This window comes from Salvia miltiorrhiza, chromosome 2 (assembly GCF_028751815.1).
Source record: "Salvia miltiorrhiza cultivar Shanhuang (shh) chromosome 2, IMPLAD_Smil_shh, whole genome shotgun sequence".
Lineage (NCBI taxonomy): Eukaryota > Viridiplantae > Streptophyta > Magnoliopsida > Lamiales > Lamiaceae > Salvia > Salvia miltiorrhiza.
The window spans coordinates 50944793-51088971 of NC_080388.1; the positions used below are offsets into that span (position 1 = coordinate 50944793).

The window sequence follows — 144179 nt, forward strand, 5'->3', positions numbered from 1 at the left end:
TTCACCCTCAACCTCACTCCGACTAACCCACAGAGATAGCAAAGCTCAGACGAAGAAGACACACAAACACAAAGCTTGTTCATAAAGAAGTTGAAAGATGATGTAAACAGAGGCATAGCTTCTCTCTTTCACTTAGAAACGCAGAGAAAATGGGGAAAAAAACAAGAAAGAAGGAGGCGATTAGGGTTCCCAAATCTATCTCGAGGAATGCAGGAGCTGGGGTTGCTATTTATGCCAAGAGATGGACTGCCACAAGTGGGCTGGAGGAGGGTAATGGGCCGTCAGGAAACGGGCCAGAGTTTTGGGCCAATAATTTCATCACTGATAAAATTATAAAACTCTTCCTTATGTATAAAGTTATACATTACTCAAGGGAAAAAGGGTTGATCGAAATTTTATACGATCTGTCTGAATTTTTTATTACGTCAAAGTAAGCGAGTTATAATGTTGTACATGAGACTTATCTTTTTTTAATACTCCCTCCGCCAAAAGTGGGGCACAATTACTATATCGGGCGTCCGCAAAGAGTGTAACATTCCTTTTAAGGAAATGGTCCCATCATCCACTTTAATCTTTTAACCTTACAAACACTCTTTATTTACAAAAAAATCCACTCCAAATTCAATCTTAACCACATATCTCATAAAGTGGTGAGACCCTTTCTCCACTATATCAAAATCATCACCAATTTTATTAAATCCCGTGTCCAACTAAAGTGCCCCACTTTTGGCGGACGGAAGGAGTATACTTTAAATCAAATACTCCCTCCGTCCCACGAAGCATGGCCCAGTTTTCTTTTTGGGTTGTCTCACGAAGCTTGACCTGTTTCAAAAAATTTACCCTTTATTCACCTTTTCACTTTTTCACCTACCACATTTAACACACAAAATATCAATTTCTTAATTTCCGTACCAAAAAGTATTAGGCCTTGCTTCATGGGGGAGTACACCCTATATCTATTAATTTATTAATTTTGCATAATAGGAATGTGTTGAAGTATAAAATGAGATTTTCCCTGATATAACATGTTTTGAACATAAATTAAGGATCACCAACCTTTGTAAAGAATTCACCCCCACCATGAATAACCTTAAAACCTGCTACCTAGAATTGTGATCTGACCCACAAAAATAAATTGAATATATATAAAAAAACAACTCTGTGGGCCTAATTGTTTTCTGTTCAGCAATCTACATATTGTACAAGTTAGTTTCTTTTGCCCCTTCCCATTTCCAAAGGCTCTCTCAAACAACGCTAAACCTTGCTTAACTAATATTAAAATTTCAATCTTTCACAGAAAATATGGACCTTAAACCTCAAGATTTTCAATATAATTATAGTCTAAACTAGCTCACATATGTCACACACACACATTGAGACATGATGCGTTAGCTTATTAAAACCTCGAATTCGAAATTCAGAACATCTTGCCCAACTCACCAATTATTTTACCCCTGTTTACGCCCTTGACGCTGTGGTGGATGCAGTGTTGGGGGAAAGGGGTAACCGTAAAAAAAATTACTAGTATATATACAAATTAAAAAATTATTTTTATTTTTTATTTATGCCCCTTTTGCAAAATAGAGAAGCTAGAACTTTTAAGATGCGTTTATTTTGATGTAAAAGAAGAGAAAATAGATATATTTAGTTTTTTTTCCACCATTTTCATATGTTTACTATATGTGATAGAAATTTCTTTTTCGTGCAGAATAAAATATTTTATCGGGCAGTTCGTTTTAACTCATTTTGTCTCCAATATTAGATAATAGTATTATCTTTTGGTAGTGGTGTAAAAATGATTTCCAACATTTTCTCATATTTTCATCTTTAACAAACATATGATAATAAAAATAAGAAAAAGATAGTAATATATTTTTATTTATCTTTTTACCAATGAAAATTTTACCATCAAAATAAACACATTCTTAATAAAAAAAATGACTTTTTTCCGTCGTCAAATCTTAGCTGTCGACCACCATCCGACCTATTCTCACGTCCATCTTCGCATCAAGCTCTTCCATCCAACCAGTTGGGGGAACCCAATTTTTGAGTTTTTCTATTTAATTTAATTTTAAAACTGTACATATATAAGAAATATTATTAGAGAAAGAATATAATACATTATTTTAATAATTGTAAAACCACGTTAATTACTTAATATTTTACTGTGGTAATATTATAGTTTGTTAAATTTATGTTTTTAATTTTTTCGCTTTCTTAGTTAATTTTCAATGTTAAGTTTGAGTCAATCCTCTAATTAAAATAAGATAAAAAAAAAAATACTCCGTCTAGTCCTCAAATAACTTCATAGAAGGGAGATGCACATCTTTTAAGACGAAGTTGTTAACTGCATTGAAAATGGTGAAAAATATTACTCCCTCCGTCCTTATAAAAAGTATCCCCTTTTAAATGACATGAGTTTTTTTTTTTTTTTTTTTTTATATAGTTTAAATGACATGAATTTGAATAAAGTAGTTGAATGTGAATGGAGTAAGACCAGTCCCACTTTATTGTGAGTGGAAAGCTTATAAAAAATAGATTGAATATATTTTATGTGGAAGGATGAAAATTACAAATTGAATGTATTTTATGAGAACGGAGGGAATATAATTAATATTGGAAGTGGTGAAAAAGAACAATTATATATTATAATAAGTAACTAAATTTTAATTTTAGGTTCATAAAAATTTCATTTAGCGTGCGTTTACTTTGATGGATAAATTTATCATTGAAAAAAGAGGGATAACAAAAATTTATGACTTTAATAAAAGAATAATATTATTCATCCTTAAAGTGAGAATCTATTATATAATAGGATTAAGCCTTAACCTATGTGGCATATCTAAAATCTCACCATTTCAAAATTTACCATATATAATCTTCATCATTTATTAATTAATTAACTATTACATTCTATATAAAGATTCATTAATCATAATAAATATAATTAATAATAAATGTATATATATATAATATTAACATTACATATAATCTAAATTAATAAACTTTATTATTTATTTTTTCTAGATAAAAATTATAATTACATATCTGATAAGAAAAAAATTATAATCTATATACGATAAATTATTTTAATTGAATGTTAGTGATTAGATGTATATTTGTTATTAATTTTATATTTCTCAATAGCGTACATATTATATGTATATGTTGCAATATATTATATTGTATGAATATATATATATATATATATAATATTTATATTCTTAATTTTCAATAAAATTAATTTTAAATTAAGTTTGAATTGAGACATGCACGTATATGTAAATTATAAACGGGTTTGGTCATTGATTTACATGTTTGCATAATAAGGCACAAATTCTATAAACTGATTACTTTAAAACAAAATCTTATTTTATGTCTATCAAAATAATTAAAATTTTATTTTTATTTTTTATAAAATAAATCCATACATTTTATTTATATAGGGAAGAAAAATATATTTTTCATTTCTGCAAACTTTATTTGTTTCTGTTCGTCCATTACTACAATAATAATAATAATAATAATAATAATAATAATAATAATAATAATAATAATAATAATAATAATAATAATAATAATAATAATAATAATAATAGATAATAGATAAATTATGAAATTAGTAATGCATAAATGAAGAATTTAGATAAAGAACAATAGAGATATGATGTTAAAATATATTAGAAATCTTTAATCATGTATCAAATTTATAATAATCTCAATCGAGTGAAGAATTCATATAAATCACCTCATTTCACATTGAGTATTTTTATAAGATTTCACCAAAATAAAACTTATACAAGAATAAGCTCTTGCGCTCCAAATTAAAAATCTACATTTAATTGGCGGAATGATTGAGACTAATACAATTTGAATTGTTTTGTCAATTATTTGACCAAATTTATTTAATTAAATACATGGTCTAATTAATTTAATTTGAAAAAATAAATTGGTTTGATTAAGTAAATTATTTCTTCAATTTAATTTGATTATAAAATAATATATTTTGTATAAAATTTTAAAAATAAAATTTGGATTCAACATAGATTTTTTTATGAAAATCTATCAATTAAATTACTAAATAAATTAATACAATTTAAATCTCATGTCAACTTTCTTAAGCTACACACTAGATGATTTTCAAAATTTAGTTATGGTCTTTCAAACTTCAAACGAGATAATGTTCACGGGTCAATTTTATTCTTTCAATTTTCAGACGGAATGATGCTCGAAACTCAAGATTTGAAGATAATTAATGTTCACGAGTCCATTTTATTCTTTAAAATTTCAAAGGAAATGATGCTTGAAACTCAATTATGATATTTCAAGCTCCACATGAAATAATGCACAAAAAATTGTCAAGATTTTTCAAGCTGCATACAAGATGATGTTTAGAAGTTAGTTATGATCTTACAAGCTAAAGATGATAATGATCTTTAAAGCTACACACAAGATAATTCTTGTAACTTAATTGTGGTCATTCAAAGTTCAAATGAGATGATACTCACAAGTTAAATTTATTTTTTTAAACTCCAAACGAGATGATTCTTGGAACCCAATGATAATATTTAGAACTAATAATGCATAAAAGTTTGTCAAGATTTTTTCAAGTTCCATACAAAATGATGTTTACAAGTTAGTTATGATGTTAGAAGCTCCAAATCATACAATCTCACAAGTCAACTTTGTTTTTTAAAGCTCCAGATAGTGATGTTAAAAAAACTTGACGCATAAAAGTTCATTTTTCGTATTTTAAGGTCTAGACGAGATGATACTCAAAAGTCTAATGTTCAAACGTTAGTTGTCGTCTTCCGAAATTTAGATTATGATATGATCCTACAAGGTTCAAACGAGATAATGCTCAGATGAAATAAAATTTTCAATATCAATACATTTTTCAAAATATTATTAAATAAAAATCTACATAAAAAGAATATTTATTATTCTAACAAAAGGTTAACATTTAATTGAGGAATATGATTCAAATTAATATAATTTCCACTATATTATCTTAAATTAAATAAATTTAAAAATAATTTATATAATAAGTTAAAATAATTTTCCGTCGAATTTCGACGGGTTGCCCACTAGTAGTGAGAATAAGGAGGAAAATGATAAATTTCTCTTTTGCGTCAAACGTTGGGAAAAAAATAAGATATTTAAAGACATAAACTTTTATTATCCCTTATTTTTCAATGGTAAATTTATCCATCAAAGTAAATACATTTAGCCCACGTTTGTTTGAGTGTTTTTAGAGGTTGAAAAGGGATTCAATTAATTGAATCCATTACTTGTTGTTTGATTTGGGCAATGACTTAACCATTACCATTACTTGAGGGTAACCCAATCACCCAACTTGTTACCCCTCAAAATAGAGGGGAAACAAAAGAAAAGTCATTTACTAATGATTCATTTCTATTGTTAAACCAAACACTTAATAAAAGTAATGATTATTGTTACCATTCCACTCCTTTATTTGATTCTATTCCTCTACTTGAACCAAACGAGCACTTAGACGCAAAAACAATTGTAGAAAATGCTCAAAATATTTTGAATAACCCCCGAAGTCTCGCACAAGTATCTGGTATTCGACGAGTTCTGAATCCGGGCCTTGAGAAAATCATTTGTGTTGGGAATTGAATAGGTAAAGATATTTTCTGAACAAACACAATCTATGACTGTAACTATCATTTCTGGTGTAAAATGTTTCGCATACTTCACAACCCTACCATGGCTGCCATCACTCAATTCCTTTTGAATTCTCATTGAACCAACCTCAACACACGTTTTTCAAGAATGAGTTTTAGTCGAGTCTCCAACAAATTAGGGTTAATTAAGTATAGTTTTCGGCTCAAATTTTGGTTACTTATTGAAAAGTCATCTCAAACTTTCGCTTATTTTAAAAATCTCGAATTCTACAGAAAATTTAACTTTGGCACGGAGAAACATACTCCCTCCGTCCCGCGAAGCGTGACCCACTTTCCTTTTTGGGTTGTCCCACGAAACTTGACCTATTTCTAAAAATAGCAAAAAATTTACCATTTATTCACCTTTTCACTTTTTCACCTACCACACTTAACACACAAAATACCAATTTCTTAATTCTCGTGCCGAAAAGAAATGGGTCACGCTTCATGGGACGGAGGGAGTATATGATAATTTAGTGATAATTTATAGCATTGAAGTAATTAAGTCCTACATAAGAAAAAACAAATTAAGAAGTGGTGGTGTCTTAAAAAGGTTACAGTGTAAAGCAAGCAAGTGGGTGTCTTTTGGGGCGGTTTGTGGGACAAAAGGAATGTTGTGCTGAGACAACATTTTCAAACCTCTCATCCACATATCAACATTATAAAAATGCATGTTGTTTAACTAAGCTTGAAAATGACTTAACAAGCTTCTAGAGACTATGGGCCCTTAACTATGGATGATAATGACATGTCTCCACACTAAGACAATAAATTGTCTCCCTTTTCCATTTTCCCTCAGATCATCAGACACAGCTGCCTTTCATCATTACTTCATCACAATCTTAATCTTGATCTTATTCCATTTCTCCCTACCCTTCTTCAATTCATATATTTCTATTAAACTATATTTTCATCTTTTTATTCTTCTTAATACTGCTGGAACTCATTTTTTATTTCTGAAATTGCACCACATAATAAGGTTAATTCAATATTTGTCTTGAATATGCACATTATAATTGGGTATGCGTATATCGATACTAAATTCCACGCTTCAAGTATTCTGTAATGTGTACCACAACTATTGTCTTTTGACGATTTTGTAATGTGTATAGTTTGAGACATTTTCATTAAATTATCAATAGTTCAAATATTAAATTGCAATTTTTCCTTAAGTTAAGAGCGTAAAACATTTTCAGCCTTCGATTGCCAAGATCTACCTTAAATACATTGCGTTGCTGGATAAACGTAGCACCCACCCATGTACAAATTCCATGAGAGGTGGAAATTCTATTTTCTTTTTCGAATGCAATTAATTTCACAATAAAATGATTTTATAAGTTTAATGCAATAGTCTCACAATCTCACAAAAAAAAATAGTCTTTATAATAACCAACTCTATATATATTTTGATGCTGATGAACCTCATTATTATTATTATTGTTATTATTATTATTATCTCTCATACTATTGGCCATTGCTTGGATTGCAAGTGGGACTATGCAGGCCACGATCATAATAGAGCCGAAAAGTTATATCAATGGATGATTGCTTCACTTCAATCCCTAATCAATTTGGTTCTGTTTCGGCAATCATTTCTCGAATCTGCAATGGATAACTCATAGATTTTCTCACTCTCGCAATGGGATACTGCTGCTTTTACATCACTTGCATAAATTTTCTCTAGGTTTCCCAGTTAAGCAATAAATTTACCCTTTAAGCTCAGTGAATTGAATCTTTCTTTTTATCTTTTGTAATCTTAATCTTGTGTTTTCTTTTATCAGTGCATGTCAGTTTATATCATCACCTTCTATGCCAAGCACATACTGGTGGGAGACATGATAAGAATTTAGGATCTTGTGTTTAATCAGGCTTTGTCTCAGGATAAGGGAGTAACAGATTAAAACTATTGATTGGGCAATAATATATCTCAATCTACCCGTGGCCGTGGTTTTCAAATACTACTTATTTTTTGTGAAACACTAGGACAATGAATAAGACACATAATACTAATGAACAAAACGTATTCCTAACTAACAAAATGTATATACTGATGAAAAACAAAATTTAAAAAATTGTTAATGAATAAGACATATATACTGATGAACAAGACAATATATACTGATGAACAATGCAGTATATACAATGAATAACAAAATTTAAAATATTATGCTCCCTCCAGGATTCGAATCCTACGAAATTTTTTTTTCCTCCAGATACAATATCAGCCATAGGATTGATAAAATAAACGCACCAGATCGTGCCCTAAATCTCACTAAAATTAGGGGATCTCACTGGAACGGCCCCTATATATATATATAGAGAGAGAGAGAGAGAGAGGCGAAATCAGGTCGAAACCTTCTCTTCCATTATGCAAAACTCAATCTTGACCATTGATCATTATTAGATCTCCAATTGTCGAAAAATGCATATTATTAGACCTCCAATTGTCGAAAAATGCATTTTAAATTTACAATTTTCACTTGAACTTTCAATCAAGCCAAAAAAATATATGAATTTATATTTTTGTTACAATTTTCACATAAATGACAGTTGAAATTAAGTCAAATGTATTATTTTTTGCCTTCTTAGACCTCCGAACTTTTAAATATTTCTCATCATTGGAAGTTAGACCAACATCAGGTAAATTTCCAACTGTCAATTAAGCTCTAATTTCGCCGAAAGTCAAAATCTATACTATATTAAAAAAGAAGTTTTCAATTTCAAATTGATTTCAATCAATTTCACAATTGAGTGACAATTTTGTAGTTAGAATAAAATTGAAAGTTTATTTATAAGCTATGCATCTTTTTTTTTTCTTTAACTTCTTATTTTTCTATTTTATTTCTTTTTTTAAATTGTGAAATTCGACTAATTATAAAAATATTTGATATGCATCTCAAATTAAAGATCATGACAAGAGTTCTAATTTGATATATGCTATGTAAATATTGGATTTAAAATATAAAAATTATATTTATTTAAAGATTAAAACTTAAGAAAATTCTCTCACATCTCTCCTCTTTTTTTTGAATATATCTATTTTTTTTTCAATTATCTTTTAACTTATATTGTTTTCTTTTTTACAATATCAATTTTTATTAATATGAATTATTCTTTATTATTTTTATATTAAACTAAAATACATTTATCTTAAATTATAGTATTTTTAATTATATTTAGATTTTTTCATATAATAATCAAATTAATATTAATTTTATAAATAATAAAATATAAAAATATTTTTCGTGCGTTGCACGAGTGCAAATGCTAGTTAGGTGAAAATTGCAACAAAAATATAAATTCACGTATTTTTTTGGTTTAGTTGAAAGTTCAAATGAAAATTACAACTTTTTTCAGTGTTCGTGTATTTTTTTGCCATAACCCCTTTCACATATGAGCTGGTCTTGGGTACAACCGATTGTACCGTACAATCAGATTGCACCATGACCGGCATCCTGATCTGAACTGTATAAATGACACTATTTGGTTATACAGATAATACTGTCTGTAATTGACATTACTCGGTTATACAAATGACACTAACAATGTAAATGACATTATTCAGTTATACAAATGACACTTCCTATAATTGACACTGTAATCGAATAATGTCATTTATAATGTTATAGTGTTATTTATACGCAGGACCGAATAATGTCAATTATAGACAATGTTATTTATATAACCAAATAATTTCAATTATATGCAGTGTCATTTGTATAACAGAATAATATCATTTACATAATTTGAGTCAGAATATGGGTCAGAATATGAATTAAGGTGCAATCCGATTGTACCCAAATTTTTGTATTTACACATTGTAATAATGCGTCTTTTGATGATAATCGTATATATCATACAATATGAATTAAGGTGCAGCCCGATTGGATTTTACATACTGCGGAAGAAGAAACCTCTACGGTTCTACCTATATAGTATGAGATTTTTAATATGTTAAAATATATCATTGACTGCATAGCAAATTAGCCATATACTCCTTCTATCTCCGAATAAGTATTTCCTACAGTAAAAATTCGCATACGAAGAAATTGGATAACTCTACTCTACCTATCGAGGACAAGAGTAAAATGGAAAATTTCACATTATTTTTTTATAGAATTGTGAAATATGACACTTATTAGGGGCCACGTTTTATTTAGAATATGCCACTTTATTTGCGGATGGAGGAAGAGGGTATTTAGTTCAGTTTATAAGCTCTTTCAAGTATTTGGTAAAATAAATTTTAAGAGCTTTATAAATTCCACAAAAAATAAATTCATCTATCTCAATTTATTTTCTCATTATCTTATACGCAACACTCATTTTATCAAAATAATTTAATTATGATTTTTTATTTTCATCATATTAATTTGGGTAAATAGCGCCAAAATCCCTACAGTTTCCCCGAATTCGCATTTTTCCCTTGACCTTTAAATTTCTCGTTAAAACCTTAGAACTTAATTCTGATTCTCGTTTTTCCCTTAATGACGTTTTCCGACAACTAATTGCACTGACGTGTCACCTATGTGGAAAGCTTGTGCTGAGTCATTAAATTAGGACCAAATTGTCGTCGTTTTATACACGATGTTCATACACGATTGAACAGTCCCTTCTTACTCCTTCTCTGTCATCGCCGTCAGAGTCGCAAGTAAAATTCTAGAAGAGTAAGCAGTGGGGAAACCATCGCCCCATGATTCAATTTCACCACGAATTGCCCAAATCTCCGACGAAAGAAACCGAATAAAATCCAGCGCGGCAGCTTCCGGCCAAAGTTCTTCATTGAAATTGGCGGAGGCGAAGTTCCGGCGGGATGATGAAGACAAAGACATGGATTGGGTGTGTTTTTCTCAAGAACCCTAATTTGATTTTGCCCTCAAGTTTTTTATTTTTCTCTCAATTTTTCGATTGGATTGCATTTAATTCCCTAAATAGACATAAAACTACGTCGTTTAGGGTTTAGCTTAAACTATGTCGTTTGCTTCGCCGGAAACTTAATCCTACGCGGCTTTTCGACAGCCATGTCAGCATTAGTTATATTGCCGATCAATTTTATGGGAAAAACGAGAAACGGAATTAAGTTCAAGGATTTTAACAAGAATTTTAAAAGTCACGGGAAAAATGCGAATTCGGGGAAACTATAGGGATTTTGGTGCTATTTGCCCTTGGAAAGTCCGCAACTCCCGAACGACGCCAGACAATTCCCCAATCGCCTTCTCTACATCCTCCAAACGAGATTCGGTACTTCGCGTAGTAACCATCGCTCACCGCACCAATTTGATAGAGTAAAGGCGTATGAAGATGAAGAAATAAGAAAGGAAATAAAAATACGATATATAAACTCCTCCTGCGAGGCCCTCAGAGAAAGATATCTCTGCCCTACAGCTATTGTTGTCCCTAAATAATGATCCCAAGATAATTAACCTTAAGTCGTAAAGAACTATATATAGACCTAATGACTTGAGGCCCAATTAAATAACTTGGAGCCCATGAGTCTGACCTAAATAACTTAACCCCAACTTGGACGCAGAAAGCATCCAAGTTGTGTTTGCAAATCTCGAAACTTTTGTCTCTTAACCCTTCGTGTGTTCTTTAAGTCTTTAGGTAACATAGACAGTTGCGGCGTTTGTTTTCTGCGCAGCACTGACTTTGGGGTTCCAGTCTGCGTTTAGGAGTCTTTCTTTTCTTTTGTCGAGTCCTATCTTTTCTGTGTGTTTGCTGTGGTTCTTCGTGAGGCGTGACATCGAGTGCTCCCGTCGAGTGCGCTTGTTGATCTCGTTGTGCAGTTGGTACGTTGACTTCACGTGGTAGATCGAGGGAGTTCGATTTTCTTGAGGCGAGAAATAGAGCGGAAAAAGGCAAGAGTGGTGAGATCAATAGAAGGAAAAAGCCATACTGTGTATGATACACGAGTGTTGAGTGATTCTTCCTTGAGTGACATACACGAGTGTTGTGAGGTGGTGAGGTCTTCTTTTGTTTTATTGCTACTAACCTTTTCTTTGTTTCAGTAATAATGTCAAAAAATGTTGAACAGGGTTTGCATAGGGAGGAGACATCTGCCATACCTTCAACACTGGATTTTACAATGGAGGCTCTCCAATCGATGATGGCGAAACTCCTGGAGTCCACACTCGAGTCCAAACTCGAAAGCATGACAGAGAGGGTGAAAGAATCGATGGATCAGCGAATGGATTTGTTTGAACAATACCATACCACTTCGACTCGAGATGATTTTGGGGGTCGTAAAGGTCGAGGGAGTGGCCGTGGTCCTGGAGGTTGGCGCATGCCAGTTCGCAATGTGCACCGTCGTGCCGAGCAGGATGAGGAGTCTGAGTATGAGGAAGATGGAGAGGGGCGTTGGCGTCGAGTGAACGGTCCGAAATCCCAGGATGATAACCTCAACAATATTAAGATAAATATTCCCTCGTTCCAAGGGAAGAATGATCCCGAGCTGTACCTTGAATGGGAGAAGAAGGTGGAGCTCTTGTTCGATTGTCACACATATTCAGAGCTCAAAAAGGTGAAACTGGCAGCTATTGAATTCTCAGAGTATGCACTCGTTTGGTGGGACCAAATGGTGACTAGTCGGAGATGGAATGGCGAGCCGCCTATCTGATGAGGGATAAGGTCCTCATTAGCGCAGCACACGACCCGTACTCCATATGTTACCAATATGAAAGATCTACTGCCTTAATGATTATTGCACAGAATAGGAAAACTAACAGTGCAGGACAAAGAATGGAGATCCCAACGCCCCCTTTGAGAGAGCAGCGCAGCGATCGACACCCCATGAAGAAGCAGCGCAGTCATCGCCACCCTACGAGAGAGCAGCGCAGCACCAGCGCTCCTTGGAGAAGGCAGCGCAGACTTCAACACCTAGAGATGCCGGCGCAAGCAAAGAGTTCCCAACTACTTTCTGAAGGAGGCAAAAGCTGCAAGGCCGTTGGAGCAAGGACAATCACCAGTGACAACAACGCCAAGGACGTACCGAGCACGTGCCATGAAGGAAAAGACAATCTTACCCTCTCCTCTTCATCTCTTATAAATAGCATGTCTGTAATAGTAGAAGGGACTGATCTTTTCTCCCAAGTTTTACATGTATGCTCTGATATTTGTAAAGAACTATTCTATTAAAGAGTGAAAGAAACATCTGTCCGTCTATCTCCCTCAGGTTCCGATCTCTCATCAACTTTCTAGTTTAGGTGTTGGTGATTCAGTGCATCACCAACTGGCGCCGTCTGTGGGAAATTGCTAGTTAAGGCGTGAGTTTTTGGGTGTGTTCAGGGGTTCTGTTCTTCATGATTCTTGCCCGTTATAAGTGGAGATCCAGGGTGTTTGAATATGTTGTGGGGTAAATCTTCAAACGTGTATTCCGATCTGAGTTCTTTGCGTGTTATGCATGAAAAATCTTAGAAAAAGCCATGAAAATTTTTCTTGATGCCTACTGAGTTCGTGTGATTCTTAATGTGTCTGTTATAAATCGTAGCTTTGAGATGTGGTGTTCGTTCCTTAGATGAGTTTTTTCGTTTGTAGAGGTTCACTTATCATTTGTATGCATATGGGAACATCTGAGTTAGGACGTGAGTTTTAGCTGGTTTAAGAGTTCCGATTTTTCTATCTGTCTGATTCTTGCTTGCTCTCAACGTGGATCTGTGGTGAGTAAACATGGTTTTATTGTGGATCCTCCAGCATGTGCACAGATCTGAACCTCATTCGAAATTTTTTCTTTCTTGCATGAGAAAATTCTTAGTCGTGGATAGCGTGAAATTCTTGTTGAAATTGATACATTGTGTGCGATCTGGGAGAAACCTTACATGTATACTCTGTCCTTACATTGCTGTCCATAAACCCCTGTTCACTCATTTTTATCTCTGTTTACATGTTTAGCACCTCTGTTAAGCAGTGTTGGTGTGTGATTAAAGGCTGCCTAAACCTTCTTGTTGGTATCAACGCTTACTAACGCTTGTTTTCTTTGGTAATGGTCACTATGTAACTGAGCTCCTTATTGCCGTAGTGGGTTATTGCCATAGTGGGTTTTCTTTTACTCTGGGGATGAGATGTAGCGATACCTTTTCTGGGTTTATTTCCCAGAAGACTCGGTGTTCTTCATGAACCAGGGGCGGACGCAGATGGGTGCAAGGGGGTACAGCTGTACCCCAAAAAAAAAATTTTTTTTTTTAGTATATATACATATATACATAGTATAATATATTTAGATACAAAGGTTGGAGTGTTCCCTAAGCAACTTACAAGTTACACGCCTACAGGCTACAAACACCAAACACCAAATTAACATATTTTAACTCCCTTTCTCTAATCCCCATACCCCCAAAAAAATCCTAGCTCCGCCAAATTAACAAATTAACATAGTATAATCAATCATTTACCTCAATTCTTAATTAAATAAAAAAATTGAACGTACACATTTTGTATTTGGAATGCAGAGTTATTACTAATTATATTTGTATTTTAGTAAAAAAAAATGTCTAAAATATATTGAAGGCCTAAAAAAAATTTCTCGGGGGCGCCCCCGTAAAAGTTCAACCCCCTTAAAAAAATCCTAGCTCCATCAATATTTATAAGATTATTTTTTGCACCCCCAGTTTTTAAATCCTGGATCCGCCACTGTCATGAACGTCTACGTAATTTTTCTCTTTAAGGAATCCGTACATTTGATCCTGAATGGCTTTATGGGCCGAAGTTTGTGGACTTCTTTGAATCTTTTCAGGGTTTTTCTAGGGTTTTACGGGCCCCACCAGGGCAGTCAATAATTCTAGGGGTTACGAAAACAGGGCTGCGCAGGCTGCCTGCGCAGCGATAATTATTCATATGTCCTTATGCTAACATCTATATCTCCCTCAGGTACTGACTCAACTAGAAACACCTCTAGATTGACTTGCAATAGAACAAGGACACTCTAGTAGTGGTAAATTAACCCAATGTCGTCTCTCAAGGAAGATCTTTAAGGGCTTTTAATTATGTCACAAGAAAACCGTAAACTAAGAATTATTAAACTGAAACATGGAAAGTAAATTAACGTGAATTAAACTTAACTAAGCGAAAAGGAATTATTAACTAACGCTTGTAATTTAAACTTAACTAAAAACTCAATCTTAAAATTATCTAGGCGTGAAACTATTAAACCCTAGGCAAGAATTAAAGAACTTAAATTAAACCTACTTATGAAATTAAATACTTGTAAATTTAAAGACTTCTAATCTAATCTAACTAGGCAGAAACTAAATTGCATAATTAAAATCGCAGAATTGAAATAGCAGAATTTAAAGGAACGCATGTAAAAGCAAATAAATAGACTTGATTAAAGAAATACTGTAAATCGTCTCGAGAAGTAATCTGTCACGTAATTACAACTCTAAACGAGAACTATTCTAAAACATGAATTAAAAGAACTATATTAAACTAACTAAGAACAGAAATCGAAACTAGAACTATGAAAGCAATAAACCTAAGCTTTGGCTGCCTAGTGGAAACTAAAGATTAGGGCAAGGGAATTGATTTTACAATGAAAAGTATGGCCCTTTTTATAGGCTTCAAATCCCTATGGATCACCATGGAAGTTGCCATGCAAAGTAGAATTCTAAAAGGAATAGAATCGTGCAAAATAAGGCAACTTCCAGCTGGCGTGCTCTGCAAGTCATCTCCATTATGGCCGAATACGCAGCTCTCGCCAGATGAACGGATGTTGTCATAGAAATGGATGTTGCCAGAGAAATGGATGTTGCCAGAGGAACGAACCTCCTCTGGCGGTCGACTCCTCTGGCGCCTTTCTCCTCTGGCGGTCGACTCCTCTGGCGCTTTTCTCTCCTCTGGCGCTTTTCTCTCATCTGGCGCTTTTCTCTCTGGCGCCTTTCTCCTCTGGCGTTCTGCGGATTTCTCTGGCTTCCCATTTCGCTGCTCTGGCATGCGGTTTCTCTGACTTAGCGAGTTCTCTGACTTAGCGAGTTCTCTGCTCTGGTCTGGTCTGGCGTAAAAACGCCATTTTTAGCCAAAAATCCCCAAAATTATACTCTTCCACCTTTAAAACCTAAATCTCCTGAAAAGCATCAAATACACCATAAAACGCACCAATTTCCAGAAGATTTATCTTACAATGAGCACATTCAAACCCCTAAAATTAGAACAATTAAGCATAAATCAGGTACCAACCATGGGAACCGATGACCCGTACAGGAATCTGGCTAAGGATTTTGACACAGTCGCGGGGGAGTCAGGAGCCGGGAAGGCTGAGATCCCTTCGACCCAAGGGATTAACTTGTCTGAACTCACACCACCAGGTTTCACCACTTTCAACAACCCGGCCTCGGGGCCTACTGGGACTGCTCCGGGAACAACACAGTCTCTGATCAGAACTTCAGCACCAGGGGGTACCGTGCCTACTTCCACACAAGGGCTCCTCAATGTCACGATCACTGAGCAAATGCTAGCGATGCTCAACTATGCCACAATCCGGCAACTGGCAGGGGTGCAGCCCCCTCTCACTACCCCGACCACATTGAGAGAGGTCGAACACGTAACACACAAGAAAACCACAACAGTGCCAGCCCAGGACGGGGAACGCAAATTACCTAACGTATCACAACCAGTCACGCAGAAGGGAATAGGGAATACCGGGGAAGGACAAGGGAAGAACAAGAGAAAGTTTGTCACTAACAGTGTCCAAATCGAGGACGTAGGCGATTCTACAAGCGGCACCACTCCACAGCGCAGTCGGGGCACCCAAAGGGAGAACAGCAGACTCAAAGAAAGAGTATCATTCCTTAAAAGCCAGTTGAAGAGCCTAGAAACAGAACTAAGAGAACATCCCCAAGAGACCATAAGGAACGAAGTTTCTGACGAGGAAGCATATTCATCGGAGGAACAGGAGGAAGAACCTCGAAGGGAAATTCCACACAAACGCAGGGCCATGGGCACATCTGGAGGAAGAAAGAGGAACACACCTCACCGACAGGTGCCGCGATTGAGCAATAGTCCATTCTCAGATGAGATCTTACTGGAACCCCTACCCGTGAACTACCGCCCAATCTCTCTCGACTATGATGGGACGACCGACCCAGATGCACATATGGCACGGTTCGAAGGCTTGGCATCATTACACCAGTATGGAGAAGGCATTAAATGCCGAATTTTTGCCACCACCTTATCAGGCATGGCCCAAAGATGGTTCCACAACTTGAAAAGCAGCTCCATCTACTCTTACGGGGACTTATACCTCATGTTTATGCGACAATTTGCTAGTTCCAAGAGAATGGGAAAGACCGCTATATCTCTGATGGATGTCAAACAGGAACCGCAGGAATCGCTAAGGGAGTACGTAGCCAGGTTCAACATGGCCGTGCTAGATACACCAGAGGCAGAATCACAAATCAAGTGTTACGCATTCGTCCGAGGGTTGAAGCAAGGTCCCCTTTTCGACGCATTACAAATAACACCACCTAAGGAATTCGATAACATCATGGCCATACTGCCAGGATACCTGCAGTTAGAGGACGCTAAGGCCGCACGAAGGGCCGAAGCCGATAAACTCCGCGTGAAGAAAGGTGACGACGGGATGCACCCCAGCGGTAAACACTCTCAGAGAACACCATACAAGGGCCTATCACCAAGAATACCAGCCATGGCAGTAGAGACCAGGTCCCCTTCCCCAGGACCTGCGCAGACTGATCGACGCAACAGGGGCGGTGATGTACAGGAACGCCATCCGTTGAACAGACCTGCCGACGAGATCTTCCATCTTGTCAAAGATGAAACTTGGTTCCGAGCCCCGTGGAACTACACCCGTGGTAATCCCAAACCAGGGAAAAATGACTTGTTGTGCGAATACCATAACGCTTATGGACATACAACCGCAAATTGCGGACACTTGATGAACCAGTTGGAGATATTGGTGAGACAGGGTCGGTTGGACAGATTCGTTGCTGGACCTCCGAAAAAAATGAACAGAGAACGGCACAACTGTAATCATGATAATCACAGACGCGACGAGAGGGAGATGAGGAATGGCGCGGATGACAGACGCGAAGGAGAACTAAGGAATGAAATACCAGAGCGACCACCTTTCCAGAGGGAAATTCACATGATCGTTGGAGAAAATGGTACACCCACATCAAACAGAGCGAAGAAACAACTTGTCAGGGCTGTGAGAACATGACACTTTAACTCAAAGGTCATGGCTATTACCAGCGCAGCTAGCGAGCCCACCATATCCTTTGGCCCGGAGGATGCCAGATCGCTAATGTACCCCCATGACGACGCCCTAGTCTTCTCAACAGACGTGGCCGGATGCCTGGTCCATCGAGTTTTTGTAGACTCGGGCAGTGCGGTGAATATTGTGTACTGGGACTGCTGGAAGGCCCTTGGCTCGGATGTCAGTATTGAACCAACGAATGCACCACTCTATGGATTCTCCGGAGAATCAGTAGTACCAATCGGAATGGTAGAACTGCCAGTCACCTTGGGACGATCGCAGGGTTATAAAACCAGAACAATCAGATTCTTGATCATAGATGCTCTGAAGCCCACCTACAACATCATTTTGGGGCGGCCTGCTCTAAACACCTTCAAGGCGGTGGTTTCCATATTCTACCTCAAAATGAAGTTTCCGATAGACGGTGGGAGGATTGGGGAAGTCTGGGGGGATCAAGCTACATCGAAGCAATGTCATGTACAAACTTTAACCCAGCATACTGGGCAACAAAAGGATAATATTGGATACGACCCCAACACTCGAAAGCAGAAACGAAAGCAAGCAAAAACCCCGGGAGAACCCAATGATCAAAGAAAGGAGAAGGTGGGGATAGTCACCGCGTCAAACCCTGAACGCAGAGAAATCATGGAACTCAGAGACGGAGTCGATAAACAACCCCTTGTTTCCACAAGTGACGCGTGCTTGTTGATGCGTCTTCGACTTTTGGGCCATTTGGCCCTCTTTTTCTCTTTATTGGTGTCAGTTCAGGTCTGTCCAGGGGGAAAACAAAGTTGTGGAGGAAGGAAGATCAGTAGAGCGGAAACGGAAGAAATGCGGTCAGAATGGGCATTACCGAGCCCAGATTGCCAAATCATGTTTGCCAGCATGGAGCTTCGGCCAACAAGTACCTCTCCAATTCAACTTGGGGCATGGGAACCTGGAGCAACCACCTGGTATGAGCCACACCGATAAGAGCAGTCGGTCTGATCGTTACCTAGAAGAAGCAGACAGCCAGAGCCATAAAAGGAAGGTCAATCTCGGAGATCTCATGGAACAAGCGGAAGGTTGAAGAAGAGACTAGAAGGACCGAAGGGATGGGAAAGGTTGACTAAGCTTGCAGCTGGACGCCATCTTCAATCAGGATCAATCAAAGATCGAGCTAATTAAGGAAAGAAGATCCCGGCGAAGATTTGGAACCGGCGCAGCTAGGGTTAGGCCTCTACCGTTCGGCAGTATAAAAGGCTAATGTTGTGCAGCGTGAAGAAGTTCTTGGCACCCCCGAACATTTTACTTCATTCCAGTTATTACTTTTATTCGCCGTGTGTGGCATCCAAAACACTTACATTTCCGTACTTTAATTTCGTCGTGATTATTACTTTTGGACAAAGTTCGAAGGCTTGAAGCCTAGGTATTATTTTATCTATTTCAGTATTTCATTTCGTTCAATCATGAGTTTAATTCCTTTTGCATCTATGAATTTTATTATGTGTGAGTAGTCCTTTAGGTGAGGTTTTAGGGGCGGCAATAATTGTTGTTAACATGTAAACATTCGTGAGGCACTTGCTCTTTCGGTTGAATTTCGTGGTTCCGGAAGGATCTGTTCGATATCATGGGCAGTGGAGGCCTAACGGGAGACCCTCGTTCGGTAAAAATGCTGTCCGTGTCAAGCAAAGGCCAGGGTGTACCAGGGCGTGACAACCGGTATACCCAAGACCGAGTAGCTGAGCAGCGTCAACAAAAGGCGTTGTAGATCCGAAAGGTGGGGAGAGGATTGATGGGATACACTGTCCTTCCTCAGCCTTGGGCTTCTCTAGAGAATCTCCATCAACTGTGACGAGGCATAAAGCCATGGTTATCAAACGAGGAAAGCAATCTCGGCGCCGTAGCATGTCTATGACTGGTCGGTCGACAAGGCCGGAAATAGTTGAGTCCAGGAGGCATGTGTCACCCTAGTGCGGAGTTGGGGACCTCGGGAGAGAAGGTTGATGAGGGTCATACTTGGTGAGTAACGGGTATGACTACTATTTAAGGAGGAGTGAAGCACTGCCTTGTGACCGGGGATTGTGTGACCTTCGGACCAAGTGACCACAATGAGATCAACCATCCTATATGTGAAGTGTAACCCCTTGAAACGCCCCGATGTCTTCGGGCCACGCCTTGGGTTTGCACGAATCATAAACGGATCATCAGTGTGCCTATGACCGAAACGAATGTTAACAACAGTTATGACCTAACCGAATAACCTCACCCCTTTGTTATTATTGATCTTGTTTATTTCTTGTGCAGCGTATACAGATTGAGAATTGTGACACCTCAGTTTGTCGTAGGAGAACAAAGTGGTTCCTCACTCCCTGTGGGATTCGACCCTACACTTACCACTAAGACTGAGTTCTTGTTGTGAGCAGTAGGAGCGTGTATTGTCTGTACTGGGCATACACAGGTATTTTGTCCGCACCGCACGACGGGTGTGTGTCAAAATTGGCGCCGTTGCCGGGGAGTGACGCGCAGCAATTTTGTTCTCTCCTCATTCCATTTTCCGCTACTGGTGTATGCGTGGAACTCGTAGAGCTGTAAGAGCGTTGGTGTTTGACCCTGATATTGATCGCACCGAAAGACGATTACGCGCAGGAGCACGTATAGCGAGACGCGAAGCTATGGCCGAAGATGCACCGCATGCAGAAGCCGTACCGGAGCAGACCCTCAGACAGTTGGCGTACCCAACTAACCTCAACTTGAGGCCGAACGGAATCACCTTACCCGCAAATCCGTTCGCACCTCGTCGGTATGAAATGAAGCCCTCATTGCTTCAAATCTTACCGAAGTTCAATGGATATCAAGGGGATGACCCTCATACTCATCTTCAAGATTTTGAGATGACAATCATGCACCAATCAAACGATGAGCAGCAAGAGTATGTCAAGTTGATACTCTTCCCTTTTACCTTGGTGGACAACGCAAGAAGATGGCTGTATGATCTACCCGAGGGTAGTGTTACTACATGGGCACAACTGCAACAGGCTTTCTTGGAGGAATTCTTCCCAGCAGCACGAGTAGAGCGGATGCGGTGGGACATCCGAAGCATCAGGCAAGATGGGCTAGAATCCTTCTACGAATACTGGACGAGATTTAAGAGAATGTTAAGCAATTGCCCCCATCACCAAATCTCTCCAAAAGATCAGGTGGAGGGTTTTGTAAAGGGCATGCGGAGGAACGATCGCAGTCTGGTCCTAGCAGCTTGTAATGGATCATTGATGAGCAAAACCCCGTTGGAGATCTTCCAACTATTGGGCACCATGGCAGAAGAATCACGTGATGAAGGACATGAGAGGAATCTGGAGAAACCAAGGAAGGCTGAGGAAAAAGAGGAGATGTCTAAATTAGAAAAGACAATGGAGAAGAGCATGAATGAACTCAAGGAACTTCTCTCGGGCTTGACTATACCGAAGAAGATTCGCCAGTGTGGCTTATGCGATGCCACTGGACACCAATCTGAAAATTGTCCAAATTTTGGTGAGGATATTGTTGATGTCAACGCCATTGGAGGACATGATGGGAATCCACGGAAGTACGATCCTTATGCAAATACTTACAATCCTGGGTGGAGAGATCACCCCAACTTCCGGTGGAAGCAAGATGGCCAGCCCCAACAGCAGAACAATATGGGCGCACCAGTGCAACGTCCTCAGTATAATCAGAACCAACATCAACAACAATACCAGTTAGGACCGCCTCAACACCACAACCCGAATCAGCAACAACCTCCTTACCAACCTCCGCATCGGAGGGCACCTTGGGAAGAAGCAATTGAAAGCATGGCTAAGGAGAGCGAGAAGTTTCGCAATGAAATTCGTGCTAGCATGAATCAAACTAACCAGCAAATTAGTCATTTGACTAAGGCAGTGGCCAAACTGGAGGAGAACGCTGGTAAACTCCCAGCCATGGGAATCAACCCCAGAGAGCATGCCCAAGTGGTGTTAACCGAGTTTCCTGAGGGGGGAGAAAAGGAGGAAGAATTGTTAGCAGAAGCTGAATTGCTTCGAGGAGGCTGGAATAAGAACGGGAAGGGTCCAACTGATGAACGAGCTGGGAGTAGTGATCCAACCGAGGCACCTTACCCAGGACGCCTGAAACAGAAAGCTAGAGAGAAAGAAGCAAGTGAAATGATGAAGATGTTTCAAAAGGTTGAGTTGAGCGTACCTCTACTCGATGCCATCAGGCAAATTCCTAAATATGCTAAATTCTTGAAAGACCTTTGTTCAAGAAAAGTCAAAATGGAGGAAGAGGTCCGCTACGTGATGGGAGAAAGTGTTTCGGCAGTGATCCAACGGAAGCTACCCACTAAGCGAAAAGATCCGGGGATGTTCACCATTCCATGCAACATAGGAGGAACGAATATGGATAAAGCGATGATGGATCTGGGAGCCTCCATTAATGTGATGCCATTGGCGGTATACAAGAGACTGAATATTGGCGAGATGAGGAACACCCGTGTGGTCATACAGTTGGCTGATAGGTCCAACGCTTACCCTGAAGGAGTGGTGGAGGACGTGCTGATCAAGGTCGGGGATTTGATTTTTCCAGCAGACTTCTATGTCCTAGATACCGGACCTGAAGCTGGAGAGAATGCCATACTATTGGGAAGGCCATTCATGATGACCGCCGGAACCAAGATTGATATGAAAACAGGAATATTGACATGTGAGTTCGATGGAGTCCAAGTAGAATTCAACATCTATGAGACTATGAAGAGGAAACAAGCAATGGAGACGGTGGACATGGTCGATGTATTTGAACCCTTGGTGCAAGAACAAGGAATTACTTTCGGTTCCAGGGATACCACAGAGAAGGTGATTCAGTATGGTCTAACGGATCGGGATGCTGAGCAAATGGAGGACAATGAAATGAAGGAAGCTATCATGGAACTCTACTCCCTCAGAGAAAGCACCTTTGAAGCCGAGGTGGAGGTAGACCAGAAGATCAAGGAATTAATCCAGGAAGTCTATCTAGCTGGAGGAGCAGAGACAAGCAAACCGGAGTTATTGGCTCAGTATGGGCAGAACGAGAAGCTGCTACCTTCAATCCAGAAAGCACCTGTTTTGGAGCTCAAGCAACTACCTAAGCATTTACAATATGCTTATCTGGGACCAGAAGAAACATTACCAGTTATCATCAGTTCTGATCTAACCATCGTGCAGCAAGATCGATTGGTCAGGGTATTACGAGACAACAGAGAAGCCATCGGTTGGACCTTAGCTGATATTAAAGGCATCAGTCCTACGGAGTGCATGCATCACATTTACCTTGAGGAGGGAGCCAAACCCGTTCGGGACTCTCAAAGGAAGATGAACCCGGTCATGAAAGAGGTAGTGCTGAAAGAAATTCTTAAGCTGTTGGAATTGGGAATCATCTACCCCATATCCGATAGCCAATGGGTGAGTCCAATCCATGTCGTACCGAAGAAGTCAGGGATACAGGTTGTAGAGAATGATCAAGGCGAGCTTGTGCCCACCCGTTTGCAAACTGGATGGAGAGTTTGCATTGATTATAGGAAGCTGAATGATGCAACCAGGAAGGACCACTTCCCACTGCCCTTTATCGACCAGATGCTGGAAAGGTTGGCCGGTAACGCCTATTACTGTTTTCTGGACGGATACTCCGGATACATGCAAATTTTTGTGGCACATGAGGACCAGGAGAAAACCACTTTTACCTGCGTATTTGGGACATTTGCATACCGGAGAATGCCGTTCGGACTCTGCAACGCACCGGGAACTTTTCAACGGTGTATGATGAGCATCTTCTCCGACCTATTGGAGAATTGCATTGAAGTATTCATGGATGACTTCACCGTGTATGGTAGCTCTTTCGACACATGTTTAAAACACCTAGAACTCGTATTGAAAAGATGTGTGGAGAAGAGCTTGGTCCTCAATTATGAAAAATGCCATTTTATGGTGAGAGAAGGAATAGTGCTCGGGCACGTGATTTCAGAAAGGGGAATTGAAGTGGACAAGGCGAAAGTTGATTCCATCGCCAAATTACCCTACCCGTCAACCGTAAAGCACATACGGGCATTCCTCGGCCATGCAGGCTTCTACCGGCGATTTATCAAGGACTTCGCCAAGATTGCCCAGCCCATGACCAGACTTCTCCAACAAGACGTGCCGTTTGAGTTTGATGATGATTGTAAGGAGGCCTTCACGATTCTGAGAAGCAAGCTGGTGTCGGCCCCCATTATTCAACCTCCAGTATGGGATTTACCGTTCGAGATCATGTGTGATGCCAGCAACCACGCCGTTGGAGCAGTACTGGGACAGAAGAAAGGCAAGGAGAGTTGCGTGATCTACTACGCATCCAAAACACTGAACCCAGCACAGTGCAGCTATACAACTACGGAGAAAGAACTCCTGGCGGTGGTATTTGCCATAGAGAAGTTTCGTTCCTACCTTTTGGGAACGAAGGCGGTGGTCTACACGGATCATGCCGCGTTGAAGTACTTGATGGCCAAGAAGGAATCCAAACCTCGACTCATCAGGTGGATTTTGCTACTACAAGAGTTCAATATAGAGATAAGGGACAAGAAAGGAGCTGCAAACCTCGTGGCAGACCATTTGAGCAGGTTGCAACTGGAGGAGGATGACGGTATGCCCATTACCGATACGTTTCCAGACGAAAAACTTTATTCCATGAGCATCCTGGAGGATGAAGAAGAACTATACGCTCTAACCAAGCAGGAGCCCTGGTATGCGGATATAGCTAACTATCTGATTACCAAAGAGTTGCCGTCAGGATTGACAAGGTTCGAACAACGGAAGTTACTTGCGCAAGCACGCTACTATTACTGGGAGGACCCATATCTCTGGAAAATTGGAGCAGATCAAGTCATACGAAGATGCATACCTGAGGATGAGCATGCCCGAATAATGGACATGTGTCATGGAACAGCAAATAGCGGACACTTTGGAGGAAAGCGCACGGCCCACAGAATTTTGGAGAGTGGATTCTACTGGCCCACCATATTTGCGGACACAAGAAAATGGGTACAGAGCTGCCCGAAGTGTCAGATGACTGGAGGTATTACCGCAAAGGATGAAATGCCACAAGTTCCAATCATGCCGGTCGAAGTTTTCGACGTATGGGGGATTGACTTTATGGGCCCCTTCCCAAAGTCAAAGAACTACGAATACATTCTGGTGGCAGTGGACTACGTATCAAAGTGGGTTGAAGCCAAGGCAACCGCAAGCAATGATGCCCATACCGTGGCAGGTTTCCTGAAGGAGCAAGTGTTCGGGAGATACGGTGTACCAAAAATTCTAATCAGTGACCAAGGTTCGCACTTCTGTAATGCCATTATCAGATCACTAACCAAGAAGATGGGGGTGACACACAAGGTCACCACTGCATATCACCCCCAAGCAAATGGGCAGGCCGAGATTTCCAATAGGGAAATCAAGAGCATCCTGGAAAAGGTGGTGCATCCCAATCGTAAAGACTGGAGTGACCACTTGGGAGATGCGTTATGGGCATACAGAACTGCTTTTAAGACACCCATTGGAATGTCCCCGTTCCGCCTACTTTATGGAAAAAGATGTCATTTACCCGTGGAAATCGAGCATAAGGCGTACTGGGCAATCAAGCAGATCAACCTCAGTATGACCCTAGCTGGAGAAACAAGGAAGCTGCAACTGAGTGAGTTAGAGGAACTGCGGTTGGAGGCTTACGACAATGCGGTACTCTATAAGGAACGAACCAAAAGGGTCCATGATGCCAAGATCAGGAAGAAAGAGTTCGTGGTGGGACAAAAGGTCCTACTTTTCAACTCACGCTTCAAGATGATGGCTGGGAAACTTCGATCAAAGTGGTCAGGACCATTCGTGATCAAAGAAATCTTTTCAAACGGAAGCATTGAAGTATATGATCACAACTGGAGTTGATACGTTCGTGGTAAATGGGCACCGCCTTAAGCCCTATCACGAGCTTGCTGAAATAGAGAAGGAGAAAGAGGAATGCTACCTTCTCGACCCTGAGTACGAGTGAAGAGTGAAGGGAGGTCGAGCTCAAGACGGAAACAAGAGCGCTTGCTGGGAGGCAACCCAGTGTGGTTACTTCGGTATGGTCTATACCGAAATTTCTTTTCTTTTCTTTTAAGTTGTTTTGTTTTGTGTTTGGATGCACTAACTTGCAGGGAAGTCGGGCCGAGATAATTTGGAAGAGGCCCAGAGGTTGATCCGAGCCCACTTTGCGTTGCAAAGTGTGTAGGTGGAGAGCTAGGGATTGGAACGGTCTGGGAAAGGGCTTACGCAGAGAAATGACGCAAGCGTGTCAGGGGCAGGCGGCGAAGTGACTGCAACCCTTCGGTTTCCGCAGAAAATTTGAATTTCAAATTTTGGCCATGATTTTTATTTCCTTAAAATTTCTTTTTCTGCCATAACCGTCACACTTACCATATTCAAAGCCTTAACCCACGATTCTTCTCTCCACAAACCCTAACCTCCGAAAACTGCTACACCACGATCACCACTCACCTCAAACCCTAAATTTCCATAACTGCCGATCACCTTTCTTAAAGACCAACCTCGCCTCCGGAAATCCCACAAAATCCAAAACTTCCGCACAAATCCTAAATCTTCTTGAGCTCTGCAAATCACAATGGCGAAGACCAAAGGAGCAGGCTCCGGAAACACCCAACCACCAAAGAAGAAAGGCACCAAACCTCCACCTCCAAAGCGCACCACAAGGCGAAGCGCTTCGGAGGAGACTTCTACCAAAATCACTGAAGATCCTTTGCTGAAAATCCAGCCCGAAGACAGAGGGCGTGCCGAAGTCCTTCAACAAGAGGAGCGAGAAGTAGCAAAAACAGCCGCTGAGTCAACTCAACCGGGAGAAGGGGAGCCCGAGCTCACCCCTCTTGTGAAGAAATCGAAGAAGGGTCAGGAGAGCAAAGCAACTCCGGCGCGATCAACTGTCGCGCCACCACCTGTTCAAACTCAACCCCAACCACAAATTCTGGAAACCTCCATGCAGGAAGGAAGGACAGCTTCCGAGGATACGGAGGAGAAAGAACAAGAAGAAGCGGAGGAGGAGAAGAGCGAAGAAGAGAAGGTGGATGAGGAGGAGGCTGATGAAGCAGAGGAAGTTGAGGAAATTCGAGAGAAGGAAGTGGAAATCCCAACACCCCAGAGCAAGAGACCTGGAGTAAAGAGAAAGCTAGATGTTGCAAAACCCCCACTACCAGTGAAGGCCAAACCGACGCAGGCAGGCAGTAAGACCCGAATCAGAGCTGCACAGAGCAAGAAGCCACGGAAACCCACTGCAGTCGAAAAAGGGAAGGCCAAGGAGATGGAGGAGCCAATGGAAGTAGATCCAGAGAGAACCGAGACGGTTGAAAGCTCCAACTCAGAGGATGTGATCGCCCCTGCTAAGCCGGTAACGAGCACACTCACCTCAAAATCCAAAGGCGTCAAGCGCAAGGGAGTAGTGCGACCCAGCACTACGGAAACGGTCATACCGAGAGACAGTGAGAGGTATGCCGTCTTAAAAAGCCGGGAGATCACCCCTTGGTATTTTCTGGTGACTGAAGTGTTGGAGAATTTCGGAATAAAAGAGCGTGTGGAGGGATATTTCAAGAGCATTGGTTGGGGAAAGATTCTGAAGTGGAATGCGTTGGCATTCAAGAACTTGTCGGAAGAGTTCATGAGCACGGTGGAATTCAAGCCAAAGGGAAATTACTCGATTGAAACACCAGGTACCCTCCGCTTCCAGTTGCGAGGGAAGATGTTCCCTCTGTCCATCAACGACTTGAACATCCACCTGGGGGTAATCGAGGACAAGGAGGTGTATGATGATGAGTACAGGCAAGCCGAGACCATGGCCTCACCGGAGTGGCGCAGTCAGATTGACCAGTACTGGTCCCAACTCTCAACAGGGACCAAGTATGTGAAGAATATTAGCAAATCCAACGAACTCCGCGACCCAGCCTTGCAGATTTGCCATCGTTGGTTGGCCTATAACATCTATGGCCGGATTGAGGGATCCAACGTCGTCACGCAGCAAGAGCTCTTTGTGCTTTGGTGCATGGTGGAGAGAAAGAGGGTGAACTTTGGGTTCACCGCTGCACTACAATTTCAGTATGGGGTAACCCATACCAACAAGTATCTCTCCCTATGCCCACTGGTGACCCTCTTGGCGAAGAAGCTTGCTGGTTTCGACGAGAAAACCCCAGACGAGGCAGCTGTGGCAGAAACCCGACTCTTTGATATCGGGAGGCTGGTGCGGTGGCGGATTGTTGAGATGGATGAAGGAGGAAGCTACCGTTTAGTCCAACCAGAAGGCAGCTCAGTTCGACCTGAACCGAAGGTTGCAAGGGAACAAGGAACTTCTCGCCCACTCAATGGCGAGATTATCAAACTGACGGACGAACTGAAAGAAATCAAGGACGAGCTGGTGATGCTGGGAGGAGAAGTGGCCACACTGAGGGACACTGTGGAGGAAGGATTCAAAGCGATGGAAGCTTGCTTTAAGGAAATCAAAGAAATGATGGCTGCGGAGGTGAGATCCTCCGACCAAAATGACTAAGTACTTTCCCCTGAACTCGTAGATTAGGATTTATTTTATCTTTTGCTTTTCTTATTTTAGTGTCCGTTTAATCTGTTTTTGATGTCGAGTCTACTTGCGTTGTTTGATGGTGAAAGATTATGCATGCTGATTTCTGTTTTGGTATGATTGGTGGATTGAGTATGAAATGCATGATGGTAGTTGTGAGGATACAGAGAATACCCCACCGGTGAGATCAGGACCAAATTGAAAAAAATGCATGCTTGTGGTGAGAATTTGCTGTGACTAGGGAATCTTGGTTTTGTTTGAGGACTCAATTTTGCTAGTACATGACTTGTGTGATTTGGGCACGATTCTTTGACTTATGGCCCCAGATTTTCTTTGATGACTAGTATGAAAATAATCCCTAGTATGCCAACTTGAGCCGAACTCATTCTTTCTTAAGCTTTGATAATGCTATATCTAGGAGGAAGAATTTGTGAAATGAATGAAATGGTGAACAGGGGATTATAAGAAAAGAAAGAAATCTGGGCACAAAAAAAAAATTTTGTGACTAAAGATGATTGCCCATAAGAAGAATCAAAAGGGAAATGAACCCCATTGAAAGCGGGGAAATTAAGGGTTAGTTATAACTGTACTAAATGTGTATACTGAGTAAGGGCGATACTGAAATTAGCCACTGGACCATATTTTCCCACCTTAGCTCCGTATGACCCATTACAACCCAACAAAGACCCTTTGATAAGTCATACTAGTGTGCTTGATTTGTAGTCTTCGATCAAACTCTTAGAGGAACTAGCACAGCAAATTATGAGTGCAAACACATAGCCCGGTGCTTGAGCGAGAAGAGAGACTACCATCACACTTTATGCATGATCAGTACTCTGGTTTGTGGTTTGACTGAACTGAATGATGCATGTTGGTATGATCTGATCCTGAAATATATGCAAGTTTCGTGTCTCTTAGTTTTATTTCTTTTCTTTCGCCCTTTTCGTCCGTGTCTTCTGTGAATCCACCTACATACTTGAGGGCAAGTATGCTTTAAGTGTGTAGGTGTGATGCGTCTTCGACTTTTGGGCCATTTGGCCCTCTTTTTCTCTTTATTTGTGTCAGTTCAGGTCTGTCCAGGGGGAAAACAAAGTTGTGGAGGAAGGAAGATCAGTAGAGCGGAAACGGAAGAAATGCGGTCAGAATGGGCATTACCGAGCCCAGATTGCCAAATCATGTTTGCCAGCATGGAGCTTCGGCCAACAAGTACCTCTCCAATTCAACTTGGGGCATGGGAACCTGGAGCAACCACCTGGTATGAGCCACACCGATAAGAGCAGTCGGTCTGATCGTTACCAGAAGAAGCAGACAGCCAGAGCCATAAAAGGAAGGTCAATCTCGGAGATCTCATGGAACAAGCGGAAGGTTGAAGAAGAGACTAGAAGGACCGAAGGGATGGGAAAGGTTGACTAAGCTTGCAGCTGGACGCCATCTTCAATCAGGATCAATCAAAGATCGAGCTAATTAAGGAAAGAAGATCCCGGCGAAGATTTGGAACCGGCGCAGCTAGGGTTAGGCCTCTACCGTTCGGCAGTATAAAAGGCTAATGTTGTGCAGCGTGAAGAAGTTCTTGGCACCCCCGAACATTTTACTTCATTCCAGTTATTACTTTTATTCGCCGTGTGTGGCATCCAAAACACTTACATTTCCGTACTTTAATTTCGTCGTGATTATTACTTTTGGACAAAGTTCGAAGGCTTGAAGCCTAGGTATTATTTTATCTATTTCAGTATTTCATTTCGTTCAATCATGAGTTTAATTCCTTTTGCATCTATGAATTTTATTATGTGTGAGTAGTCCTTTAGGTGAGGTTTTAGGGGCGGCAATAATTGTTGTTAACATGTAAACATTCGTGAGGCACTTGCTCTTTCGGTTGAATTTCGTGGTTCCGGAAGGATCTGTTCGATATCATGGGCAGTGGAGGCCTAACGGGAGACCCTCGTTCGGTAAAAATGCTGTCCGTGTCAAGCAAAGGCCAGGGTGTACCAGGGCGTGACAACCGGTATACCCAAGACCGAGTAGCTGAGCAGCGTCAACAAAAGGCGTTGTAGATCCGAAAGGTGGGGAGAGGATTGATGGGATACACTGTCCTTCCTCAGCCTTGGGCTTCTCTAGAGAATCTCCATCAACTGTGACGAGGCATAAAGCCATGGTTATCAAACGAGGAAAGCAATCTCGGCGCCGTAGCATGTCTATGACTGGTCGGTCGACAAGGCCGGAAATAGTTGAGTCCAGGAGGCATGTGTCACCCTAGTGCGGAGTTGGGGACCTCGGGAGAGAAGGTTGATGAGGGTCATACTTGGTGAGTAACGGGTATGACTACTATTTAAGGAGGAGTGAAGCACTGCCTTGTGACCGGGGATTGTGTGACCTTCGGACCAAGTGACCACAATGAGATCAACCATCCTATATGTGAAGTGTAACCCCTTGAAACGCCCCGATGTCTTCGGGCCACGCCTTGGGTTTGCACGAATCATAAACGGATCATCAGTGTGCCTATGACCGAAACGAATGTTAACAACAGTTATGACCTAACCGAATAACCTCACCCCTTTGTTATTATTGATCTTGTTTATTTCTTGTGCAGCGTATACAGATTGAGAATTGTGACACCTCAGTTTGTCGTAGGAGAACAAAGTGGTTCCTCACTCCCTGTGGGATTCGACCCTACACTTACCACTAAGACTGAGTTCTTGTTGTGAGCAGTAGGAGCGTGTATTGTCTGTACTGGGCATACACAGGTATTTTGTCCGCACCGCACGACGGGTGTGTGTCACTTGTTCATCGAGCTTTTTCCTGACAAGGAGGGATACACTACCAAGATTGGAGCAGGAATGACACCCACCCTCCAAAGGGAAGTCACCGCATGCCTGCGCATGAATGCGGATATATTTGCATTCAACACTTCTGATTTAAAAGGGATAGACAGAGAGCTAGCTGAACATCGTCTTAATGTGGACCCGATGGTCAAACCCGTCAAACAGAAAACAAGACACTTCGGCGCGGAGAAGGACGCCGCAATTCGGGAACAGGTCCAGGCCCTCCTAGAAGCAGGACATATTACAGAAATCCAGTATCCCGAGTGGATATCTAATGCAGTCATGGTAGAGAAGAAAGCCAAAGTGTGGAGAATGTGTGTGGACTACAGAGATCTTAACGCGGCTTGTCCCAAGGATTGTTACCCACTCCCTCGAATAGATCAGCTGGTGGACGCCACTTCAGGGTGTGAACTCCTGTCCATGATGGACGCTTACCAAGGATATCATCAAGTGAAAATGCACCCGGGGGATGTAGCCTAAACTGCCTTCGCAGTGTGCACAGGAGTCTTCGGATGGGAAAGCATGCCCTTCGGCCTCAAGAATGCAGGGGCCACATACCAGCGTATGATGGACAAAATTTTCAGGATGCAGCTAAGGAGGAATATCTCGGTATATGTTGATGACATGCTGGTGCGCAGCGTCAAAGCCAGCTCCCATGTGGCCGATTTGGAGGAAACCTTTTCAGTAGTCCGCAAGAATAGACTAATGCTCAACCCCGCCAAATGCACCTTTGGAGTGCAATCAGGAAAGTTTTTGGGTTACAGGGTAACACCAGAGGGAATCGAAGTCAATGTTGACAAAGTCAAAGCCATCCTGAACATGACCCCACCCAGAAATGTCAAAGAAATTCAAACACTCAATGGTCGGATTACCGCACTGAGTCGGTTCATTTCACGCTCAGCTGAGCGAAGTCTCCCGTTCTTCAAAGTTCTAAGGAAAGGAAGTCGATTCGAATGGAGCAGTGAGTGCCAGAGAGCTTTCGAGGACCTAAAGGCTTACCTCACCAAACTACCAGTGCTAACAAAGCCCTCTCCGGGAGAACCATTGTACTTATATATCTCTGTGGGAATTGAATCTCTGAGCTCGGTGCTAGTCCGAGAAGAGAACCGGCAGCAAAAACCGATATACTTCGTAAGCAAGGTCATCCAAGGTGCAGAGCTACGCTATACTGAGGTCGAGAAGACCGCATACACAATCATGATCACGGCCAGAAAGTTAAGGCCATATTTCTTATCACACAAGGTCATTGTGAGAACAATGATACCATTCAGACAAATCCTAGGGCGACCGGATCTAGCGGGGAAGATGGTGAAATGGGCCATAGAGCTCGGAGAGTACGAGGTCGAGTTTGAGCCGCGCACTACCATTAGAGCGCAGGCACTGGCGGACTTTATTCAAGAAGCAACAAGGTGGCCTATGAGGGGACCGTGGGCAGCACAGGTTGATGGGTCGGTCACTAAAGAGGGGTGTGGGGTGGGAATCTACATCACCTCGCCCGAAGGGGAAGTCTATCAATTCGCTATCAAGTTTGAAGATAAGCTATCCAATAACGAAGCCGAATATGAAGCAGTGTTAAGGGCAGCCCACATACTCAGAGAACTCAGAGCCGACAATGCAGTGATTAAGACTGACTCTCAATTGGTGGCGCAACAGTTACCAGGAGGTTACGGGATAAAGGAAGAGAGAATGAAACACTACTTCGACAAAGTCCAGGAGATTGGGAAAAAGTTTGAGAAATTTGAAATACAACAAGTGCCGAGAGAAGAAAACCAACGAGCAGACCTCCTGGCCAGAGTAGCCAGTGCAGTCGAACAAACTTGGAGCGAGGACATTACCTTGGTGTTCGAACCTAAGAGAGCGGTGGTGGCGCAGGTATACAACATTGAAACCAAGGATGATTGGATAACACCCATCATATACTATCTGAAAAATGGTAAACGAATGGAAGAGGATACTTCACGGTATGCCAAATACGAGAATTACTGCCTCATCGACGATCAGCTCTACAAGAGGTCCTTCACACACCCATTCTTGAAATGCCTGGCCCCTGAAGAAGCACAGTTTGCCTTGAAAGAGATCCATCAAGGGTGCTGCGGTAACCACGGTGGACACAGGGATCTCACAAGGAAAATAATCAAAGCAGGACTCTACTGGCCCGTAATCAGCAAAGAATCGAAGGCCTTTGTGCGAAAATGTGAGGCCTGTCAGAAACACGCTCCCAAAATCAATATACCTGGGGAAGAAATGGGGATCATGCATGCTGCGCATCCTTTCGACAAATGGGGAATCGACATTGTGGGTAAACTACCAACTGCTCCGGGAGGCAAGTGCTTTCTCATAGTTGCCGTAGACTACTTCTCTAAATGGATCGAAGCAGAGGCTGTCACCAAAATTGACGATAACGCAGTGGAGAAGTTCATATGGAAAAACATCTGTTGTCGATACGGGGTGCCAAGGATTTTGGTTTCGGATAACGGAACCCAGTTCACAAGCAAGAGGATTGAGGATTTTTGTTCCCGGATGGATATCACACAGAAATTTGTGTCAGTAGCCCACCCTCAAGCCAACGGACAAGTAGAGCTGGCAAACCGCACCATATGTGAAGGGATCAAGAAGAGGCTTAAACGAAGCAGGGGACGATGGGTTGAGGAGTTAGACACAGTATTATGGGCACTCAGAACCAGCCCGAAGACCGCAACCGGAGAAGCTTCTTTTACTTTGGTATATGGGTCGAACGCTGTGGTACCTGCTGAGATAAGGTTGGAATCTCATCGGGTCACTACCTATGATACTGCACAGAATGAAGAATTGCGCCGACTTGACTTGGACTTGATTGAGCTACAGAGAGAGGAAGCACAAGTGAGGGCGGCAAAGTACAAAAGCATTATCAAGGCTGGTTACGACAAGAAAGTAAAGCTGCGCAAACTTGGGAAGGGAGACTTGGTACTCAAGCGGGCAGACGCCTTGAAGCCCGTAGGGAAATTTGAAGCTAACTGGGAAGGTCCTTTTGTCATCACGGAAGTCTTGGGAGGAGGAGCTTATCACCTAGCAGACCAAGAAGGGCGGCCTCTCATCAGGCCATGGAACATAAGTAACCTCAAGAAATTTTACGTGTAAGTGTTATATTCAGTTACCATCATGTAGACCAAACACTCTTTTTCCCACTGGGTTTTAATGAGGTTTGGGCCATGGACATCTTAATAAAACGGATTTCATGGTTTAGGGAAACCTACTCTTACTTGCATAACACCTGGACACACACTCACACTGCATTTGTGTTCCATCTTAAGGGTGTACCATCTTGAGGGCCGCTCTGCGGGGGTGTACCATCTGTGTTCCATCTTAAGGGTGTACCATCTTGAGGGCCGCTCTGCGGGGGTGTACCATCTGTGTTCCATCTTAAGGGTGTACCATCTTGAGGGCCGCTCTGCGGGGGTGTACCATCTGTGTTCCATCTTAAGGGTGTACCATCTTGAGGGCCGCTCTGCGGGGGTGTGCCATCTTTGTTCCACCTTAGGGGTGTACCATCTTGAGGGAAACTATTCAAGGGAAATTACCACCAAGGATCTAAAGAAAGAAAATAACACTATTACTCAAGAAGAAATGCGAGGATATGACAGAAATTCCGATCATATTCATAATTAGTCAGATTTTAACAACGAGCCTTTTACAGAGAAGTAGGAGGTCATGTAGACAAACATAAAATATGGGAATATTACACGATAACAATAAAAATAAAATAACACCATTCAGAACATTCAAGAGGATCAAATCACACGATTATATAAAATAGGTCCAAAGGAAATTTTACAACAGGAAATCTAGTCAAGGTGTTGGGGGGATGAAGGATGATCCACGATGAACTCTTCGACAATAGGCTCCTCAACAAAAGCAGGCTGCGCAACCTCTTCGATCACCGGATCCGACACCACTGGTAGCTGAAACACAACCTCTTCCTGCGCAGCCCCTGATACCACTACTTCCGCCCCTGCCTGCGCCACTTCTGGGGCAGACCCCTTGCGGCCTGGAGAGACAGGCACGGACTGGGAGGAAGTTGGAGGAGGGTAGACCAGGGTCCCCCCGGGATAATTACCGCGAGGGGAATGCATACGACTTCGCAGCTCATCCAGATAGGGAGATCGAATCACCGGCGCCGCAGGTAAGGTGTCCTTCGTTTCACCTTTAGCAAAGAGCCGAAGGGCTTTATCCAAAACTGGAAGCCACCAACCAGGAGTCGAAGGAGAGGAAAGATCGACGCCCAACAGCCCATTTAAACTGTCGTCATCCACTTGATTCAGCACAGCCTCAAACTCAAATTTGCTGCGCTGTTCAGACGTCACTTCCACCTGATCGAGGGCGAGTCGACCGCCTTCCTTCACCAAGAACTGCATAGCGGGCCCCATCAAGCGGAGCATGTCAGGGGAACGACGGAAGGCTTGAAGAGAATCCTCTAACATGTAGCGCAGGAATAATTGACCACGCGCAGTGAGGAAGAACTGTTGGCGGTACTCTTTTATCCCTCGCATGAAAGCTTGATTCTCCTGATCGGCAACCTCCGCCTTCACTTGATTCAACTTCACCCGGCATTCCTCCGACATCTCATGCTTGATAGCCTCAAGCTCTTTCGCCTTCTCCCTGGTTACACGAGCAAACTCAGTTTCGATGGACTCCTTCTCCACCTTCACCTTTGCTAGCTCAGCTTGGGCTTGACGCAGCTGCTCTTGTAGCTCAGAGTTATCAGCCAAAGAGGCCATGAGCTCTTCTTCCTTCTCACGGAGACTAGAGGCAGCCCGGGTCGTATGGCGGGAGGCCGACAAACATTTTACCCGCAACTGCACAGACACAATTACAGTTCATGGCATAAAACCAAAAATCCGCACATAAAAAATTATCATAATAACAAGAACACACGTAACTTACCTGCTCCACACCCAGGCACATGTCGAAAGCTAGGTCCCCCATGTCCATAGCATCGTACCTGCGCAGGTCGACAGAGGCGATCTGCGATTCCATTTGGGACCGGCACTCCTGACCGGTCAAATCCTTCAAAGCACGAGGGCCTGGAATCTCCACAACGGAGTCAGACCCCTCCCTTGCCTGCGCAGCCTGATGAGGCGCATCATCGAGTAAAGCTTCAAAAGAATCCTTATCCCTGGCACCAGGAGTAGGGACCTTTCTCTTCTTGGATGAGACTACCTGTCGAGTCTTGCGACGCTTACGAGTACCCTCAGCGGAACTCGCATCACCTTCGTCGTGGTGTTGAAGAGGTTGAGTGCCAGCAGCAGACGAACCCGGACGGGGTCGCCCGGGATTAAAAGACTCAGGGGTCACATGCTGTGCCGACCAAGTCTGCGGGGTAGTACCTTCCTCGACAGCAGGATCGGGGAGGAAACTGAAGGAAGCAATGGCACCATGCTCCGTAGATCTCTACATACCTGCGCAGGAAGAAGAATGATTAGGAAATGAAAAATATCAACACGAAAAACAATACAAACATTTGGAATATACCGATGGAGGTTTGGGGATAACGAGAGAAGAGGCCGGCCCCAGCCAAGACAGAGGGAGAAGCGACGACATCAAAATCTTTGTTAGCAAAGGCTTGGTCCAGGAGATCAATGAAGCTAATTTCTAGGGTACCTAGGGGTTTTTTATTTGGGGGAGAGGAGTGCTTCGTCCGATGCCACTCCACCTCGTTAGTCCCTGCGCAGTCCGCCCAAGTCCCATTCCGCACTTGTACAAAGAAATACTTGTCACGAAATTTCTTATCCCTAGAATGAAGATTACCTAAGAATGTCAAGTTCATCTTGGGTTTGGCAGTAAAGTTGTAGTGACAATCGGTCTTTTTTAGGATGTGGGTCTGGTGAAACAACTCTACACTATGGGGATAATTATTAGCAGCGCAGAGGATATGTAGAATAAGGGCCCCACGGAGAGAAGAAGGGGAGATCTGAAAAAAGGGGATCCCAAATCGTTCACATATCCCCACAAGAAAACGTGAAGGGGGTAAGCGTAGACCTGCCTTCACCTGCGCATGCCAAATAGGGATGGTGTCCGGGCACCATTTCTCGTCCGCATCAGGCATATCGCCGGATTCTCGCTGCATCCGGATTTTCAGTTCACGATCATCCGGCTGAACGCGTAATAGCCCCCGTACTTCCGCCATTTGGGCAGTGGAGATAGTGGAACGAGGAAAACGACAACTTTGGCACGTCATATCATCCGCCTCATTTATTTGTTGTTGTCTGGCACCCACGGTGGCCATGGCGAACACACGAAAAAAAAAAAAAAAACAAACAAACGCAGCAAGACAATCGAAAAAGAACGGGCGAGTCGAGGGAGATAATGGAGGAAGGGAGAGCCTAACCTGGTAAGAGGAGTGATAGTCGGAGGGGGAGCCTAACAAAGGAACCGGGGACGAAAGGAGGTCGGAGAAACCAGAAAAGTCGGAGAGAAAGTTCAGAGAAGAAGAAGAAGGAGAGGAAGAAGAAGAAGATGAAGACGATGGGGGGTATTTATAAGAAAGGAATTTGAATCGAGGGAAAGGGGGGAGAATAATTATTAGGGTTGGGAAATGTGAAAGGAAAATGGAAGGTTGGGATTTCACCCCAGAACGGCGGATAAAAATTGAGGACCGAGATCTCACCCTCACAAAAGTAGAAGCGTGGAAGGACGTCACAAAGTACTCAAAAACATCAGATCACATTAAATGCGATGGGACAAGGCCTGTACCACGGCAGTCAGTGCAGGCGATGATACGAAGCCCTCTTGCGCAGGCTCACTCATTGCCTTCCCTGATATCGGCCATTCCTCCATACCTCAAAGCAAACACTTTTCATCTACGAAAATTCACGTGAAAATCTACTTATTTTCGTAGAATAAGGGGGGAGTAGCTGATGAGGGATAAGGTCCTCATTAGCGCAGCACACGACCCGTACTCCATATGTTACCAATATGAAAGATCTACTGCCTTAATGATTATTGCACAGAATAGGAAAACTAACAGTGCAGGACAAAGAATGGAGATCCCAACGCCCCCTTTGAGAGAGCAGCGCAGCGATCGACACCCCATGAAGAAGCAGCGCAGTCATCGCCACCCTACGAGAGAGCAGCGCAGCACCAGCGCTCCTTGGAGAAGGCAGCGCAGACTTCAACACCTAGAGATGCCGGCGCAAGCAAAGAGTTCCCAACTACTTTCTGAAGGAGGCAAAAGCTGCAAGGCCGTTGGAGCAAGGACAATCACCAGTGACAACAACGCCAAGGACGTACCGAGCACGTGCCATGAAGGAAAAGACAATCTTACCCTCTCCTCTTCATCTCTTATAAATAGCATGTCTGTAATAGTAGAAGGGACCGATCTTTTCTCCCAAGTTTTACATGTATGCTCTGATATTTGTAAAGAACTATTCTATTAAAGAGTGAAAGAAACATCTGTCCGTCTATCTCCCTCAGGTTCCGATCTCTCATCAACTTTCTAGTTTAGGTGTTGGTGATTCAGTGCATCACCAACTGGCGCCGTCTGTGGAAAATTGCTAGTTAAGGCGTGAGTTTTTGGGTGTGTTCAGGGGTTCTGTTCTTCATGATTCTTGCCCGTTATAAGTGGAGATCCAGGGTGTGGGAAATTGCTAGTTTAAGATGAATATTCCCTCGTTCCAAGGGAAAAATGATCCCGAGCTGTACCTTGAATGGGAGAAGAAGGTGGAGCTCTTGTTCGATTGTCACACATATTTAGAGCTCAAAAAGGTGAAACTGGCAGCTATTGAATTCTCATAGTACGCACTCGTTTGGTGGGACCAAATGGTGACTAGTCGGAGATAGAATGGCGAGCCGCCTATCCAAACTTGGACCGAGATGAAAGCGGTGATGAGGAAGCGGTTTGTGCCAAAGCATTATTCCCGGGAGCTCTTCAACAAGTTGCAAACATTGAAGCAAGGAAGTAGGAGTGTTGATGAGTACTTCAAGGAGATGGAGATGGCTATGATACGAGCTAATGTTGTGGAAGACAGGGAGGCTACCATGGCTCTCTTCTTGGCTGGATTACAGTGGGATATTCGCGACAAAGTGGAACTCCAACACTACGTTGAGTTGGAAGACATGGTTCATATGGCGATCAAGATTGAGAGTCAACTCCAGAGGCGTAGTAGTTATGGAGGTAGTCAGCGGAGTACCTTCAGCACTGGCAAGCAGCAGCGGGGCGTCTTCAGCCCTGGCGGAGGGCAGAGCAGCAGTGGCAGCGCTGGCAACAACCAGAGCAACACTTCCAGCGCTGGCGGCAGCGCAGAGCAGAGCGGGCGAATGAGCAGAGCCCGCGACAGAGCACTTTCAGCTCTGGCGAAAGTCAAAGCCACGATCAGCGCTCTTCCAGCTTTGCCACACAACCCCGACAACATCAGATTGGCGGAGGTCCGAGGACCATAAATTCCAGCTCCACCACCGCGTCCCAGGGAAGATACCGTGACAAAAAATGTTTCCGTTGTCAGGGATTCGGCCACATCATGAGCGAGTGTCCGAATCGGCGCATTATGATCCTCCGAGACGATGGAGATGTTGTCACCGATGGGGAAGAGACAGACCCTGAGATGCCTGAATTGGAAGAACCCGATGAAGAGGTAGAGCTGGATGCACTCAAGGGACACTTCCTAGTAGCCCGGCGAGCTTTGACCATGCAACCGCAAACGGATGAACTGGAGCAGCGGGAAAACCTTTTTCACACGCGGTGTTTGGTCCGTGACAAGCTCTGCAGTGTGATTATTGACGGCGGAAGTTGCACGAACGTGGCAAGTAAGCATATGGTGGAGAAACTAGGGTTGACCGCGGTGAAACATCCGAAACCATATCGCTTGCAATGGTTGAGTGACGCCGGTAATGTGAGAGTCACAAGCCAAGTCCGTGTGCCGCTTCGACTTGGCAGGTATGAGGACGAAGTTTTGTGTGATGTGATTCCAATGCAAGCGTGCCACATCTTATTGGGTCGCCCTTGGCAGTTCGATCGGCGTGTGACCCATGACGGCTTCACCAACAAATACTCCTTCGAGTTTCAGCACAAGAGAATGTCCCTTGTTCATCTCAGTCCCCAACAAGTGTACGAGGACCAAGTGTAATTACTCAAGGAAGCTACCACGACCCAAAACAGAGCACAGCAAGTGGAGGCCAAGCCGATGGCTGTGACACATAGATCTTTCCTTGCGAGACCATGTGATATCAAGCTGTGTGTGAAGGAGGAACGACCGATGGTGTTGTTGCGGTTTCGAGAAACCTTGTTTACTGCTAACGATCTCTCCTCCCTACCCCCTTCTATTCACTCGGTTTTGCAGGACTATGCAGATGTTTTTCCAGATGAGACACAACATGGTCTGCCACCACTCAGGGGGATTGAGCATCAGATTGACTTCATGCCCGGCACGACGCTCCCGAACCGACCAGCTTATCGCACCAACCCGGATGAGACAAATGAGTTGGAACAGCAAATCGGCGAGCTTCTAGCTAAAGGGCACGTAAGGGAGAGCTTGAGTCCTTGTGCGGTACCTGTTCTTCTCGTACCAAAGAAGGATTCAACCATGAGGATGTGCTGCGATTGCCGTGCCATCAATAATATCACGGTAAAGTATCGTCATCCCATTCCGCGCTTAGATGACATGCTTGATGAGTTACATGGTGCTTGTGTGTTTTTCAAAATTGATTTGCGTAGCGGATATCATCAAATCCGAATTAAGGAAGGTGACGAATGGAAGACTGCGTTCAAAACAAAACTTGGTTTGTACGAGTGGTTAGTTATGCCTTTTGGCTTGACTAATGCTCCGAGTACGTTTATGCGTCTCATGAACCATGTCTTACGTACTTTCATTGGTCGTTTTGTCGTAGTCTATTTCGATGATACCCTAAACCCCTTGGTTCTTCACCGGACAAACTTCTCATTCAAGTTCAAGCTCATCAATTGATGGGTCAACATATTTTGAATAAAGGTGGTCTTGGGTACACCTGAGTGTACTGTACAACCGAATTTTACATTTACTTAAACTTTGACCCGCACCCTTATTTGAATCCATATCCTGACACAATCCATATAAATAATACCATTTTGGGTATGGATCAATCCGGTTGTACGGTACACTCAGGTGTACCCAAGATTTTGTGTTTTGAATAACAATGTTATTGTAGCTCAACTGGTTGAATATCAAAATGCTACAAGAATTCATGGAGGTTCAATTCTTGCTCTACAAATACAATAGAGGAACTCTTGGAGATGCTCTTACAACAGTTGGATTTTGGGCTAGGATGAGCAATAATATTTTTGGTCCATCATGAAAAATATGTTAAGCGCTAGTTTTGAAGTCGAGTTGGGTCTGTAATTCCTTTTGACGTCGGTAGATTTTGATACCCCACCATTACAACCAATATTAACCTAATGATGCTCCTTAGTTGTCATTTTATATTTTTACTCGATCAATTCACACGAATAAGGATTTATAAAACGTAGTTATATTTGGATTGTATTTGAATTTGGATTGGTTGGCCTATTTTGGGGCATGAGATGGGTGGGGTGTACAAACTGATTTTACAACTTGATTTGGGAGATTTATTTGTTTATCGAGCTGGTGTTGGAGCTGTCTTTAGTCGTAGAAACGAGTTGAATTTTGCTGGTCATGTTTTTCGTTTCTTCAATTCATACAATTATGATGATCAAACATGAAACACCAACTCAACCATTTTCTCCATTAATCCTTCATTTGCCCGAAACAGATCTAAAAGTGACCAAATGATGTGTGTATTTTAGTTACCTAGTTTAGTATGTGTTTGCCGTGATTTTTATATGATTTTACATGGATTGTGATATTTTGGATGTAGGAATTGAGCGAAATTTGGAGATGATCTTGTGGATGAAGAAAGCTCGAGAATGGTGTGGAATTCGAAGAAGATTAGAGTTAATTGTGAAGGAATTAAAGATTGGGCCTGGAGTTAATTATTATAGATTTAATTATACCCAAAACTCTTGTTTTAATTAATTGGGGCTTTGTTTAGTTAAGGGCCGAGAAGCCCATATTTTAGATTAGGCGGCACTTTAGGGATTTAATCCCTTAGCTTTTGTTTCCACCCAGCCGCAAACTAGGAGTATTATAAATAGGTTAGTTTAAGTTTTCTTTAGGGACACTTTTTGATACTTATATATTTCCTAGGCATAGATAGTATTTTAATTAGGTCATCTTCCTTTTCCATATGATTCAGCCGCATGTTTAGTTAATTAGCAGCAGTTGACTTTTGTTATCTTTACTTCCATGCAAATTGTTTCTTACGATTTTGGTATTTGATTTCCTAGCTTAAATTTAGAATTTAATTCTTGTTTGTTCATTCAATATTGCGGTTGCGGCTGGATTGGGTTCGAAGGAGCAGACGATTTTTCTTCAATTGGTTCAAGTTTAATTTAATTTCCTGCAATTTATTTATTAGTCTTGTTCGTTTATTTTAATTATGTTTATTTTCATTTATTTGATTGTTTTTATTTTAAGCATGAGTAGCTAAATCTTTTAATTCGGCGATAATAATGAAACTCTAATTTAATGATCTGTGAGACCTAATTGGTTTAAAATTGATTCCTATTGATTCCGATTAATTCCTAGGTTCCAAGATAATTCTGATTTTATTTAAGCCTGATCAACTTAAGTTTAATTGGATTACAGTCAATTAGTTCCTGCCAATCCGTAATTGTTGGAATTGGACTAATTAGTGATACAACTACCGTGTTCGTAGGGGAATTAATTGGTATATTAATTATTACTAGCGTCTCTAGGATAATTGATATAAATTGGGTTCCTTCATCTTAATGCTATTAGAATATTAAATCTAGGTCTGGCGTCTCCAGCTAGGTTATATTTTAATAAGGGAAATAAGCAGGTCTGGCGTCTCCAGCTGTTTATCGACACAGTAAGTAGGAATTGGGGTACGTCCGTTGCGTTTCACGGTATCCTATAACTGGTTGGTTGATAGGGATTAATTAATTATTGCGTCGAGGATCAGAGTTGAATTAGAGTGGATTTATTTGAGCCGAATTACCCTTTTTATTGATTTAATTCAAGAGTATTTTATTTGATTAATTTTGCAATCTTAGTTAATTAATATTTTCTCCAAATTTAAGGCGTGGTGGCATCACCATTTTTATAGATTTAGGGATTTGAATGATTTTTAACTGCTCTCTGTGGGATCGACCCTGCTTGCCATTGTATTAATTTATTTTGGTAATTCCGCAGGAATTATTTGGTGGTTGACGACGTCCACCACCAAACCTGGACTTTGTGCATACCAACTCCTAAGGCAACCTTTGTGCATACTCATTTTGATTAAAATGAAGGAAACAAATATCAAAACAAACCAATTTTAGATGCCTGCCTTTCTTCAAATCAACAACACACAGATGCCATTCATATGATGAAATGTTAAATATGCCAACACACACTCAAAGCCATTCAACTTTTTCTTTTTGTGAATCCATAATTCGCAAAGCAATCCTATCATCCTTCAGAAGCAACAAGAATACATATATAGAAAAGAATCTGAATCATCCTCGACTAAAAAGAATACAACAAATAACCCCTACATACAAATATAAATCCGTAAAAGTAGATTCACAAATGACCAAATAAATCAGAGTCGAGTTCTAACCTAAATTGAAATGTAAGAAAAGTTACAAGGAATCAAAGCAGCCCAAACAATACGAATACCCCGAGCAATATTAGCCATATGATGTGAACCGATAAAAGAGCCTGCCCCGCGGGGCCCGACCCGCCATTGCCGACCTCACAATGCCTGAATTTCTTCACACGCGCTCCCGCACAATAGGCCTTTGCACAGCCGCACCAATAGGTCACGCCGTCCACCCCGCAAACAGGGTCAGGCCGAAAGCATTTTACGGGGAACATATACGGTTATGAATTCAACGGGCAGAGGTCATTTTCTGGCTGATCAGACGGCATCTTCAGCAGATTAGGGTCGGATCGGGCGGCGGGGAGGAGAAGGGCGGTGAGGAAAACGGCGAGGATGAAAATTGAAGGCGGTTTGCCGGTGAATAAGCGCATTTCGGCGACCTTTGAATGGACGACCTGAAGATCGCATCTCGACGGTTCCTGGATCCAGCTATTTTTTTCTCTGTCTTACCGCAAGAAATTTCAAATTCTAGGGTTTCTTTTATTTGTGGAATCCGATTTGGGGTTTCCTTTTTCTTTTTTCTGGTTGTCGGACAGTTGGACAGACTGATTCATTTCTTCTATTTTTCACGTAAAAATTGTAGTAGGTAATTTTGAGAGAGAGAGAGAATTATTTCTTTGCGTCGAATTAGGTAGCTGTTGTTACTTACCTTATCTATATTTTTATGCAATTTTTTTTGGAAGTGATTTTTTTATGCAATTTCATATCACAACGAATCAGGCAAGTACCAATATTGCATTATTTAGTGATAAATTTCTTGCAAATATAAGTGCGGATAATTTAATTTAGTTCAGAATATTTTCACCATATAAAATGGTAATTTACAAAATAAAACTCTCTTAAATCATTTCTGTTTTATTAATAAAATGTGTTACTGTGCTGGTTAGTTCAAGTGCGGATAATTTAATTTAGATAAGAATATTTTCACTCTGGAAGGGCTGACTCTGGGAAAGCTGGACTCTGGCAGGTCGAACAGCAAGGTTGGCTCTGGCGGCCTTGGTCATCTCTGGCGAGTGATTGTCAGCTCTGGAGACGTAGGCAGCTCTGGAATGATTGTCAGCTCTGGCGAGTGATGCTTCAGTGGGAATGACATCAGTTGCGCTGTCTTTGTTCATCAGTCAGCAAGTCAGAACTTTATTCTAAACACTTTGAACTCTAACACTTGAGTTCAACAAAAAAGACTAAGGCTATAGAAAGGATCTAAGGGGTTTTGGTATCATCAAAACAAGGGTAAAGATATTTCATTCATTTCCCTACAAAATGTGTATCAGCTTTTTACATCCATAAATAGCGTAATACCATAAATATGTATCACTAAATGTAAAAACTAAAATTACAAAGAATAAAAAAAGAAAATAATAGAAGAACACTGTAATTTACAGTGCAATTTTAACACTGGATTGGAGTCAACCAACTCAGCAGAAAAGTGTTCAACGCTAATATGACATGTGATTTTAAGATAACTGTGCCTTTTTTTACATTATTGTATGTATGCCTAGAATCAAATCTGACAATATATTTGAAATGTTTGAAAACTTGAGAATAAAATTAATGTTTTTGAAATATGTTACTGTTGAGCAAGTGATCAGCGCTCACGCAATAAACCAACCAAAACCAGCGATTGATCGAATAAAACAAGAACAAATGAAATAAACGGAGAAGAAGAACGCAAGATTTTTACGTGGTTCGGCAATGTGCCTACATCCACGGAGGGGATCTCTGGATCCTTTCACTATCGGAATATTGAGATTACAGATACAATCGAGAGCTTCAAGCTCACAACAATGGTGTTGCCACTCTCTCTCTCTCAATATTCTATAATTCATCTTGATGCAGCCCAGAGCAGAGCTCCGGATGCAGCCCAGCACAAAGCTCCGGATGCAGTGCAGAGCAGAGATCCGGTGCATGTTCTCGTTGGTCCGGTGACGATAGCTAGAACCAAGACGTTCAAGGCTAACTTAATGGCCTTGGTGGAAGAAATCTGGAGACAAGAGTTGAGCAAGCCGATTGGAGATAGTGGAATTAGCGAGCAGAGCTCAAGAGTGGTGAATCTTATCACGTACAGAGCAGAGCTGGATACGCTTGCAGAGCTGAGCCCAGTCATGCTTGCAGAGCTGAGCCCAGTCACGTTTGCAGAGCAGAGCTCGCTTGCAGAGCTGAGCTCGCTTGCAGAGCAGAACTCGATTACAGAGCTGACGCTTACGGAGCTGACTTTCTCGCTAGTTTTGTTTGAGCTTGCGGAACAAGTTTATTTTGTTTCCTTGTTTTTAAGTTTCCTTGTTTTACGTTTGTTTCCTTTTTTAGATTAGGGTTTAGTTCGCCTATATATATGGCTGTTTAATGTTGGACAAAAGTTTACCCAATTTTTGATATATGAAATTTGTGAGTTAATCTCTCTTGAGTTCTTCGAATTCCTCTTGATTGTGCCAAGACGAATTCAACCTATCGACGTAACGGCGAGTTCATCATCCCTCGTCGCGTGTCATTCAGCGTCCCCGAGTTGCTGCATCAATCATACGTTGGGGTTTAGGAATCCGTTCTCTAGATAATTTCGTAGATTAGATTTAGGGGTTTTGGGATATTCCACACTTTACCTTTATTTTGATTCTCGTTCAAGTCTTCCGTGTGTGTGTTTGTTGATCTGTCCAGCAGAGCTCTTATCAGCCTTGCACGATTCAGCTCTACACTGGCGAAGTTCACATCACAACCCCTTTTATTGAGATAATTAAACGGCCAACTGATGAAGACTCAAGTTCTCCGTTTAATTATCTCAATAAAAGGGGTTGAATTATAGAATATTGAGAGAGAGAGAGAGTGGCAACACCATTGTTGTGAGCTTGAAGCTCTCGATTGTATCTGTAATCTCAATATTCCGATAGTGAAAGGATCCAGAGATCCCCTCCGTGGATGTAGGCACATTGCCGAACCACGTAAAAATCTTGCGTTATTCTTCTTCGTTTATTTCCTTTATTCTTGTTTTATTCGATTAATCGCTGGTTTTGTTTGGTTTATTGCGTGAGCGCTGATCACTTGCTCAACAATAACATATTTCAAAAACATTAATTTTATTCTCAAGTTTTCAAACATTTCAAATATATTGTCAGATTTGGTTCTAGGCATACATACAATAATGTAAAAAAATGCACAGTTATCTTAAAATCACATGTCATATTAGCGTTGAACGCTTTTCTGCTGAGTTGGTTGACTCCAATCCAGTGCTAAAATTGCACTGTAAATTACAGTGTTCTTCTATTATTTTCTTTCTCTATTCTTTGTAATTTTAGTTCTTACATTTAGTGATACATATTTATGGTATTACGCTATTTATGGATGTAAAAAGCTGATACACATTTTGTAGGGAAATGAATGAAATATCTTTACCCTTGTTTTGATGATACCAAAACCCCTTAGATCCTTTCTATAGCCTTAGTCTTTTTCATTGAACTCAAGTGTTATAGTTCAAAGTGTTTAGAATAAGGTTCTGACTTGCTGACTGATGAACAAAGACAGCGCAACTGATGTCATTCCCACTGAAGCATCACTCGTCAGAGCTGACAATCATTCCAGAGCTGCCTATGTCTCCAGAGCTGACAATCACTCGCCAGAGATGACCAAGGCTGCCAGAGCCAACCTTGCCGTTAGCCCTGCCAGAGTCCAGCCTTCCCAGAGTCAGCCCTTCCAGAGTGAAAATATTCTGATCTATATTAAATGATCCGCAGTTAAACTAACCAGCACAGTAACACATTTTATTAATAAAACGTAAATGATTTAAGAGAATTTTATTTTGTAAACTACCATTTTATATGGTGAAAATATTCTGATCTAAATTAAATTATCCGCACTTCTATTTGCAGGAAATCTATATTATATATAAAGAAGGAGTTTTAACGGCTACAAATTCCCGGCAAAATTCAAATTCTTCATTAGCATATTTAGATTGAATTGATTTCCGATATTTAAGTGATTCAACAAATTTTGACAATTGTTTTGACAGTTATATTTTAAAAAGTAACCACGTTCTGTTGGTTCATTCCATATCTCAAACCCACGATTATTTGAAAAGCGACAAAATTGAACAGTTTTTTCTGCCGATAACTTATGTGATGAAGATAAGCAGTTATTTTTAGCGATAAACATGGACCAATTATTGATTTAACCCCATTATCTAATAATTCTTCTCTTAACAGTCCATTTGTTCTCTCAATTTCAGCGTTGTCTCTCTCAAATTCTGCATCGCGTATATTCTCCTAACAAATTTCTGTAATGACTTTTTCACAACCCCTAAATGATTTTGTCAAAAACCTTTAGTTCTCAATTTAATTATGTTTTTCATCACCAAGTAGCCCTTTTTCTTAATAGCGACAATGTCGTGCCGAGAAAATTTTGGCAAACCATTCTCCCGATTATTCTTCTGAAATCATTGTACATGAAGAAGAGCATGGCGAGGTCGAAGAGTGGGTACCAAGAAAAACTTCTGTTGGCAAAGAAATGAGAAGATGGAGATAGATGAAAGAGTACGAGACCGAAAGGCTCTACCTTGAAATCATGGTGGCTCCATCAATTTTGGATGTCGATCTCAAGCCTACCGGCAACAAATCTATGTATTACATAAATTTTCATCATCTTTTTTTTTTGGAATTCATCGCCTTCAACGACAAGGGAGGTGAGTCGATCTACGATGCTACGTTTACCAGTGAGTATTTAGAGAATATCAACTGCTAATTTTATGGCCAAATTATTTTACCAGTGAGGTGAGTCGATTTACGATGCTACGTTTACCAGTGAGTATTTAGAGAATATCAACTGCTAATTTTATGGCCAAATTATTTTCCGGTGATGATTTTCACATCTTTACAGACGCTAGGAATTGAAGTAGAAATCTTTCAATTCTTTCTCTCATGCTCTATCCATCAGAAATGGCAAATGATCATAGAGTAGTTGTCGATGGCTTTTGTTTTTTGATGACTTTGTGATTATTGAGTTGTGATTCCTGTTAAATTGTCGACAAACTTGCACCATGAAAGAACAAGTATTTAAGATATTTGATAGTTGTTCAAATCAAAAGAGGAGAAATTATATGTTGTGTTGATTTTAATATTGAACCACCATTACATGGAGATGTTGATGTTGTTTTTTTATTAAGTGGTTATTGGATGGGAGCTTTATTTATTTATTTTTCTCTTTGAACTGCTCGCATCTTCTATAAATTGATATCTATCACTTTAGTTTATTGGTTGTTCATACTTTTTCCCATGTCGTGTAGAATTTATTGAGACAAAATCTTGAAAGTTATTTGTTTCTTTTGCTATGAGGATTTTTGAGTGCTAGATTCAAAGTTGAAAGTCTGACTTTCTTATTCTGCTGCATTTATATAATTCTTCGAAAATATATGTTGTGTTTCTCTAACTAACATGTTTATACCATGAAATTGAAAACATTAATTACCTTTTTATGACCATTGTGTTTTACGATAGCATTTTTTTTCTTCCCGAAAATACATTTTTCGTCTTTATATTTTTACAGTTGATATGAAAGCTCTTCGTCCATGGATGTTTGAGTTTTGACCATTATACTTTGTCAATTCAAAATAGTTTACATTATTATTAGTATTTTTTATTTTCTTTATCTTTTAATAAAATGACATTCTCTATACAAAAATACGAACTGTAGTTTATCTGTATTTTAATTACTTCCATAATTTTTATAATGTGTTTGGGTTGCTCTTATAATTTATTTCATTTATTAAATCAACTCTAATTTAAAATCTGAAATTGAAATGAGATTACACGATTTTATAGTAATATTGTTTGCGCAACTAAGGTGTAGAAAATCATATGGTTCATTTTTTAATTATTCTATCTTAAAACAAAAAATTAAAAAAAAAACAAGTTTTGAATACAAAAGTTTAGAATAATTAATTTTAAAAAAAATACTATCATTTATCAGTTTAACAAATCATTTATATGATGTAGAGCTTCCTCTTCATAAACTAAATAACTCATGGATTTATAATGATTATTTAATAATAGTATTATATATTATATATATATCAAAATCATGAGAAATAATAAGTTTGATTTATTTATTTTTTTCATTTTGTTATCATTTTTCTTAATTAGATTCAATAATATATTGAGATTTAAGAAAAAACATTTCCATAATCTATAGTTGAAATTAAAAGATAATGATATAATCATATGAATTTAGCTATTCCTAATTAACATTTTGCTTATATATCATTTAATTTTGATGTTTGCCGTGCATCGCACGGAAGAGCTTGCTAGTTTATCACTAAATAATGCAATATTGGTACTTGTTTGATTTGTTGTGATATGAAATTGCATAAAAAAATCACTTCAAAAAAAAATTGCATAAAAATATAGATAAGATAAGTAAACAACAACTACCTAACAACTACCTAATGGGACGCAAAGAAATAATTCTCTCTCTCTCGAAATTACCTACTACAATTTTTACGTGAAAAATAGAAGGAAGGAATCAATCTGTCCAACTGTCCAACACCTAGAAAAAAGAAAAAGTAAACCCCAAATAAAAGAAACCCTAGAATTTGAAATTTCTTGCGGTAAGAGAGATAAAAAAATAGCTGGATCCAGAACCGTCGAGAGGTCGCCGAAATGCGCTTATTCACCGGCAAACCGCCTTCAATTTTCATCCTCGCCGTTTTCCTCACCGCCCTTCTCCTCCCCGCCGCCCGATCCGACCCTAATCTGCTGAAGCTGCCGTCTGATCAGCCAGAAAACGACCTCTGCCCGTTGAATTCGGAACCGTATATGTGCCCCGTAAAATGCTTCCGGCCCGACCCGGTTTGCGGGGTGGACGGCGTGACCTATTGGTGCGGCTGCGCAGAGGCCCATTGTGCGGGAGCGCGTGTGAAGAAATTCGGTTATTGTGAGGTCGGCAATGGCGGGTCGGGCCCCGCGGGGCAGGCTCTTTTATTGGTTCACATCATATGGCTAATATTGCTCGGGGTATTCGTATTGTTTGGGCTGCTTTGATTCCTTGTAACTTTTCTTACATTTCAATTGAGGTTAGAACTCGACTCTGATTTTTTTGGTCATTTGTGAATCTACTTTTACGGATTTATATTTGTATGTAGGGGTTATTTGTTGTATTCTTTTTAGTCGAGGATGATTCAGATTCTTTTCTATATATGTATTCTTGTTGCTTCTGAAGGATGATAGGATTGCTTTGCGAATTATGGATTCACAAAAAGAAAAAAGTTGAATGGCTTTGAGTGTGTTGGCATATTTAACATTTCATCATATGAATGGCATCTGTGTGTTGTTGATTTGAAGAAAGGCAGGCATCTAAAATTGGTTTGTTTTGATATTTGTTTCCTTCATTTTAATCAAAATGAGTATGCACAAAGGATGCCTTAGGAGTTGGTATGCACAATGTCCAGGTTTGGTCACTTTTAGATCTGTTTTGGGCAAATGAAGCATTAATGGAGAAAATGGTTGAGTTGGCGTTTCATGTTTGATCATCATAATAATTGTATGAATTGAAGAAACGAAAAACATGACCAGCAAAATTCAACTCGTTTCTACGACTAAAGACAGCTCCAACACCAGCTCGATGAACAAATAAATCTCCCAAATCAAGTTGTAAAATCAGTTTGTACACCCCACCTGTTAGCCCTTTGATGGAGTGGCAGAGCATACCAGCTATGGAGGGAGAGCTGCTCTGGAGAGCAGAGAAGACCAGCTCTGGAGGGCAGAGCAGACTAGTGATGGGGCGAAAAACTGCCCAGCAGTTAGTCTCAGCCGTGTGGGCGGTTTTGCCTAGTGATGGGGGATGTCCATCACATATATAATTGTAATAGGCCGTGAGCTGTACGGCAAGAGAGTTGTGCACGAGCCTTGAGCATAGAGATAGTGATGCAGCCAGAACAGAGCTAAGCTCGCACCAGAGCAGAGCTGAATCCCGCGCTAGACCATAGCTAAGCTCGTGCCCAAGCAGAGATGAATCCCGCGCCAGACCAGAGCCAAGCTCGCCAGTGTTGAAGTCGTTGTGCCAGAGCAGAGGATGTCTTCAGAGCAGAGCAAACGTTCCAGAGCTGGAGTTACTAAGATCTGTATATTGCTAGACTTTGATGGATTGATTAATTTTGAACATGATTGAAATATTACAGCATACACCAGATAAGGTTTCTCACTTCTCTATTCTGGAGTTACTAAGATCAGTTCTTTCAGCATACACCATGATTAATTCTTTTTGGTGGTACAAAAATATTACAGCATACACCAGATAAGGTTTCTCACTTCTCTATTCTTTCAATTGACAGAACGCTCACATGTTTTGTTCATACTTGTGCATTAATTTATTATCTTCTTGATACAGTCATTTCACTTGAAAGCCCCTGATGGGGGTTGTGTGGCTGTTGTGCTGCGAACTGGATTTGAAACTAGTCAAGGAAAGTTAATGCGTACTATATTGTTTTCAACTGAGAGGGTAAAGCTGTTTCTGGTTTCTAGTTGGTTTATTAATATTATATGGATAATCTATTCATAATTTCCTTTACAATTTTATTATTGAATGTGATCCTTAGGTTACTGGGAAAGTGGGCTATTTATTTTGTTCTTGGTAGTATTTTCTCTTATAGCTGCCGGTTATGTCCTTAAAAAGGTAAAGTGGTTCTTATATATGTTCATGAAGATCACGTTCTAATTCTATCTTGCGTGGATACTTCATTTGTAAAGAACATGGTGTATGTTATGCAATAATTGTTCCACAGGGTCTTGAGGATCCAACAAGGAGTAAATACAAGCTTCTTCTGAGTTGTTCATTGATTATTACTTCTGTTATTCCCCCCGAACTTCCGATGGAGCTGTCAATAGCTGTTAATACATCACTGATTGCTCTAGCCCGGCGTGGAATTTACTGTACAGAACCATTTAGAATTCCATTTGCTGGAAAGGTGAATAATACCAACTTTTATTTTCTGATATAGAATTGTACAAATATTAGTGGGTGGTTCATTTAGTACCAATCTTCGAGCTCTTTTTCCTGTTGAGATTAAGATAATACTGTGATTTTGTTTTCTCTGCTGTTCGTAGCTGACATTTCTTTAAAAATATTATACTGGTTTTGTTTTTTATTGTTATATTTGAAATAATTTAGTTGGGTATAATGTACCTGAATTAATTGAAACCAGGAGACTATTCTGTCTTATATTGAATCATTTATGTTGAGTCCTCCAACATATCAAAGGATCTCTGTCGTACAAGCTCGTAAAATCTTATTTGTCTGTCCAAAACAATCTAAGCTTTTTCTTCTGTCCAGAGTGTATCAGGTTTGGAGTTGAAAGTTGAGTTTCCTCTAAATTGTGGAATTTGAATGATCTTGTACCTCATTAGCATTGCCCTTAACCTTTTAGTTTATTCCAAAGATTTGGTCTTTATTGATCAATTAGTTATAACTTATAATTAATCCTTGACCTATTGCCAGCTGCAACCAACCAATCAGAAGCTTATTCTAGTTAGCAAATTTGTCTATCACTAGCAGGACATAGTAGCCAAGTGCTTGTTATGTTACTGGATTGATGCTCTGTGCAGAAGTGCTGCTTAGGGTTCTGTGTGATATTACGTGCTAAATGATCGATATTGGCTATAAATGGTTAGATTGAACTTAATATAATCTTACTCTTTTGGAATTTCAAATTTTGTGTTCTTAGAACTCAGTGTTAACTATTTAATTCTACCTGTATAAAAGTGTGCTTACTGTGTTTTATAGTCTCATATTGCTATAGTTTTTTAAAAAAATGCTAGAGTATGTCAGTTACTGTTTTTATCTCCTCTCTCTCTCTCTCTCACACACACACACACACGCACACACTAGCTGTTTCTTTGGCTGCTGTTCTTACGTTAACTTTAAAGCTTGTCTGCTGATTTTGATCTATTTGCCCTTTCAGGTTGATATATGTTGTTTTGATAAGACTGGGACGCTAACTTCAGATGACATGGTACGATGCTCAAGTTGAAGTATACAGATTTATTCTTGAGCCTTTAGTATATTTTGTTTATTTTCTTCATTTGGTCCTCAGGAATTTTCTGGAGTTGGTGGTCTGACAGATAGTGAAGACTTAGAAACAGAAATGTCTAAAGTGCCTGATCGAACTTTGGAAATACTTGCATCCTGTCATGCTTTGGTCTTTGTGGATAATAAACTGGTATGATATATTGTCATTTATGAAGCATTTATTTGAGCTAACTGCTTCAAAATCTGGAATGTCATTCAGTAGAAGAGTCAGATGACTTTAGTGACCCATATCTTAAGATTGTTACTATGTGATTTATGGTTTCTTACACGATGTATTTTTATTTCTTTTAAAGTGATTTTGTATGTGGAATATGTTTATACATAACTCATGATTAGTACTCCCTCAGTCCACAAAAACTTTGCCACAATTTCCTTTTTGGCCCGTCCACGAAAAATTTGCCACTTCTATTTATAGTAGTAGGTCTACACAACTCCACTAACATTCGAAGTGGGACCCTTACTCCACTAACAACTCCACTCACATTTTATTAAAACCCGTGCCGTCTACGATGTGGCAATTTTTTTGTGGACGGAGGGAGTATTAGTTATGAACGCGGGAGGGGGGGATAGGGAAAGAGAAAATAGGGGTAGGAAGTTCATAAAACTAAAGATTTTGAAAAGTTTGGAATGTGTGGTTGTATTACTAAGGTGCAGTGGTTTATGTGGTTCTTAGACAGTTATGCATTTTGTAAATGACGTTCCTGGAAATTTATGCTTTCTCTAGTCATGGCCTGTTGAAGACTGGGTAATAAATCTTTCTTTTCTCAAGTCATCCTGTCTACAATCACAAACATGCATAGCCACGATGATTGCATTTCCTCACAATCGGGGTTTCCCTATTTGAGAAGTCTGAAACATTGATAAGGTATATTGCTCACTTGCATTGCAAGAAAATTATAACTGATATTATTAGGTATATTATGTTGTCAATATGTTACCCTTTTTTGGGCTTTGATTTGTAGGTAGATAGAAAAGTCACTCAGGTTGAATCACATAGTATTGTTATCTGCTATAATATGTTTGAAATGTTTTATTGACATCGGATTCTCTTTGGTTTGGGACCTTTGGGTTGTTCATGAAACTTTATGAGCCCTCCAGTATTTAAATTGTTAGAAGTCTTAAATTTGTATAATCCGTTTAGTAAACTCATGTTTTATGAAGTAATATTTTCCCTCTACACCTTTATGTAGGTTGGTGATCCTCTTGAGAAAGCTTCACTGAAAGGAATTGATTGGACCTACAAATCAGATGAAAAGGCCATGCCAAAAAAGTATGCTATTAATCTTTCAGTTAGTGCCATTATGTCGATATAGTTGATTTTTGTAGCTGATGCTAAAATGTACTTGATTCCATTTTAAAAGAAAACCCTTGTTGCTATGCCATACTAATTGGCTTGGATTTCTCATTTTGTGATTTTATTCTATTTTCATAAACATCTATACACTAAGAACAATTCTTCGCCATTTGTTGATTTCTTGAATTTCGCTGTATTGTTTTTTTTTAACTAACACTCTGCTGTAAATCTTATTTTGCGTTATTCTCCTCTATGCGAACAAATGCAGGGGAGGTGCCAATTTTGTCCAGATTGTTCAGAGGCATCACTTTGCTTCTCACTTAAAAAGAATGGCAGTAGTTGTTCGTGTCCAGGAGCAATTTTTTGCTTTTGTTAAGGTACGGAGACAAAGTATATGTTCGTGCACGTATTATTTATCCACATGCACATCATGAAAGTTTTGCATAAAAAGCAATCTTTCACCTACTTTAAAGAAAACATGCAAATGTAGATTGAAGTCCATTAAAAACATATACTTCATAATGGGGATGCTCTGGAGCTGAAAAAAAATTATTTATCATTAAGACAATCTATTTTCATCATAACCATTTTTACCAAATGATGTGCATTGCAGTTTCTGAGTTTTAATCGTTGCATTAGTTGGCCTTGTTTAGGAATGGGCATGCCAGTTAATGTGATTTTTAGCATCTTTGTGCTTATAAAAGCTGTTTCTAAATCTTTCTTAATATAACTAATCAGTGATTTGGAAAGATAACCTCAATTTATTTATGTGGCTGGTATCAATGGTTTGGTTGTTGTAATGATATGCCATCACTGAACTGGGACTGGATTGTGTAAAGGGATGGGGCAGTTGGGTATGCTGAGGCGGTATAGATTCATAGTCGAAAGCAAATCTTCTGTTGACATATACTAGGTAAAGTGGATGCTGGCTATGGAATGGAAACTGAGAGGGCTGATGGAGTAGGAAAGAAGTGGCTGTTCCAGGGCTACTTCAAGGATAAATCTTGCTGGCACAGGAAAAGAAGGAAAGTGGCAGACATGATTAAAGGTTCTAGAGGCCCTACTGGACTGGGATTGTGTTGCTGAGGGATGGGGAAGTTAGCTGTTCTGAGGCTGCAATTCGGATAACTTAACAAAATAATAGTGGGGGGAGAGTACGATTTTTCCTTAAAACAAGCTTGTAACCCTGAAAAGGTGCTCTTGCAAGGAGTGCTTGCATGCCCTAAAATGTTAAGCTGCAATGTTTTGGGCTTGTAAGCTCCAGATATGCTAATACCCAAACCTGATCCTTCTGGCTTTTGAGCTCGTGAGGCTTGTTGTGTTTTATGCTGTAACAAGAATACGAGATGCAGTAATTATACGTTCTTTTGTTTTGCTTCTATGATTGAATTGGCACTTTTATGATGTGGTTTTTGATTTATTACAAATTTATTCTCATTTATTTATGTACTTAATTTTTGGATTATAAAATGGTTTATGATCCCATCTCCTAATATTTCAGGGTGCTCCAGAAACCATTCAGGAAAGGCTTGTTGACGTGCCCGGATGGTATGTTGAGACTTACACACACGTCAAGGGTCCCGTGTTTTGGCTTTGGCTTACAAGTCTCTTCCAGACATGACAGTAATTGTCTTTCCACCCTAGCCATATTTTGCATCTTTGTACTTATACTTTGTATATTTACATTTTTTCTTTCATCTTGTCAACAATTTCATGCAGTTAGGGAAGCCATATTATTTTCTAAGATCACTTGAATGCACTGGCCCCTTTTCATTAATATCTTGCTTTACATATTATTAATGCCATATTTATTACTGAACTGAAGGTTAGTGAAGCGCGAATCTTAGAGCGAGACACTGTAGAAAGTGGTCTTACTTTTGCTGGATTTGCGGTAAGTTATCTAAAGGACACTTTACCTGATCCCCCCCTAGCGCCCCCACCTTCCACCCTGAAAGAAAAATGAGTACTATAAAGCTCAAACATTAAATTGATCAATTTGCTTTGGAGATCTATCAGCTAGATGCTATATAATTGTTTGTATGATGCCCTGCCCCTCATGGTTACTTCAGGTTTTCAATTGCCCTATCCGTGGAGACTCAGCCTCTGTGTTGTCGGAATTAAAAAAATCCTCGCACGATCTGGTGAGCACTTTCTGGTACCGTTCGGAATTGTTATATGGCAATATGATTTATTACAGCTGGCATTTCATTTGGCATGATGATGGAATAAAATCTGTTTGGTCAGTTAGAGCTTTGAGATGTATCTTGTGATGATGGACATATATTAATTCATGGCCAGCTTCATTAAATTAGCAAGGGAAATTATATTTGCTGATGCTATTTGTGCCTCAGTTGAGGAACCACAGGTTGAAATGGAAAACTTAGGGAGCATTTACTTTGAGTGATAGGATAGATTGATAAAACATAGGGAGTATTTGAAAAATAAGATGGTCAATCAAGTTCAAAATTAATCAATCCGTCAAAACAAATGGTAGATTAGCTTGGATTATTTATTTTAATCAGAGCAGAGCTGGAGTTTTTCAGAGATGGAGTTTTCCAGAGCTGGCGTTCTCGCCAGCCTTGTCTAATCGTGCTGAACAAGTTTTCTTTTGTTTCCTTGTTTTACGTTTTGTTTCCTTCATTAGATTAGGGTTTAGTTTGCCTATATATATGGCTGCATGTTGAACGTATAGACATAACTTTTACTTATCTTTTATCAATCAAATTTGTGAGTTTATTCTCTCTTGAGGACTTCGAGTTCTTCTTGATTTTGCCAAAGGCGAATTCAATTTATCGGCGTAACGGCGAGTTCAACCAACTCTCGTCGGGTGTCATTCATCGTCCCCGAGTTGCTGCGTCAATCATACGTGGGGGTTTAGGGATTCGTTCGCCTAGATCATTTCGTGGATTAAATTCAGATATTTTGGGATATTCCATCCTTTATCATTCCTTTTATTTTAGTTCTCGTTTCAAGTCTTCCGTGCGTGTTGTTTGTTGATCGGTCCGGTAGAGCTCTCATCAGCCCTGCACGATTCAGCCCTGCACCAGCGAAGTTCACATCATTTGGTATCAGTTTGGCCGCGTTTCGTATCCAGGGAGGAGTTACGGAGAATGGTACAAGATGCATTTAAGCCTATGCGTGAGAGGTTAGATCGAGAATTTTATGGCAGAATGCACATACAACTTGGAGCAAGGGATCGTGAGGATATGAAGTGGCAAAATAATCCATCAACCCAAAAGAAACACCATCATCCATCGTATCTTGGAGGAGAGTGGGATAATTGGGATGAAGAAACACCATCATGATTCAATTTCACCACGAATTGCCCAAATCTCCGACGAAAGAAACCGAATAAAATTCAGCGCGACAGCTTCTGGCCAAAGTTCTTCATTGAAATTGGCGAACTCGGTGGTTAGTGTTGAAAGGGCAGGGGATGAAGGTAGCAGCGGCAGTGGAGGTTTCTGCGTGGATTGGTGTTGGGAGGGATCAGAGGGCGGTGTCAGAGAGGTGGAGAAGAGATTTGAGGTCGGAGAGAGCAGTGGTAACAGATGGCGGTGGCGGAGGCGAAGTTCCAGCGGGATGATGAAGACGAAGACATGGATTGGGTGTGTTTTTCTCAAGAACCCTAATTTGATTTTGCCCTCAATTTTTTGATTTTTCCCTCATTTTTTCAATTGGATTACATTTAATTCCCTAAATAAACATAAAACTACGTCGTTTAGGGTTTAGCTTAAACTATGTCGTTTGCTTCGTCGGAAATTTAATCCTACGTGGCTTTCCGACAGCCATGTCAGCATTAGTTATATTGCCGATCAATTTTATGGGAAAAACGAGAAACGGAATTAAGTTCAAGGATTTTAACAAGAATTTTAAAAGTCACGGGAAAAATGCGAATTCGGGGAAACTATAGGGATTTTGGTGCTATTTGCCCTATAATAAAATTCTAATGATGGACACTGACAATATTTCTGATCCCATTAGACGAGATTACTTCAAAAGTGAACAAGCTAAAATCATTTTTTAAAGACAACAACATTCAAGTCCATATGATCTTTTCAATATGTTTGGAGGAAATATTCAAGATTTTGGAGGATCTGGAAGCGACGGAGGATCTGAAAGTGATCTTGGACCTTACTAGAGTTTATTGTATTATTAGTTTAATGTTCTTGTATTTTTATGTTGTTGTAATTTTATGCTATTGTATTTTTATATTTTAATTTATATTATTGTAATTTATATTAATGTGTTTTTAAATTATATTTCATGTTAATGTATTTTTTAATTTTATATAATACTCCCTCCATCCACGAAATAACTTTCTAGGAGGGAGTGACACGTGTTTTAAGAAAAAAACATTATTGCGTGTATTAAAAGTGGAGAAAAAGTTGTTGAGTGTATTGGGAGTGGTGAAAAATATATTATAATTAATATTGAGAGTTGTGAAAAAGTAAAAGTGAGAATAATTATAAGTGGTGGAATATTGTTGTTCAACCTAAAGTGTATCTCTAGATTGCTCGCAAGAGAACGAGGTCAATCGTAGAGTGATAAGTTGCCCAAGTCGTATCCACGAAGAAGACTTAACAGGGCTAGTGATTTATGTGTTACACTATCGGAATATTGAGACTTGTGTGTTGCCACTCTCTCTCTCAATATTCTATAATTTAACACCATTGTTGTGAGCTTGAAGCTCTCGATTGTATCTGTAATCTCAATATTCCGATAGTGAAAGGATCCAGAGATCCCCTCCGTGGATGTAGGCACATTGCCGAACCACGTAAAAATCTTGCGTTCTTCTTCTCCGTTTATTTCCTTTGTTCTTGTTTTATTCGATTAATCGCTGGTTTTGTTTGGTTTATTGCGTGAGCGCTGATCACTTGCTCAACAGTAACATATTTCAAAAACATTAGTTTTATTCTCAAGTTTTCAAACATTTCAAATATATTGTCAGATTTGGTTCTAGGCATACATACAATAATGTAAAAAAAGGCACAGTATCTTAAAATCACATGTCATATTAGCGTTGAACGCTTTTCTGCTGAGTTGGTTGACTCCAATCCAATGCTAAAATTGCACTGTAAATTACAGCGTTCTTCTATCATTTTCTTTCTTTATTCTTTGTAATTTTAGTTTTTACATTTAGTGATACATATTTATGGTATTACGCTATTTATGGATGTAAAAGCTGATGCACATTTTGTAGGCAAATGAATGAAATATCCTTACCCTTGTTTTGATGATACCAAAATCCCTTAGATCCTTTCTATAGCCTTAGTCTTTTTCGTTGAACTCAAGTGTTAGAGTTCAAAGTGTTTAGAATAAGGTTCTGACTTGCTGACTGATGAACAAAGACAGCGCAACTGATGTCATTCCCACTGAAGCATCACTCGCCAGAGCTGACAATCATTCCAGAGCTGCCTACGTCTCCAGAGCTGACAATCACTCGCCAGAGATGACCAAGGCCGCCAGAGCCAACCTTGCCGTTAGCCCTGCCAGAGTCCAGCGTTCCCAGAGTCAGCTCTTCCAGAGTGAAAATATTCTGATCTAAATTAAATTATCCGCACTTAAACTAACCAGCACAGTGACACATTTTATTAATAAAACGGAAATGATTTAAGAGAATTTTATTTTGTAAACTACCATTTTATATGGTGAAAATATTCTGATCTAAATTAAATTATCCGCACTTATATTTGCAGGAAATTTATCACTAAATAATGCAATATTGGTACTTGCCTGATTTGTTGTGATATGAAATTGCATAAAAAAATCACTTCCAAAAAAAATTGCATAAAAATATAGATAAGGTAAGTAAACAACAGCTACCTAATCCGACACAAAGAAATAATTCACTCTCTCTCTCTTGAAATTACCTACTACAATTTTTACGTGAAAAATAGAAGAAAGGAATCAGTCTGTCCAACTGTCCAACCAGAAAAAAGAAAAAATAAAAAGGAAACCCCAAATCGGATTCCACAAATAAAAGAAACCCTAGAATTTGAAATTTATTACGGTAAGAGAGAAAAAAAATAGTTGGATCTAGGAATCGTCGAGAGGCGATCTTCAGGTCGTCTATTCAAAGGTCGCCGAAATGCGCTTATTCACCGGCAAACCGCCTTCAATTTTCATCCTCGCCGTTTTCCTTACCGCCCTTCTCCTCCCCATCGCCCGATCCGACCCTAATCTGCTGAAGCTGCCGTCTGATAAGCCAGAAAACGACCTCTGCCCGTTGAATTCGGAACCGTATATGTGCCCCGAAAAATGCTTCCGGCCCGACCCGGTTTGCGGGGTGGACGGCGTGACCTATTGGTGCGGCTGCGCAGAGGCCCATTGTGCGGGAGCGCGTGTGAAGAAATTCGGTTATTGTGAGGTCGGCAATGGCGGGTCGGGCCCCGCGGGGCAGGCTCTTTTATTGGTTCACATCATATGGCTAATATTGCTCGGGGTATTCGTATTGTTTGGGCTGCTCTAATTCCTTGTAACTTTTCTTACATTTCAATTGAGGTTAGAACTCGACTCTGATTTTTTTGGTCATTTGTGAATCTACTTTTACGGATTTATATTTGTATGTAGGGGTTATTTGTTGTATTGTTTTTAGTCGAGGATGATTCAGATTCTTTTCTATATATGTATTCTTGTTGCTTATGAAGGATGATAGGATTGCTTTGCGAATTATGGATTCACAAAAAGAAAAAGTTGAATGGCTTTGAGTGTGTGTTGGCATATTTAACATTTCATCATATGAATAGCATCTGTGTGTTGTTGATTTGAAGAAAGGCAGGCATCTAAAATTGGTTTGTTTTGATATTTGTTTCCTTCATTTTAATCAAAATGAGTATGCACAAAGGATGCCTTAGGAGTTGGTATGCACAAAGTCCAGGTTTGGTCACTTTTAGATCTGTTTCGGGCAAATGAAGCATTAATGGAGAAAATGGTTAAGTTGGCGTTTCATGTTTGATCATCATAATTGTATGAATTGAAGAAACGAAAAACATGACCAGCAAAATTCAATTCATTTCTACGACTAAAGACAGCTCCAACACCAGCTCGATAAACAAATAAATCTCTCAAATGAAGTTGTAAAATCAGTTTGTACACCCCACCCATCTCATGCCCCAAAATAGGCCAACCAATCCAAATTCAAATACAATCCAAATATAACTACGTTGTATAAATCCTTATTCGTGTGAATTGATCGAGTAAAAATATAAAATGACAACTAAAGAGCATCATTAGGTTAATATTGGTTGTAATGGTGGGGTATCAAAATCTACCGACTTCAAAAGGAATTACAGACCCAACTCGACTTCAAAACTAGAGCTTAACATATTTTTCATGATGGACCAAAAATGTTATTGCTCATCCTAGCCCAAAATCCAACTGTTGTAAGAGCATCTCCAAGGGTTCCTCTATTGTATTTGTAGAGCAAGAACTGAACCTCCATGAATTCTTGTAGCATTTTGATATTCAACCAGTTGAGCTACAATAAGATTGTTATTCAAAACACAAAATCTTGGGTACACCTGAGTGTACTGTACAACCGAATTGATCCATACCCAAAATAGTACTCCCTCCGTCCACGAATTAAAGCCCTACTTGCGCTTAAAATTTTGTCCACCAATTAAAGCCCTATTGTGCTTTATGTACCTTTTTACTCTTCTTCTTTTCCTATATTTACTACCCTTTGCCACTAATGGACCCACCTTACAACAACTTTATCATTTTTATATTCTATATTTATTACACTTTATCACTAGTGGACCCACCACACAATACCTTTAACACTTTAGTCAACTACCCTTATATTTCATCCACAACACCTTTTTCAGCTTTCTTAATCTCCGTGCCCACCTTCAAATGGGGCTTTAATTCGTGGACGGAGGGAGTATTATTTATATGGATTGTGTCAGGATATGGATTCAAATCAGGGTGTGGGTCAAAGTTTAAGTAAATGTATAACCCGGTTGTACAGTACACTCAGGTGTACCCAAGACCACCTTTATTCAAAATATGTTGACCCATCAATTGATGTTCAACATTACATTCGTTGATTAATTGTTCAAGCTCATAATCAGATGAGCTTGAACTTGAATGAGAAAGTAGTGAAGAAGAACCAATATTATGATGGTTCATATTTTTAAATTTTCTATTTTATGAGTGAAAGAAGAAATATGTGTGTTGATTATCGAAATCGTGTACTTCTTAAATAATAAAAATTCTCCAATACTATCTTATTTGAAAATCTTAAATCGCCACCATCCATCCAGATTTCATTTAATCTACATCGTCAACCTTATCACTCCCCTATTGTACGAAGAATGTGATTGACAATGTCAATCAACACATCTGAAAAAGATAAAGTATTTGGTCTTTAGTGCAGCACCTACACATCTGCAAAAAGAAAAAGCATTTGGTCCTACATTCATTTAATATCTTATCTAAAAATCTACATATTTGAATCACCATCGTCCGTGTAGATTTAATGAAATCTACACCATTTATTTTTGGACAAATAGCGCCAAAATCCCTACAGTTTCCCCGAATTCGCATTTTTCCCTTGACCTTTAAATTTCTCGTTAAAATCCTAGAACTTAATTCCGATTCTCGTTTTTCCCTTAATGACGTTTTCCGGCAACTAATTGCACTGACGTGTCACCTATGTGGAAAGTTTGTGCTGAGTCATTAAATTAGGATCAAAATGTCGTCGTTTTAAACACGATGTTCATACACGATTGAACAGTCCCTTCTTACTCCTTCTCTGTCATCGCCGTCAGAGTCGCAAGTAAAATTCTAGAAGAGTAAGCAGTGGGGAAACCATCGCCCCATGATTCAATTTCACCACGAATTGCCCAAATCTCCGACGAAAGAAACCGAATAAAATCCAGCGCGGCAGCTTCCGGCCAAAGTTCTTCATTGAAATTGGCGCACTCAGTGGTTAGTGTTGAAAGGGCAGGGGACGAAGGTAGCAGCGGCGGTGGAGGTTTCTGCGTGGATTGGTATTGGGAGGGATCAGAGGGCGGTGTCAGAGAGATGGAGAAGAGATTTCAGGTCGGAGAGAGCAGTGGTAACAGATGGCAGTGGCGGAGGCGAAGTTCCGGCGGGATGATGAAGACAAAGACATGGATTGGGTGTGTTTTTCTCAAGAACCCTAATTTGATTTTGCCCTCAAGTTTTTTATTTTTCTCTCAATTTTTCGATTGGATTGCATTTAATTCCCTAAATAGACATAAAACTACGTCGTTTAGGGTTTAGCTTAAACTATGTCGTTTGCTTCGCCGGAAACTTAATCCTACGCGGCTTTTCGACAGCCATGTCAGCATTAGTTATATTGCCGATCAATTTTATGGGAAAAACGAGAAACGGAATTAAGTTCAAGGATTTTAACAAGAATTTTAAAAGTCACGGAAAAAATGCGAATTCAAGGAAACTATAGGGATTTTGGTGCTATTTGCCCTTTTAATTTCATCTATTTTCACCTCTTTACTAAAAATTTTCTCACTTATAAGTTCAACTATCCAAACACTTTGACAACAGCTCTTATGAAACTATTTCTTATAAGCTCTTTAAAATAAGGTTAGCCAAACACCCTCGAAGTATTTCTCGACATCTAAAGAGCATGGCTACAATGGTGTGAACCAGAATTATTAAACAATGATGATGTGGATGTAAAAGTAGATATACTTTGGATTGTGGAGCTACATCTGCTACAAGTATAATTATAACACTATCAAGATAAAGCTATTGACTACAAATCCAGATTCACACGAAAAGCAGTATACTCTATGGGCAAGGTGAACCATCCAGCCTAATGATACAAGCAAATGGATTAGAGAAAGTTTCGTTGGAAGGATCCAGAAGAAAACCTGGAAGTAAGACCCTGAGCCATGTTGTCCGCATCCAAGTTTACGCTCTGCCTTCCTGCTGTCAGATCCTTCTCCCGGTCCCAAGGTTTCCACGGGTGCTTCCCTTCCCAGTCTTCGTTCATTGGCTCCTGCTTGCCCTGCTTCGACTTTTTCTTTGAACGACTCTTAGCCGACTCCATGTGCTTCTCTACCAAGGATTTGGAGCGTTTCGCTTTGTTGTACTGATCTACCAATTCTGCATCAGCGCTCTTTTTTGTGTTTTCTTGTTCGTTTGAAGCAAGCGCTGCAGCCTCATTGTAGGCTTCCAGATAACTGATCATGGGAATCTCATGTCAGACATCACATCTTGGATAATCTTTCAACCTATTTAAAATAAGAGTCACTTACTTCATTTTTGCTTTTTGAGCTCGTTCCGAAGGTGTATCTGTCCAAACACTTGTATCACCGCGTCCTTCTTTCCCGGTCTTGCTAAATCTTGTCGAATGCATGTTCATACCATTGCCAGGCTGAATAAGAGTACCAAGTTAAAAACAACAACAAAGTGGGTATCGAACATCATGAAGACACTCTGATCAGTGCTCTCAGATTTTGCTTCTTTCTTAATCAAAGAATCACACGTCGTAGCTTGGTTCAGACAAGACAAGGTTCCATATAAGTATAATGTGCATGTGAATTCACTTTCAGTTTAGCAATATAAGACCTTATGGCATCCTTAAATAGACTACTCTAATGCATATGGGTAAATAATTTTTCCCCTAAATTTCACACTATTGACAGTGGGGAAAAATAAGGGAGGAGCCTCTGACTTCACATCTATAACTATAAGGGGATTACATATATAATCATGAACGATAGTTATTGCTTTTAATTGAGGTACTATAATTATGTACTACATATTGTGCTTATAGTTTACTTAGACAACCAAAAACTTTGTATACGTTAGGCCATAAACTATTACTGAAGATACAAGTGGAAGAATGATACCATTCTTTACAGCTCACAAAGATGCGGATTCACATAAACAGGTTATTTTGCAGGGAAACAAGGCAAGCTAGAAATGTTATTTACCTTCCTTTCAGGGGGTAATGTTGTCATCCATTCATCTCTCTTTGGAGCAGCTTTTGCATCCATCTCTGCCAGAAGTAGGTCATCACCCTCCATCGATATACCTACCAGCACATGCACACATTCAACATTTTCATATAAAGTATTAAGTAACAACAGATGTGCCGGCTAAGTTGCTAGATGCAGACCCTCCTTTCCTACATCTGCTCTTAGTTCCCTTCTAATGGAGTTTTGAGATTATATATGACTTCGAGTTCTTAACAGAGTGGCAATGACCATGCGCGAAAGAGGAGAGAGGAGGCTGAAGAGGGAGGTAAAACAAAATGCTGATACATATCCATCAACTATTGGGCCAAAAAGATAGAGAACACAGAAGTACAGAACAATGGAACAAGTTGCTAAGGACACACAAGTTATCAGTTTCTGGTTAAGTCAACAGTAGTGAAATACTCCCTCCATCCACCATTTCTTGACCCATTGCATAGTGACACGGGTTTGAAGAAATGGGTGGAGTTATTGTGAGTGGAATGGGGGTCCCACTTTATTGTGAGTGAAAAAGTTACTAAAAATGGAATGGGTCAAGAATTGGTGGACGGACCAAAATGGCAAAATGGGTCAAGAATTGGTGGACGGAGGGAGTACTTTCCTATTGGTGGTTGCAGTTCTAAATTGTTATCTAGAAGCCTGCATTATATAGATTAGACCACTTATGCTGACTTCGAGAATCACAAATAAAGAATCACACCCAATACTACCCATCGCTGCATTTTTAGTTTCAGTTGCATGCATAAGAACCACAAGGAATTTACAGAAGATGCTAAACCTTGAAAACGTCTCCATTGAGCAGCTTCACGCATTGCTTTCAGCTCTATCTGCAAATATAGAACATTTTTCTGCAAGTATAGCCAACAGGAGGTGTCTAACAGACTATCATATCATGGAGATATTGGTACCTGAAATGCTTCTCGTTCCTCCTTTTCCTTTAACTTGTCATCTAGTGCTTTTCGCTACAAAAAATGGTAATAGATTAAGATACAAAGATGAATTAAAAGTCATATACTTAAAACATCAAGAAACATGCATATGGTTTTAGTTATTCGTAAGCAAAGAGGCAAAAACTAGCTTTATACAATGCATTAATTTATGAGATTCTGCAACACTAAAGTACTTCTCTCATTTCCTGTGTAGTTAGAAGCATATAAGCACAAAAAGTCTTCCACTTTGTCCAGAGGTTTAGGCAAGTGACAACGAATAAGAAGCATTTATTTCCGAATCAATTAAATTTCCAGCAGTTCAACGCATGTACCAAACTATTCACAAGCACAGCACAGATAGAAGCAGAGATAAATAAAATAAAATAAAATCAAAATGTTATTACAAAGCCATAAACGTTTAACAAACCTCACCTTCTCAGGATCCTGTAAATCTTTAAATGCTTTATTCAACTTAACAAAAGCTTGGTGAGCTTGAGGATGAGATGATTTGTCAGGATGAACCATTAGAGACAACTTCCAATACCTAAACAATAAAATATCAGCAAACAACTTCATCCAGAAAAAAATAATGTATACAAGTCAATAGAGCAGGAAAAGATGCAAGAATGGCCAAGTGAAGAGAAAGCAATTACTAAGCACTGCAGTTCCACCTTTAGTACCCAGCATAAGAGTTTGAGCCATGCCCAAAACATAAATGCATGCATACCTTTTCTTTATACTTTCAGCTGCCATATCTTTGTTGGCCCCAACAATATCATATGGACTATCTGCCTCAGCACCAATTATTCTTGTAATCTAAGCATATAGCAAAGCTGTCAGGCTATGCAATAATGTTGCAATACAAGCTATCAATTTACATGAACAAAGAGTTTGTGTTATTGTATCAAAAACTTAATAACTATATAAAGTTAGCTGGAAGGACAATAGAAAGTAACCTCCTCAAAACGCTCAGCTTCATTTGCAGACTCAGCTTCTTTAACAACAGCAGGAGGTGGAGGTCCTATAAATAGATCGCCGTCTCCATCCAACTCAGCCTCTCTGTTGATCATTCCCATATATTAATACAAAATTACAATGGTGGACTGATGATTCAGCTTTTTAATATATAAATTATGAAAAAGACTATATGAAAAGGAATTATAGAAAATCTTTTACATTCAACTAAAAAGCTATGAGCTAGACCTTAGTTCTGCTTCAGCTTCTGTTAGCTTGGCTGCTGCAGCAAGTAGGTCAGCGGATGGCATTTCAGGCCCAATGACCCTGCAGGAACCAGCAGCAAGATCATCGAATAATACAGGTACAAGCAAGCTCGAATAACTAAACCAACATGGTAGGCTGCATTTAAAAGATCAGCTCAAATAAGATACCCAAATTAGATACCTTCTTCTTGGCCCAACAGAGTCATCCTTCCTATCATCCATATTGTTAGTCCCAGGCACCATTTCTGGTACTGGGGGCACTGATTTTGCCTCTTTATGTGACTCTAGATGTTCAAGCTCTTTATGTGGTTGAATATGAGAGAGGATAATTGGACCAACAATATCTAGCGTAGGGCTCGCCTTATCTGGCAGTAGAAAAATTTTGTCACCATTTTCTTTGAGGTGCAAGGAGATGAACAACCTCCGAAGATGCTTGACCAATGACTTTTCTGATAATCCCCTTATATCAACTGCTTGTCCTTCGTCAATCATTTGCAAAAGCTAGATAAAAGCACCATTGATAAGGAAACTTCACAGGATTCTTAGAAAAGTAGTGTTTAAATAAAAAAAATGATGGTGGATAAAAAGCTGTACAAGAATAGGAATCATAAAGCATAAATTCAATGATTCCATCTAAGTGACTTCAACATGAAATTGATTCAAGGGTATTTCCTTAAATTTTCAACTTCCTTCTGCAAGTTCATAACTTCATATAAGAGATTCCTGGAGTAAATGTAGTAGTATAAGTAACGATAGAAGCACAACCCGTCAACCCCCCAATCATCTTATAGTAGCTTATTATGATCTCTAACCAAAAGGAAAAAAACTCATTGTTCTAAAACTTCCGCAAAACAAAAAAACGACTGAAATCTCCATCACCTGTCGATATTAAGGAAAATACTTTAATTAAGTTCTAAGACTCAAGATGGCAAGGTTATAAGGATTTAAACATGAAATACTTAACACTATTGCAATCAAAGAGCCCAGTTGCAACATGCATACAGTCTAAGTAGTTCATAGAGAATACGGCAAGCTGTAATTTCTTCCAAAAGATACGGTCTTTTTTAGTAATCTAATTTTGATCTTTCACTTCTTCCAATCCCAAAAACTAGACCAAAAACTATTAGCATCATAAATTTAAGTCTAGAAATATTATCAACGACAACCCTAATTACTTTTGTCTAAATTCTAACATTTGCTCCAAACAAATTCAGGCACTGAAAACATTATTCAAAAACCAAATGCTTCAATTAACAAAAAAAAAATAAAAATAGAAACAGGAGTGATTCAATTGACAAATCAGAGAACAAAATTAGCAACATCAAAGTGGTAAATTTCTTGTTAGATTCTAAACTACCTGCTCCAAATCCCCAGCAACAGCAGGAAATTCCTTTAGTATTAACCTAACAACGCTCTCCGGACTTTCCGGCTCGGAATCCGACCCGGAGCCGCTCTCATCCTCCGACTCATATCTCCGCTTTCTCCTTTCCCTTCGTTTATGCTTCTCTTTTTCTCTTCTGCTGTGTTTTTTCTTCTTCTTACTCTTCTCCCCATCTCTTCGTGATTTCTTACTCCTTCGCTTCTCCTCTCGGTCACGGTCCTTGTCAAGACGTCGTTTGCGCGACTTAGACGAAGAATCAAGCTCCTCCTCGGTAGACGATGAGGCGGATGACGATGAAGTGGCGGCGGTGGACGTTGATGGCTCCGGGGAAGAATTCCGGTGCCGCGATTTTCTCGAACGGCTTCCCATTGAACTAATTCAGTCGAATTTCTGTTGCAATTTTTTTTTTTGTAGAGGATTTTTTGTTGCAATAATTTATGTTCTTCCCCTTTACGATTGGTGGCAGAAGGCTAGAAGCAGCAAAATGGTCGGGTTGGGTTAGATTCTAAATGAGTATTGGGCCGACCCGGCAACTAAAATAATTATGAGTCTATTATAAAAGCCCATTACATTCTAGCCAATTATTCACTATTGGGCCTATTATCTAACAAAAAAATAAAGATAATTTTGGGTGATTCTATATATAGCCCCACTTTTTCTCTCACCCCCATTTAAAATAATAATAATAAATCATAAAAAGTAGTCAATTTTAACCCTATAACCTCCCTTGAGAAATTCTACAAAAAATATATTTTTGTTACTTCATATATATAACCGCGGCTTGTTTGTTGGAGATTGAACCTCATCATCAATCTTTCATTCTTTTGCAAATTTCTCATTTCTCGCAACATTTTTGCTCGTTCATTTTTTGTATCTTCATATGTTATTTATAGTTTTACTGTAATGTTTTATATTAAATCTCAATTTAATAATGATTTTATTTTTCATTTTTTCCTTGACTATCTTTACAGAGGTTGTCCACAATACAATTGTATGCTTATACCAAAATTATCCATGATGCTAACAAATTTAGGGATTTGAAAGTTGTTTTTTGAGTTTGATTCTAATTCTAATGATGATTTTGTTTTCTTCATTTTAAGCAACCAACCTACGAATCAAAGATCAATAACTAAACATAGTATCAATTAAATCATTGAATAACACCTTTATTGTCAAGTATTTAATGATGACAATTTTCTGCATCGAGTATTTGATGGGGTAGTAATATATGAACTCGTATATCAGTTTAGAGAGAATGTAATGGTAAAAATTGTGATTGAGAATGAGGAAGGAATGCAGAATGGAACAGAGAAAAAATGGGTTTGAGAAATGAGGAATCTGGAGCAGAGGTTGGTGTTTTAATCTCGTAAGAATTTTTTTAGAGGATAGGACCACTTATGAGTAAGGTAGCCACATTGGGGAGACTCATTCTCATTAGTTTTGATTTTTGTATATTTCATTTAATTTAAATTGCACCAACTTAAATAACACATACTTGAATTTAAATTACTAAACTTTAAATATAAATTAAAAAATTTAAAAAATACATGAAAAACTACAAGCCCAAACATTTTTAGGCCAATTGTAATTTTAAAATTAAAATTAATTTAAAATAGAAGCCCAAACATTTTCAGATCAATTACATTTTTAAAATTTAAACTACTCATTTAACCTAATAGGCCTGCTGCTCGTGCGCTTCATCTTCACTTCTTCCTCCTCCTTCAATGGCACCGCAACTGCAACCTCCATGTAATAATATTCATTTCTTTTTTCTTTTTTTCTTTTTTTTACGCATTAGCATGGGGAAAAGAGCGGATGAGCCTTACTCTTTTTTTCGAGTAAGCCTCAAGTAAGGGCCGCTCCACATCGGCTTACTCGATGGAGTGCATACTCGAGTATACCGATGTGGATGCTCTTATTAAAAATTATATTGGGAATATAAGGATAAAATTATGTATTTAATTTGGGCTATAAGTTATAGAGTACAATTGTAATTTTATAATTATTTATTATTATTATTTTATATAGAGACTATATTGAGTAAAATGGAGGCTATGAATAGAATTATCCTAATTTTATTAATAGCCATCATTTTAATCATTATAATGTTTTATTTAATACAATAATAAAAATATTTACAAAAATACTTTCTTATTTCTATAGCTTCCAATTAAATTCCTAGTAAAAGAATAACCCTTCAAACAAAAAAAATTACAAATTCAGCAAAGTCTCTCGTATCATAAAGCCCATTCTCTCAATTCTCTCCACCAATTTCTCAACAGAAGAAAAGAATAATTTTAATAACCAGTAAAACATGAAAACTACCATTTCAACCTCCAAATCTGCTTATGGAAACATTAAGTGCTCGTTCGGTTCAAGTAGAGGAATGGAAATAGAATGGAATCAAGTAAAGGAATGGAATGATAACAATAACAATTTTGTGAGCTTTGTAGTTTAGTGTTGGACTCTTTTGTATTTGCTTACTCCACAAATGTATATATATTGCTACTCTTTTAAATTTTGAGTGATATTGCTAATACATGTTTGTGGGAATAAGTATTATTGTCTCCATTTTAATTGTTAGAGGTGTAATGATGGTGGTTCTGAATTCTGCACATGTATTATATACATGCAAGTTCAACTAATAGTGGAATAGGAAAAAAAGATCAATAGATTGCTTTTAGTTTGAGAATTCGGACGCTTAATTCAGATGCTGAATTTGCTTAATTCTTTGTTTGCTAATAAATGCTTAATTTTATAGCTTGAGGATTCGGATGCAGAATTCAGATGCTCAATTAGCTTAATTATTTGAATTTATTTATTTTTTTGTAAAAATAAAAATAGGATTAATAAAAAAAGAATATTATTGGGCGGATTTGGCCCGACCGCCCGGCCGATAGCCCGGATGAGGTTGGGCCGAGTTTTGATTTTGGCAGCCCGGTCGAATTCGGCCCGGCCCGGCCCGATCAATCTCATAAGCCCAGTGGGCTAGGCCAGGCCGGCCCGATCCGCCCATTTTGCCAGCTCTACATATAGTAAAAGACATCTCAGTCAACATATTACACTTTATTTTACAGATATTTTAATATATTTTATCAAACATGATATTAATATGACATATAGTAAAAGACAGCTAATCAAACATATTACACATTATTTCATGCCCATACAAAACGAATCCTTAATTATTGAAGCCTTTATTCGTGATTTTACGTGGCATCCCATCTTCTTTCATTCTTATTTAACTAAATTCTTCATTTATGCCTCCCTAATTCCATATTTAATTATAATTATTATTATATTCTAAACATTCTTAAATTCATAAAATTTATTACCTTAATTAAATTATTGCATTAAATTCATAGATGTTTATCTTAATTAGATATCTAAATATTCAATAGATCAAATAAATAAATAGATTTATAATAATTTTTTAAAATATTAAGTAATGTTTTACCGTCAAAATCAATTACTATTCATGAAAATAACTTTTTATTTTTTTATTTGATGTTTGTTCTTCATTTTATCTAGGGGTGGTAATCGGTTTGGTTCGGTTATAATCAAACCGATTTTTCGATTAATCGAAACAAGGTAATCGAAAACTGAATCGATTTTCAGTTCGATTAATCAGTTAATTGAATTAACCGATTTAAAAGCAGCAGCTCTTTCTTCAATTTTGGGAAACAAGGTCTCACGGTTGGAATCTGCATGGAACATCATTATGAGTTCGTGACCAAAAAGCAAAAAGAAGATATATAACATATCATGTCACATAAGATACCTTTTTTGTATTAATATACTCCCTCCGTCCCGTTAAAAGCGACCACATTCTTTTCATCATAGAAATTAAGAAGAGAATTATTATGTTTTAATTAACTGTGGTCCACCAAAATTAAAGAATTAATTAAGACTTCTTGAACCAAAATCTTTATCTTCTTCCAATGCATATATTCCATTTTCTGACCGCCGACGATGCCGGCGACGGAGACGGAGACGCCGGCGACCAGATTTTTCAGAAAAATAAATGCATAGCCAGAAAGCCAAACCGGACACCCCTCTAAACTCATAGCCAGAAGCCAAACCAGACACCCATCTCAAACCAAACCAAGCCAGAAGCCAAACAAAGACGGAGACGGACGGAGTCGCCCCCTCGCCAAATCAGAAGCCCTAGCCCTTTGTCTCCGCTGCCAGAAGCCAAATCAGGCACCCTCTGTCTCCGCCGCCAACCGGAGCCCTAACCCCCAAAATCGCGCAGTGAGGGGAAAGGGTTGTCGCCACCGCCAGAGGTTGCGGGGGACGTCGAACCCCAAAGAATTGAGAGTCAGAGAATCAGAGATTGCACAGAGAATGGGACCAAAGGGTTGCACTCACAGAGCTTTGGATCGAAACTCACCTTCTTCTCCGGCAATTTGGGTGTCGTCGCTACCGATTTTGGGGTGCTGCCAACGAGTGCCGCTGCCCACAGCAGCGGAGGTTAGAAGAGAGAGTGGTGAGCGAGAAGACTAGATAGAGAACTAAGCGAGAGAGAGGTGGATGAAGAGAGATAAGTGAGGATTTAATTAGAGAGCCCTAATTTTAATAAGTGGGCTTAATTAAGAGTAAATATTTCTACTTTTATAAAGTGACCACTTTTAGTGGGACAAATCAAAATGGAAAGGTGTCCACTTTTATTGGGACGGAGGGAGTAATAAATATATGTATTAATTATTATTTAATCGGTTAATTAATCGGTTATTTGGTTTAACTGGTCGGTGAGCGGTTAAACTGAATAATCGGTATATTTAAAACTTAATAACCGGTAACCGAACCGAACAGGCCAATTTCGATTAATCGAAATTTCAGTTCGGTTACGGTTATAACCGAATAACCGGAACCGAATTACCACCCCTAATTTTAAATTTCGTTATTCATCAGTACATACTACATTGTTCATCAGTATATATTGTCTTGTTCATCAGTATATATGTCTTATTCAATTACCAATTTTTTAAATTTCGTTATTCATCAGTATACACTGTCTTGTTCATCAGTATGTATGTCTTATTCATTGAAAAATAAGGGTCTCATTGGAGGGGGCCGCTCCAATGAGACCCCCTAATTTTAGTGAGATCTAGGGCACGATCTGGTGCGTTTATTTTATCAATCCTATGACTGATATTGTATCTGGAGGGTGATTTTTTTTCGCAGGGTTCGAATCCTGGAGGGAGCAGAATATTTTAAATTTTGTTATTCATCAGTATATACTGCATTATTCATCAGTATATACGGCCTTGTTCATCAGTATATATGTCTTATTCATTACGAATTTTTTAAATTTTATTTTCATCTGTATATACATCTTGTTCATTAGATATACATTTTGTTCATTAGTATTATATGTCTTATTCATTGTACTTATGTTACACGAAAAATAGGGGGTCTCACTGGAGCGCGCCCCTATATATATATATATATATATATATATATATATATATATATGGAGTTAAGATAAGAATGTAGAACTAATCTACACCCCTAATCAACCATAATTTAATGGCCACGATGAATTGTTTAAATATGTGACTAAATATTAAATAAATCTTTAATTAAATGAAAAGGGTAAAAAAAAAGTGATCAAATTAATATTTGATATTGTCGATTGCTTCACTTCTCTTTTTCAAAAAATACATAGCTTTTTTCAGTAATTATTCACCAAGAAAAAACGAAATGAACAAAGTCCACTTCGAAAAATCAAAAACCTGAAAAAGATTTATCTTATTTGGTGTTCAGTTTCCTTGTGTGTGCAGTTGGATAGTTCTTTGTGTGTTGGTATATTCCGAACTGCAAAGTAAAAGGCCGAACTGCAACTGAATTAATCACAATAACAAATCCCGTCTTAAAATTACAACGGACTAACGATGAAATCTACATCGGATCTGCTACAGAAATATTTTAATGACGAAATTAATAAAATTAGTTACAGAATATCCATCGTAAATTTTTACTATGGAATTATTCTGTGGTTAAAACTAAGGAATATTGATTATTTAAATAATTAAAATATTAACGACATAATTATTCCGTATGTAGTTAAAAATAAAGAATATAAATTATTTAAATAATTAAAAATTACGATAGAATTATTCCATAGTGAAAATTGTTAAATATGTAATTATTTAAGTAATTTAAATCTAACCACATAATTGTTCCATCGTTTATAGAGTTGTAAATGAACAAAGCTACTTGCAAGCTATTCGATATTCGACTCTAGAAAAACTCGTTCGAAGTTCAATTCGATAGTAAACAAGCTCGAGCTCGATAAGTTTATCGAGCCTGACAGCACTCGACTCGTTAAGCTCGCGAACATATTCAGATTCGATTGTTTGTGAACATGTTTGCGAGCCTATTCACAAACCTTCAATTGTGTTAGTACACGAGCCTTAAACGAGACAAACTCAAGCTCGAGCTCGAGTAACATATCAATTAACACATTATTTAACAAGTCCAGCTCGATCTCAAGCTCGAATTCAATATTATCGAGTATCACACGAGCCGAACTCGAGCTCGGTAATTGGGTGACGAGCCAAGCTCGATCAATAAGATAAAAGTTCGAGTCGATCTTGAGCTAGGCTCAAACATTCGAACATTTAAACGAGGCGAGCTAATATTCGGTTCGACTCGGCTCGTTTACAACCATATTGTTAAATACATACAAAATAACACCTCCTCATTTTCATCCTCACGCGCCTTTCTACCCTAATACTAAAAGAATTCTCTGTTGTCGCCGACTCCACCACTCCGCTGCCTGATTCCTCGTGAGATGCACCAGCCATTTTATTCCACTGAGAAGCTCGAGGCACGAGCTCCTCTTTCCCCAAGCCTCAAGTCCCCATCTGACGCTCCGCCAAGTTCCACGGCTTCAAATCAAGTCTCAAGCTCAGCTTTTAATTTATATACTCTTTAGCATTTTTAACTCGATTTATATGATTTCGGCTCTCATATTTGTAATTTTATAATGTAGAGTTGAACGTTGAAATTTTACTTACTTAATTAAAACTACCAATTTTCTATTTTGTTTTGTTAAGATGAATTTTGTGGTTCATCCTAGTTCAATAGCTGTTTGCTAATCTAACCGCATCAGTTTCTGACTATCGTATTTCTTCCAATCCCAGGTTATCTCTCGCTCTCTCTCTCGTGGCTATTGGTGTCGGTCTTATAATAAGGATTCCTTTTGACTTAATTAAATTCAAAATTTAACTTGTTTAGCATCCACTATTATTTAATGAAGCTTTTTAGTCCTTAAATCTGGATCCAAGATCACTCAACTATTCAACAGCTAGTTTCTTGAAAACAAACATGGAGGCCTTAACATTTCCTTCGTATCTTCTCCCTCTTCTCCTTCTGCCTTTCTCTCTCTATCTCTTCTCGATCATCCGGAGAAAGAGCTCCGATGATCGGAAAAACCTCCCTCCCGGCTCCCGGGGCTGGCCGGTTGTCGGAGAGAACATCAAGTTCGCCCTCTTAGGCCCCGAGAAATTCATCAAAGATAGAATGGAGAAACACTCTCCCGAGGTATTCCAAACCTCGTTGTTGGGAGAGAGAGTGGCCACATTCTGCGGCGCTAAAGGTAATAAGTTTCTCTTCAGCAATGGGAACAAACTCGTCACTTCTTGGTGGCCGCAATCAATGAAGAAAGTGTTGTCGTTTCCCGAATTCTTCGATAGTAATCTGAAGGTGGATTCCGCCTTGAAACGCATCCTGCACCGCGACGTCTTCACGCCGGAGGCCTTGAAGAGACACGTTGCGGTGATGGACGCGCAGGCGCGGGAGCATCTGGAGCGCCACTGGAAACCAAATTCAGTTGTGAAGGTTCTGGGCTTGTCGAGGAAGTACACCTTCGAGCTGGCGTGCAGAGTGTTTCTGAGCGAGGTCGACCCAGTGCGCATAAGGAAGCTGTCGGATCCCTTCAACATGGTGAGCGAGGGGATGATCTCCGTGCCTCTGGATTTGCCCGGGACGGCCTACAACCGCGCCATCAAGGGAGGCAAGCTGGTGCGAGAGGAGCTGATGAGGATCATCCAGGAGCGGAGGAAGGAGTTGATGGAGAAGCCCGAGGCCGAGGGGCGGGACCTGCTGTCGAAGATGCTGCTGCTGAGGGAAGATGATGGCCGCCCTTTGAATGAGAAGCAGATTTGTAATGAGATAGTTGGTATGCTGGTGGCTAGCTACGAGACAACCAGCTCTGCGCTAACAAGTGTCATCAATTATCTTGCTCAACTTCCCCACATTTATAATCACGTCTTCAAAGGTAATGTTTCTACTGCATTTTATACTTTCTTAACATAACGTTCAACGTAACTTGCAAATTCAGGTAAACATTTTGTTATACGTTTTCCTATTAGGTGTAATTGCATCTAAATTAAATATACCACTTTTCATTCCATTTTGATTTTGCACATGAGCTAACATCTTTTCTCCAAATACGCCAACTTTTAATTATATTGATTTTTCATGTATTTGTCAATTTTCGATGAATTAATTATTATGCCTAGCTCAAATAGTAAATTACTATCGTGACTAGTTGAAGTGGTACAATCATTCAATTTCGCCGTTTTAAGTCTTGTAGGCATTTCAGACATTCTCTTCTCCATTAATTTGGGGCAACTGAAAAACAAACAAAATAGAAGTTCATATATTTGAAGAAAGAATGTTTAGTTCATATGCAAAATCAGAATTTAGTGAAAGTTCACGATTATCCTTTCCATATTATAAACATTCAATACATGGAATGAGACATGGGTTATGCAGAAACTATAATGTTTTGATCTCAATTACTCTGTTTCAAACAGAGCAAATGGCCATAGCAGAATCAAAAGGCCCCAATGAGCTGCTGACATGGGATGATATCGAGAAGATGAAGTACTCATGGAACGTCACGCGTGAATCGATGAGGCTTACGCCTCCTGCGGCAGGAGCGTTCAGGGAAGCCACAACTGAATTCTCCTATGCAGGCTTCACCATTCCTAAAGGATGGAAGGTGCGCACATACACACACTCAATCTACACTCACTAACTCCCCATTTTTCTTCTTCTTTTACGCTCAACTCAATAAGGGAATCATAAACTTGTAGACATTCTGGACGGTGCACTCGTCCCACAAGAATCCCGACTACTTCCCGGAGCCGGAGAGGTTTGATCCATCGCGGTTTGAGGGGAGTGGACCGCTTCCTTACACGTTCGTTCCCTTTGGAGGAGGACCAAGAATGTGCACCGGGAGAGAGTATGCTAGGCTTGAAATGTTGGTTATGATGCATAATGTGGTCACAAGGTTCAAACTTGAGAAGGTGATCCCAAATGAGAAGATAAATTACCATGCTTCGCCTACGCCAGTTTATGGCCTTCCACTTCATCTTCATCCTCATAAGAAATAGGCCTACAATTTGAACAGTTTTATGGTGGTTGTTATGCAAAAATTCTATAATTTAATAATGTTAAGTTTTTATCTCATTTCAAACTCTAGCTTTTGGTGCATTTATGATCTTCAGTTCACATGCATATTCAACAGCTGTAGTTAACAAGCACTGAGGCTTTCCTACTCTCTCTTTTGGCAATACTTTGTGTAGCATAAAACAAGGTAAATTTATTTTTCATGAATGAGAACAAACTACTCACCCCCTTTCCTAAACCGTTGAAAGCAAACTCTGACAAATATATAACCTTTAATTCTTTTAGAAAAAAAGATGCCCAAACTGCATGCTCTCATAAATAATTGTGGTCATCTGTGGTGGGCTATCAATATCATAGTTAGAAAATTTCATGTTATATCAGTTGGCGTATATCCATGGAACATGTGTACTCTCTTTTATATTATTGCTTGATAAGAATCTTTTTTTTTCTACAAATATATTATTAGTAGGGTTATTCTTAAATTATAAGTCGAATATGATCTTAACATTTTAACTCAAACTTAAAAATATTCTAAATACAAGTTATATTTATCTTTGTTGTTCATTTAATAGTCAAATCATAATTTCAAACTAAAAATATTCTAAATACAAGAAAAAAATTGTTCAAGAAAATGCAGGAAACGAAAAATGAGAAGAAGAATAACAAGATAGAGATAAGGAAAAAAATCAAATAAAAAAAATTAGGAATCAAACTAAAAAGAGAAGAAAAAGATAAGCATCCAAAGCTGTTCCGCAAATTGTGTGAATTATGATACTTACGATTTTAAATTATTGTTTGCGGAAGGGGAATTTATTAGAAATTTAGAATTAGGATACTTCGGTTTTAAAATCGGAAATTTGATAAAATGAAAAAATAGTTAGAAGGGCAAAATTGTCTGTTTATTTTTTAATTGATTAGAATTAATATATTTTTATTTTTGTGGATATTATTAATTTTTTGTTCAGCAAAGTGGTTATTTAGAGGTATTAACCCAAAAGGATACGATACTTTTATCATTTTTGCTATCCATAAAAATATAGTACTTTCTTCATAGAACACGATCCTACATATTTTTCTTATTTTTTATTATTATAAATACACCTTATTTACAAAACAATCACTCTTAATTCAATCCCAATCACTCATTTTATATAATGGTAGCTAGAACCCTTTCTCCACTAATAAACCACCAGTTTTATCAAAATTTGTGCCCACCGTGTCATCCTTTTGGTGAACGGAGAAAATATATAAAAATAAGAGTAAAATTTTGAAGTAGCCAAAATAAAGCATAAAACACAATTTATGGCCACACATTGAAAAAACACAAAATTTGGCTATTTTTATTGATTTGGATGTTTTTACCCTTAATGAGGCGGACCGGGTAGGATCAGGTACGCGGGTCGCGTGCCGGGTCGGGTTAGGCACTTATGGCACTAGTGCCATAAGTGCCAACGGAAATCCAAAATAAAAGTAAGTAAAATAGTCATTTTGGCACTTATGGCACTAATAGTGCCATAAGTGCCAACGGAAATTCAAAATAAAACCAAGTAAAATGGTCATTTGGGCACTTATGGCACTAATAGTGCCATACGTGCAGCACAAATACAGAAATAATAACATCATTTAAACTCTAAATGGAACATCTAAACCCTAAATGGATAATCTAAACCCTAAATGGAACATCTAAACCTCAAATGGATAATCTAAACCCTAAATGGAATATCTAAACCCTAGGGGGAAGTGTGCACATATGGCACATACGTGCATCACAAATACAGATCAGATCAGATCTGTCGATGGCTGAAATTGAAGGAGGCGGAGATCAGATCTGCCGATTGAGGAGGCGGCGCAACGATCAGATCAGATCCACCGCCGCCGCCTCATCAGATCAGATCCACCGCCGCCCCATCAAATCAGATCCGCCGCCGCCGCCTCATCTCCGCCACTTGACCAGTCCCTCCTCCACGCCGCCGATTTCAGAGGACCGGATCTCCTCCACCGCCACCGCCGCCTCATCCTCTACTCTGACGAATTTTGCCCAAGCCGCGAGAGCTCCGGTGACTTCTGCTCGGCGCCGCTGCCGCGCAGCCGCTGGGGAGAGAGAGGGGGAGATGAGAAAGAGAGAGGAGAGAGCGTCAGCCGCTAGAGAGAGAGAGGGAGATGAGAAAGAGAGAGGAGATAGAGAAAAGGGTAGGTAGAATAGTCATGACATATAAAAAATGGCCAAAATTTATTTTTTTTTAAATGGTGGACAAAATTTGATGTTGTATGTTGAATAGGGCCATTCGGCCCTATTATTTCTAAAAATAAACACCTCCCGAGGGCAGGAGCTTTCAGGGAAGCTACAACCAAATATATCTATTACTACTCTATTCCAGCTGACTTGGCTTGTATGTCTTTTCAGGGTTGTTCCATTTAATTTATTTTTTTTAAGTAATCATTTTATACTATATTAATTAATATGAGTTCACACACTTTATATTATAATTTTACACTCCTAAATAATTGTGTCAAAAAATATTAGCTAAGTGAAGTGGGATGGATAAGTATTTTAATTATATTTTTTTTTATAAAAATAACATTTATTATAATATTATGAATAGTACTTAACTTCTATTCCAAAAAATTGCTTTCATGACGTGTCATGTGATTATTATAAGTAATTACTTGCTCCATTATCAAGATAACACATGTTCGTTTTTTTTTCCATGGAATCCTCTTATAGTGAAGGAAGCACGGATTGCTTAGTATATATCTTTCTCCTTGTTCTCCACTAAATTTGCCTCTTCATCTTCTATGTTAAAGTAGCACTTGAAAACATAGTGTTCGTATTTGTGACAAGAATAAAATTCAATATGTGATGTATTCTTTGAGGCAACATCCTGTTTTAGACAAGATCATATTGTAGAAGAGAATTCTAACCTTACAGATAAAATTGTGGAAATAATATTCTCTTTGTCCTGCTCACTTGGCCTAGTTTTTTTTACGCGATTATTTAAAAAAGTAAGATTATAATGTAAATGCGTATAAAGGTGGGAGCCCATATTTATTATAGTAAAAATTGAATACCTAAAAAGGAAATTACATGCCAAGTCAAATGGAACAACCCAAAAAGGAAAGCAAACCAAATCAAGTGGGACAAAGGAAGTAACATTTTTGACCAAAATATCCTTGTAATAACGTAAAATACGTTGTTATAATTTTTTTCTTCCTATTTACACGATTTTGCAAATCGTGTAATAGACTCGAAAAGTGTGTAATAGTGTATTTTGAATTAATATATTTTTTTTGTAATTACACACTTTTACTATTACTAGCAAAAAGAATGTATATTATATTGTATGTATTTATTGATAGTTGGACTAATTAAAATACATTATCGTTTTTTCTTTCTTTTTTTTTTCTCTAGCAGAAAGTGTGTGCATTGCTAGCAATTCATGAATTTCATATTAGAGAAGAGACCATGAAAGTGAATGGAAGTTGGAGGGCTCAATGAAGCAATAATAAAAGTTGGAGGGTGCAATGCAATAAAATAAAATTGGAGGGTGCAATGCAATAAAATTAATATGTTCAGGGAATCAAAAAATGAATTTTCGAAAAAATTGTAAAAGAGATCCTCACCCGGCTCACATGTTAGTTGCGTAACATAATATTTTCCCTTGATAATTAGATTATTTTATTAATTTTTACAAGTTGAAATAAAAATATAAACATTGAGCGCTTTTTTTCAGGATCATATTTAATGGCCCATGTAAAATAGGGCAATTCCAGATAAATTTAAGGCACATCATGCGTAAAGTAGAACTATCCTAACAAAATTGTAGTCAACTATTCAATTTTTTGTTTTGTTAGTGCCGTAGTCAACTATTCAATTTATTGTCAAATAGCAATTTAAAATAAAGCAATAGGCCATTTTAAATAAGAAAATACAGTATTTGGCCACTAATTGAAAAAAAATACAAAATCTGATCATTTTTTTTAGAATTGTTTTGTCCTTAATTTGGGCGAACCAGATTCAAATTAAATTTGAGTTTGCGAGCGGATTAGACACACATGACACTACTAGTGCCATTAGTGCAATATACTCGGTGCTGCACGAATGATATTTATGACCATATATCAGTGTCATATACCTGTATGTGCTGATATTATTTAGATGTCACAATTATATGACCATTTTGAACACTTTCCCGTAGAGTTTATATTATCCATTTAGGGTTTAGATTTCCAATTTAGGGTTTAGATTATCCATTTAGGTGCTGCACAAATGGTACTAATAGCCATATTAGTGTCATTAGTGTCATATACTCTCTCTTATGTAGTATTGCACGAATGGTACTTATGACCATATTAGTGCCATTAGTGCCTCTTATGGTCACTAGTATCATTCGTTGTAACACCCCGCCCATTTCTATTAAGTTTAGAATTTGTTTTGAACTTAGATTATGATGATTTATGCCGGAGAATTTGAAATGAATTTATTTTAATGCCAACAAAATTATTTACAAAATCTTTTGACAAATTCATCTATTCAAATCTTTATGCATTTCATATTATTCAAAGTGATCATATGTGATTTATCTCCATGATTAAGTATTTATTTGTACATGATTTAATTTAAGTTTGTGTTGGATTTTAACTACTATTTAATTGTGTTGGGCTTGATAGTTATTTTTATTTGGGCCTTTTAGTTAAGGTCAATTGGTATATATATTTTTAGCATTTAATCTTTAGCCCAAACCCAACTCCATTTCTCTTTATGTCAATTCTCCCAAGTACAGCAGCTACCAGCTATGCAGCTCATCCCCATGCGGCCATGGGAACGGATCCCCTGCTGTGCACAGCAGGATGCTGTGCACAAAAACAAGGTAAATGGGTGATTTAATATTTTTCTTTTTTGTATTTTTTTAAAGTTATGTATTTATTTTCTTCTTGTTTTTGTGCACAGCACCATGCTGTGCACAGCAGGGGATCCGTTCCCTGCGGCCATGCCTCACCTCAGCTGCTCCTTTCACTCTTTCACGTCTCACCCTCTTTCATGTTTCACCCATGCTTTGCTATTGTATATGTACTTTAACCTATTCAATCTCACCGCTTCAAATACCTTTAACCTCCTCTCAAAATCCTTCACCCAACAGCAAGCCCTCCTCGGTAATGTTTCCCTTTCAATTCATTCTCTTTTTTTCACTTCTTCTCATTCTTTGCAGAACTTGTGGCATCCCAGAAAATACCAAAAAGGTTTTACCTTTGAACTCTTTACTTCCATTTATTTCACTGCCACAACATAATTCACGCACTGCAAACTAACCAGCAACTCATTCTTTCATTTAAACCAACACATCAATTTTTACAAAGGCTGTAAACGTATGAACTTTATGAAATGTGTATACAATTTGGAATACAAGTAGTGGAATTATATTGAACAAGCATGTATAGAACTAGCCTTATAAACTGTAAATTCGAACTTGAGCCGTTGAATGTTGAGTGTGATGAGGAGTGATATGTGTAGAGTAGGGAGATAACGTAAATCAGTGAAATTGGCCCCACCAGCGGAACGAGTATGGCAGAGGAAGTGCAATCGTCAGGGGAATCATCCTTGCCAGAGAAGTCAGACTTGCCAGAGGAGCCATACTCACCAGAGGAATCTCATTCACCAGAGGCATCTCACTCACCAGAGGAATCACGCATGCCAGAGGCATCTCACTCACCAGAGGAATCACGCATGCCAGAGGAGTCACCTCCGCCAGAGATGTCGCTTTCGCCAGAAGAACGACCTTCACCAGCGGAATCGCCAGAAAACGCGGGAGATTGCCCGCGTGAAGGCGAATTTACCGATATGCCCCTCAACCACGCCGAATGCATGCCTTAGTACTGATTTTACTATTTTGCCCTCTTATGTAATCTATAAATATGCCCTGGGCTCGTGCATTGTATTGACGTTATCTCTCATTTTCGAATACAGCAGCAAATTCTCTCTTGTGTTCGAACATTCCAATTGTTTTCTTCGTCTTCTTCAGCTAATCAAACTAGGTATAACTTACAATTATCGCTTTAGCTTAGGTGTTGGTTTCTAGTTTCACCAACTGGCGCCGTCTGTGGGAAAGCTACTGAGTTAGGATGTGAGTTTGTGGACGCCGGCGCATGCAGATCTGAAATTCCAATCGGGTTTGCGTATGTCGGTACCGTTTGAGCCGATAATTCGGACACCCAGATGATTTCGAGCTGTTAATTGCGTTTTTTCGGGCTGATGTGCTTTTAATCTTTTACGATCTGTGTTTAATTACGTTTTTGGTGCATGGGAAAAGGTGGTGAAAGTCGTAAATCATGAATTGGGGGGATATGTGTTTATTTACCGATTGATCGGTTTAATTATGGGTGAATGCAAGGTTTCTTCGTAGAATCGGGATTTTACTTATAGATCTGATGTTTATACTGGTGAATTGTGGAGTATCGCTCTGTTTCTGCTTAAATTGGGTTTTTGCTGATGATTTACGGGTTTCGCATCGGTAGAATGTTGGTTAACACTCCATTTTTGCTGTGATTGAGCTTGTGTTGTTGATTTGTGGATGTTTTTCATTTAAGGGAGATAATTATCGATATTTTTCGTATTTTTGTGGCTAATCTTCGTTTTCTATCGGTGGATTATGGGGTAATGCTCTGTTTCTGTTATGATTGGGTTTGCACTGTTAATTTGCGGTTGTGTTTCGTCTGAGGATGATAATTATCGGTGTGCTCCATGTTTTCTTCGACTAATCTTCGTTCTATGCCCTGTTTAACGCGTTATGCTACTAATCCGGCTGATTGCCATGATAACTCTGTTATTTTTGGGTTTTTGCGGTTAATATAGCACACGATCGTGGTAATTTCGGGTTATGATGTTCGTTTTCTTGCAAATTCCTTACTATATATCATGCTTAACGTTTTGTGCTAACAAGCTTCTTGGTGGTTGTTCTGTTTATGTCTATCTTCGGATCTCTTACTTTGGTTCTCTGGACACTCTGTTTCTTCTGCCGGATCTTAATAAGAGTCTACAGGGGAAATTTCTGTTGTTCGGGCTCTGTTATTTTAATCTATGCCCTGGGTTTATTTCCCAGTGTATAGAGTTACCTTGAGGGGAATTTTTTAACGGCCTCTGCGCCGGTGTTCGGGACTTCTCATATCGGGATTTCAATTAGTAGAGGAGGATCTATTCGTTTGCCGTCTGTACCATGGGATCTTCTGATGCTCACCGCACCTTGGAAAAGGAGTTCGACTCCGCTGCTCTTACTACTGAGGTGCCTACCTCACTGTTCAACGGGCTACAGGGCAACACCACCTTCACTACGCCACCAGGCTTTCCTGCTATCTCGGCTACTCCGCTGACAGGGCTGAATATTAACACCCAGAGATCTGCTCTGGTGACTCCGGGATCTGATATGCCAGGCTTGGCCCCTATGTCTGGTGGGGGATCGCTTAACTTCGGGCTGGCAGAGCAAATGATGGCTTTACTCAGCTATGCTAATATGCGTCAGGCACTGGGAACTCCGATGCTGTCTATCATCCCCACTGTAGCTCCCCCGGTTGGAGCGGCCAACCCGCAGGGCACTGAGGCCCCACCTCCCGATGCTCAGGAGGCAAACATTTTGGCAATCAACAAACAGGCTGTGATGCCTGGGGAAATGCAAGGGGACCCTGCTGACAGGGAAGTGGAAAGAAGACCAGAGGGGAGCCGTGTTAGGCTCAACAGTGTTGTCAGGAAGGAGAGGGTTGACGAGTCTGATAGTCAATCCGTCTTCCTTGTGTTTGAGGAAGAGAGACCGAAGGAGAAGGCACGGTTGAAAAACCAAGTATCGCAGCTGAAACACCAACTCCAGAATCTGGAGGAATCGTTGAGGGAGAAATCCCGGAGGGACGACAGGGGACAGAGGTCAGAGAGGTCGAACAGGGCAGAGCGGTCGTACAGAGCAGAGAAGTCCCATCGTCCAGAGAAATCACGGTACACCGAAAGATCAGAGGAAAGGGAGCTGGAGTATTCCTCTGGCAGGCCAGGGCACAGGGCTCACAAGCGTCACGGCCATGACGCGCCAAGGGACAGAAGGGAGCAGGGAAGATACAAGGAGGACAAAAGGGCCAAGACTTCAAGGTTTCATCCCATCAGCAACCGTAGTCCTTTCTCTGATGATATTCTGGCAGATACTTTACCCCGAAGTTACAAGCCCATTTCTCTGGATTATGATGGCACCACTGATCCAGAGGTCCACCTCAATCGGTTCGAGGGATTGGTCACGCTGCACATGTACACTGAGGGCATCAAGTGCCGCATCTTCTCCACTACTCTAACCGGACCAGCTCAGTTATGGTTTGGGACGCTGGCCCCAAATTCTATTCACTCCTTTGAAGATTTACAAACTCGTTTTCTACGACAGTTCGCAAGTTCGCGAAGGGTAGGGAAGTCAGCTCTTTCATTGATGGATATCAAGCAGGATCAGGGTGAAACATTGCGGGAGTACACTGCAAGGTTTAATCTCGCTGCTCTGGAGGTGCCAGAGGCAAAGTCACAGATCAAGAATTGTGCCTACGTCAGAGGGCTCAAGCCGGGGCTCTTATTTGACGAGCTACAGATCCGACCAGCAAGGGATTTCGACGATATTATGGCAAGGTGCCAGGCTATCTACAGTTGGAAGACGCCAAGATGGCGAGAAAAGCGGAAAACGATAAACATAAAGCTAAAAGAGCTGAGGAAGCACCAGAGAGACAGAGACACCAGGATAGAGCACCATTCAGAGGGTTACCTCCGAGGGTACTGCCACCCCAAGGAGAAATGCCGCCCCGACAGCAATGTACCGTGAACGAAGTCACGCGGTTTACTGAATACACGCCTTTAAATAAACCACAGGAGGAAATCTTTCATTTGGTAAAGGATCAACCATTCTTTCGGGCACCGGGAACCTACCGGGATGGGCCGCCACAGGAGGGGCCTAATAATAAGCTGTGTGAGTATCACAACTCTTATGGACACTACACAAAATATTGCGGGCATCTTAAGCATCAGTTAGAGCTACTGGTGCGCCAGGGAAACCTCGACCAGTTCATTGACAGAGGAACCGAGGGCCAGAGGCGGAATGATCAGAGGGATCATAGGGACCAGCGGGATCATAGAGATCAGAGGGATCAGAGAAATAACTGGGATCAGTGACAAGAACAGGGGAATAATAGGGATCAAAGAAATGACAATCAGGATAATCGTAGGGAAGGGCCAGAAAGACAAGCACCTCCTCCCCCGTATCGGAGGGAAGTTCATATGATTTGTGGAGAGAATGGAACGCCCACATCAAATAGGGCTAAGAAACAAGTGGTCAGAGCAGTGAAGTCAGGATACTACCATAAGCAGGTTATGGAGATTACAAGTGCGGCAGAGGAGCCGGCAATCACCTTTGGGACAGAGGATCTACGTACATTGATGTATCCACACGACGATGCGCTGGTGATCATGGCAGATATTGCCGGCTGCATTGTTCACCGTATCTTTGTAGACTCGGGTAGTGCCGTGAATATCCTGTACAAAGAGTGCCTTCAAAATATGGGAATCGAGGTTCATATTGAGCCAACAAACGCCCCCTTATTTGGGTTCGGAGGAGAAATGGTCATGCCTTTGGGTTATGTGGAACTGCCGTTAAACCTCGGCATTGCAACTGCTAATAGCAAAACTAGGATGGTGCGTTTCTTGGTGGTGGATATGCCAAAGCCCTCCTACAATGTGATACTTGGCCGGCCTGCCTTGATGGCATTCAGGGCGGTGATCTCTATGTTTCACTTGAAAATGAAATTCCCCATCGAGGGGGGGAGAGTGGGAGAAGTTTGTGGTGATCAAACAGCATCGAAAGCTTGCCATGTACAAATGCTTACACATTTAGCGGGGCAGAAAAGGGAAAGAGTGACAGAGGGATCGGATACACGGAAGAAGGGGAAGGTGGGCGAAGTGAATGCCTCGGCAGAGGAGCGCCAGGAATTGGCAGACATATTGAAAGACAGGGACAGTACAGAAAAAACCGCGCTGGTGTCTACTAGTGATGTTTGCAACATGATCGAATTATTCCCAGGGAAAGAGGGGTTTCAGACCAAAATTGGGTCTTCCATGAGTGATCAAGTCAGGGACGAGCTCATTAATTGCTTGCGCAGAAATGCGGATGTGTTCGCGTTCAGCACCGCCGATTTAAAGGGAATTGACAGAGGGTTGGCAGAGCATTGCCTTAATGTGGATCCTAAAATTAAGCCAGTAAAGCAACGAACAAGGAATTTTGGGGCCGAGAAGGACGCTGCAATAAGGGAACAGGTCTATGGGTTGTTGGAAGCAGGGCACATTGTGGAAGTGCAATACTCAGAGTGGATTTCAAACGCGGTGATGGTACCAAAGAAAACAAATACTTGGAGGATGTGTGTCGATTTCAGAGATCTGAACGCTGCTTGCCCAAAAGACCACTATCCTCTGCCGAGGATTGATCAGCTGGTGGATTCCACTTCGGGATGTGCTTTATTATCCATGATGGATGCATATCAGGGGTATCATCAAGTCAAAATTCACAAGGGAGACATTGCTAAAACGGCTTTTGCCGTCTGTTACGGGGTTTATGGCTGGAAGAGTATGCCATTCAGTTTGAAAAACGCGAGGGCCACGTATCAGCGGATGATGGAAAAAATCTTCAAAGAACAGCTCTCCAAGAATATCTCAGTGTATGTGGATGACATGCTTGTGCGGAGTATAAGGGCAGAGGACCATGTCTCTGATCTTGAGGAGATCTTCACTGTGGTTAGAAAGCATCGGCTCATGCTGAATCCAGCGAAATGCACCTTTGGGGTTACAACAAGGAAATTCTTGGGCTACAAAGTCACGCCCGCAGGGATTGAAGTCAACGCAGAAAAGGTCAAAGCCATTATGGAAATGACACCACCCAGAGGGATCAAGGAAGTGCAGACATTGAACGGGCGCATCACTGCTCTGAGCAGGTTTATCTCACGGTCGGCAGAGCGCAGTATGCCGTTTTTTAAAATCTTAAGGAAGGGAACCAAATTCTTGTGGACAGCAGAATGCCGGGCGGCATTTGAGGATCTTAAAGTGTATTTAGCGATGCTCCCGACTCTGACCAAGCCGGTCCCGGGAGAAACATTGTATCTGTATATAGCCGTGGGGGAAGAATCAGTCAGCTATGTGCTCATCAGAGAAGAGGGAAGTCATCAGAGACCAATTTATTTTGTCAGCAGGATCATCCAAGGTCCCGAGCTAAATTACACAGAGATTGAGAAGGCTGCTCTGGCGGTCATGGTCACGGCGAGAAAGTTGAGGCCGTATTTTTTATCACATCGGGTAGTGGTGCGCACTGCCCTGCCTTTTAAACAAGTGTTGGGGCGCCCGGATTTGTCGGGAAGAATGGTGAAGTGGGCTGTGGAGTTGGGGGAATATGATGTGGAGTATGAGCCAAGAACAGCGATCAAAGCACAAGCGTTGGCAGATTTCATCCAAGAAACAACTCGCCGTCTCGTACCAGAGTTTTGGGTTGCCTTTGTGGACGGATCAGTGACAAAAGAGGGATGCGGAATTGGGGTATACATCACATCACCGGGGTATGGTACATATCAGTTTGCAATCAAATTCACTTGCCGACTGTCCAACAATGAGGCTGAGTATGAAGCTGTGGTCAGAGGGGCGCATATTTTGTCAGAACTCAAGGCCGAATGTGTCATCATCAACACAGACTCCCAGTTAGTGGCCCAACAATATTCAGGGGGTTATAGTGTCAAAGAAGAACGCATGAGGGCGTACCACCGCAAGATCAGCGAGATGAAGGACAAGTTTATGGAATTCAAAATCGAGCAGATTTCCCGGGAAGAGAATACGAAAGCAGACCTACTGGCGCGAATGGCTAGTGCAGTGGAACAAACCTGGAGTGATGAAATTATTTTACTCTGTGATACCAGAGAGATGGGGACTTCGCAAGTTTTTTCAGTAGAAATCAGAGATGACTGGCGGGCTCCTATCATACATTTTCTCAAGACAGGGGAGCGGTTGAACAAGGAATCTAATCAGAGGGCCCGATACGAAAATTATTACTTGCTTAATGACCAACTCTACAAACGATCCTTTACTCAGCCTTTACTAAAATGCTTATCTCTAGAGGAAGCTAACTTTGCTTTAAACGAAGTTCATGCAGGTTGCTGTGGTGGTCACACGGGATTTCGGGACCTTGTACGCAAAATCATTCGGGCAGGGTTCTACTGGCCTAATATCAACAAAGACGCCAGAGAGTTCGTCCGCAAGTGTGAGACTTGCCAGAGACACGCCAGGAGAATCAACATTCCAGGGGAACCTATGGGCGTTATGTACGCTGCATGTCCATTCAACAAGTGGGGTATCGACATAGTCGGGAAGCTGCCCACGGCACCAGGGGGCAAATGCTTTCTGCTTGTAGCGGTGGACTACTTCTCTAAGTGGGTCGAGGCTGAGGCTGTGGGGAAAATCGATGAGGTGACTGTGGAGCGCTTCATTTGGCGGAATATATGTTCCAGATTTGGGGTCCCAATGATCATCGTTTCTGACAATGGAACCCAGTTTACAGGGCAGAGGATCGCGGATTTCTGTGATCGGATGGACATCACTCAAAGATTCGTCTCGGTAGCTCATCCGCAAGCAAATGGCCAAGTGGAGTTGGCCAACAAGACAATATGCGAAGGGATCAAGAAGAGGCTGACTCAGAGCAGAGGCAAATGGGTTGAGGAGCTGGATACTATACTTTGGGCCTACCGCACTAGCCCAAAGACAGCCACGGGTAAAGCACCATTTACTCTGGTGTATGGATCTAATGCGGTAATACCAGCGGAGGCAAGATTGGAATTATATCGGATAACAACCTACGACACTGAGTACAATGCTGAACTTCGTCGAGCAGAGCTAGATTTGGTGGAAGCACAGAGGGATGAGGCCCGGGTCAGAGCAGCAAAATACAAAAGCATTATCAAAGCAGGATACGACAAGAGGGTCAGAGCACGGAAGCTATCCAAGGGCGACTTAGTCCTCAAAAGAGCTGATGCATTGAAGGCAGTGGGCAAGTTCGAAGCTAATTGGGAAGGCCCGTTTATCATCACAGAGGTCCTAGGTGGTGGAGTGTATACACTGTCGGATCCAGACGGCAGAGCTCTTCCTAGATCATGGAATATCAACAATCTCAAAAAGTTCTATGTATAACTGCTACTTAGCGGGACTGATGCCAATGTAGACCGGATACTCTTTTTCCCCACAGGGGTTTTAACGAGGTCCGGGACCATAATATCAATAAAACAGATATGTGGTTCTAGGGAATTCCCTGGTGTTATTTCATTTACTTTAATTATCGTTCTTTATGTTACATATACTACCTAACATGTTCATGCAGAGCATTGCACATGTCACCAGAGGGGGGAGTAGGGTGTACACCCCTAGCGCACAATTTACAAATTCAAAATACAAACTGCTTCTTAGCGGGACAAGGGAGAAACAAATACAAAAACCGCTTCTTAGCAGGTCAAAGGGAAAGCAAACATCAGGGATTGACGACTTCTCTTCCATGCGCCAACACTTCAAGCTCTTCTTCTCCGCTGAGACATGCCCACTTCTCAGATCTACTCCAGATCTACCCCACGCCTGCAGAACACCAAGAAAAAACAAACAAGTCAAAGTGCCAAAAAGAAAGAGTACAGAAGAGGAACAGACCAACCAACATCCAGATCTCAGGAAGCCGATGATAATGCTCCCGATTGCCGGAAGCCTGCTCCTTGCAACCACAATACCGGAGATCTACCCCAGAAACACAAAGGGAAGGGCGGAGCCTTCAAAGATGTAGGTGCCCTGAACAGGACTTCCCGCAATTGGGTGCTTTATAACCAAGCTAGGGATGAATCAGGGAGGCCATTGGGAAGGAGGGTAGGACACTAAAGTCAGAAGGGGGTAACGAGGAAGTTTTCTTCAGGAACCCTGGAGATAAAACTCTCAGGCGGGGGAGAGTCCTGTCTTTTCAGTCTCCAACATTGTGCACTTTCTTAACATGACTCACTCCCCCGACTGAGTGCTTTACAACCAAGATAGGAAGGGATACGTGATACGAGAGACAAAGGGTCGGGAGATCTAGGGTATGAGAGGAGATCAGATTGGGGCGGCGGAAAGAAGATAAGGGATTCTAAGCTAGGTCATGAAGGGTGGGGGGTATATATAGAGATGATTTTGGGCTTAAGAAAAGGGCTAAGAGGTAACGGGCTCACGCGAGTTTTTGGGCCGGAGATGGAATAAGGAGTAATTGGGCCAACATGTTCATAACAGAGTATTGCACATGTCACCAGGGGGGGAGTAGGGTGTACACCCGTAGTCCCCAATTTTCAAATTCAAAAATCCAAAAATTGCTCCTCAGCAAGTCAAGGGAAAAGCAGAGGAATCACGCTGCCATCAGAGCAGAGGGAAGCTATCGTAAGCCGCGAAAGTTGGTTGTGCCATCCGGGCCCTCCATGCTCCGCGCAGAGGGAAGCTATCGTAAGCCGCGAAAGTTGGTTGTGCCATCCGGGCCCTCCATGCTCCGCGCAGAGGGAAGCTATCGTAAGTCGCGAAAGTTGGTTGTGTCATCCGGGCCCTCCATGCTCCGCGAAGAGGGTTACTATTTAATCGTAAGCCGCGAAAGTTGGTTGCACCCCCCGGGTCCTCCATGCTCCGCGCAGAGGGTTACTATTTAATCGTAAGCCGCGAAAGTTGGTTGTACCCCCCGGGTCCTCCATGCTCCGCGCAGAGGGTTACTATTTAATCGTAAGCCGCGAAAGTTGGTTGCACCCCCCGGGTCCTCCATGCTCCGCGCAGAGTGTTCAAGCTTGGATGGAAGCAGCAAATGAGTGCTTAGATGGGAAGCAGCAAAGGAATGCATTGGATGGGAAGCAACAAAGGAAGGCTTGAACGGGAAGCAGCAGCAAAATCCTCGCCAGAGGAGTCAGTCATCAAAATCCTCGCCAGAGGAGTCATCAAAATCCTCGCCAGAGGAGTCAGCCAAAATCCTCGCCAGAGGAGTCATCAAAATCCTCGCCAGAGGAGTCAGCCAAAATCCTCGCCAGAGGAGTCAGTCAAAATCCTCGCCAGAGGAGTTAGCCAAAATCCTCGCCAGAGGAGTCAGTCAAAATCCTCGCCAGAGGAGTCATCAAAATCCTCGCCAGAGGAGTCAGCCAAAATCCTCGCCAAATGAGTCAACAAAATCCTCGCCAGAAGGGTTGGCGAAATCCTCGAAACAAGAGTGGTAGAAATCTAGGGGAGGAAGATCAGAGAAACGTTTGGAGTCAGTACGGAGGGCCGAACTAAAGACGTTCCCAGCAGAGAGGTCATTCAGATTTCAACAAAGACAGAAATCAGCATCAACATCAAAAATGACATAAAGCATGAGGGAAAGCAGGATCAATACAGAAAATTTAAAGACGAGACAAGTAGGGAAGAAATTTCATTCAAAATGCCAAGGAGGCAGAGCTGTACATCAAACATTAGAAACAAGTACCAAGTTTTTACAGACTAAAGAATTACAAAAATGTTCGTCAAAGTCAGAGGGGGGAGATTGGGGACATCAAAAGGGAGGAGCAGATGAATCTTCAGCAGGAGCAGAGGAGACTGGAGCAGAGGTGACAATTGCGGGGACCTAGCTAGCAGAGGCTCCCTCTGTAAATACCGGTAGCATGCCAGTTTCCTTCATCTTCGGGAGACGGGACTTCATGTCCAGCAACTTCACAGCTTCTCGTACATATGTGTTTTCGTCTCTATACAGGGTAAAAAGCTGATCCACCGCGGAGGAGGATGAAGCGGATCCCCCCAGATCAGAGGGCAGGGGAGGTTCCATGCTGTATTGAGAAAATTTCCGGGTGCTGTTGCCAGTAGGATCCCGTAGCCGGTTCACGAAGCCCACCAGGGAAGCAGAGAAGGCAGGCATATACATGGGAGCAGAGGGCAACGAGTCAGACCCGACCCCAAAGGCAAAATAAGGAAGGACCTTCTCCAGCACTGGATACCACCACCCCGGCTTCCCCGGGGAATTCTCAGGGATCCCCATCAGCTTGTTTATGTCCTCATCCTTGAGGTTCTCCATCAAGGCTCGCAGATCCAGGGTAGCAAGCTGCTCCGGAGACGCCCCCGCCATCTCTAACGCCTTCGTGGCGGATTGCTTTATCACGTAAGCAAAGAGGGGCCCGAAGTCTTCCAGATACTCGGGAGTCTGCTTGAAGGCCTCCAAGGTGCCCTCCAACATCACCCCCAAAAAGTGTTGGCCTTGAGGAGACAAGAAGTACTCCAGACGCTGGTCTCGTGCCCCCCAGGACATAGGCGCGGTCCTGAGCCTCCGTATAGGTTTTCCTCCAGCTGCGACGGGTCTCCTGGTATTCCTCCTCATACCTCGCCTTGAACTTGGCGAGGCACATGTGGCTCTCTTTCGTCACCCTCGCCAGCTCAGAGGCTAGGGATGACTTCTCCACCTCTGCCTGGGCCAGCTGAGCCTTCAGCTCAGCAATCTCCGCTTCAGCCTTACTGAGACGCTCTACCACCCCGGCGACGTCATCATCACGCTTGGCGATGTCTGCCTGTTCTTTCTCTCTCTCTTTCTCCAGCACATCATAATCGTAGATGCGTTGGATAGCTCCCCAGAGCCGAGACTTCACCTGCAAGGAAATAGAATGGATCATGTCAGAACAAAGAAATAATCTTCACCAAAGGAATGATTTTTTTTCAGAGAAATGGGTTCCACCAGAACAGTCAAGAGGTTAATAACTTAAATTTTTAGATAAGAATACAAGCTGCAAGGTACCTGAAGAGCCAACTGGCCAAGCTGACTTGCCAGAGCCCCTCGTGTCAAGTTCTCTACTTTCTCCTTGTCCTTCGAGTGGACACGAGACGACAAGGCATCAATAAACCCCTGCCCCGACAAACTCGAAATCGGGCTAGGAATAGTATCCTCTAACTCATCAACAGGGGGGACCACAGCCTTGCCCTTGCCCTTTCCCCCAGCAGAAGGGAGGACTTTCGAACCACCAGCAGACTTCTTTGCTGGATCCGCGGACTTGCTGGCCTTCTTCAGGCTCTCTTGTCTCTCCTTCTCACCCACAGAGATCAGGGAGCCCCTTTTCCTCTTCTTTGTGGACCCGGGAGTGGCAACCTCGGGGACCGAGTCGGGAGAGGCAGCTTCATCAGTAATGTCCACAACTTGGACATCTTTTCCACCAGCACCAGATGCGTCACCAGTACTGGGGCGTCGGCGCCTATGAATAAGGCCACCAACATCAACCTCATCCGGGCTGAATGTGCGCAAGGCCTCCGTGTCTTTCTCTGGGACCTCTACCATAGAGAGAGTGGTAACCATCTCGAACCCAGTTGGTTGCTCCGTCGGGCCCGTTCGGGAAGCAGAGCCCCCCGAGCCGTGTTCCCCGCTGCGAGCGGAAGAAGCAGCGACATCCAAATTGACCCCGCACTGTTTCCTCCAAGACATGTCTGCAAATAAAAATTCTACACTATTAGAAGCCGGGTAACAAAAGTTAATATATTTTCTAACTCATATTTTTTACCTATTGATTTCTTTGGATACAAGGGAAATAGATCATTGGCAGCCAGAGCTGAATTGTTTTCGGCAAGGTACCTACAATCTAAAGGCTCGGCGTTGTTCATGACGTTAAGGTGGGCTATGACACTCAGATCAAATGCGGTGGGGACATCGGGAGTGGCGGGTTTATAGGTGGTCTGCGGGTTATGCCATTCCAGTTCCAAGGCACCATAATCGCGCCAGGAACCAACAAGGGTGCGCACGTAACAGTAGTTAAATAAAAAAATTTTGTTAAAGGAATTTAAGGAAGAAAGGAAGGTAGTGGGATATTTCTGAAGACCGGCAAAGCTATACAGAGGACTGCCCTGCATACGAAGAGACTGGGTCTGACAAAACAATTTGGCAGTGTCTCCGACACCATGGGCGCGGCATAGAATGTGGAAAGCGTATAGTCGCCGGATGGCAGAGGGGGTGACTTGGTAAAAAGGGATACGGTAATGGTTGCAAACACTGACTAAAAGGGCAGGGGGAGGAAGCCGCAGACCAGCGTCTATCTGGGCTTGCTAGACGGCTATTGTTTTGTGGTCACGAAGTTGTTCCGGGGGTTTCGAGGCTTTAGAGAAGGCCTCGAATCTTAAGCCTTCAGGGCAACGACACTTGCTCCTCATCTTTTCCATCGCCGCGAAGCTAAGACGAGATTCGGGAACAGGTTTAGGGGGCTGGGGCGCTTTTTTAGTTCTCTTCTTAGGCCTAGAGGGACTCGGAGTAGCCTGAGAACCATGCGAGACGGAGGGGGAAGGAAGGTTTTCAGGATCCTGAGGCTGGGGGGAGGAAGATGAAGAATCTCGGGGAGAGGGCGACCGCGAGGGCTGGGGAACGGAAGTGGAGGCCATTGTCGGAAATTTTAATCCTAGGGTTTCTAGCACGCTCAATCAGAGCACCAACAATTACACCACTACGCTACGACTAATTACAAATATTAGGAGAGGAGGGGACGCGAGTTACCTAGGTCAAAGAAAGATTGACTGTAAATACCGGGACGGAAGGGTCGCTGGAAGTACGCCGGAACAGGGGGGAGGATCGCCGAAAATCGCAGATGAGGGAGTTTGGAAAAATTGGAGAAGATGAATAGTGGGAAGCAGAAATTCGAAACTGACTAAGTAACGTACGCGGGCAACTACCACCGTATGGATGAACGACGCGTGGCATACGGAAATTAATCAATGGCTGAGAATTTCTACGGAAAGACGAAAAGACACAAAGGTTAAAAAGTAATCTCGGGATACGGAAAAAGCACTGTCGAAGGGGCGGGCATTTAATGCGGGTGACGTCATCCACGCGGGCGAATCCTCTGATTAGTTGCACCGTCCCAGAGTGAACTAGTCAGACCAAGGGGGGGGAGTAGCAAAAACGACAGAGAAACAATTTACAAGGCTCACCTTTGTTTTCCTACAATATTAGAACTCTCATGTTTTCATGATTTGCAGGGACCAAGGAACACAGCGCAGCGCTGGTTTTAACAATATTTCGCTGGTTGAACACGAAGAATACCCGGTTCAACCAGACTAGAGAGGGAGTGGTTGATGAGGAGTGATATGTGCAGAGTAGAGAGATCACGTAAATCAGTGAAATTGGCCCCACCAGCGGAACGAGTATGGCAGAGGAAGTGCAATCGTCAGGGGAATCATCCTCGCCAGAGAAGTCAGACTTGCCAGAGGAGCCATACTCACCAGAGGAATCTCATTCACCAGAGGCATCTCACTCACCAGAGGAATCACGCATGCCAGAGGCATCTCACTCACCCGAGGAATCACGCATGCCAGAGGAGTCACCTCCGCCAGAGATGTCGCTTTCGCCAGAAGAACGACCTTCACCAGCAGAATCGCCAGAAAACGCGGGAGATTGCCCGCGTGAAGGCGAATTTACCGATATGCCCCTCAACCACGCCGAATGCATGCCTTAGTACTGATTTTACTATTTTGCCCTCTTATGTAATCTATAAATATGCCCTGGGCTCGTGCATTGTATTGACGTTATCTCTCATTTTCGAATACAGCAGCAAATTCTCTCTTGTGTTCGAACATTCCAATTGTTTTCTTCGTCTTCTTCAGCTAATCAAACTAGGTATAACTTACAATTATCGCTTTAGCTTAGGTGTTGGTTTCTAGTTTCACCAGAGTGTATGCTTGCTGTGATGAGAGTCGAGTCAGGAGAGAGAGGGCAGGCGGCGGTCAGCGGTGGCTTCGAGCTGCTGTTGTCGGTCGTGGTGGAGATTGGGGTTCTTGGGTTTTACAGAGGGAGAAGGAGAAATAGGGAGATGGAGGGAAGCAGGGTGGCGACGACGGCGGCAATTAGCTGCTGCTTGTCGGGAATCGAGGCCAAGGGCCGCGATTAGAGTGCCTGAAATCAGGGGGATCCGGAGCTCGGCGGCGGCAGCCTATGGTTGTGCAGTCGCCGGAGATTTGAAGGGGCGGTGGCTGGAATTGGGGATCTAAGGTTGGGGGAAGAGAGGGCGCCTGATTGTGTGTGCTGTCGTGTGAGAGACGAGAGAGAGGGAGAAGAAGAGAGCGAGCGAGGGCGTCAGGGGGCGGCGGCTTCCACCGCCGGAGAAGGGAGAGGGCAGGGAGGCGTGTGATGTGTGAGTTGTGTGTGATTGTGTGTGTGCGTGTGTGCGCGTGTGTTTTAAAGAAGAAGAAGAAATTGATTTGGGGCATTGTTTTAATTTCAGTTGGGCTTGTAATGACTTGGCTGCATATTTTATTTAATACTTAATTGGGCCTCACATATATTAATGATTGAGTTGCTTATTTTGTTTAATTTACTGTTGGGCTGCCTTTTATTTATTAATTAGATTTTACGTTAAGTTTGATTAATTATTTCTAGGTATGAACTGCATAATAATAATATTATCATGTGCATATGTATTAAGTGTAATTATTTATTATATGTTTTAAAGCATGAAAGAAATTTGCATCAAACATTTTGCATTTAATTATTTATGATTAAATTGGTTTTATTCTGAAGTCAATTATTTAAGAAAATCGAGCAAGGATATTGTTGGTGTTCTTAGCTCAAAATTTTAGTTTTCAATTATTTATTTATTAAAACATGAAAACCCGGCTAAGTGAATCATAGGATGATAAGCACATCACTATGACTTAAGATTAGATTCAGGAGACCTATTAAGATTATAGATTTCTTGTAGGCTTTGTGGATCGTGAGGACTAGCACTGCTATTCCGATTCAGAGTTAAGATTAAACGACAGGAATTGCCTAATCAGGTTGGCTTATTTTCCAAATGTATGATTTAGCTATTGAGCTTAAATGTTTCAATGAAATGAAAATTGTTTTATCTGATAAAATATTTTTGTGCACTCTGCTCTGTTTAAGACTCGCATAAGTTAATCGATCGAGGTTCTCTCTTGACCTAACACGTTATTTGAGAATTGTGTACACCTATTAGCTGACTCGGTGGGTTGATCTCCATTCGGGCACTAATCATGTATGAGGCGTTATAAGGGTGCTCGACGGGATGTGTTCCGGAGCATTGGGTCCCAAATGGGAACTTGACTGGGTTACGCCCTCAGTTCAAGTAAGCAGGAGTAATGGATCCGTCGGTGGCTAAAAGGTCCGGGATCACAGCGAGTAACGGAAAGGGAGTGTGACAATTGCGCGCAATATAATAAAATGTTTTAACATGCTTAGAAGTTATTTCACTTTAAAACCTTCTAAGTCATGTCAAGTATAATTGGATAAACTGCTCTTATGATTATGAAATGTTTATAAAAATGCTAGCCCACTAAGTACATTAGTACTTAGCCCAAAAATACTTTCAAATGTTTTCAGGTTGATTGGTCGGTGCTGACGGGGCAGAGCTGAGGCTAGGGTTCAACTCCGTATTCTGTCTTCCGCTGTTGCACTAGCTCTTATTTGTCTTTTGTTTCTTCAACTTAAGACTTTTATGTTAAATTCCGAATCATGTTTCTTATTGAGCTTAGACTCTCAACTTCTAGCATTTTGTTATTTAACGTTGGTTATCAGAAGCATGAAACCAAACTTGTGATCCTGAGGTTTAGAATGTTGTTGATTGATTAAGTATCACTTGATTTCTATCTTTCTTCATTCAAAGGGGGTTACCCGACCTTTTTATCCTATTATCTGAATTTCACAAGGTTCTTCCCTTGTTTATTTCTATGATTTTAGTCGCACCTCGATTATAGTTTATTCCTTCAAGAATTGGGGTGTGACATTCGTGCATGACACTATTGGCACTAATAGTGTCAAAAGTACCAATTTACTTATATTTTATTTTTTCGGTTGGTACTTTTGGCACTAATAGTGCCATATGTGTCTGACCTGCGCGCAAACCCGAATCCGACCTGAATCCGGTCTGCCTTAATTAAGGGCAAAACAGTCTTAACACGTAATAAATAGCCAGATTTCGTGTTTTTTCAATTAATGACCAAATATTGTGTTTCCTTCTTCAAAATGACTATTTCAAAAGCGCTTTCATTTAAAATTGTACTTATTCGGTTCCAAAGAATATGCTTACTTTTATTAAGACTACTCACAGTCGTGACACTCATCCAACCCAACCTTACTCAATTTTTTGATAAAATATTTATTTTTCTCTCATCCACCTACACAACCCACAACCTAATATAATTTTTACTTCCATTGGTGACACCAACCCAACCTACATATTTTTAAACCCTTGCTAAAGTCTTTATTTGTTTCATTATGTTTCTTTTAAGTATTAAAATGTTTTGAGACGGACGGAGTAGATTTTTTTGTCCTAAAAATAATTCATTTTTGCTATTTTGGAACGTTCACAAATATATATATATATATATATATATTTTTTTTTTCATTTTTGAAAACTTTTTATCATATGATCAACTTCTTTCTTCCCTTCTAATATAATTAATTATTATTAACATTACTTTTTAAGTGATATCCTTCTTTACTTATAATACATTTAACTATTTTTATTAAAATTTGTTTCATTTTTTAGGATTATTTTTTATGGACAGAAAGATAGTATTTATGATAGTGACATTCATGAGTAATTAAATATAATTAAGGCAGGCGTTGAGAGTCGAGAAATTAAATACTCTCTCCGTCCAACTCCAATAGGCTCACTTCTTTTGGACACGAAGATTAAGAAAACTTACTTTTTAGTAGGAAAGTGGTGTGATCCACACCAATTAAGTACAACTTTTTTATTCAAAAAAAAAATGAGCCTATTGAAGTGGGACATCCTAAAAGGGAAAATAAGCCTATTGGAATGGGACGGAGGGAGTATAAGGTAGCGCGGTAGTCGAGAAGGTATGAGTAAGTTGAAAATAAATGTAATTGTTGATACAATGATGCATGCATGTGTGGAGAGAAAAGAAAGTAAGATGAATCCCCATCCTTCTGTGCACTTGAAAATCAGCCTCGAAATGGCACAAAATTACGAGAATGCCATGCTAGCACTATTCTTTCTATTGTACTATTCCTTCCATTAATTAATAGTACCACACTATTATTATTATTATTATTATTATTATTATTATTATTATTATTATTATTATTAACTAGGATGATCAAGCAATCAAAGTCAAGAAAATAAATCATCTTGCATAACTCGCTGGATCATAAATACATGATCATCATATGCATGGTACTGATGGAACATGTCGTAGGTAGGCAAGAGCAAGGGAAGAAAAGTGAAATATATACTTGATTTAATTTAATTAGGATGAGAGTGGAGGTGAACCGGAAGGCCGCAAGCCGGCATACCCCTAGCATGGAACATGATCTTCTCATTGGGGATGGCCTTTTCAAGTCTGAATCTGGTCACCAGATTATGCATGAACACCAAAATTGCAACCTTAGCATAGTCTTTTCCTGGGCACATTCTCGGTCCTCCTGCAAACGGAATGTACGTGTAAGGCGGCGGTCCGCTCCCCTCAAACCGGGACGGATCAAACTTCTCCGGCTCTGGGAAGTAGTCGGGATTCATGTGGGATGAATAATGTTAGAACATGGTATTATCATAATGTATAGAGAAAAATAAAGAGAAGCAAATGATTGTTATTGTATTGCTTAATGTTGTATTTTTCTGATTACAATCATCCATTTTTATACTACAAAAGATGAGATGATAGTCATACAAGGATCCCTACGATTAAGGGATTTTTGTTCATTTTTGACTGAAGTTGGCTACTGCTTTCTCTGACTTTGTATGCTGCCTTCTCTGACTTTGTATTTTCAACACTCCCCCTCAAGTTGAGTGACGGGATTTCCGATACTCAACTTGGAGAGAACTTCTGAAAAACTTTTGAAGTCCACAGCCTTGGTTAGGATATCAGCGAGCTGATCTTCGGACCTCACAAACGGGAGCTCCACAATCTTTTCCTCAATCTTCTCCTTGATAAAGTGCCTATCCACTTCGACATGTTTAGTTCTATCATGTTGAACTGGGTTCTCAGATATGCTGATGGCAGCCTTGTTGTCGCAGTACATTTGGCATGTCTTTGTTGGGTGAAGGCCTAATTCCATCAACAATCTTCTTAGCCAAAGGACTTCAGTTAACCCACTTTTGATCCCTCTGAATTCTGATTCTGCACTTGAGAGAGCAACCACCTTTTGTTTCTTGCTTCTCCATGAGACAAGATTTCCTCCCACAGATGCAAAGTATCCAGCTGTTGATTTTCTGTCATTCGGGTTTCCTGCCCAGTCAGCATCGGTGTAAGCTTGTATCTCAAGGTGTCCAGTCTTTTTGAACAGCACTCCATAGTCAAAGGTCTTCTTCAAATATCTCACAATTCTGAGCGCAGCTTCCATGTGATCATCCTGTGGTTGGTGCATGAATTGACTAACAACACCAACAGCATAAGCAATGTCAGGTCGAGTATGGGAAAGATATATAAGTTTCCCTACCAAACGTTGATATTTTCCTCGATCGGCTAACTGAGCTCCTTCCATAATTTGTAGCCCATGATTTACGATAATAGGAGTTTCTGCTGGCTTGCAATCTAGCATCCCAGTTTCAGCTAGGAGATCTAGAGTATACTTCTTCTGGTTGATGAAGATCCCCTTCTTTGATCTGAGAACTTCAATTCCGAGGAAGTATTTTAGTTTCCCTAAGTCCTTCATTTCGAACTCTTTGAACAAGCTTTCTTTCAACTTCTGAATCTCCTCTGTGTCATCCCCTGTTATGATCATGTCATCAACATAGATGACTAAACAAGAGATCATATCACCTCGTTTCTTTAAGAATAAGGTGTGATCTGAGTTGCTTTGCTGGTACCCAAACTTCTTCATGGCTGCGGTGAATCTTCCAAACCAAGCTCTGGGAGACTGCTTGAGCCCATATAAGGTTTTCTTCAACTTGCAAACTTCACCCTCTCCAAAATCTCCTGAAAAACCTTGAGGCACCTCCATGTAGACTTCCCTCTCTTCTTCAAGCTCTCCATGTAGGAAAGCATTTGTAACATCGAACTGATGAATATCCCAGTCTTTATTAGCAGCAATTGAGAGGAGCACCCTGACAGTGTTCATCTTTGCCACAGGTGAGAAGGTCTCCTCATAGTCGATTCCATACATCTGTGTGTATCCTTTTGCGACCAATCGAGCTTTGTAACGCTCAATAGATCCATCTGGTCTTCTTTTGATTGTGAAAACCCATCTGCATCCCACAGTTTTCTTCCCTTTTGGCAACCGACACTTCTCCCATGTGTGATTCCGGTTTAGGGCTCCTATCTCTTTCTTCATAGCATTTCTCCAATGCTCGATCTTCAGGGCTTGCTCTGCTGTTTGTGGAATCTCCTCATCATATAAGGCCGCTTCATAGGCTGTGGTATTTTTGGACAAGTTTCCCTTGGCGATATTCCCAATTGAGTATCGCGAATTCCTCACAATTTTCTCTGGGGTATACCGTTTAGGAGGTACACCCCGATTACTCCTGGGTGGTAGCACATATCTCCCAGTATCTCCATCTACTGTATTATCCTCCTGTTCTTCTTCAATGACTTGAGAAATATTATCAGCAGAATCAGAAGCCACAATAGTAGGTTCAGAAGATCTTACCTCAGATATCAGTGGCGGAGAAGATATAGGCTCATGCAGCGGACTAGATTGTTCTGGAGTGGATGAAACATGCTCGGTGGCAAGGCTAACTTTTTCTGTTGGATCTGCTTCCGAGACTGGCATTGGTAACCAACTTAACAAGTCGATCTCACTCTCACTCTCCCCCTGACTGGTAAGGTGGTTATCGTAGAAATACTCAGTTTCAAGGAAATCACAGTTCATGGTGGTGATGATTTGACGGGTTTTGGAATTGTAACACCTATATCCTTTTTGATTAACTCCATAACCTACAAACACACACTTGACTGCACAAGGAGAGAGTTTGGTGCGTTCATGTTTAGGAATGTGAACGAAAACAGAGCACCCAAAGACCCGTGGTTGAAGTGTAAGGGCAAGAGGTATGGAGGCCAGAGTAGACAATTTCTGTAATGGTGTTTGAAGTTTAAGAGTCCTAGTAGGGAGACGGTTAATAAGGTAAGCCGAGGTTTTCACGGCCTCGGGCCAAAAAGAGGAGGGAACATGAGACTCAATCATCATAGAACGAGTCATTTCAAGTAAAATTCGGTTTTTTCTTTCGGCAACTCTGTTTTGTTCAGGAGTGTGGGGGCAAGTAGTTTGATGAATAATCCCTTTTGTTTGACAAAATATTTTCATTGAATTATTAACAAATTCCCCCCCATTATCAGTTCTAAGGGTTTGGATGTTTTTCTGAAACTGAGTTTGAACCATAGTATGGAAATGAGTAAATTTTTCAAAAACTTCAGATTTGTGTTTTAAAAAATATACCCATGTCATCCTAGTGCAATCATCAATAAATAACAGAAAATATTTAAAACCTTGTCCCCCTACCACGGGTGAAGGACCCCAAACATCAGAATGAACAAGAGAAAATATGGAGTTTACTTGTGTGTCATTAGGCTTAAAAGATTTTCGGTGGCTTTTAGCTAAAACACAAGTTTCACAAGATAAATTCTCATCATTTTTTATTAATTTAGGAAATAAAAGCTTAAGATACCCCATGGATGGATGCCCTAACCGACGGTGCCAAAGCCAGGCTTCCCGGTCAGCAGTTCCGTGAGCCAGCATCACCTTGCCTTGTTGAGCTATCTCATCCACATAGTACAATCCATCCCGCTCAGTGCCACGCCCAATAATCTCCCCCGTCCTGATATCCTGAAGCAAACAGAAGTGGGGATGCATTATCATGGTACAATTGAGTTCTTTTGTAACATGGCTAATAGATAAGAGTTTGTGTGAAAGAGACGGGACATAAAGACAATTTGAGAGACGTAAAGTAGGGGAAATTTCTATAGTTCCGGCTCCTTTAACACGAGTCAAATCACCATTTGCAGTCTGAACATGCGTACGATGTGATGTTGATGACTTAATAATATCAGTTTTATCAAAAGTCATTGTATCAGTGGCTCCACAATCAAAAATCCACCCTTTATCTCTATCCCTATTATTACCTGACATCTGGTACACAGCGGAAAAGTTTGAAGGCTTTTTAGGGTCAATATCATGATTATGCATTTTTTGGGGTTGGTTTTGCATAAAATGGGGTATACTATATAAATCCCTAAATTTCGAGGGACTAGGCTGCAAATGGGGGCTATTCTGATATTTAATAAGAGTAGGTGGGTCTTTTTGCATAACATGGGGTAATTTCTGCAATTCATTAGAATCAAGGGGTGGATTTTGTAATATCTCGGAACTTGGGGGGTTAGTTGGCATAAAATGGGGTCTTTTATGATAATAAGGAAAAGATGGAGGGTTTGGTGTGAAAACACCAAACCCTATACCTGCTTTTAATTCTCCCCAAACCACACCAGCCGCCTCCCCCTCACGCCCGCTGCCTCCATTCTGCCCAGCCGGAGACGACCGGTCCACGGCTGGTGCCGCTGCCCCCACGGTCAGCGGCGACTGATTTCCAGCCGCCGATATCTCCCTCGCGCCCCACGGTCCAGAGGCTGCCAGTCGGTCGACAGCCATGGCCGCCGCTCTTGCGGCCCACGCCGGTCGGTTCTCGGCCACTGCCGATCCAGTCGGTGTTGCTCCGATCTGTTCCGAATTTCCTCCACTTCGGTCCGCCATTTTCCCTTTCGCAACCTTGGAATTGTTTTCCCACCACTCTGGTGGGTTGCCTCTGCCGGCGGCGGTGTGTGGCGGTCGGACCTCAGGCCGCTGAGTAGGGCGGTGGGTGGCGGCGAGTCCGGCTCCGACCACTCCCGATGATGAGGCGTCGATGTCGGCGCGGTTGGTTGCCGGCTGCAAGATTTGTAGTCGGGCGGCCTCCCATCTCACTCTTGAGAATGCCGACTCAGCTGAGGGATTTGGGTAAGTTCGATCCATTCTGTGGATTTGTTGAATTGATTCATTTGAATCTGTGTGGTTTATGGTTTCTTCGATCCATTCTGTGGATTTGTTGAATTGGTTCATTATGAAGAATTGGCTAGGAATGTTTTTGGTTTTTGGATTATGAACGATGATGATTCGTTTCTGAGTTCCTATGGTTGAACCTGCTCTGATACCATGTTAGAACATGGTATTATCATAATGTATAGAGAAAAATAAAGAGAAGCAAATGATTGTTATTGTATTGCTTAATGTTGTATTTTTCTGATTACAATCATCCATTTTTATACTACAAAAGATGAGATGATAGTCATACAAGGATCCCTACGATTAAGGGATTTTTGTTCATTTTTGACTGAAGTTGGCTACTGCTTTCTCTGACTTTGTATGCTGCCTTCTCTGACTTTGTATTTTCAACAAATAAGGCGTCCAATACATCTACAGTGATGGGTAAAGTGAGCAATAACGAATAAATGCATGAGAAATTGAGCATAATTAATGTGTATATATGCGCACCTTATATCCTTTAGGAATGTTGTAACCAGCATATGTGAAGTCAGTTATGGCTTCCTTGAATCCCCCTACGGCAGGCGGTAATAGCCTCAGTGATTCACGCGCAACGTTCCATGAGTACTTCATCTTCTCCACATCCTCCCATGTCAGCAGCTCATCGGGGCCTTTGGATTTCGCAATCTCCATTTGCTCTGTGAGAAACAGAGGAATCACAACAATGCTAATCTATCGAGGGAGAGATGATCCGATTCTTTACCTCTGAGAACCTGCTCGTAAATGTGTGGAAGCCCAGAGAGAAAATAGAGGACAGCCGTGAGTCCAGAGGCGGTGGAGTCGTAGCTAGCCACAACGAGAGAAAGAATGAAGTTGGCAACCATGGCATCATATCCCTCATCTTCATCACTCAAAAGCAGCATCTTCGAAAACATGTCTCGCCCCTCGCCTTGGCCCTTCTCCCTCAGCTCCTTCCTCCTCTCCTTCACCATCCTCATCAGCTCAGACCGCACCACTTTGCCGGCTCTAACAGCGCGGCTGAAGGCCGTTCCAGGTAAGTTTATGGGCATGGCTACCATCCCCGCGCTCAACACACTAATGGGCTCCATCAACTTTTCTAGAAGCTCCGGAGCCACCACATCCGTAAACAGCTTAAACGCCAACTCGAAGGAGTACTTCTTGGACAACGAAACCATCTTCACCACTGAATCAGGCCTCGCCAGCAACCGCCGCGCCGCCACGTCCATAACCGGAATGTATTGCCTCAACGCGTCCGGCTTGCCCAGGTCGTAGTTGCGGAATATGGCAGCCGGGTTTTTGTCGTTGTTCGCTGCAAACACCGGCAACAGCGCCTTCCACAGCGACGGAGTGAACCATGAGGATACGAGCTTGTTCTCGTTGGTGAAGATAAACTTGTTGCCTTGCGCGCCGCAAAATACCGCCGCTTCCTGTCCGAAGATGGAGGTTTTGAATATCTGGGCAGCAGAGTGTTTTTGGATCCTGTGTTTGAAAAATCTCTGGCAGCCTATTAGGTTGAAAGCCAGATTTTCCCTCAGCCAACTGTTGGAGCCGGGAGGGCCCTTCTTGTGGAGAAACGAGATGAGATATAGAGAGAGGGGAAGAAGTAGAAGAGAGAGAAGATATGGCATGAAGCTCTCCATTCTTGTTTCTGGACTGCTACGGTTACTAGAGAATGTTTATAAGTGAGAGAGATAAATAAGTATAGATGTCTTTTAATGATGCTTTTAATTTACATCTTTCTCGAGTGTTTTTTTTTTCCAATCCCCACAAAAAGGAAAATTATCTTATTAACTAGAGTTAAGGTACAAATGCCCCCCTAAACAAGACACCCCTAGAACGTATCCCTCCCCATTCTCGATGTTGGCCCAAATAAACCCTCAGAGTCAATAAAAAGGGTACATTTAAACCCAGCAAGTTAACGGCCGTCTAACGCCGTTAAGTTGATGGGTTTAAATGCACTTTTTTTATGGACTCTGGGGGTGTATTTGGGCCAAGGTCGAGAATGGGGGGTATACCCCTTCACCCTCTCCATAAAAACCTCCGGCACCTCCCCGCACGCCACCCTTCCCTTCTCTTTTCTACGACAACCTCACTTATGCCAGTGGACTTCCCTGCGGTGGATTTCAGCACAGGGAGCTGTGAGAGCGCCAAGAACGAAGCGAGCGGCGGCGACAGCTTATCCGCGCAGAGCATCGCGGCCAGGCAGAGGAGGCGGTAGATCACGGTGAAGACGCAGGAGCTCGGGAAGCTGGTTCCTGGCAGGCAGAGGATGAAATTGAAAATCTGATTTTGAAATTGGTTGTTCTTCTTGCTGGGTTGCGTTGAACCTTCTACGTGGAGTCCGACGTGGGAGGGCAAATGATTCGCGTGTTTTTGGTGGTGGGCTTGGATGCCGAAGTGTCATTTTTCTCGTCCCACCGCACCGACGTTGGGAGACGGAGTGTCCGTGAGCGGGAAACGACCGACGAGGAAGCGTGATGTCTGAAAACGTCACAATCATTCTCTGGCGTGGCATTGAACGCGGCGGCGACATGAATCGGAAGAAGGCGGCGACTGCTGCTTAAAAGGTGGGCTCCACGAGAAAATAAAAAAAATTAAAAATTTAAGTTAACGGCGTTAGACGGCCGTTAACTTGCTGGGTTTAAATGTACCATTTTTATTGACTCTGGGGTTTATTTGGGCCAACATCGAGAATGGGGAGGGATACGCTCTAGGGGTGTCTTGTTTAGGTGGGCATTTGTACCTTAACCCTATTAACTAATTAAGTTGCATTGCTAATGAGGACTAGCTCAAGTAGTAAAGTTGAGTCATTTAAAGACTCGCACTTGTGAGAGATTTTGAGTTCAATTAGTGGTCTCATCAGCATGCGGATAGTTTTTTCACGTTTACGTGATGTAGAAGTCCCGCCTGCGTGTGGGTTGCTTATTTGATTATATATTAGATGCCTCTTGTTATTTAAAAAAAAAATCCACCTAGATGTGAGTTGCTTATTTAATTATATAATAGATGTATCTTGTAATTAAAAAAAAAGTGACATTTTTCGCTTTCATGATTTCTTGAGTTCAATGCGATCAAATAATGATTAAGAAATCAGTAATTAAAATTTATATTTATCAATTAAAATTATTAATACATTTAATTAAATAAAATGGAATGGAATGGGCCCTTGCTTTAAAGTACCTCCTAATGCTCCCAAGACCACCTCAAATCGAATATTTGTGACATTTTATTTTCCAACTCGTATGATAGCCCACCACAGATGACCGCAATTTATATATGAGAGCATATGCATAATTTGCACATTACTTTCTTTTTTATATTTGAAGTAAAATCTAAATCTTTGTAAGAATCATGAGGGAGATTTGTTAGTTTAGCCCGCCACAGATGACCGCAATGAACGTATGAGGTCATATGCAGCTATTAGATAAGAATATAACGAATAATATAATATATTGTTTCAATAATTGTAGTATTCATATTAATTATTTAATATTTTACAGTAATTTATTAGAGTTAATATATAAAACTATCCACTTTCATATTGTAAAGATAAAAATTATCCACTAAGATAAAAATAATAAAAACTGTCCATTTTTTGAATGAAAAGACAGAAATACCCTTTACATTAAAATTTAAAAAAATGGTCACTTTCTCTAGCTCTCTTCCCTCGTCCTAATCGAATATGGAGAACAAAATTTCCAACTTGTAAAATCCCTAACTTCATCTCCTTCAATTTCCGGCGAAGACCACCGCTATCAGTCCGACGCCGTCGCCGCCGTAGTTGCAGGGCCACCTGCGACGCCACACTCTCTTCTCCTTCAGCTAATGATCGAAATTCGGCGGATCGGCGTGGCCGAACTCGGTGCGGATCTCGATGATTAAGATCTCCATGGCAGACGTCGAGGTAGAGCGCGCCGGCGGCGAGTTAGTCGTAGATGGAGAGGTTTTGGCACTAGGCGAAGGGGAGTTCTAGACCTCCGATTTGGCACGCGGAAGTCTCTCTCTCTCTCTGTCTCTCACAAATCCAAATCGAAACACACACACACGACTCAAATCTATCGGGCTCCCTCTCCTCAAGGTCATGCTGTGGAAGCGATGGGCCGGCAGCCGGGATGCTGTCGTACCCGCTCGGATTATTTGATATCCCCCTTTTCTGCTTCACTTTCCTGGTGTGTGTGTGTGTGTGTCTTTTTTGTGTTGGAAATTCAGCAAAATTTCTGTCTTTTTGTTGAAAAAGTGTAGCTGAAGAGAATAGAGAACAAAATTAATCGGCAAGTGACCTTCTCCAAGCGGCGATCGGGACTTCTCAAAAAAGCTCATGAGATCTCCATCCTCTGCGAAGCCGATGTCGGCTCAATCGTCTTCTCCACCTAGGGCAAGCTCTTTGAATATGCTACTGATTCGTGGTATGATTTATGTTCCTTTAGGTCTAATTCTCAATGATTCCTTCGTTTCATTGTGAGGATTTTTTATTCTGAGGTTTTCGATTGTGTGAGTTTGGGTGTTTTCTTCCCCACCAGCGTGATTTGATTTGTTTTTCTTAATTACTACCAGATGTGATTTCATTTATTTACTTTTCTTGAAAGTATATTGAACTGCATTCTTGATACAAGCAAGATAGAAGCTGGGAAGATGCAGCTTGAGGTGCAAGTGTTCGACGTGGAGCAGCTTCTGGAGGATGTGGTTGATCTATACTATCCTGCTGGCATGAATAAAGGCGTAGATGTGATCTTGGATCCATGCGATGGCTCTGTCTCGAGATGTCGTTGGGCTATAGGTGATGCATACAGTTGGGATGCTAACTTTGTCTATGTAGAAAAAAAAAAGAATACGATTTGATCATATGACTGCCACTGTTTGTTTCTTCATCATATAATTTGTAACTGTGCATTAGATTCAAGTATGTAGCAATAACTTGCGATGTGAAGATGATCAGGTGGTGCAAGTGGTGATTCATGAGCTCGTTCGTGCTTATGATGAGTGTCGTGCTGCTAATCTCGACTGGACTAACTGCACTCATCACGCTTGCAATGAGGTTAACTAACTATCATTAAGAAATCTAAGCATTGTTTAATGCTTCATCATGCTTTTGTAATTCTTGGTTATGCATAGTATTTGTTGGAGCAGATTCGAGCTAATCATCTCAGCGGTTATTGCCACTTGAAACAAGAGCTTCTTCGTGGGCATTTGAAGATAAAGAAAATACTCTCACAGTATTAGGACTGGATGATACACTGCAATAAACTGGAGCAGAGACTGAATGTTAGTGAAATTTGTAGCAGCAAGGAGCAAATCATGCAAAGAGTAGGTAACATTGTTGGATTAGAAACTCCTATTGTTATATACCTTGCTGTTGCTGATGATCTCCTTGAAGATAACTCCGTACTCGAGGGGTAGGGCAAAGGTTTGCTTCCTTTCGAGAAGAAGAAGTTGGGAGAAGAAGAAGTTGGGTGTTCTTGACACGTACAAGAAGCACCCCTATCTGATTCAATCGGCTATAGACTATGAAGTTTGCTTGAGATCTGATGTGTTTGTGGGGAACACCTTCTCGACTTTCTCCAGCCTTATTGTTCTTGACAGAACTCAATTGATGATCAGCAAGGGTCTTACACAACAGTGCGGGTTAGATGTTAGATGGCCTTCTTATGCCTACAATTTAGAAGGTGAATTAAATGGTCCACGCCCTTGGGCAGCTAATATGTCGGATGTGAGCCTCCAAGCCATTAGTTATGGTTCGAATCATGTTTCTTGTCGATGATTCTTGAGTTTTGTTTTCCATGCTTATTGTGGGACGCGGTTTTCGACAAATTCGGTGGTAAACCTTCAACTCCTTTTTGTAGATGGCATGAGGTACATGATTTTGGCCTTGTATATCTTCAGTGTTAGGCAATCTTTTATATATAATTCTTCATTCTTATACTCCTTTGAAATATGTTAGGTTGTGTAAATGATATGGAATACTTCCCTGATTAGTTATTTACGTTTGAGATTGTTCATTGATTGAATTATCTCCGAGTTATTGATACTTTGTAAAAGTAGGGGGAAATTCGGATTGATCACAACGTGCTCGTCTTCTGGTAATGAATATTTGGCTGTGTTGTTGAATGTGTTAGATTTTCTGCTAGAGCAATGAAAGCAATGAGAGGAAACCCATATTGTTCGGGAATAAAAGCGGAGGATGCCATGAAAGCTATTTGGAGTACCTGCTATAACGACACTGCGCCCTTCGACACTTGAGAGAGGCTGCTACTCACTTCTTTTGGCATCAAATTAATTGCCACTCTGAAGTTGCTACTGCACTGATTATGTATTTAAGTTTACATTCTCGAGTTATCTTTAATCCACGCAGATTTCACATTACTACTAATTTCTTTGTTGTAGAGCTGGTTATGGAGTTTTGTTATTTATTTGTTGATTTGGTGTTTTTTGGTTACTTGATCTATCCTCCAATTTTGGGGGCCGAATTGGAAGCAATTGATTTTGAAATTATTTTTGGTTGAATGTTTCTAATAGCTTAGATATGTAGAATTTATGTAGCTTAGATCTCTTTCTCTTTCTCTTATGCTCATTGGTAGATTTTTTTATGAGAAACAGACTGAATATCTTGTATTTCTTCGTATTATTCTTGAATTCACAATCACATTTATGAATTCACAATTTAATGTTCTTGAATTCACAACCAGATCTATGAATTTACAACTTAATTTTCTTGAATTCACAATCACCTCGATAAATTCATAACTTAATATTGTTGAATTCACAACTAAAACTCGAATTCACAACCAAAATAAATTCTAGTTTTAGTCGTGAATTCAAACTTTAAACATTCAAATTTGCAACTATTTGAATTCACAACCAAAATAAATTCTTGTTGTGAATTAAATTCTGGTTGTGAATTTGACTGATTGTGAATTGACAACCAAAAAATTCTAATTGTGAATTAAATTTTGGTTGTGAATTTGACTAGTTGTGAATTCACAATCAAAAAATTCTTATTGTGAATTAAATTTAGGTTGTGAATTCGACTGGTTGTGAATTCACAACCAAAAAAATCTGGCTGTGAATTAAATTTTCGTTGTGAATTCGACTGGTTTTGAATTCACAACCAAAAAATTATTATTGTGAATTAAATTTAGGTTGTGAATTCACAACCAAAAAAATCTGGTTGTGAATTAAATTTTGATTGTGAATTCGACTGGTTGTAAATTCACAAACAAAAAATTCTGGTTGTGAATTGTGAATTCACAACCAGTGTGAATTCACAACCAAAAATTTTTGGTTGTGAATTCATACTGGTTGTGAATTGCGGGATTTTTTAAAGGGGTGATGTAAAGTGGACATTTTTTTAATTTTTAATGTGAAGGGTATTTTGGTAACAGTGGACATTTTTTAAGTTTTTTATTTTAGTGGACATTTTTTATCTTTACAATATGAAAGTGGCTATTTTAAAAATCCACTCTAATTTATTACTTCTTTTGTCACATTATAAATGTCACTGTTTCTATAATAAGATCTTTCATTACAAATGTTTCATTTCATTGGCAAATAATTAAGGGACTTAAATTCATTAGCTAATTACACATTTCTTAATCTTCGTGCCCAAAAGTAATGAGACATTTGTAATGGAACGAATGAAGTATATTATTTTGTTAAATTTGTGATATTTTTATCTCATTTCTCTTTCTTAGTTAATTTTCAATATTGAATTTGAGTCAATCCTCAAATTAAAGTAAAAATTATGAACTATTAATAATGAAAAATAGTTTATTTGTTTAGAAGATGAAATAAATTTTTTTAAATGCGTAAAGGTAGGTTTTTATATGCTTTCGATGTCCTTATTGTTGAATTAATGGAATGCAAAAAAATATTTATTATAGCAAGTGACTGAGTTCTAAACTTGAACCCATTAACATTCTACTTCGACATAAAATTGAATTGTACGAAATGCTCAAAAAACATTGGCTAACCATGCAAATACTTTCAGACGTCATACTTCAACAAATTCAACTTCCCTAATCCTAGATCTGACCATGTTCATAAGTATATTTTGCAAGTTACTTTCTTTTCAATTTGAAGGAAAATATTGAAAGAAATTTAGTGCCTAAATTTACTACAAAGATGACACCAGAAATAGTTTGTGCAGATTTATCAACATTGATAAATTTACAGTTGTCATAATGACGGTAAATAACTATGATGGAATCTTTACAAATTACACATAGTCAAGCAACTGTATCCTAACATTCTAGATCCTAGAACCTAGTCTCGGCGAATACACATTTACAACTAATCTAAGTCTAGACTAGTATTACAATCATACTAAAGGATAACAATAGTACAGACGTAAATCTGCCTAATGAATTCTCATAACAAACATATGAGTACTCTAAGAATAATCTAAATAAGACTACCTACACTTGTGTTGTTCGAATCACACAGATTACACAATTTGTCCTAACTAACAGCACCTCTGTCAAAAGACGGACTTGCTAACACAGGCTGGCAGAATTATGAACTTGGAGGAGCTCTTGAATTTGCAACAAGGGTTCTGGATCTCTAAATGCATAACCTCGTAAATGAGGTATTCTTTGGTATATATAGGCGTTCCACTGATCGTGGACTTCATGGAGCATCAGTTGCATGAGCAGAGATAACTTCCTTTGGTAGTTATCTCCATGATCTCCATAACCATTGCTGCCCACTCCTTTGAAAACTGCTCCTCCCCTTTGTTGTATAACCTGAAGAACAATATAAAAATATACACAAATACTAGGAAGATAAAATTGATTAAATAAACCGCAAGGATAGAAAATCCGTATGGTTAAAATGAATAACAGTTTTCATGTTTGTTAGTTAACCATGAACTAACAAACAACATCATCTGTTGGTAACACTCCAACAAATACGTGTTTACAACATATTGGTAACACACCAACTAACACGCCTAAAATTGAAAACCATAACAAATATGAATCTTTGTAAGAATCTTTAGGGAAATTCTTTGTTAATTTAACAAGGGTACTTGCAAAATTATGGCCATTTGTCTCATAATTTTTTGCAAAGAGATTTTCAAGAAGATTTTGAGTGCAAAAACAGTTTTAAGATGAAAAATTTTGAATTTTAATTTTGAAAATATTTTCTTGGATCAATTTAATTTGAAAGATCTAATATTGCTTAGATCTAATATTCAGAAGCACTGGTCTTTAGAATCCCTACTTTGACACCAATTGATGATATCAATATGTAGAGTCCTATTGAGTCAAAGCTAAAGCTTTGATATCACTTGCTGATCCTGAGCTAGTATGTACTAGTATATGGGGGGAAATGGAGGAATACACCAGTTAGTAGATTATAGAAAATCTTTCTACTTTCTTACAACTTGAGTGTTCCAAGGCAAGTAGACTGATAATAAGTTAGTTTGAAAGATGCAGATCGACTTACTGATGTATGTTGACGGTTGTTTAGAAAATTCCTGCCTAACAGATGATTAGTTATCTACTATGTTGATTACTCGTCAGCAAGTCAGTTAGAATAAAAACTGAAGCGTGTGCAGAATATAGTGGTATCATATAACTCGCTTAGAAAATCTTTTATCTTTTTTTTTCAACTTATGCAAAATTCAGTTTAAGTATCAGTAACTTGAGTCATGCTCATTAAAACATTAAAGATTAATTTCATGCTCATGCTTAATTAATTATCAATGTCAATGCAAGTGATCAATATGCCAAAAAATATGTCAAGTCAAATAGCACTAATCCAAAACACAGATTGAAAAAACACAATCAGATTGCTTGTTTGAATGTCTTCAGTTTGTTTAGAGACTTAAAAAGCAACTAGGACATAAGCAACAAAACTGAAGTAAAAACATTAAGTACATCACACAAGCAATTTAATGTTGTTCGGAACAAGTTCTCCTACATTCACGACCCTAATAAACAGGGGAATCCCTTAAGCTTGGAATTTCATTTTATAGCTATTGACACAATCCAAAACCATTTATTTTCTTTTTTAAAAAAAATAAATTATTTAAAATTGAAGCTATAAAAATTTTGTCCTTAAAATTATAGGTGTGTGTGTGTGTGTATAGAGAAGGGATCATACAAAACCCCTTCAATTAGGTAGTATTTAGATTCAAATCTGAACCACACAATGTGTGTAGAGATGCCCAAAAAAATCAAACCGACCGAACCGCCGAACCGAAACCGTAGCCGTGGCTCCACGGTTCAGTTCCGGTTCCAATATTCCCGAACCGGCGGTTCACGGTTCCGTACCGTGGAACCGTCCATTTTTTTTTTAATTTTTACTAAATTTTGAAGTGTTGTATGAAATCTAAACAATGTTAAACCATTTATTTAGGTTATACATGGTTGAAATTTAAAAGAATAAGATGTGAGAATGAGAAATGAGGATTGACCCTTTTATTTAGGTAGTAAATGGTTGAAGTTTAGTATAAATTCGATGTGGGAAACATGTATATTGAAAAATCATAATTTCATGTGCATTCTTTATGTTTTTTACTTTTGTCTATCTTAAATTCTAGAGAAATCAAGAGTGGTCTGACTGAAGTTCTTTGGTTGAGAAGACTTTTAATGGAGTTGGGTCTTCATCCAACTAAGACATTTCAAATGTTCTGCGACAACAAGGCTGCCATCAGTATATCTGAAAATCCTGTGCAACACGACAGAACGAAACATGTTGAAGTTGATCGGCATTTTATCAAAGAGAAGATTGAAGGAGGTATCGTGGCTTTACCTTTTGTTCGATCTGAAGACCAACTCGCTGATATTCTAATCAAAGCAGTAAACTCCAAGAGTTTTTCAGAAGTCCTTAGCAAGTTGAGTATCAGAAATCCCGTCACTCAATTTGAAGGGGAGTGTTGAAAGGAAAGAAATCAAAATCTTGATTGAGAATCAATCAAGGATCCTTGATGGATATTACCTTTTATGTTCTTACCTTGTATAGTTTTTTTAACCCTATAAAAGGGTGGTTGTAATACATAGTCAAACAAGCAATACAACTTTCAGCCTTCTTTTACAACATCTTTTCCTACAACATGTCTATACCATGTTTCTACAGGTACGCCACATGGACAAAATGTGTAGTCCAGAATTGGTACTACACCTAAGGCTTGAGTATTACATGATCTGATTCCTATATGTATATATATAAAATAAAATAATCTACATTATCTACTAAATAAAATCCCGAATTTGAAAATATAAATTTTCAACTTTGTATAAAGTGTAATGATAATTATAGTTGCTAAATAAATTTAAGTTATTTGATAATGAAATTATTATTATTATTATTATTATTATTATTATTATTATTATTATTATTATTATTATTATTATTATTATTATTATTATTATTATGCGTCATTATTAATAAATAAGTATTTTCACACACAAACATAAATAAAATATTGTACTCCCTCCGTCCCAACTTTTAGTATCCATCTTTCATTTTTTGGATGCCCACATTTTTATATCTATTTCTATTTTTAGTAAAAATAGGTGGGACCCTTACTCTATTTTAATTATTTTAACACTCGCATAAAATGTAAGACCCTTATTCCATTCACAATACATCCAACCACTTTATTAAAACAAGTGTCACTCTCAATTGGATACTAAAAGTTGAGACATATGGAGTAAAATTTTAATGAAAATGAGAAAATGAAATAATTTAATATTTAAATTTTTCCTAAATTAGTCGTTTTAAATTCATTTTTTATAATTTTTATACCCTATTAAATTTGAGATGTATATTGAATATGTTTTCATGATCAATTTGATGATAATTAAAAAAATTAAAATAAAATAACATAATTCATATTAACTACTCAATAAAACCCTTAATTTGAAATGTAAATGTTGTATTTTTTTTAGGGCAAATAGCACCAAAATCCCTATACTTTCCCCGAATTCGCATTTTTCCCCTGACTTTAAAAATTCGCGTTAGAATCCTTGACCGGTGATTAAGTTCGCAATTTTCCCTTAATTAATTTTCCGGCGACTAACTCCAATGACGTGTCACTTATGTGGCATAATTTTGCTGAGTCATTAAACTAAAATTGCTTAGTCACGTAATATAGCAAAAACGTCGTCGTTTGGCTACAGAATTATTTAACCCTACCAACGGAGTACACTAACATCGACGCTGCCTCCGACGTTCTCGACTGCTCCACCATTTTCCACCTCGCCACCAACATCGTCGGTTTCATTCTCTTCATGCACCAGCAGATCCCCTCGTAATGCCATCAAACTTCTCCACAAATTTCAGCAAATCCAACCCTAATCCTATTCTTTTTTCATGGATATTGTTGTTTTGGCAGATTACTCCAGGACATCACGCTCGAATTCGATGAACTACAGTCCGAATTCAAGGAATTGGTGATTAAATTTAGAGAAGATTTCAGTTTTTCTTTCATTTTCAAATTCCTTATCCCCAAATTCGAGCCGATGATTGGAAGTTTCCAATTTTACTACTGCATAGGAAATTGAGCTCTCGGAAAGTGAACCGAAGGCGCCATTGATAAGGAGAAAGCTAGTTGAAGCTGGGAGTCCATGGCCGCACATAACTCGACCCTCGTTGCTGACGTTCCGCCGGGAAGATGACGAGAAAGACATGGATTTGGCTGAAGAAGAACTCATGAATAAGAACCCTAATTATTGTACCAAATAAATTTTCCTCTAAATTTCTATGTGGGATTGACATTTAAAACTCGAAAATAGGCAAAACGACGACGTTTTACATTACTAACTAAAACTACATTGCTTAATACGCCGAAATTTAAGCCTACGTGGATTTCCGGACTCCATGTCATCATTTCTATATATCGCCGGTCATTTTTTAGGGAGAAACACGAACGGGATTAAAAGTCAAGGATTCTATTGCGAATTTTTAAAGTCAGTGGAAATATGCGAATTCGGGGAAAGTATGAAGATTTTGGTGCTATTTGCCCTTTTTTTTAAGTTGCAAGAACTCAATGGTGGGAAAACATCACCGCACGCAGGCTAGCCGCATGTAGACGAGAACGCCCTACGTATGAGACTACAACATCAAACAACATAATACAACAACAATACATCACCACATAAAGTGAAAAAATATCACCGCCAAGCGGGATTGAACCCAAGACCTCTCATAAAGAAGAGTCTTTGGGTGCCTCAGCTTTGCCACTAGAGCAAGGCCTCATCGGCAAATTTAAATGTTGTATAAAGTGTAATGATAGTTATAGTTGTTAAATAAAATTAAATTATTTGTTATTGAAATTGGCATTACACATATTATTATTATTATTATTATTATTATTATTATTATTATTATTATTATTATTATTATTATTATTATTATTATTATTATTATTATTATTATTATTATTATTATTATTATTATTATTATTATTATTATTATTATTATTATTATTATTATTATTGTTATTACGCGATATTATAAATAAATAAATACTCCCCTCGTCCACAATTTAAAGCCCCATTTTGGTGTGAGCACGGAGACTAAGAAAGTTGAAAAAGATGATGTGGATGAAATATAAGGGTAGTTGACTAAAGTGATAAAATGAGTGGGTCCACTAGTGATAAAGTGTAGTAAATATAGAAGAGTAAAATTTTGAAGTAGCCAAAATGAAGCATAAAACACAATTTATGGCCACACATTGAAAAAACACAAATTTTGGCCATTTTTATTGATTTGGACGTTTTTGCCCTTAATGAGGCGGACTGGGTAGGATCAGGTACGCGGGTCGCGTGCCGGGTCGGGTTAGGCACTTATGGCACTATTAGTGCCATAAGTGCCAAGATGGCACTTATGGCACTAATAGTGCCATAAGTGCCATCAGAAATCCAAAATAAAACCAAGTAAAATAGTCATTTTGGCACTTATGGCACTATTAGTGCCATAAGTGCCAACGAAAATTCAAAATAAAACTAAGTAAAATGGTCATTTGGGCACTTATGGCACTAATAGTGCCATAAGTGCCATACGTGCAGCACAAATACAGAAACAACAACATCATTTAAACCCTAAATGGAACATTTAAACCCTAAATAGAACATCTAAACCCTAGGGGGAAGTGTGCACTTATGGCACTTATGGCACTAATAGTGCCATAAGTGCCATACGTGCAGCACAGATCAGATCAGCACAGATCAGATCAGATCAGATCTGCCATGGCTGAAATCGAAGGAGGCGGAGATCAGATCTGCCGATGGAGGAGGCGGCGCAACGATCAGATCAGATCCACCGCCGCCGCCTCATCAGACCAGATCTGCCGCCGCCGCGCGCTGGAGAAAGAGAGAGAGAGATGAGAAAGAGAGAGGAGTGAGCGACAGCCGCTGGAGAGAGAGAGAGGGAGGATCTCCTCCACCACCGCCGCGAGAGCTCCGACGAATTCTCCAAGCTCGGTGCCGCTGCCGCGCAGCCGCTAGAGAGAGAGAGAGAGAAAGGGAGATGAGAAAGAGAGAGGAGCCGCTGGAGAGAGAGAGGGGGAGATGAGAAAGAGATAGGAGATAGAGAGGGGTAGAATAGTCATGACATACAAAAAATGGCCAAAATTTATGTTTTTTCAAATGGTGGACAAAATTTGATGTTGTATGTTGAATAGGGCCATTTGGCCCTATTGTTTCAATATAGAATATAAAAATGATAAATGTGTTTTAAAGTGAGTCCATTAGTGACAAAGAGTAGTAAATATAGGAAAAGAAGAAGAGTAAAAAAGTACAAAAAGCATAATAAGGCTTTAATTTGTGGACAAAAAATTAAGAGCAAATAGGGCTTTAAATTGTGGACGGAGAGAGTATTTTATATACAAATATAAATAAAAGGTTGTAAATTTTAATGAAAATGAAATAATTAAATATTTTAGAGTTTAAAATTTTCCTAACTTAGTCGTTTTAAATTTATTTTAATGATGTTTATACAATATTAAATTCGAGATGTATATTGAATATGTTGTTATTATCTCTTATTTATTCATGTTCAATTTATCAACAAAATAAAAAACTCCCTTTTTATAAATTACATAGACTTACGTTTATCCTATAATCGGTAGATCAAATGTTTCGAATATTTCGATATGCAAGAGTGTGAATATGTATGAGTTGTACTCCATTCGTCCACCAATTCATGTCCTAATTTGTCATTTTGGCCTGTCCACCAATTTGTGTTTTACCCATTTTTAGTAACTATTTATTTAACAAATACTCCCTAGGTCCACGAAATGAGTACCCATATTTCATTTTTCGTCCGTCCACAAAATGAGTACCCATTTATCTTTTTGGCAAGTATAGTCCATACAACCCTTTAATTAATACTCTCAAAAAGTGGGATCCTTATTCCACTCACACCACACTCAATATATTTCTTAATTTCTTAAAATCTGTGTTATCCACAAATGGATACTCATTTCGTGGATGGAGTGAGTAAATCATTTTTTCTTAAAAGTCGTGTCTTTTCTTCACTTAACAAATAAATAATACTCTCTCTGTTCCACTATAAGTGAGACGCTTTTTTTGGGCATGAGAATTAAGAAATATGTATTTTATGTGTAGGTGAAAAAGTGAAACTGTGTTTAAAGGGTAAAACTTTTAGTCAAAAAAGAAATAGTCTCATTTATGCTGGGGAAACTCAAAATAGAAAGGGTCTTACTTATAATGAGACGGCATAAGTGGTATATTTTTTCTTATAACTCATACCCTCTTCTCCTAGGACATTAACTCGTGGACGGATGAAGTAATTAAAAAGAATCATATAATTGCATTTTGGGGTTAGTGTGCTCGAACTTGCATAAAATATTAGTATGTATTTTAGTTCACAAATATTTTATTGGTGTCGGTATTCATTTTTCAAAGCTAGTTAAAATATTTTATTGGTGCCAGTATTCAACTTTTATTTCAAATGCTAATCCTTCAGTTAAGTCTCATTTTATTTAATTATTTAATTTCTTGGAATAAGTGATAAGGCAAACACGGATGATACTATTCGAGATACGATCCCGGTATGCTCGGATCTCATTCGGAAAAGGGTCCATTTTCCAGCTCACGGAGCAAGCTTCTTAATTTAAGTGGGTATTCTTTAATCGATAAGATTATCAGATTATGACGAGAGAAAAAAAAAAGAATTAAAACTTCTTTTACTTTTTTTTTTCTCATTTTCTATAATTTTTTTTTATTATTTTTCATTCATTTTTTTATGATAATATTATCCTTTTTTAAAGTGAAAATAAGAAATTAGAAATAGTGAAATTTTCTTTTATAGAAGATGAGAAAAAATTTATTCTAAAAAATTGAGGGGAAAAATGGCATTTAAAGAGAAATTTTTTTAGTATCTCTTATTTATTCATGATAAATTTATCAACAAAATAAAAACGAGCTAATTGTTAAAATAGAACCGTAACTTTCAATATTTTCACGTAACTTTCAATGTTTTTTTTGTGCAATATTAATGGGTCCCTCCAGATTCTCCTTGGGTGAAGTTGAACACAGATGGTTCTTATGATTCACAAGCGTATTGTGGTGCGGGTGGAGGAATCATACTGGCGGCCTTCTGCTTGCTTTCTACAGTCCATGTGTGGCCTCCTCCAGTTTTGAGACTGAGCTTGTTACGTTGCTTGAGGGTCTTAAGTTTTGAGACTGAGCTTGTCACAGTGTCTTCTCATATCTGGGTTGAGTTGGATGCTGCGGCACTCGTTTTGCTCATGTCTGATGGGCATCATGGTCATGCTAGTATCCGATATTCTGTTGCCTGGATTCGACAGGTTATTCGACACCGGCAGGTTCGATTCACTCACATCCATCGCGAGGGAAATCGTCTTGCCGATTTTATGGCTAGGCAAGAGCATCAGGCTCAGGCATTGATTACATTTGATTTAGAGTCTGCTCCTCATTATTTTCTTGCCCTGGTTAGGATGGATCAACTTGGTTATCCTAACTTCAGATTTAGATATCATGTGGATAGTTAGTTTTATGTTTTACTTCCGTTTGATTTTGTCTCCTTTGTCTTCGGGATGTAGTCACTTTTGGACCACATCTCTGTATGGTTTTGTTTTGTCACGTTCTTACTTCTTCCTTTGGTCTCTTTAGGGCGTTGTCACTTTTGGGCATGGGATATTGGTTGATGGTTATCTATAGGTTAGGGGTTTGCCTAACCCCTCACCCTTTGGGTGTTTTGAAAAAAAAAAAGTCAATGTTTTTAGAAAGATGAATATATGTTATGGAATTTGAAAATGAGGACTATATTTTTCATTTTTTATATTTACACTCCTATTTCGGGCCCAAAACATATTATTTGGACTTTTGATGACACCTAAAGCCCGTTGCTGATGTGGCGCGCCGTGCCATGTAACCTTTTTGGCAATTTTTTTCTTTTTTTCGTATTATCGATTTTTTAGCACATTTCAGCATAAAATAAAAATAAGATTATATTTTTTCTTTTTCTTTTTTGAAATTACGCCTTTTAAAAATTATTTTTTACACTTAATATTCATGAAAATTTTAATTATTCAACACATCAATTATGTTAATTTGTCTCAACAATATTATAAAGAAATTTGTTCAAATAATATTCGTATTTCAATATAGTGCCCATCCTCTTCTTATTTATTTATTTATTAATTTTTATTTTAGTTAAATAAATTAATTAATCCTAATTAGAAAATTCTAACTAGAAATAGATAAATTTTAATTAAAATTTTATTTTAGGCTGAAATATGCTAAAAATTTGATAATACAAAAAATGAAAAAAAATTGACAAAAAGGTTACATGGTACAACCACGTCAAAAACGGGCTTTAGGTGTCACCAAAAGGCCAAATAATTGATTTTGGGCCCGGAATAGGAGTCTAAATATAAAAAATGAAAGTTATAGTCCTCATTTTCAAATTGTGTAAGATATAGTCCTCTTTTTGAAAACACTAAAAGTTACGATCTTGTTTTTTTTTTTTTTTTTGATCGGATAAAAGAGATTTCATTAATAAACTTTCAGGTCGAACCACAAGGTACCAGAGGTACCAAGTGTACAAAAACGGAACAAAAACAAACAACGGATTGGGCGGAAAAGAAAGACCCCATCCACATGAAAACAACGCCAAAGTCACCCCGGAAATAACGGACTGCCCAATCTCCAAAACAAAAGAAAACTTGGAGCAGGAACTTCATCTGCATCCCAATCTTTAAAAGCCCAAACCTCTAACAGCCGAGAACCATCCTCGGAACTCTTGTTCCTGCGTTGTTTGGTTCCAAAACGGACGCCAAGCCCACAATCTCGCCTTAATCTCTGCCATCATTCTATCTTTGTTCCAATTTCCTTGATTGAAAATACAATTGTTTCGAATCTTCCAAATACTCCAAATCACACACATCCAAACAGCAAGGAAGAAGTCCACATCCTTATTACTCCCCAAATTCACAAAAGCATTGAAATGTACTTTTGTTTTGAAATGAAAGGCTGCTTGCTTCCCAGTCCAACTCAGGATTTCATTCCAAATTTCATCAGTTTTTTGGCAAAGAAAGAAGAGATGCTCAATGGTTTCTTCTTTCACCTGACAAAGGACGCAAATATCAGACGCCGAGTGTATCCCCACTTGTCTCCTCCGAAGATTGTCCACCGTTGAGATTCTTCCTTTAAGGACCTTCCACACTGTGGCGATAACCTTGGCTGGAACTTTGGCTTTCCAGATCATGGCTATCTCCTTTTGAACTCCCCACAAATTCGGCGTTCTCCTATTTTTAAAGAGAGTCTCATATGCTGTCTTGACAGAGAAAACACCGCTACCGGTTGCCTTCCATCTCCAAGCATCCAAAGTACCTGCTTTCAGCCGAATTTTACTGACACAAGACCTTAATGTTCGAATCTGCTCCAGTTCTCTCTCTCTCAAGTTCCTATCCCACTCGAATTTCCACTCCCAAGTTCCTTCAATCCATTCTCCCATACTGCCCACCACACCCTCTTTATTGGAGCTAAGACGGTAAAGTCTCGGGAACTGATCAACCAAAGAATTCTCCCCCACCCATCTGTGTGTCCAAAACCTCACCGAGTTCCCATCACCTAACACTCGCTCAAGATTTTCCCTCACCCCTTTACCATTCTCACCCCTGCTCAGTCCAACCACTTTCCTCCACCAAGCCGACTTAATCATTGTGTTTCCCTCAGCCCGAAAACCTTCTCCATCCCACTCCAAATCCCCATGGCAGGATTTAAACACCTTCACCCACAACAGATTTTTTTCAGTCAAAAATCGCCAGATCCATTTGGTCATAAGAGCCGAGTTAAAATCACCCATATCTTTAAAATTGAGCCCCCCAAATTCAAAACCAACACATAGATCCTCCCATTTAATCCAATGAATCTTTCTCTCTTCTAAACCCCCTCCCCACAAAAATTTACTCAACCAAGACCGAATCTCCGCTAAAACACCTTTTGGAATAAGAGAAAAAGATAGATGATATATCGGAAGAGAGAACAGAACAGATCGAATCAAGGTAATTCTACCTGCAAACGAGAACTTCCGTTTTTCCCAACCTTTGATTTTACTCTTGATATTTTCCACCACGTATTGCCATTCCGATGTTCGAGAAATCCTTGTCCCAATCTTGATTCCCAAATATTTAGTGGGAAGTCCACCCACTTTACATTTTAGAATTCCCGCCATTTCTTCACTTCTGAAGGCCGTAATCCCCACTCCAATGAGACAACTCTTGTCGAAATTCACTGTTAATCCCGAAAGCAATTCAAAGAGCTTGAGAGCATACTTTAATGCTCTGACATTATCCACCTTATCTGCTAAGACAAACATTGTATCATCGGCATACTGAAGATGTGAAATACGAATGTCTTCTTTCCCAACATTATACGATTCAATCAGATTCTTTTGCACTGCTCTTTCCACCAGAAGATTCAAACCTTCAGCCGCTATCAAGAAAAGGAAAGGTGATAATGGATCGCCCTGTCTAAGACCTCTACCCAGTTGAAAATCACCTGATGGACTGCCATTGACAAGGACATTTGAAGATCCCGAGGTGAGACATCCTTTAATCCACAACCTCCACCTATCGCTGAAGTTCATCTTTTGTAGCATTCCATCAAGAAAGGCCCAATCAACAGTATCATAAGCCTTTGCGAAGTCTGCTTTGAAAAGAACCAGGCCTTTTTTCTTCCTTTTGCTTTCATCAATAATTTCGTTAAGAATAACAACGCCGTCCAAAATGTATCTCCCCTCAATAAATGCACTCTGACAATCTGAAATAACAACATTCATAACCTGTTTCATTCTGGCTGCCAACACCTTCGCAATCACCTTATAGAGGCAGTTAATAAGAGAGATCGGCCTGAAATCCTTGAGCTCTGTCGCCCCTTCTTTCTTTGGAATTAATACCACAAACGAAGTATTGCACCCTCTTGCTAATTTCCCATATTGATGAAACTCGTTCATTAGTTTGCACAAGTCTTCTTTGATAATTTCCCAACTCTTTTTCAAGAAAAGAAAATTAAATCCGTCGGGTCCGGGGCTTTTATCACCATCACATTGCCACACTGCCGATTTAATCTCCTCGTCCGAAAAGGGTACATCTAGGCTATCTCTGATACCTTCCGGGAGTTTCTTTTGTCCAAATTCTTCCGGTAGGACTGGTCTTCTTCTGCAGATTTCCTGGAACTGATGTTGGAAGTGACTTTTAATAGCTTGTTTAACCGCCCTCGGGTCGTCCGACCAGCTATCTCCCACCATAAGCCCTGAGATACCGTTGATAATTCTTCTAGATTTGATTGCTTTATGAAAGAATTTACTGTTAATATCTCCTTCCTTCGCCCATCTGCTTTTCGCCTTTTGAGCCAATAAACTGTCTCTATCTTTAAGGTGGATCATCAAAGAAGCTTCGGCCTCGCTTCTTTCTATGATTTCATCCTCATCAAGCCCCAAAGAATCATCAATGAGATCCCATTGTTTAATTTTCTCCCTAAGCAACGAGATTTTCTCCTCAATTCTACCAAACGAAGTTTTATTCCAGATCTTCAAATCCTCTTTCAATCTCTTCAATTTTTCTTTAAAAACAAAACACCCCCAGCCTGATATTCCTCCCTTCTGCCATGAATCCTTGACAAGTTTCTCAAAATCGGGATGAGTTAACCAAGCATTAATAAACCGAAAAGGCTTTGGTCCCCACTCAACTACCTTTGTCTCCATGATAATTGGACAATGATCTGAGACTGTTCTCGATAACCCTCTCGCCATTGTCTGACTCCAATTTGACAACCACTTTTGATTTACCAAAAATCTATCCAATTTTGATTTACAAAACCCTTGTGGTTGATACCACGTGAAGGATCTTCCTTGTATTCGAATATCTTCCAAATTATTATCAGAAATGAATTTATCGAACACCAGTAAATCTCTAGCTGAAAATTGAGTCCCTCTGCCACACCTTTCCGAACTGATTCTAATAGAGTTAAAATCACCAGCAACACAAATACAAGAATCTCGATTCTGATCAATAACAAGGCTCACTTGATCCCACAATATTTCTCTATCAATAAGTCTCTGTGGAGCATAAACATTAATGAAACAACATCTCAAATTACCTGGATTCCAAAATCCATTAACGATCAGAGCACCCGGAAGATCCCATTGGCTTGATGTCGAAAAATTTATCTTGTTCCAGATCGAAAGAATTCCCCCTGATCTCCCAACTGCTTGGCTCTGTGCAAAATCAAAATTGTCTCCACCCCACATCGATTTCAATTCCATCTCCCTGATTCTCTCAATTTTTGTCTCCTGCAGAAAACAGAAATCTACCTCTTGCTTACGAATCAACTCCCTCACTTCTCGTTTCTTAACTGAACTCCCAAGGCCACGTACATTGAAAGAGAGCACTTTCATTGGAAACATTTTTCCTGATTCGCCTCAGCTCCTGTCTTTCCAGATTTCCCAATGATCTGTTCCACCATTTCCTCATCATTGTGATCGCTCGAGAGACCCAGTTCCTTCCCAAAGTTCCATATTTTTTTTCCCTCTTCGAAATCGTTGCAATCTTCATCCCGGAGCTCTTTCTCGGCCTGGTCATCTGACTTTGTAGTATCTTCTTCCTCGATGGATTTACCAATCACACCAGTTCCCCTCGCAAATTCTGAAATCTTTATCCTTTGAGGACCAGCGACTTTTTTTGATTTAAGGCTAAGAAATCTATTCTGCCCAAATCTCAAAGAATAATCGACCCCATTTCTCCTTTTGTGAACAGTTATTTTTTCGCTCTTTTTCCTCTGAGAAACTGCATCAGTGAGCACATCAAAATTTTCATTCTCCCGAAAAACAGTGGGTTGGACTGATGTCACCTCCTTAAAAGGTTCCTCTACACATGGGCTAATGGCAAGATTCTCAAGACTTGAATCAAGGCCAACTATTGAAGAAAAAGGCCAATCCTGAAAATCACTCCTGGGCTTCGGAGATGGGCTTCGAATTTCTGGACTTAGTTGTTTGGATGAGAAATTGTTGGGCGTACAAACATTACTTGTTTCTTCTCTAAAACTTTGACTGAGAGATGGTGGTGGACCCTCACTAGCCGCACTCACAGTTTTGTTGTTTTGTTTGCTAGTATCCATTGATTGAGGAAAGCACTCATGCTGATTTTCAGCCTCGGTTGACGGAAATTCGGCCACCCCTTGCACAGAAACCGAATAATTTGCATGCGCCGATTCTTCACGAATTTCCCCTTCCTCCAAACTGTTGTACTGCTCACCGTCGACTAATAACGCCTTCGCCGGAGACTCTGAATTTTCCGGTAACCCTTCCTCTTCCGTTTCTGAAAAATCATCGTCCGAATCCAAAACATCTTCGTTTGGGTTTGAGACATCCGGACTCCAAGGTTCTTGGATTTCTTCGATTTTGATCTTGAAAAAAGCCCCGTCAATTCTACAGTCGAGGATCTTGTTTAGAGAGACCAATCCAGTTGAAATTTGGATCATGGCAGAATCCAAACGAGTTTTGTCCTTCGTGGCCTCATGGATTTTCAGAATCATTCCCAGCCGAGAACTTGCTGTATGAATAAATCGAGAATTCCATGCCTGCAACGGGATACCACTCCATTTCGTCCAAACAATTCTCTGTGTGAAAACATCAACATAGGACCACGGCCTAGTCCATTCAAACCAAAAACTCGACCACTCATTTAAATCTTTCAAAAGATCTTGAACCGATCTTTGATCGGTGCTTTGTATGAGCACAAGGTTCCCTCCCAACGGCGTCACCTTCAACAGAGATGAACATTCACTGTTAATTTCTTCTTCGTACTCCTCCAACAGGAATTCTGATTTAACAAATCCTGTATATGATTTCTTCAACCATTCTGTTTCGTCATTTGTTGATTGAAAATCAATGAACTCATCTGCCGGTAGTTCGCCGGTATTCTTCTTTCCATGAAGCACTTCTGCGAATGAAACTCCCGCCTTCCTCCAACTTGTCAAAGAAATCTTCGCTTGTTTGTTTTCCTTGAACTCAAACTTCTTCTTCGTTTCTCCCTTCGGGTGTTCCACCGAATTTTTCTGTTCCTTCATACTAGTTCTCTCAAACTTTGGCACTTGAGCCCTAAGTTTGAAACTCCCCAACCAAATGTTATTAAGATCTTCCAGAATCTTAACAGAATCTGATTCCTTCGCAAATCTTACGAAGCCGAACGGCTTCCCTTTGGAATCTCGTTTCCTAGGGCAAAACACATCAATCACCTTACCTATCTTGGTAAAGCTCTTTTTCAGCGTTTCCATCCACGTACCTGCCGGAAAGTTATTGAAGAAGAAAGTGATTCCGAGATTATCCCTTCCTTCTCCATCTCGAAAATCCAATCTCTGAACTCTTGAATTAAACCTTTGATTGAGAGGTTCTTGCTGCGTCACCGGATTTCTCTCGTATCGGATCGAACCCCCTGTTTTTCTTCTCACCTCTCTCCACTCGCCGCTAATCATACCAGAAGTTCTCCGAAGAAAATCTCGGCGGCGGAGTTGAATAGCTCCGGGTGTCAGGCGGAGAGAGAAGTATGGCAAATTACTAATACTATCTGAACATCCTTTTTGCATCCCCAGTTACGATCTTGTTTTAACAATGAGCTCAAATAAAAATATACTCTAGTTTGAGCTTGACAATGCTTGATTTTATAATTAGTTCGGCAACAAGTTTGTCAATATACTCGCATGCTAACTCCAAAAAAAATCATTTTTATATTGTAATTTGTGATAATATATCAATTATTAGATTACATTTATAAGTTATAAGAAAATAATTGATTTTGATGCAGATTATTTTTTAGCTTAACTCTAAGAAAGGTACGTTTTTGCAAAACAAGTAAAGGAACCATGCAAAGTGCATGCTCGATCCCTTTACAAATACTGAATAATTGTGGTCATATGTGGTGGGCTATCATACATGTAGGAGCATTTTGGAGTTGGTGTTCTCTTAATTGCACCAAATATTGTATACTATATTGTAAGAGAAATATTGGTGTGCTGTGATTTAAACATGTCTATTTTGCTATGAATGGAAAAATAATGTTTATTACTGCAGTAATTTATAAAATATTTTATATATGCAGAAACCTGAATAAGCAAGAATATGAGTCCGGCCACTAAATATTATAAATACTCTATGCACGTACGCACTTGTGACTTGTGTTCTTCACACCGAAACAAGCATGGAGGCCTTGATGCTTTATCTTCAACCTCTGCTTCTTCTTCTTCCCCTCTTTCTATATCTCGTCTTCTTCATCCGTAGAAAGGGCTCCGGCGATCTGAAAAACCCACCTCCCGGCTCCGTGGGCTGGCCGATTCTCGGAGAAAATGTAGAGCTCGCCCTGTTAGGCTCTCAGAGATTAATGACAGACAGGATGCAGAAATACTCTCCAGCTGCTTTCACAACGTCGTTGTTCGGAGAGAAACTGGTGGTATTATGCGGCGCAGCGGGCAACAAGTTCATCTTCACGAACGAGAACAAGCTCGTGACTCCGTGGCTGCCTCTATCAGTGAGGAAGGTCCTGTTCCCAGATTTCGACCAAGTGAAGCATCAGGAACCGGAGGAGACGTTCCACAACTTCAAGCGCGACCTTTTCAAGCCGGAGGCATTGAGAGACTACATGCCTGTGATGGACAGGCTGGCGCGTGAGCATCTGCGCCATGGCTGGAAGGCTGACTCGGTGGTGCAGGTGCGGCAGTCCACCAAGAAATACACCTTTGAGCTGGCGTGCAAGGTGTTCATGGATGTGGTGGACCCGGGGCTGCTGGAGAAGTTGCTGGAGCCCTTTTCTTTATTGACTGACGGCATGGTGTCCCTCCCTCTCAACTTGCCCGGGACGGACTTCAACCGCGCTGTCGGAGCTGCCAAAGTGGTGCGCGCTGAGCTGGTTAGGATTGCGCAGCAGCGGAGGAAGGAGCTGCTGGTGATGAGCCGGGGACGGGAGGACCTCATGTCGAAGATGTTGTTGGTCACTAATGAACACGGCAAATATATGAGCGATAGCAAGGTTGCTAACATGGTGGTTTGTGTGCTTGTTGCTGCCCTCTATGAAGTATCCTCTGCAATCACCATTGTCACTAAATCTCTTGCCGAACTTCCACACATTTACGACCAGGTTTTTAAAGGTAAATAGGAGTTTAATTTGATAAATTAATATATCTCTTCTTACTATATATATGCATTAATTCCCCTGTCTTTGACAGAGCAAATGGAGATTGCGAAATCAAAAGGCCCTGATGAGCTGCTGACGGAGGGGGATGTGGAGAAGATGAAGTACACGTGGAACGTTGTGCTCGAATCCCTTAGGATAACACCCCCTTCATTCGGAACATTCAGAGAGACAACAACTGATATCAGCTTCGCAGGTTTCACCATTCCTAAAGGATGGAAGGTATATACATAAAACACCGAATCTACATTCTTTGACACTTCATTTCTTTCTTCTTCGTTTACAACTCAACTCAACAATGAACTCGCAGATAATGTGGAGCCCCCATTCGTCCCACTACAATCCCGACTACTTCCCAGAGCCGGAGAAGTTTGACCCGTCGAGGTTTGAGGGGACTGGACCGGCGCCTTACACATTCGTCTCGTTTGGAGGAGGGGCAAGAATGTGCCCCGGGAGAGGCTACGCCAGGCTTGTAATATTGGTGTTCATCCATAATTTAGTGACCAAGTTTAGATTTGAAAAGGTCTTTCCTGATGAGAAGATGTTGTTCAATCGTCTTTCGCCGGCACCGGCTCATGGCCTTCCTATTCGCATCCATCCTCATAAAAAATAAATCCATCTATCCTTTGTCTTTGTATCATATTGGATTATGTAAGAGATGAACTTGGAAGTTTGATCTATCTATGAATTTATGCATGCATTGATGTACTTGAATGAATTTAGATCAAAAATTGTGTTAGAGTAGTATAAATAGTTAAGTACTTCATCCGTCCACGATAAGTGTGGACCAGGGGCGTAGCCGGGGGCTAAAGCCCCCCCAAAATTTTGAAAAACAAAAAATTAAATTAAATTTTATATAATATACATATACAGTGTACTATTATTTATATTTTAAAGGACAAATACTGGGGATAGACCATTGAATCGAAAAAAAGAAATTAGAAGTAAACCCTTGGCTTGGCTGCGCCTGCGCCTGCGCTGCTGCCTGCTTCCGCTGCCTCTGCTCGCACCAGCACCGCCGGGCCGGCGACCGCTGCTCAGCCTGCTCCTGCCTCGCGCCACCACCGCTGTGGACCTGTGGTGAGTTCCTTGAAATTTTGACTTGAGAATAGCAGTCGGCGACTCCTTATGAACTTATTAGATGTGATTTTGGTTTGGGTGATGTAGTGGATTTATAAATTTTGGGTGAATTGGGGACGGTAATGATTAGGCTTCTATCATTTTGTGTGATTTTGGGTGAATTGGGAATATGAAGTTTTGGGTGAATGTGGGCAGACGCATACAAATGTCAAATTGGGTGAATTCATTGAATGCTTTTATTTATTGTTAAGTGAATGTTTAATTTATTGTTTTTTATTGGCATATGTTTTTTAATGGTGAATGTTGGCAGACCGCATGTGTTTTATCTTGGAGAATGATTTATAATTTATTAATGGTGATTAATTTATTTTTTTGTAGGAAATGGAACGTTTTTTTTCTAAAAAACGTAGAGGTGAATCTTCCCGTGCTTCAATGGCACCTATTACTGGAGCAAATGTAGAAGTTGATGTCAATGTAGAAGTTGAAACAAATTTTGAAGAATATGTCCGTGATCCCGGATTAAGGCGACCAATTGAGGAGTTTGATATTGCTATTCGAGATCAAATACGTAGAGAGTATTTGTCTATGGGTCCTTGTCAACTAGTTGGGCATAACTATCCGAATACTCAATTCGGCAATCAATTAAGGAGTTTTCAAGATGTATGGTATCAAAAGTTTGTGTGGTTAGAGTACAGTGTAGCAAAAGATGCTTGCTTTTGTTTTTGGTGTTATCTATTCAAGCCCGAAGATAAATCAAGTCGGTATAGAACAGATGTATTCACCAAGACGGGGTTTAGCAATTGGAAGAAGGCTTTAATTAAATTTGTGGAGCATGTTGGAGATGCGGATAGTTGTCACAACAATGCAAGAATACAATTTGAAGCATTTAAAGATCAAAGACATAGTGTGGCAAATATGTTTAGATCAAATGCTCGTGAGTTGGATGTTGCTTATCGCACTCGTTTGACGGCTTCATTGGATGTGACTCGTTTTCTATTGAAGCAAGGATTGCCTTTTCGTGGACATGATGAGTCAACTACTTCTTTAAATCGAGGTAATTTTCTTGAGTTGCTTCAATGGTATAGTGATCATAATGATATTGTTTCCAAAGTTTTGGGTTCAAATGCTCCTGGTAATAATCAAATGAATTCTCCACAAATTCAAAAAGATTTAGCACGTGCTTGTGCTTCAGAGGTTACACTTGCTATAATCAATGATATTGGGGATAAAGTGTTTACCATGTTGGTTGATGAGGCTCGAGATGTTTCATTGAAAGAGCAAATGAGAGTTGTTTTAAGATATGTGAATGATAAAGGATGTGTAGTTGAAAGATTTATTGGAATTGTGCATGTTGTTGACACTTGTTCACATTCTTTGAAACATGCTCTTAGTGCTTTATTTGTGAAAGATATTGCAACGTTTTCAATCGATGAGTACTCGTCGCAATCAGTTGTCATCGCTTTCTCAAACAGGAACAAGTAGCTCACCAAGTATTTATTCTTAGGTTATTTGTAATGTATTGAAACTTTTTTAGTTATGTTATTTGGAATGTATTAGAACTATATTATCTATGAAAATGTCGGTATTATTATTATTATATTTGTATTTTAGTAAAAAATGTCTAAAATGTATTGAATGCCCCCAAAAAAAAAATTCCGGGGGCTTCCGCCCCCGAACCCCCATAACAGTTCAACCCCCCCCCAAATAAAATCCTGGCTCCGCCACTGAGTGTGGTGTGGATGATCAGAAGATCACGGGCTTTAAAAATATATTGCGAGTTGTGTGCAAAGTGAAGAAAGAATCCCACTGAATTGATTTGTTAGGTAATAAATTAATAAATGATTTGTGTTATGAATTTTTGTAAATATTGTGTGTGAATGGAATAAAGTATAAAAGTATATATGTCCTAAAATGAAAAGACAACACTTATTGTGAACAAGCGAAAATGACGAAAGCCCACACGCACTTATCGTGGACGGAGACAGTATTATATAATATGATGGATTTATACAAGATAGATGTGTGTGTGTGTGTTTTTTTATTACTCACTCCGTCCTCCAAGTAACTTCATATCTACTGTGTGGCACTAGCCCACTACTAATAATACCCCATTTATTTTTAATTTTGATATTTTTGTTAGAATAAAGTAATAAACTTGATTTGTAAATAATATTCTAGAATTAGAAGAAAAGAGAGAAAAAAAGAAAGTTAGAAAAGGGAATTGAAGAAAGATTGTGTTAGTAAACTACAATCCCCCAACTCAAATTCCTAAGCACACTCACATCCACAACCAATTTCTCCAAATTTCCTCCTACCAATTAAATAAATTTTCCATTATATATACTTATATTCCAACAAAGTGGTATCCAAGCCATAAAATCCTACCTGTGGAATGGCCAACCTACAATCGTTTCAAGTCCCCATGCTCAACAAGAGCAACTTTGACAATTGGAGCATCAAGATGAAGGCGCTATTGGGAGCCCACGACGTTTGGGAGATCGTGGAGAACGGCTACGAAGAGCCGCAGGACGAGGCCGCACTATCCCAACAACAAAAGGATAGATTGCGAGATGCGAGAAAGAGAGACAAGAAGGCTCTCTGTCTCATTTATCAAGCGCTGGGGGACGACGATTTCGAAAAGATCTCGAATGCAAGTACCACCAAAGAAGCGTGGGAGAAGCTCCAGAACGCGTGCAAAGGAGCGGAGCAAGTAAAAAAGGTACGACTTCAAACTTTAAGGGGAGAGTTTGAGTCTTTGCAGATGAAAGAGTCCGAATCGATTTTGGATTATTTTTCAAGAGTTTTGGCGGTGTCTAATCAAATGAAAAGAAATGGTGAAAAGTTGGAGGATGTAAGAATTATGGAGAAAATATTGCGCTCACTAACTCCAAGATTTGAGCATATAGTAATCACAATTGAAGAAACTAAAAATTTGGAGGAGATGACGATCGATCTCTTGTTGGGGTCGTTGCAAGCATATGAGGAGAAGCAAAAAAAGAAGCAAGAAATTTCAGAGCAACTTTTAAAGTTGCTAGTAAGCCCAAAAGAGAAAGAAGAAGGTCCAAGCAATGGCTGTGGACAATTCTGGAAAGGACGCGGCCAAGGACAAGATCGAGGCAGAGGCCGAGGACGTGGACGTGGTCGAGGACGAGGAGGTTTCGTCAACAACAACGAAAGAAATGAGTATACAAGTGGTCGAGGGAGGAGCAACCCGCAATCGAGGTACGATAAATCTTCAATAAAGTGTTATAATTGCCATAAATTTGGGCACTATGCTTCCGAGAGTGCAGAAGTGAAAAATTAAGGAATGAAGAGATGGCCAATTATGCTGAAAATACAAGTAAAGAAATTGGTAGTGTGCTTCTAGCATATAAAGGAGAAGCTGGAAAATAAGATGACACGTGGTACCTCGACACTGGTGCTAGCAATCACATGTGCGGAAAGAGAAGCATGTTTGTGGAGCTTGATGAGTCCGTAAGTGGCAACGTCTCCTTTGGCGATGAATCTAAAATTCCAGTTAAAGGAAAAGGGAAAATTTTAATTCGCTTGAAGAATGGAAATCATGAATTTATTTCCAACATTTATTACGTGCCCAATATGAAAAATAATATCTTAAGTTTGGGACAACTCTTAGAGAAAGGTTATGATATTCACATCAGAGATTATAACTGTAACACCCTAATCTAATTAAGGAGTTAAATAAAAATTTTAAATAAATATTTAATGCGGAAGTCTTTAAAAAATTTAAAATCAACTTCTAAAATAAAATTCTAACAAATAATTTAAGGAAAATAAATCCTTAAATAAAATAAACTTTTAAAACGATTTAAAAGAAATCAACTTTTTAATAATATATTCAAATACTACCTTTGATTTAAAATCGACAATCAACATCATGTCCCAAAGCGTGACATATAGATGTCATGAAAATATTTAACTATTAAGTAAAATTTTAAATACTTGAATCAACTATTTTCAAAATGACTTGAGGCGGCCATTTGACTTTCCACGCGTCTCCAGCTGCAATAACCTGAAATGTTAATAATGGGATGAGCATACAAAATATACTCAGTGTGGGATATCATGCAATAATTGTCCAAGATAATAACACAGTAAACACATACGATCACTTCATATATATCCTCAATATTCGCACTGTGGCAACCCAAGGACTGTGAAGTCCTGGACCCTATTTACGGGCCCCTGGCGACATCCTCAAAATAAACCTCAAATCGCATTGTGGCAATCCAAGGACTGTGAAGTCCTGGACCCTATTTACGGGCCCCTAGCGATATCCTCAAAATATACGTCATAACACATATGGTAAACACATATTATTAAAATGGACAAGAATTAACCACAGCATGTACTGAAATAAATCCCACACCTGAAAATTTAATTTGAACGTCAACTTCAACTTGAGTAATTCAATTAAAATTCATGTCCTAGTCGTGCCGCACCTAGTCAGATAAATTAAATAATAAAATGTAAGGGCCTAAATGTGCTTGGAAATAATTTAAAACTTGAGAAATTCTTTTATAAAATCATTAAAATCCTTAGTCCAAAATAAATAAAGATATTTTCTTTTAAATATTTAGCTTTATTAGATTTAAAAACTAAGCTCAAATTAAAATCTTATCTCAGATCTAAAATTTAATTAAAAACTGAAGCCCAAAGATCTAGTTATATTAAAAGCAAACTTCAGCCCAGCCATAGAATTAAAGTTGAAACCCAAACTTAAAGCCCAATACCTTCCCTCTTCCTCTCTCTTGAAACACGCACAGCACCCTCATTCCTTACTTCTTCTTCTTCTTCCCCCTTTCTCTCTCAACCCCTCGCCCCCTCTCTTTGAATCCGACGCCACCGCCACCTCCGGCGAATCCGCCGTCGTCGTCTCATCTCTCGCCTCTAACCTCTCACCTCTCGGCCCTCCCTATCTCTCCTTCACAGAACACGCACACCAACACATGTCCAAACCCTTCTCCCTCTCTCTTCCTCCTCTCGCCTACACCGCCTACCACGCTCCGGCGGGCAGCCACGACGATTGCCGCCGTCACGCCTGCCGCCTCCTGCTCCAGCCCGGCGTCGCCCCTCATCTCCTCTCTCCCCTGTTTCCACGGCCGGACAGCGCCAGCGGTAGCGCTGCCGTGACAGCAGCGGCGCCGCCTGCGGCTTCGCCGACCACCATCATACAGCCGCCGCAACTCCTTATTTTCTTCTCTTAGCTTATCCCCTGGTTCAGCCCCTCAATTCCCAATCTATAAAAAAAATGTTTTCTTTTCTGTAACATAGTCTTATTCTACTTCTTGCTTCTAAATTTGCTGTCAATTTCGATGAGTTTAAACAAATGAAATTGTTGAGGGCATCAGATTATGTATGGGCGTGTGTGTTTTGTTTAACAGAAGTTTGGTGTTTGATTTGAGAATAAAAATGATCTGTGAGAGGCATATTGTTGGGTTTCTGCATAAGCTATGAATGAGGTAGCTTGTGTGATGAAATAAAAGTTTATTGAAACAATGAAATTACCGATTAGTATTCTGTAGAGGAAATCAGGTTGATGTTCTGCAGAGGAAAACTGTGAGCTGAATGACGAGATATTTGCTGAGCAAATTTTCACAAATGAAATGGTTTATGCTGGAGAAAGAATTACATGGTGAATCACTTGATGAGACGTGGCTGAATTAGGAATAGGTGGCTGGAGTAAAATTTGATAGGCAAGTAGAAGCCTCGTTACATGCTTAGCTGGGTTTTTTTATCAGTTTGATTTGTAAGTATAATAAAGATGGAGGCCCGTATTTGGACATGGGCCTGAGCTAAAAACACTGTTCCTCAAAGGAAATAGATGCGGGGGTCACCCTCGGTTAGTGATGCTCAGTGCTACAGTATATCTTGTTTAATTTTGCTTTGGCACAATTGCCCCCAATATTCCCATCGCTTCCTCCCCAATTTTTGAAGACAACCACCGCCTGCCAAATACCACCACCTGCCCTCGCCGATCTCGTTCACCACCACCCTCAATTCTCTGCAATATTTCATCACCACCGCCAGCCCTCTACCGATTTCGTTCACCACCACCCCCAATTCCCTGCAATATTTCGCTGGCCCCTGTCTTCGCCTACCTCTCCATACCCGTCAACCCCTGCCTTCAATTGAATTTCTTTGGTATTTATCTTTCACCATGAATTTTGAAGAAGATTCCATGATTTTCTTTGGGAAAAAGGTCCAATTACAAAGACAACAATGATTTCTCACCAATTTTTGAAGAAGACGCCCTCTCCAATTTTGAAGACGCCATGATTTCTCACCATGAATTGTGCGAGCTATAATTAATTTCTATCCATTTGTTAATCTCTCACCATTAATTTCTATCAATTTTTGAGAAAGGGGTGTGTTTTTTTGTGTTGGACCCCGCACCACCGCCTGGATTTGTATTGTCATAGCTTCTTCAATTTTTTTTTTTTTTTTTTGAGAATCTTCCAATCTTCCACGCATCTTAATTAGACTAATTTATGGGATTTTTTTGGGTACACAATTTAAGCAGACTGCAAGTCATTAAAGAAAGAGTGTGTTTTTTTTTTTGGAGCAGAAAGAGTGTGTTTAATTAGTATACATTTTTGTGGTTCTTCTTCTTCGCCTCACTCTACTCCATTTTGTTTCTTTTTCTAGTTCTTCCTCCCCTCATCTTATTCTACTGCAATTGAGTGGTGGTGGTGGTAGTAGTGACGGTGGCGACGGAGGACGGTTGTTGGTCAAGAGAGAGTGTGAATGGCATCGACATTGCAGCCCACTTCTCTTTTAGGGATATTTTAGACATTTCATGCTAATCTCATGATAGCAGCGCCTGTTATCAAACGGACTTAATACATTTGCGAGCTTTTAATAGTTTTCTACCAAACACACAGCCCTCGGTTCATTACTGGCCCAAACCCAGCAACATTTTCTTGAGTTTGGGCAAATGGCCTTATCTCAACCAAGTTTTCAAACACGCCACGTAAACTCCCTCTTTAAAACATAATTTAATTATAAATGGGCTGGTAGGATCAACTTGGGCATTTCAATTTATAAGGCCCAAAATTAAAACTATGAATATCTCTTATTCAAAAATCCAACATATAGATATAATAGAAATAATACTTTATTCACTGATCAAATTAAATGTAAGGCCCAAAGTAATAAATTTATATAAATATTTATTTATAGTCTAAAATTGACTTAGATGCTTGAAAATATAAGACTGTATTTCTTAAGACATGATCTTCAAATTTATTTGTCTAACTAGGGGCGCGACTAGATAGTTCATAAGTTTGACGTATAATAAAATTCTCCATGACTTCACATTTAAATGCTTCAAAATAATTGAAATCTAAATTAATTTTAAATAAATAAGTTTAGATAAATGATTTGGTTTCGGGCTGTCACAATAACCTTTCAATAAGAGATGGAAAAAATAATCTTATTGCCAATGTGCCAATGTCTAAAAATAGAATGTTCTTATTGAATATTCGGAATGACGTGGCAAAATGCTTGAAAGCGTGTTACCAAGATAAGTCTTGGTTATGGCACCTTCGGTTTGGGCACTTGAACTTTGGTGGTTTGGAGTTGCTATCAAAGAAAGAGATGGTGAGAGGCCTACCATCCATCAAACATCCCGATCAACTCTGCGAAGGTTGTCTACTCGGGAAGCAGTTCAGAAAGCCATTCCCAAAGGAGTCAAGCTCAAGAACTCAAAAGCCACTGGAGTTGATTCATGCTGACGTGTGTGGGCCAATAAATCCAAGCTCCCTCGGTAAAAATAATTATTTTCTGCTTTTCATTGATGATTTTTCTAGAAAAACGTGAGTATATTTCTCAAAGCAGAAGTCGGAAGCATTCAAGAAATTCAAAGCTGTCGTTGAAAAGGAGAGCGGACGACAAATCAAGGTCCTGAGGTCCGATCGAGGTGGATAATTCACATCAAAGGAGTTTCTAGAATTTTGCGAAGCAAATGGAATTCGACGGCCCCTGACAGTTCCGAGATCCCCCCAACAAAATGGAGTGGCGGAAAGAAAAAACAAAACAATCATGGAGATGGCGAGGAGCATGCTAAAGACGAAGAATCTGGCTAAAGAGTTTTAGGCCGAAGCAGTGGCGTGCGCGGTGTACCTGTCCAACCGATCTCCAACAAGAAGTGTTTGGGGAAAGACTCCACAAGAAGCTTGGAGTGGGAGAAAGCCAGGAATTTCCCACCTAAAGGTATTTGGGAGCAAAGCCTACGTGCATGTACCAGATGAGAGAAGGAAGAAGCTCGACGATAAAAGCGAAGCATTCATCTTTATCGGGTACGACTCTAACTCTAAAGGCTATAAGTTATATAATCCAAATACTAAGAAAATAGTGATAAGTCGGGACGTGGAGTTCGACGAAGAAGGAGTCTGGGATTTCAGTCCCAGTGGTGACTTCACCTTCATCCCACAATTCGAAGATAAAAGGCATGTCGAGCAAGTCGAAGAAGTCCAGCAAGAGCTAGTGACTCCACGAGCTTCACCTATACTAGTTACTGAAGACTCGCCACCATCTTTCTTAAATGAAAGAGCCACACCACGTGCAAGGAATTTGGACGAGATATATGAGGACACTGAAAGGTTAGAAGATCTCACCCTATTTTACGTATCTGTCGATTATGAACCTGTTAGCTTTAAAAAAGCAGCAAATAGTGAAAATTGGCGAGTCGTAAGGAACAAAGATATCAAAGTCATAAAGAAGAATGATACGTGGGAGCTCGTGACACTACCGGAAAGGCACAAGGCGATTGGAGTCAGGTGGGTGCATAAGGTTAAGAAGAATTCCAAAGGTGAAGTTGAAAGATATAAAGCAAGGCATGTCGTGAAAGGATTTCGCCAACTTCAGAGTTTTGCTCAGAATGACAAATCAAGTTTAAGGGGGAGTGTTAGAATAAAGTACTCCCTCCGTCCACTAATTCAAGGCCTACTTTCCTTTTTGGTCCGTCCACCAACTCAAGGCCTATCCATTTTTAGTAAGTTTTATTTATATTTTAATTGGCGGGTCCCAATAAACAATACACTTTTTCTCCACTCAACTAATAAACAATACACTTTGTGGGCCCCTTTCTCCACTCAACCAACAAACAATATATTTTGTGGGACCATTTCTCCACTCAACTAATAAAAATACTATTTTTCTTAAAACCCGTGTTTTTTCATGTAGGCCTTGAATTAGTGGACGGAGGGAGTAATAAACTTGATTTGTAAAGAATATTTTAGAATTAGAAGAAAAGAGAGAAAAAACAAAGTTAGAAAAGTGAATTGAAGAAAGATTGTGTTAGTAAACTACAATCCTCCAACTCAAATTCCTAAGCACACACACGTCCACAACCAATTTCTCCAAATTTCCTCCTACCAATTAAATAAATTCTCCATTATATATACTTATATTCCAACAATTTTCACTACTAATTATACTAACACATTTTCACCACTTTCAATACGAATTATAACATTTTTTTTCATCATTCTCAATACTAATTATAGCACATTTTTACCACTTTCAATATTCTCAACAACTTTATCTTAAAACTTGCGCCCCTCCCTCCTAAAAAGTTATTTAGGGGACGAAGATAGTTATTCACTTATTTTCAACTCACAATACACTCATCTAACATTTATTAAAACTCGTGCTCAACAAACTAAACAAGTTTTTTTGCTACGGATAGAGTAACAATTATGAATACTATGATAACTAACTAAAATATGAATATATTATTGAATCATTTTCAACTTGATCATCATTACGATCTTCAGTGATATATATGGGTCACAATAAATTGATAGATACATGCATTTATTTAATTTAAATAGAGTTAAGGTACAAATTCACCCCTGAAGTGGACACCCCTAGAGTGTATCCCTCCCCATTCTCGACCTTGGCCTAAATACACATCCAGAGTCCATAAAACGGGTGCATTTAAACCCAACAAGTTAATTAACGACTGTTTCTTACTGTTAACTTTTTTTCTTTTCTTTTTTTCTGAGTGGGACCCACTATATATCCACCACCATTCCCCTCCCCTTCACCCTCACCGCTGTATATCCTCGTCAAAGGAGGTTGACGAGCTCGACGTCGAATCCAAGCAATCACC

At 40.0% G+C, this 144179-nt stretch overlaps 10 protein-coding genes and 1 long non-coding RNA gene across 19 annotated transcripts; 10 read left to right on the top strand and 1 right to left on the bottom strand.

The window, feature by feature from the left end:
* Positions 1 to 31832: 31832 nt before the first annotated feature.
* LOC131009686 (uncharacterized) lies at positions 31833 to 34427 on the top strand. The gene has a single exon (XM_057937098.1). The coding sequence runs from the start codon at positions 31833 to 31835 to the stop codon at positions 34425 to 34427; it is 2595 nt and encodes an 864-aa protein (XP_057793081.1).
* A 16073-nt stretch (positions 34428 to 50500) lies between these two features.
* On the top strand, positions 50501 to 51337 carry LOC131010049 (uncharacterized). The gene has a single exon (XM_057937445.1). It carries the CDS (start codon positions 50639 to 50641, stop codon positions 51017 to 51019), a length of 381 nt encoding a protein of 126 aa, XP_057793428.1. The 5' UTR covers positions 50501 to 50638; the 3' UTR covers positions 51020 to 51337.
* A 1049-nt stretch (positions 51338 to 52386) lies between these two features.
* LOC131009687 (probable manganese-transporting ATPase PDR2) lies at positions 52387 to 58103 on the top strand. The gene is made up of 10 exons (XM_057937099.1): positions 52387 to 52441; positions 52573 to 52649; positions 52759 to 52941; positions 53935 to 53985; positions 54067 to 54192; positions 55253 to 55332; positions 55625 to 55733; positions 56858 to 56979; positions 57182 to 57247; positions 57426 to 58103. Exons 1-8 carry the CDS (start codon positions 52387 to 52389, stop codon positions 56975 to 56977), a joined length of 801 nt encoding a protein of 266 aa, XP_057793082.1. The 3' UTR covers positions 56978 to 56979; positions 57182 to 57247; positions 57426 to 58103.
* A 3210-nt stretch (positions 58104 to 61313) lies between these two features.
* Positions 61314 to 62049, top strand: LOC131010050 (uncharacterized). Its single transcript, XR_009096456.1, has 2 exons — positions 61314 to 61857; positions 62004 to 62049. It is a non-coding gene; the product is annotated as an uncharacterized LOC131010050 (long non-coding RNA).
* A 2964-nt stretch (positions 62050 to 65013) lies between these two features.
* On the bottom strand, positions 65014 to 70359 carry LOC131010051 (uncharacterized). The gene is made up of 11 exons (XM_057937446.1): positions 69833 to 70359; positions 68657 to 68976; positions 68459 to 68536; positions 68212 to 68314; positions 67983 to 68071; positions 67688 to 67799; positions 67235 to 67288; positions 67105 to 67153; positions 66285 to 66385; positions 65604 to 65722; positions 65014 to 65528 (listed from the first exon to the last, which is right to left on the bottom strand). Exons 1-11 carry the CDS (start codon positions 70223 to 70225, stop codon positions 65180 to 65182), a joined length of 1767 nt encoding a protein of 588 aa, XP_057793429.1. The 5' UTR covers positions 70226 to 70359; the 3' UTR covers positions 65014 to 65179.
* Positions 70360 to 76891: 6532 nt separating this feature from the next.
* On the top strand, positions 76892 to 79354 carry LOC131010052 (beta-amyrin 6-beta-monooxygenase-like). Its single transcript, XM_057937447.1, has 3 exons — positions 76892 to 78143; positions 78685 to 78872; positions 78967 to 79354. Exons 1-3 carry the CDS (start codon positions 77192 to 77194, stop codon positions 79264 to 79266), a joined length of 1440 nt encoding a protein of 479 aa, XP_057793430.1. The 5' UTR covers positions 76892 to 77191; the 3' UTR covers positions 79267 to 79354.
* Positions 79355 to 88562: 9208 nt separating this feature from the next.
* On the top strand, positions 88563 to 92498 carry LOC131009689 (uncharacterized). Its single transcript, XM_057937100.1, has 4 exons — positions 88563 to 89057; positions 89184 to 89630; positions 89820 to 91467; positions 91525 to 92498. Exons 1-4 carry the CDS (start codon positions 88563 to 88565, stop codon positions 92496 to 92498), a joined length of 3564 nt encoding a protein of 1187 aa, XP_057793083.1.
* An 18442-nt stretch (positions 92499 to 110940) lies between these two features.
* Positions 110941 to 113898, top strand: LOC131010055 (mitochondrial inner membrane protease ATP23-like). 9 transcript variants are annotated; one of them, XR_009096462.1, is made up of 4 exons: positions 110941 to 111695; positions 111903 to 112066; positions 112218 to 112324; positions 112417 to 113394. XR_009096462.1 is itself a non-coding variant. In XM_057937449.1 (4 exons), exons 2-4 carry the CDS (start codon positions 111922 to 111924, stop codon positions 112507 to 112509), a joined length of 360 nt encoding a protein of 119 aa, XP_057793432.1. In that variant the 5' UTR covers positions 110941 to 111695; positions 111903 to 111921; the 3' UTR covers positions 112510 to 113394. The 9 variants fall into 9 exon arrangements, 1 of the variants encoding a protein (XP_057793432.1); XR_009096463.1 differs by having other exon boundaries at positions 112226 to 112324; positions 112402 to 113394; XR_009096460.1 differs by having other exon boundaries at positions 112226 to 112324.
* On the top strand, positions 112649 to 113394 carry LOC131010053 (O-fucosyltransferase 23-like). The gene is made up of 2 exons (XM_057937448.1): positions 112649 to 112996; positions 113080 to 113394. The coding sequence occupies exons 1-2, from the start codon at positions 112649 to 112651 to the stop codon at positions 113173 to 113175; spliced, it is 444 nt and encodes a 147-aa protein (XP_057793431.1). The 3' UTR covers positions 113176 to 113394.
* Positions 113899 to 131956: 18058 nt separating the features above from the next.
* Positions 131957 to 133672, top strand: LOC131010056 (beta-amyrin 28-monooxygenase-like). Its single transcript, XM_057937451.1, has 3 exons — positions 131957 to 132920; positions 132999 to 133186; positions 133275 to 133672. The coding sequence occupies exons 1-3, from the start codon at positions 131978 to 131980 to the stop codon at positions 133575 to 133577; spliced, it is 1434 nt and encodes a 477-aa protein (XP_057793434.1). The 5' UTR covers positions 131957 to 131977; the 3' UTR covers positions 133578 to 133672.
* Positions 133673 to 134476: 804 nt separating this feature from the next.
* On the top strand, positions 134477 to 135526 carry LOC131009690 (uncharacterized). The gene has a single exon (XM_057937101.1). The coding sequence runs from the start codon at positions 134477 to 134479 to the stop codon at positions 135524 to 135526; it is 1050 nt and encodes a 349-aa protein (XP_057793084.1).
* Positions 135527 to 144179: the final 8653 nt, after the last annotated feature.

Excerpts from the sequence above, each read along its gene's own strand:
- LOC131009686 (XM_057937098.1), top strand. The coding sequence starts at position 31,833 with ATGCCCTTCGGCCTCAAGAATGCAGGGGCCACATACCAGCGTATGATG.
- LOC131010049 (XM_057937445.1), top strand. The coding sequence starts at position 50,639 with ATGCGCTTATTCACCGGCAAACCGCCTTCAATTTTCATCCTCGCCGTT.
- LOC131010053 (XM_057937448.1), top strand. The coding sequence starts at position 112,649 with ATGATCTCCTTGAAGATAACTCCGTACTCGAGGGGTAGGGCAAAGGTT. Across the intron at positions 112,997-113,079 it reads GGGCAGCTAATATGTCGGAT|GACGCGGTTTTCGACAAATT; the intron begins GTGAGCCTCCAA and ends TGCTTATTGTGG.
- LOC131010051 (XM_057937446.1), bottom strand. The coding sequence starts at position 70,225 with ATGGGAAGCCGTTCGAGAAAATCGCGGCACCGGAATTCTTCCCCGGAG. Across the intron at positions 68,977-69,832 it reads TTGCTGGGGATTTGGAGCAG|CTTTTGCAAATGATTGACGA; the intron begins GTAGTTTAGAAT and ends GCTTTTATCTAG. Across the intron at positions 68,537-68,656 it reads TCTGTTGGGCCAAGAAGAAG|GGTCATTGGGCCTGAAATGC; the intron begins GTATCTAATTTG and ends TGGTTCCTGCAG.
- LOC131009690 (XM_057937101.1), top strand. The coding sequence starts at position 134,477 with ATGGCACCTATTACTGGAGCAAATGTAGAAGTTGATGTCAATGTAGAA.
- LOC131010055 (XM_057937449.1), top strand. The coding sequence starts at position 111,922 with ATGCAGCTTGAGGTGCAAGTGTTCGACGTGGAGCAGCTTCTGGAGGAT. Across the intron at positions 112,067-112,217 it reads GAGATGTCGTTGGGCTATAG|ATGATCAGGTGGTGCAAGTG; the intron begins GTGATGCATACA and ends TGCGATGTGAAG. Across the intron at positions 112,325-112,401 it reads CTCATCACGCTTGCAATGAG|TATTTGTTGGAGCAGATTCG; the intron begins GTTAACTAACTA and ends GGTTATGCATAG.
- LOC131010056 (XM_057937451.1), top strand. The coding sequence starts at position 131,978 with ATGGAGGCCTTGATGCTTTATCTTCAACCTCTGCTTCTTCTTCTTCCC. Across the intron at positions 132,921-132,998 it reads TTACGACCAGGTTTTTAAAG|AGCAAATGGAGATTGCGAAA; the intron begins GTAAATAGGAGT and ends TGTCTTTGACAG. Across the intron at positions 133,187-133,274 it reads CCATTCCTAAAGGATGGAAG|ATAATGTGGAGCCCCCATTC; the intron begins GTATATACATAA and ends ATGAACTCGCAG.
- LOC131009687 (XM_057937099.1), top strand. The coding sequence starts at position 52,387 with ATGGGGGTTGTGTGGCTGTTGTGCTGCGAACTGGATTTGAAACTAGTC. Across the intron at positions 52,442-52,572 it reads TTTGAAACTAGTCAAGGAAA|GTTACTGGGAAAGTGGGCTA; the intron begins GTTAATGCGTAC and ends TGTGATCCTTAG. Across the intron at positions 54,193-55,252 it reads TCTTTGTGGATAATAAACTG|GTTGGTGATCCTCTTGAGAA; the intron begins GTATGATATATT and ends ACCTTTATGTAG.
- LOC131010052 (XM_057937447.1), top strand. The coding sequence starts at position 77,192 with ATGGAGGCCTTAACATTTCCTTCGTATCTTCTCCCTCTTCTCCTTCTG. Across the intron at positions 78,144-78,684 it reads TTATAATCACGTCTTCAAAG|AGCAAATGGCCATAGCAGAA; the intron begins GTAATGTTTCTA and ends TGTTTCAAACAG. Across the intron at positions 78,873-78,966 it reads CCATTCCTAAAGGATGGAAG|ACATTCTGGACGGTGCACTC; the intron begins GTGCGCACATAC and ends ATAAACTTGTAG.
- LOC131009689 (XM_057937100.1), top strand. The coding sequence starts at position 88,563 with ATGATTTGTGGAGAGAATGGAACGCCCACATCAAATAGGGCTAAGAAA. Across the intron at positions 89,058-89,183 it reads CCTTGATGGCATTCAGGGCG|AAAAGGGAAAGAGTGACAGA; the intron begins GTGATCTCTATG and ends TTAGCGGGGCAG. Across the intron at positions 89,631-89,819 it reads AAGCAGGGCACATTGTGGAA|GGGTATCATCAAGTCAAAAT; the intron begins GTGCAATACTCA and ends GATGCATATCAG.